We start from the raw sequence: 144,179 nt of genomic DNA on the forward strand, positions 1-144,179 counted from the left end.
AAGAAAATAAATATGTTAATTGTGTATGAAGAGTATGTTGGCACTCCATGTGATGTTTATAGATAATAAAGATTTTTACTATGAGTGAGGAAGGAGGGGAAAATGGGAGGTAAAGAAATGTTGTTGAAATGAATCGCTAAGAAAGTTTAACTTAAAAATAAAAATTAAAACAACAACATTCATGGAGATTAACTCTTTCGGGGAATGGGGAGTGGTGAATAATATGAAATTTTGTAAATTAAAAATAAAATAATTATGTTATTTTTGCATGAAGGGTATGTTGTCACTCCATGTGATGTTTATAAATAATAAAGATTTTTACCATGAGCGAGGAAGGAGGGGGGAGAATGGGAGGTAAAGAAATGTTGTTGAAATGAATCCCTAAAAAACCTTAATTTAAAAATAAAAATAAAAACAACAACATCCATGGAGATCAACCTACAACAACATCCATGGAGATACCTTTCGTCTGAGTGGTGTGAGAGGAAGGTAAGAGACCTTCCTTAGTTTGTCTCAAATCCCTAATTATTGTTAAAGTTGAGGATACTAGTTGTGAGCTCAATTACAAAGATTCTCTTGGATATGGTTGGGTGGTGAAGCTCACGCATTTGTTGGACTTGGAAAGCAAAGTTGTTGCAAGGAGTTGAACTAGTGAGATCCAGGGATAATTTTTGCTGTGTTATACTTTGCCTTAATTAATCCATTTTGAATAAAGATGTGTTAAATTCTATGTCCAATTAGAAATTGATTTTTAAAATTTTTCTTGAAGTTAAAAAGCTACCAGAGTAGACTCTTTTCTTGTTTTAAATTGAGGTTCTTTGTTTAAATTGTAATTAAATTTAACAAGTTATGGCCAAATTAAATGATCAATCTAAATTTATTAGATTGGTACATCTTTATTTATGAAAGAATTTATTATTTTGTCTCTTGCTTTAATTATTATCTGTTCTTGACATTTTACTATTTGTTACAAAATTAATATTTTGTTCATTTTAGTTGTTTCCAAATATAGTTATTTTTGAATTATTATTCTATTAATTAGTAAAATTATATTTATTATGTAGTTTCCCTTAAAAGCAAGGTTAATAATAGTTATTTTTTAATTATTATCTGTTCTTGACAATATTTTACTGTGTATTGCAAAATTGATATTTTGTACATTTTAGTTGTTTCCAAATATAGTTATTTTTGAATTATTATTCTATTAATTAGTTTAACTATATTTATTATGCAGTTTCCCTTAAAAGCAAGATTAATAATATTTTTATTTTTTAAATGGATGGGATTTGGACGTGTTAAATTTGTCATGGTTAAATAGTTTTTTTTGTTTTTGTTTTTTTTTAAATGATTAATAATGTTTTCATTTTTAATTGTTGTATTATGAACCTTCTCAATGCCATAGAATAAAGTTAAATAAAATTTATTGTTTTCCAACCGTGTAGAAACTAGGCAACAAGGTTGTGCAAGGTACCTATTTAGTAGGAGTCTCATCATTGTTTATAGATTTCGAATATGTATTTGAATTTTGACTCTGTTATGGGATAGACGATACCAGGCTAATTACCGGAGGCAACAAATACGGGAAATGGGCCTAGTTAAATTTATCAGGCCATTTGTAAAAATACAGGTAGTCATAAGCAGGTTGTTTTTAAGAGATGAAAAATTGGGAAGTATTTGTTTGAAATGGGCAAAATTGGGAAGTTTTCGTTTGAAATGGGCTTTTCTTAAAAGGTTAATACATGCGCTCAATTATTCTGAAAAGGTTGTATTGTTATTAAAGTATTTTCTTCCGACCCAAAATCTCATGCCTGAGACGTATGTTTTTGCAAATATGTGGATATTATTTGAATAGTTTGGTAGATAAAGTTTAGAAATAAAGAAGAAAGAAAGAAATTATTTTAACGTCCATTTTAAATTATTTTATGAATGTAAACAATCACTTCATATTATTTAAATTTAATGTGAAATTAGTATTGATTTGGAATAGTTTGGTAGATAAAGTTTATAAATATAAATAATATTTTTTATTTTTAAATTTAAATGGATTAAAAACTTTTAAATATTTTGAAAACTAAATTATATAAATTAATATGAATTATCAATAAGCTTTGGAAAAAAAATATGAATAATTATTTTAAATTATTTAAATGTAAATGTAATTTAATCATTGATTTCTTAAAGTCATCAACCAAAAGCATACATAAAGGCCAATATTCCTTGGAGAGCCAAAATTCTTATTGCTTAGTTAAGGACTAATTCTCATCAACTTCGTTGTGAAACAGGGTGCTGGAAAATGCCAAAAGAAGTGTGGGAGGAAAGAGTATGCATTTTTTGTTCTTCCGGAAAAGTGAAAACATAAAAACATTTCATTTTATAATGTGAGGCTTTCAAAGACAACATGGAAAATTATGCAGATACACTGACAACTAGCTCTTGGGATAATCTATTTAGCGAGGGGTTTGTCCAAAAGCTGAGAGCATTTATTTTGAAGCTTCACAGAAAGAGAGCCGAATACATCAAGCAGATGAAGAAACAATTTGTCCCATAAACTATCTTTAACCTCGTAAACTTTAAAATAATTTTTTTTTTTCTTATATATATATATTTTTAATTAAAAAAACTATAAACATAAAACTTATCAAAATCACTAATTGAAAATATCAAAGGAAATAATATTGATTAAATTATTCATTTGGGATCATGGTAACATTCCATAACAAAAGTCAATCTCCATAGGGAGCATACCGGTGACATTTGAAAGAAAATCGTGATAAAATATGTAGAATTCTTGATCGATGAAATCGTGGCTTGCCTCCCAGCGGCTTTATTAAATTATACGATGGCATATGCCTTTTCCTTTGTCTTCATGTTGAGAACAGAATGCGACATGATCCTCCACCAGTTCACCTCCAACCATCAGCTTAATCTAGATTGCAATTGCTTGCGAAAATTCCACCCATACAAAGCATTTGGAAGGGAAGATTGTCCCATTGACGTCCTTAGAGGATTGAGCTTATTGACCTAAACATTGCAACTGTATTTTGCTTATTCTGAGTGAGCATCCATGGAGATGGCGGTGGCTCTCAGCGACCGATGCCTTGCACAAAGTCTACCACAAAAGGTACGCATTTAAATTTTTTTAAAAATTTCTCTAGCATATGGGAAGAAGAATGTAGTGGGCTTATTTTAGAGGTTTGAAGCTCTTGGACTGAATTTATCAGTGTAATTATGTTTTCTGTAAAACTGCATCCAATTGTCTCAGAGTTTCTGTTTTCTTGTTCTTTGAATATGAATGATTATATCCAGTTCAGCTGGAAGGGAAAACCATACAGTTCTGAACGACTCTTACACATGAAGCTTGTAGTATTATTCTAATTATTTGCATATTTACCATTGAAAGAAGAAAATTCGGTGTATTGCTACGTGTTGTGGGGCCGTTGTCGTTAATTTGGCCAATAAATAAAGAGAGTACTTGTATTATTTTCCTTCAGAAGAGGATGTACTTGTTGAGTTAGGGTCATTTACTTACGGTTTTGTCAGCATAAGTTACTATGACAGGATAATGGCCACAGATAAAATAAAAAGAAATATTTTAAATTACCTTGGCAGCTTCTTTAAGAGAACTGAAACGTGGGCCATTTTTGTTAAACTTGACATTGATCTTAACAGACGGTATTAACAGCTCACTATGAAAAATGGAGATTTTCTAAAAAGAAGCCCATCTTCATTGATTAAGCTGCACGGACGTGAAGTGGCCCTTGTTTTTAAAATTCATTTGGTTTCAAATTCTATGATAATTATTTAGAAGTCTTATACTAGCGCAGATTCATTTAAATCCAGGTTTGATGAGGTTGCGAAGCTGGAGGTTACATATTTCAAGTTCCAATATTTGATACGTTTGCCGTTGTATGAACTAGAGATGTGTTTGCAAACTTGAGGTGCATATGAGACCTGGGTTTAGATGTGTTTGTGTAAGTATCCATATTCAATGCACCCAATGCTCCATGTAGATCCAATGGCCATGTCACAAAAAAGCACATACGTGAAGATTTGATGGATCGCCTCCACCCCCAACAAGACTGTAGAATGCATCTCAAGTCTCACTGCAGTGATAAATTTTTTGAAATGAATATTGTTTACAATGGTATTTCTTGGTTTTTTTCTTCCTTTTTAATCTATTTATTTTTGAACAGATCTTAGTTTTCATTAATGGCAGAAGAAAATATATCATTCGATTTTATTTTTCCAGCCAAAGCTATGGTTGTTTTCTTCGTTTCAGAAAAAAATGTTATTTTTGACAATTACGCTTCGAAAGGACGCTGGTAAGCGGGTGCAGGTACAAAATGCATGCTGTATATGCCCGAAACGTGCCCTGTGGATTTCATGATTTGGGTACGCATTTAGGGCCGAGACCTATGCGTTTTGGTGGCTGATTTGACTTTTGAGCCCACACAAAGAATGTGGGACCTGTAGGAAGACTGAAAAACCCTAAACTATGTGAGGAAAATAATTTTTCCTCTAATTCGTTTTTAAGCCTATTTAATTAATTTGGAAATTCCTTTGAAAAAAAAGTAAGAGAACTTTGTAGAAACCTAACAACCGCTTTCTTTTCCTATAATAAATCTCTTCCTTTCACTGATTCCACACACTTTCTTCACAATGAGGACTTCATAGAGAAGAAGGAAGCATTTGTGTTTTGGAGCATTGGGGGCAAGCTTTCGTGCATTTCTAGCAAGAGGATAGTTGTGGGTAGCAACAACAAGGTTTTGCATAATGTAATCATTTCTGTATCAGAAAATAGATAATGTGTTATTAAAAAAAAATCTCTTACCATGGTTCATGTTTCTATGGCATTCCCCTTTCTAAGACCTGCACCTGTTTCCAATTTTTATGAAACAAAGATTAGAAATATATTTGCTTTTTAAAAATTGACCACTGCTTATTAGAAGATTTAAAAGCTAGAAAGTTTATTGTGGCTAAGGTGGCTAGAATCTAGATTGATTATTTTGGTATGTTGTTGATTTTAGTCAGGAGGTAGGGAGGCACTATCTTTTGGAAGTAAACATGCAAAGTATTTCCTGGTGAGAAGCCGTCAATGGAGCAATTTGTATCCATTATTTTGTATTCGTGCTCAGCCTATTGCTATTCAGTTTGACTGCCAGTTTCCTCAGCAAAGGAGGTCGCATCCTATTTGTCGAAACCAAACATCTGCTTCAGCCTTGAAGAGTCTAACGCTAGATGGTTCTGTGCAGGAATCTACCAATGAGCAGACATTTGCAGGTAGAAAGAAATTATTGATGGAGAACTATTTTATTTAAAACTTTTAACTATTTGTCTGCTTATGGAAAGTAACCAATGTCTGTACCGCTTTTTGCTGGACTTAGAAATATGAATGTCTATTCTTTGGATGCTAAAAGTAATTTATTTCCACAAGAATCTGTTCAAGTATCTAGTCTTGGATATCTTCTCCATCTTTCATGAACACCTTGAAAACTGAGTATCTAGAAGACTGATACTTGTGAGTAGAAGAGCAAGTGTGAAATTTTATTTTTAAATTTGTTTAAATAAAGTTTATAACAGGAGCAAACAAGTGTTACAATTCCACGCACCCCGGGTCTGGTCTTTGCTTTAGCTAGAAAACATAAACACACTGAAAATGCTTAACTTCAAAACTTTTGCACAACGGAATATACGAGCAATCAGATCAATGTACAATACACAATAATTAATGCCCAAATTTGTTTTCTTATCAATCCATTAATAAGAGAATCCACAGGGCTCCTGTACCAAGGATAGTGACCCTTTACAATTCCTGTACAATACCAAATATCAGGTCAAAGACCAAATCACCTAGGGCTGAGGCTTTGTCCCCTAAGATCTCTATGCCCAAATAACAACACTGGCAGTCCTTTGACCACAGAAACACAAACAATAAAACGTTAAAAATTTAGCTGCTTACCTGGTAGCCTTTGCAGACCTTTGAACTGCTCCCTAGTGACTTGGCAGCCCTCCTGGCATGCCCTGCTCACACAACAGTCCTTGCTGTAGCTTCCTTTCCACCTTGGCAGCCCTTTTCTCTTTGCTGTAGCCCTCAACCTTCTGTTCTTGCCTTCAGCTGGCCTCTTGTAGCCCTGTTCAGGCCCTTGGCATACTCCCTTGGCCTACAGCCCTCCTGCTCAGAGCTCCATAGTCCTGCGGCCCCTCCTCTTCTGCTTCCGGGCTACTTCAACAGGTCCATGGCCTCCTTTTTAGCTGTGGTCTGGTCCTTCAGACCATAAACCTGCCAGCCAGCCATACCTAGGGCACGAATGCGCTTTCTCTGCCTGCAGTTTCTTCTTAAATCACCAGCAGGCCCTAAATGCAGCACTTCTTTGCTGCGGCTTACTTAACCAGACCTCCTTTAGGCTGCGGTCAACTCTATTGAACCTCAGCTCCTTGTCGGCCTCCTATCTCAGACTACTAGCCCTTCCTTAGGGCACGACTTCCTTCAGCTTGCGGCTAGGTCACTTCTAACCTCTTCCACTTCAAAAGAAGAATACTTCTTTTATCTCCTTGTCATCAAGCCTCTCCATTGGCTCTTTATTTATACTTGTTCTTAGGTCCCTTTGGAAGCCCCCTTGTCATTCAAGAAACCTCCAACATCAACCTTAACATTAAATTAGAATAATAAATGTTTTCCTTGGGCACAAAACCCCATCACTTTGGGTACAAAGCCCACAACTTGGGTGCAAATCCCACACACTCAAACTTTGTGGGTGTTTCTCTCTCACAAGCCTAGCACCAAGGACATGTGAGAGTACCTCTCGATGCTACTCAATTTCAACACTCCCTCTTAGTGAGGGAGGTACTTCCATTCCTTGGAAGTCTCTTTGTTTCCCACATTAGAACACAATCATCTTCCACAACTGCTCTCCAAAATTCATCATAAGCTTCATCTTTCGTCACAAAAGCAAAACCTGTTGTAAGAACAAAACCCTGTTTGGAAGTATCCTTGCTACTAGAAGCCTACCGCGTCTTCTTTTCTTGATAAGCCCTTAAGCCAGTCCATGGCTTGTTCTTGTCAGATAGGGAAGTCTACTTTCTTCTCTTTGATGATCCACTCTTCTGGGGTTGTTAACTCTCCCTCTGAATTGGCGAACTCCCTTTGGAAATTGACCCCCTCTATTTCTCTAAAACCTTCTTCTTTCCTTGGTCAATAGGTTTTCCTTTAGCCTATATAGTTTTGAAAATATGTAGTTGCGGTCGGTATTTTTGTCAACAAATTCAAAGGAAAATTTATTATTATGCTGTTCAAGTCGGCTCCACCTCATGAAGGGGTTCGACCCTTGGTCAAAACCCACTTGTTTGCACATGTATATATTGACAAGTGATCCTCCTCATTTGGCATCCATTACAACAGCATTTTAGACCTGTTCTAAGTGTCTTCCATTCACACGTGCGAAGGAGGAGAGAGAGAAGTTGACCAACGAAGTTTGACCAACATTGACCTTGATCTTGTGGAGTTGTTGTTGACCAAATCTTTGACTAGATAGAAGGCCAAATATTCTAGGAATATTTGACTAGACGTTGACCAAATTTCTCGATAGATTTTCTGAGTTGACCGAGCCTGATTTGACCAGCGTTGATTGCAACTCAACTGTATCAGTTTGACCAAAAATTTCAGAGGAGTTGCAAGGCCTAAATTTTGGCCCCTTTGACTGTAGTTGACTAGGATCAGAAGAAGGCTGAAATTGGGCCTGTTGACCAAGTTTGACTTTCTCTCTCCTTTGACTAGATTTGACTTCGAAAGTGGTATGGTTATTTTGACTATGTTTGACTAGGAATTCAAATGTATGAATTAATTGAATTGGACAATTTCTCCTAAGAAAAAGGTTGAGTTTTTCCAGGGTAAATTTTGCGTCTCTTTTGCATCTTTATTTTTTACTGTGATCTTTACTGCCTTATTGTATCTATGGTTGAATTTTTTTAAGTGTAATTGCTTAACGATCTGAATGTGCTAAGAAGATAAATTGTATCATTGGAAGTAATAATTTGGCAAAAAATTGTGCTTATCTAAGTTGCACCTAAATATCAACATATAGGCCATTCTCTCTAACTCCAAGAACCACCCCTGTGCTAGAGCTAGATTCTCTGGGCTTGAGCATCAATTTTCCATTCTTGAATAGAACATCAAATCCCTTTGCCTCAGTTGATGAGACTAAAAGCATGCTGCATTTGAGCTTTGGTACCCAAAGTACATCTTGGACTTGCAACAATCCACCCAGAAGTGATTTTATTAAAATAATTAATATTTTTAATGGGGTTCCTATGTCTAAATTTTGGAAAATTAAAATACTAATGGGTATTAATCTAATAAGGTGTGAAACTTCTAGAAAAAGACACGGATCAAGCCAAAACGATATGAGGCTTTGATTATGATTTAATCTAGGCCGTTGGTTGTCCAACAGGAAGGTATAAGAAGGGGCTTTAGGGTAATTTGGAAAACACACAGAGAGATCAAGGAAATTGATTTTATGAAGTGAGAAGTTCTCAAGAGCAAAAATCGATTGAGAAGATTTCTTGCAACAGAGGGGCAGTGAGAATTCGGAAGAAGGAATTTCCGGAGAGTACGAGGCAGAGGGAGAACAGAAAGACGTCCAGAGGAAGGTTGACGCTAGCCAACGCAGTGTTGACGCAGAGGCAACAGAGTCCTTGAGGGGAAGTCGAGTTTCCTTCTAAGGGAAGTTGAAATTCAGTTGTCAGAAGTGGGGTTGTGAGTCCGGGAGGCAGAAGGTCGATTTCTCAGCCAGCAGAGGATCCAGAGGAGAGGCAGCATAATACCCAGGAGGGGTGACGCAAAAACTGCCCAGAGTGACACAATTCTACGCAAAGGACATGCAAAGCCTCCTGAGCAGCAGGATCAGTCACTGATTCTCCAGTGATAGGGTGAGATCATTTTACCAGTCTTTTGTTTAGTATTCTTTCTGTATCGGATTGCTAGTTGAGCATCCTAGAATTGTACTTAGAATTTCTCCTGCATAATAATAAAACCTTCAGAGTTGCTGCACCGGTTTTCACACATTGGGTTTTTCTGGGGACTATTGTCCAAAAATCACTGTGCCCTATGTGTTTCTATTTCTTTTCTCAGTTTCTATGTTTCAGAATCATATTTAATTTCGTGTAGACTGCTTAAGTAATTTACTTCAATGTTTCAAGAAGAAATCTGAAATAAGCTTGTAATGTAATTTACAATCTAGGTGAAGTAGATTCAGTTGGTTGCAGTAGGATTCCTGAGGTTGTTAGATCTAGGAATTTTCACATAATCATGAAAGTGATCTTCACTGTCATCGAAACATACATTTTGGGTTATCTTCTTGTATTGCTACCTTTCAATCCCAAGATGATGTAGGCATCTTGACCACATAATCCTACAATGATTACCAAAGCCATCCACTCGATCCATGTATTCATTGAATTGAGTTCAAAGCCAACATTTGTAGATATACTTTCCTCAATTGCCATTGTGCATTTCTGCATTATCTTTCTAGGTAGCAAAACCATATACCAACCGGATAACCAATATCAAATCATCAGTAAATTACCTTATTATTATGCCCTTTTGTTAAGATATCTGATTTTTCTTACTTGATCAACATCCTTACAAAAATCCTTTTCCATGTTTTTCACTTTTTCAATCAAAGTGCTCATGGAAAAAATTAAACAACAAGCTGCAATGTCTTCTTTCTTGGAGTTGTCATTGTCAACTCTCTCTCTTTCTTTAGAAGACCATATTTGATGTTGATCAATATCATCAGATGAATTCTCCTTCTAGTCTCTCCACATGCTTTTGCAATATGTCCTACCAAGGAGCCAAGTCATATTTCAAGCGATCATCGATATTAGAGTTACTAGATCATAATAGCCTTTTAGTTAAGGCATCATGTCAAATTTTGTTACTAGCTCCCTCTAAAATCAACATTCCTTTGCATGTTCTGTCTCCATATTGCAACAAGATTCTGCTTCATCTTTCAAACATCAATGTGTTCCAGATTGAACTCATCAGTTGGAAGCTTCAACATTATGTTCACTAGGGTCCTTACAATTCCCTCTTTCTTTCATGCTCATCATTATCAAGGAGTCATCATCAAGCATGAGTCTTGCTTTGCTTTGTTCTTCCATCTTTCTCTTGCTTCCTTTATTATGTACCTGCAATTTTCACCGACAAGTACACCTAAGCACAATAAACAAAGACAAGAGCATGATGTCAATTTTGTCAATCTAGGGTTTCCATGGTTTCTCAGAAGTTGTTCTTCTAGGGTTCTAGTTACACACCCTATATTTCTTGATTTAACCCTTATTAGGGTTTTAGCGAAAACATCAGTCTTAGGGTTTCAAGTCCTAGGTTTTATCCAATTCCACCCTTGCTAGGGTTTTACCATATACCCTAGATAATCCTTTCAAAATTTTTAAAACTACAAACCCTAGATGTTATATCCCAAGAGCTAGGGTTTCTTTAGAGGGAACAACCTATTAGAGTTAGGGTTTTCACTCAGGGTATTTCAATCAACTAGGGTTTAGTAACCCTAAGTATAAATAGTCTTCAAGACTACACATATGTACAAACCCTAGCAACTTTATAGTTATCAAAACCTACCATAAAGGTATTGTAAAACCCTAACTGCAAGACCCTAACCATACTATATACATACCTCACATGCAAAAGGAAAACTACATACCTTTGTCTTCCATTATTACGAGGATTTGCTTTAAAAAAGCTTTCGAACTAGTATGCCTTCTTAAAAAACATATTCTGCCATTTAATTATATCTCCTCTTTGCGAGATCTCCGTTTAGCAGCTAGATTATGTGTTGACTTCAACCATTACTGCTTTTTGCAGAGATGATCTTCATCAAACTCAAAGTCTTGGTCTTCCTTTTGGTCAACTCCATAGCTAGAGTAAGTTCTTCATTTATAGTTCCTCATACTTGTGCTTATCACAAGATACAAATCCAAAACTAACTTCAAACTTTTCTTTCTTGGATCAGGGCATCATGTTACTAGGATATGATCCAAACAACTATTTATTGACCATTATCGCAATACATACAACCAAGGTAGCAATGATCTCTGCAATCATTCATAGTTCCACTCTTCTCATTGTTGCGTTCTTACTGCTATTATTTGTTATAATAATTTTTGTCATACGCTGTTTGCCTTAGAAGAGCGAGACCATTCAATGTAGGAGTTCATCCATAGATCGAAAGTCATACTACAGGTGCCAGATTCAAAGTGCGAGAGCCATGCGAGTCCATAACTCATAGTGTATATGGTACAATCGTAAGAGTTGAGCCTCTGTTACTGTCATGTGAGCACATTCTGGAACGAATCTATGTAAATCCATATGAGTTAACAAGCCACACAAGCCTCAGACCATACATCAAATTCACGTCTTACTGTAATGGGCCATGATATGATTAATTTCATTGCGCTATACGTAAGATCGAGCCATTGTAAACATAAAAGGAGCCACGAACCACTGATCCCGAGCCACACAATGTGATTCATTGTGTGATGGCACCATATATATATATATATATATGCAAGCCATATAAAAACGTGAATGACGCCACTGTTCATAACAACTGATGCTATCCCTCAGATCGATGTCACATTACCACTTGCAAAATATAGAATCTATATGAGATCTGCAATGTGATGCCTCATTGTACCATCAAAGGTGTGAATCACTGTATCGTATCCACAGAGATGTGTAAAACAAACCATAGTTGTCAGAGAGCGATGCAAGCTATCTTGAATCTTGATCACATTGTTTGAAATGCGACGTCGTCCCAAAGGAACACACAACATACATAGTGTGATCATAGTCATGTTTGCAAGTTCATCATTATATATATCCGAGCCAATATACGATGAGCGAGAGTCTTAGATACCATGTATGATCGAGCCTTAAGACTGTAATGCTTGCTTCATACAAATCATATAATTTAGATGCCACTGATCAAGATGAATTTCACTAGATATATTTATGCAAGATTAAGCTACCATGGAATCGAACTAAGCACGGAGAACCTCATTAACCACTGTAAAATGCGACTACAGGGATAAGATTGCGATCTACTTAGAGATATGTATTGCAATGAGCCTAAGACTTATTTATTGATCCACAAGAATTTTTGTGAGAGCTAGTGTAATGCCATAGTGAGGTCACGATACCACTGTTCCAACAATGCAAGTGAGCTACACTAATTATAATCTACAAATTGTAAACCTGTCATAGAAACGTTACAGGAGCATAGAGCGAATCCACAAAGATGTTGAGCCCAAAATTTTGTTCAACCTTCAAAAGTAGGAACCTTTTGAGGCAAGGGCTAAAGGAGTTCATCCAATAGAGTGATCTTCAAGCCTTTGTAATCAAACCTTAAGCTCTGAAAACATGTTGGAAATTCGAGAGGCCTATAATTCAATTAAGATTTTCCTTTCCATAGTAATTGCGTGTGAATTTAATTTACTTCTTCATTAATCTTTATTCTGATTCTTTCATCAAACAATTACCATAACATGAACATGAAGATCACATAAATAAAAAAACACAAGATATAGGCTCCAAGCCAAGGCAAAACCTAGAAAAATTCTCTTCTTATAGAATCAGATCAAATGAGATGTCCAAGACCCATAACCACATAAAACTTCAACCTCTAGATGATAAGTCAAGCCCTATCTCTTTCCAATAGATCCATCAACAAGAGATGTACCAAGGGAGATCTTCCACAAACCCTAGCTCAAGAAGAACTTCTTTCTTTCAAACTTCGGCCCTCCACTTCTTCTCTACTCTCTCTGCGATATGTTAGACCACAAATCATCAAGTGTGCATATCCAATTGAGCTTCATCTTCCCTCTATTTATATGTTAAGAGTGGTGCATTTATACTATAAACATGTACATTGGGGCAAGGCCGACTTGGCACTATTACACACCACCTGTGGGTTTTATGCATAGGAGAAATTTTTTCTCCTAGATGGTCCTCCGCTGGCAGCGAACGGCCCCTTGCAGTCACCAGATAGCTCGATGTGCCATTATCTCCTCCACCTGAGCCAACCATGTGATCCCTCACCCATATGTTATGATTGTGTGTTTGAAGGTGGGCCTTCTGACCTTGAAGGTAGGAATTTTCATTGGTATAGTTGAGTAATTTTCCTTATTTATCATGGACACTTTTTGGCATGGATTAGTGGGGGAATTTGGCAGAAAGAGTGGGCTAGTTCTATACTCTTGTCTCCACCGGTCGATTTGGTGGTTACCCTTGTGTCCTAGTCCTGTGGTGTTAATTTTTAGGATAGCATGTTCTTTGTAGAAGACAAAAGCTTCAATTCTCTCATTAGCTCAATTATTAAATCGTTAGCAATCATGTGAAACATTATCATGATCACTGTAACTGAGAAAAGAACATGTACAATAAATAATGAAGACAAGCCAAGACAAGAGGAAACAATAAATTGGCTCAAGCCAGGGAAAAACCCCAAGATGGGGAAGCCCTTGATAAAATCTTCTTATTATTAATATCGAATGTTCAACAAAGAGAGAAAGTACAATAACTTAAAGTCAAAATGACTTAACAATAATAAGTTCCAACCTTAGACGAGAAGATGGCTCATAAGGCTGTCATTCTAGCACTTTGTTATATGTAGATACCGTAGGGCTTCTTACAATACACAATTGTCTTGCTTAACTGATTCAAAACACCTCCTTTAAGTGCGGTTTATCTAGGCATACTAGGAGCTCCCCTTCGCTGGTTTCAAGGGCTGATCTAAGATAGATTAAGCCCTCAAAACCCTCTTGAAGATAGTGACATATTTGAGCAGTCTTTTGACCTCAGAACAAGCTCATTTAGGCCTTCATCTTAACTGAACCAAACCTTAGGAGCTGTGACCTTCCTGCACAAGATGAATGTCATACAAGACAACCCTAAACTGTCTTCCAAACAATCCTCTGATCCACGTCTACCTTCATGATGGATTTTGGTTAGTAAAGGATGGTGAGAATTGCCCAGAATTTCCTTTATGTCTCGTGGCTTACTTGACAGAAGCATCTCGACCTTGATGTAGAAGATAGAGATCCAAAAACAACTAGTCCTTTATCCTCCAACATCTTGGCTATTTCAGACAAAAATGAAGCCCTTTCAATGTGTGAAATGAGGGAGATGATACTCCAATATATACAATTCATTGTGGTCAAGAGACCTGACTATTGGGCTTATTGAGCTAACATATAGGTGAGGTCGACCTTGCTAATTTTACATAGGAGAAACATAAATTCAAAATCATACTTCTCCTTAGCCAAATTTGATGATCTTTATATCGATTTTGGTCCTCTCGAAAAGAGGAATTCAATGGAATGATTATCTCCATCAACTGAGCTAGCTAAAGTGGAATTTGGCCCTAGTTGCCATATTTAACATGTGGGATCTCCTTTACTGGCCTTAGCTTTAGGGTTGGCACTACATTGGAAATCATGATTTTGGTTGCGTGGTCTTGCTGCTCGACACCATATACGTTGCTCCCTTCCGCTCATTCTAACCCCATTCATCATTTCTTCCATCCGGGTCCACATAGGGTAAGCATCCCCCTCCCTTTGTCCACACCTTGGGTCAGGGTTAGAATGATGCCCCGAAGGTTTGTGCAGCTAAAAAGAAAAGAAAAAGCATAATTTAGCCACTCGCAACAGGAAATATACCACAAAATGCAAAATATGGCCGGGACATACAAATTTAGCATGTGGGCAAAAGCCAAACATGAGCTCTACCCCTTATTTATAGCCGTCACCTTGGTTCCAATGGGCCCTAGATGAGCCCCCTCCACATAAAGGAACCCATGATTGTCCCAACCCCTAGTGGGCAATGAAATGCCCCACCTTAAGAGGGAGTACCTACCACTATATCCTACGCATCATGCTCTCAATCCCTGGAGCCCCAAGCAGTTATGAAGAAAAATCAATTAAAGGCAAAAGGAATATGAAGAAGGGTGGAAAAACAAAGGTCGGGGTAATTCATGAACCACGATTTGCTCCCTCCTACACTCATATACCCAGGTGTGGGCTTCCCTTATTATAGCTACCTTTGTACCATGGCATGTGGCTTGGAGCACTCCCCTGACTCCCACTTCGTTCCATCACTGCATCATTTGCCACCTGCGACCTGATGGATGTACCATGCACATGTCATCCCTTTAAAGGTTGAAGCCACCTAATAGAGTCCTTGATTAACCCCCTTATTGAGCTTGGAGACACTTGTACATGCCGAAGCCTGCTATGGAAGGGCATTCAACCATGAAGTGCCCCATTGATTCCATGATTTGTAAGCTTCTTTACTTTGTTATTCTAATGATGTGTTGTATTGGAGGGCAAGGGGATGCACTGGATCTTATGCAGGATTGCAGGTGTGTCTCCTTTTGGGGTTTGGTCCCCCTATACGCAGTCCAAGTCCTCTAGAGGGCTATATTGGCACTTGTAGGGTGAGAATTTAGATCCATGGGCCTCCACCATAGCAGAAAGAGAGTACTTCATGGATACCCAACATCGTTTAGTGATTGCTCGTGTTCCACCGTTTGGATGAGGATGATGCACCTGGTTCACCATGCCTAGCCAGCTCCACACTTGCCTCATACACTTGGAAGATGTTCCAAGATCCAGATGAGGATGTGTCTCATTGCAGGAGACAAAAGGAAGGCTTATGTCATCATCCTAGCCCTTACAGAGGGTTTACAGGCATTAGCGATCCACTTGGAGACCCATGAGGATGTCATTGTGCCCCCACACCCACTTGGGAGCACCGCATGTGACTTGCTTGGAAAACAAGGGGCCAACCCCTTGTCCACTATGTTTGGAGCCTTTTCACTCATCTTGGCACATTTGGACTCCATCAGCCTCTTCAATGGCCCAACGACTCATCATATTCATTATTTTTCCCTCTTGAGACGCTATTCTTTGTATTATTGAGCTATCTTGGTGGGCTTGTCACCAAGTCATGTCATTATTGAGCATTATTTTATTATTTGGGGCTAAATATGACAAATTAGGCTATTCGAATCCCTTATTGGACTGTTAAAATAGATGAGAGGATGATTCATTTCTCTCATCATCACTTGGATTGGATTAGTATCTCTTAAGAGATTTTTTCGCACTTTTTGCTGGGTAAGTTTTTTGGAGCTTTCTTGATGCACTATGATGTTTGGATTTCCGCTATTGTCTTTGGAGCTTCTTTCTAATGCAAATATGATGAATGTATATACTCTCTCTCTCATGTAAGTCAAATTTTGATGCTATTCTTGTTATTTTATTGGTTTACTACATGTTATGGTTATTATTATTCTTGTATGGGTTAAAGTAAATGCAAAATTCTTATGGGAACATTGAATAAGTGATTTAATGCATGCGTTGTACTTGAAGAGAGTGGGTGAATGTTTTTAGAAGCACCTAATAGGTTTTAAGCCTCAAAGCTTCATCTCTTTGGTAAATTTGAAGTGTAAATCCCTATTGACCTAGTTGCTGCCCTTGGAGAGGCTAGCAAAGATCAATTAGGGCTCATTAGCTCACGAAAATTCATGATATATGTGTATTTTGACTCCATTAAGCCCAAGCAATAAGGCACTAATCCTCATATCCCTTTGGTGGTCAAATTTACCTCTCTTTTCTTCACTTTTCCAATTTCTAGGCCTAACCTTAGAGGGTCTCCTAGGGCATCAAGCGTGTTTGACACCTGATCTGCTAAGGGTCATGGTGAAGAAGTTGAATAGTCAAAGGGAGTCCAAGAGACCTTGGAAGATGAATCCAAGAGTCACTCCAATGTATTATAAATGTATATCATGTGAACAATATAATGCATTCAATGTTTATCCTTCATATTTTGTCTTCAATGTTTATCCAATTTGAACCACTGGTTTTGTGGTCTTTCTATTTGCATGTGAGTTCTATCTTCTTGTTTGTCAAACTGCCATTATTATGTGCATGTTTATTTCTTACTACACAGGATTTTGTTTCCTTATGGTTTCTCTATGCATTCATACATGTGTTGAATGGTTCATTCATCTCTGTGGTTGATTGAATTCCATGCGTTGTCTATAGTCTCGACATAGCAAAAACGGCTAGTCTCCTCATACTCAACATAAACCCTGGGGAAGCCAGCAATAAATGAATGGTCATGAACATTACTTCTTCTGTCGGTGACTCTGTCCTCTCAGCTCCCACACCTTGAGCCTAGGCGCTCAGCGCTACCATCCACACCTAATTAAAAGTTGTCAGACTGTCATACTCAGCGTCCCTACCATGTATAGTTTTTAAAATACATTTCTTGCCATATCTGCTCATTGTTTACCTTGTCAGAAGCGTTTCCTTTGCTCACCAAACATGCGTACAGAAAGTCCTCACTTTCACTCCTCTCTGCAAGTACTGAATAAGTGTACAAAAAATCCTCACTTTTTGAATGAATGGATGGCATAGTAGCCCGCCCATTCTCTCGTCATATTTCTTCGCAAGCCATGTATAGTTGAGAGCGTTGTAATTCTTGAGTAGAACCATCTCGCCATGAAAATTCACAATGTCTTTCCTTAATTTGATCATTTCTTCGTTGTACTCAGTTTCAGAGAAAACTGCCCTGTTCTGTCTACTGTTGCTCTTCAACCTTTTGGTCCTATCCTACAGCTCCTTCTGACGGATGATGTATTCTTCTTCTTGCTCCATAAAGAAGGCATTAAAGTTGTCGATCTCAACATTCAGCAAATCAACGAAATTAGACTCATCTGCAGTCATTTTGCACTTATTGCATTTGAAATCTAGAGCCCTGGACCCTTGTTCACAGACAACGATGGGTAGATAGTCATTTGATATGACAAGGATGTGTCCTTTCATATTCCAGATTACTCAAAGCCCATCCAGTTTCAGAGTGCTAGATTTCTTTATGACAATTCATCTTCAGTTGTTCTAGATTCTGCTCCTCTTCCACAACAACCACAACAGGTTATTAAATGCCAACATTGTGACCGAGTTGGCCATATGAAAGATCACTGTTTTGATCTTCATCCATGTGAGCATTGTCATAAAACTACTCATTCTTCAAACAAATGCTTAAAAAACAAACCTCCTGCATGAACAAATTCATCTTGGATGGACCGCTTCTTCGCAATGGGCTTCAACAACCAAGAAGGTATTTCAGTCATATGTCAAAATTTCTTCTAGAGTATTGAAAAGTCTTGCAATTGAGTTTTCTCCATCATCTCACTTTGTATCTGACAATGGGGAAGTGATGGTCATCTACAAGCTTCAAAGCCACATCAAGCGAGCCTGAGCCAAATACCAGATTCAAAGTTGTAGCCGGAGACAGAGATGCCCTTTAGCATGCCTTTGGTTGGTGGTCAACCTTAGACCATATATGCGGGGTTGAGATCTTCCTTTTCAGGTTGAGCTTCTCCCTCTTCAAAGAACTGGGGACACTTCCTCTAACATAAGACTTCAACTTCTTGTCAGTTCTGGAAGAGTTTCAGGAATCGCATTAGGCATTCGGGAGTTGGTGGTCATCCTTAAACTACCGCAGGTTGTAGGTGTTGATTTGGGGTAGCATCAGATGTGCTCTAGCCATGAAAATTGGCGGAGAGGCTAAAGCACATGAGATCTCCAAGACCCAGAAATGGTTTGGACAGATTGTACCCGGTTTGGGAGATATTAAAATAATTAATATTTTTAATGGAGTTCCTAAGTCTAAACTTAGGAAAAATAAAATATTAATGGGTATTAATATAAAACTGGGTTAGAAGGTTCCAAAAGTCATGGATCAAGCCAAATCTAATCTTAGCCGTTGATTAGAGATTTAATCTCGGCCGTTGAAGGACCAACGAGAAAAGTATAAGAAGAGGCTTGAGGGTCAGTTGGAGAATACACCAGAGTGATCAGTTATTCATTTTGCTAGAGCGGGGTTGCTAAGAAAAAGTGAATCAGTGATCAACAGTGAGGGGCAATGAGTACTGGACAGAGAGGCAGAGACAGTACTGAGAGAGCAGCGCAGAAGCAAGGGGAGCGAGAGCAGAAGCCAGTTCAAGCCATGCAGAGCCCAGCAGAGACAACGCAGAGGCTAGAGGGATTGCGTCATCCACGCAGAGGCTGCTGGAGTGACGCAGAGGGTCCCAGAGGCTGTGCAGTGCCTCAAAGGGCTGACGTAGAGGGTCCTAGGGCTGATGCAGGTCAGCAGGAGGTTGACGCAAAGGCCAAAAGGGCCAGCGCTGAGCTTCAGTTGTGTCGGAGAGGGTTTCGTGGGACAAGTTTTCTAAATACCTGTTTCCGAATATGGAGGTATTGCTGCCGTGTATTTTTCTTTATCAGGTGAGCCGGTTAGGCACCTAATTGTACCCAAGGAAATACTGCATAATAATAAACTCTCAGAATCGCTGCACTGGTTTTCCTGCATTCAGTTTTTCCGGGGACATTTTCCAAAAAATAACGGTGTCACTTGTGTGCTTGTTTTCTTTCAGTTGATGATCTGTAGATGTTGTGATTGTATTATGTTTATTTCAATATTTAAATGTTTTAAATAACTTGTTCAAGTAGAAGAAATAAACCAACAGAATACAGATTAATTTTCTAACGGATAGAGTTGGAAATTTCAACATGGTATACCGTATGAGAGCGTGGTTGCAGATCACAGGAGAGCTGAAGGCATCAGCTAAGCAGAGCATTTGCAGCAGAATCAGTTGTCCCGAGTGACAGTAGTTGATCCTTGCAGAAGTAACAGAGGAAGGGTTGACGCAGAGGGACTGCGTCATCAGTCCGGGCCAGAGAGAGGCCAGCGCAGAGGCTGAGGAGGGCAGAGAGAGGCTCACGCAGAGCCATGCAAAGACCAGGAGGGTTGACACAGTGGCTGAGGGAGCTATTTTTGTTGTAGCCTGGATTGCGTAGAGCCTAGAGGCTCAGTCCTTTAGTTGCTAGGGCGAAGGAAGTTGTGGGCAGTTTGTGGGAGCGAAGTTGGTGGGGTACTGTGGTCAGAACAGTACCTAATAGGGCAAGACCAAGGTAGAGGAAGTCACTGTCGAGGCAGATTTCTAGCCAAGGAATCCGAATCAAGGTTGCAGTTGCACATACGATTGGAGAGGGGCAACTTGACGGTTGGCAGAAGGATTTCCAGGAGGGAAATCGGGACTCAGAGCGAGTCTAGAAGAGAAATTCCAGACGGGAAGTAGAGAGACTTGGAGGAGTCAAACTGAGAACTTCTAGACGGGAAGTAAAGAGACTCGGAGGAGTCGAACCGAGAACTTCTAGACGGGAAGTAGAGAGACTCAGCAGGAGTAGAATCGAGAACTTCCAGGCGGGAAGTAGAGAGACTCGAAGGAGTTGACAGAGAAGAGCAGAGAGATGGCCGTGAATGGGCTAAGAGATCAGGATAGGCTGGACGGAGCATCCAACTTTGTGGTCTGGAAGGCCAGGATCTTGTCCATTCTAGACAAACATCGTATCAAGGTTTTCGCCTTGAGAGTAATGGCTATCCCAGTTGACTCGGTAACTAATGAAAGGTACGAGGAAGCAATGGCTAAGGCAAAGTGCATCATCCTTGATGGGGTCAAGGATCATGTGTTCCCACATATTGCCGAGAAGGAAACGACAAAGGAGATGTGGGACACTTTGAAGACATTGTACCAACATACTTCCGTGCAGAGGAAGATACTCCCGGAGAACCAGCTAAGGTCATACCAGATGCAGATAGATGTCTTCCTCGGTCGGTTGAAGGAGATCCGTGACCAACTGACTTCCATAAGGGCCACACCGGATCAGGAATTGATGGTGAGGACCGCACTTAACGTAGTCTCCGACAAGTGGGAGACATTTTTACAGAGCATACTGGGTAGGGCGAGTTTTCCAGATTGGGAAGAATTGTGGGCAGCTCTTCGTCAAGAAGAGATTAGATGGCTGGCTAAGATGGGGAGTAGCAGCAAAGGGGTCAGGATCAAGAAGGAGGAAGAGGATGTGGCTCTAGCATCTTTGGGAAAGCAGGAGAAGAGGAAGAAGAAGGACCTCTCTAAGGTCAAGTGCTTTCATTGTGGGGAACTGGGTCACTATGCGAACTAGTGTCCGAGGAAGAAGAGAGGCTTTTGACTCGAAGGCAGTGCCAGCGAAGGCAGAGAAAGAAGTCGAGGAGGATGACAATTGTGCCATGAGTGCTCACGTGCCACTTGAGAAGAAGTGGGGAGACATCGTGCTGTAGTTAGGACTACATGCGATGAGGGGTAGGATCCTTGAGGTACACAACCTCTTGGATTATACCTCGCTACGGGAGCCCCGAGGAGAGAGTAGTAGGATTGGCGGATGTGGGTAGAGATGGATGCAGATGGAGTGACAGAGAGTACTACAGTGCAGGAGTCCTAGGGCAGCCCGAGGCTAGCAGGCTGCAACAGTGCGAGAGGCACGGGAGTGTTGCACCAGTGCAGGATGGTACAGAGAGGTGTGCAACGGTGCGAGATGCAGGGAGTTGTTGCAACAATGCAGAGGTTAGTAGAGGGAGCACTTGTTAGCGGCAGAGAGAGCTTCAACATCGGGAGTGTTTCTTGCCTGACAGGGATGTCAGAGGTTGGGCAGATCAGTTACTTACTTCTCAGTAACTAAGTTGCAGTGCAGTAGCATGATGCAGCATGATGAGAGGGGATGCAGTTTTGGGAGGATGGACCAACAACAACACGGATGTAGAGGGAGCTGCAGTACAGATGCAGCAGTGGCAGTGGCAGGACCATGGGCAGTAGTACAGAATGCAGCAGTGCAGAGGATGTTGGGTGGGGAGGCCTAGCATCGGCACAGGGATTGATGCCGGATAATCAAGGTGATGCTCAGTATGGAGTATTACTAGAACACAATCCTCGCTAAGAGGGAGTGTTGATTTGGGGTAGCATCGGATGTGCTCTAGCCATGAAAATTGGTGGAGAGGCTAAAGCACATGAGATCCCCAAGACCAAGAAATGGTTTGGACAAAATGTACCGGTTTGGGACATATTAAAATAATTAATATTTTTAATGGAGTTCCTAAGTCTAAATTTAGGAAAAATGAAATATTAATGGGTATTAATATAAAACTGGGTTAGAAGGTTCCAAAAGTCACGGATCAAGCCAAATCTAATCTTAGTCGTTGATTAGAGATTTAATCTCGGCTGTTGAAGGACCAACGAGAAAAGTATAAGAAGAGGCTTGAGGGTCAGTTAGAGAATACACCAGAGTAATCAATCATTCATTTTGCTAGAGCGGGGTTACTAAGCAAAAGTGAATCAGTGATCAACATCGAGGGGCAGTGAGTACTGGATAGAGAGGCAGAGACAATACTGAGAGAGCAACGCATAAACAAGGAGAGCGATAGCAACAACCAGTTCAGGCTACGCAGAGCCTAGCAGAGACAGTGCAGAGGCCAGAGGGACTGTGTCATCCACGCAGAGGCTGCTGGAGTGATGCAGAGGGTCCCAGAGGCTGCGTAGTGCCTCAGAGGGCTGACGCAGGTCAACAGGAGGCTGATGCAGAGGCCAGAAGGGCCAGCGTTGAGCTTCAGTTGTGCCGGAGAGGGTTTCATGGGACAGGTTTTCTGAATACCTGTTTCCGAATATAGAGGTATTGCTGCCGTGTATTTTTCTCTGTCGGGTGAGCTGGTTAGGCACCCAGTTGTACTCAAGGAAATACTGCATAATAATAAACCCTCAGAATAGCTGCACCGGTTTTCCCGCATTGGGTTTTTCCGGGGACATTTGTCCAAAAATAACGGTGTCACTTGTGTGCTTGTTTTCTTTCAGTTGATGATCTGTAGATGTTGTGACTTTATTGTGTTTATTTCGGTATTTAAATGTTTTAAATAACTTGTTCAAGTAGAAGAAATAAACCAACAGAATACAAATTAATTTTCTAACGGATAGAGTTAGAAAATTCAACAGTAGGCCTCCCTTTCCCAGGTTGTAGGCCTCCCTTTTCCAAGTTGAATGTCTCCCTCTCCAAAGCATTAGGAACACTTCCTCTAGCGGAAGATTTCAACTTCTTGCTAAATTTGGAAGAGTTTCAGGAGCTGCACTAAGTGTTCCAGTGTTGGTGGTCATCTTTAAACCACCACCTTATACCAACATTTCAGAGAGCACATTCAGCCTAGTGCTACCATGCATTTTTGCACATTTTGTATTACATCTCTCTTCTTGGACTCACATACCCCTTTGGACTAAGAGGGGGAATGTTGGACACCTAATCCATTGAGGGTTATGGTGAGGAGTTGGAACAATCAAAGGTAGTACAAGAGACCTTGGAAGATGAATCCAAGAGTCACTCCAATGTATTTTAAATGTATATCATGTGAACAATATAATGCATTCAATGTTTATCCTTCATATTTTGTCTCCGCCATGGTTGTGTTTAACAAAGAAAAATATATTATAGCCATCCAAACACCTTGAAAATTGGTCCACAATTGCAACGGGGTCTTCTCAAAGGGTCCTCCAAATTTCCAACAATTCCGATTGTGGAATCCCGAGATATCTCAAGCCCTAGCTCGAGGATCATTTCTCTCCCTAGGTTGATTTGGGTTAGTGTCCTCATTTGGATCATTGCATTCAAATTTCAAAAGAAAATTAGTCCTTTGATCCTATTCTCTCCCCTAATTAGGTCAAGCCCCTCTTTGAGTGATCAACTCCATACCCTTGACCTAGTTTGGGTCCACTTGGCTTCTTTGTGGTCCCACAAATCTACAACTCAAATTCCACAAGGATTACTTGGAAGCCATTCCTTCATTGGGATCCTTGAGTCTAGGAACCTTCTTGTCAAAGCATATTCCTTAAACCTAAACTCAAGAATCCCCTTAGCCCTTCCTAGAGAGCCCATCACCTTGCTTCTCAAGCAAGTAAGCCATTTATTTGAGCCTCTCTTGTGAATAGGCTTTAGGAATCACCCCTCTATCCATTCACTGATCTACTCATCCTTGTGATTCCTCTTATACTGGGTCTCCTCCCATTGGTGAAAGTCCGTAAGGAGCAAGGAGCGTTAGCTGAGGTGACAGTGGGCTATCGCTCTGTTGTTGCCCCTTGACCTAGTAGTTGCTCTATAGGATCCCCTCCTAGGACCCCTGCTAGTTTGAGCGGTAACAAGCACCTAGAGGAGTTTTTGTGCCAAAATCACATTTAAAAATTTATTTTTCTTTTTCTTTTACAATAGGTCCAAAATAGGACTTTGGCTCTTTGACTCAAAACCTAGAAGCATGAAGAACATGCTTTTCTAGAAAAATAACAATAATATTTATTTTTCTTTTCTTTTGCTTTTTACATAAAATATATAATGGTACAAATTATGAAGACCGAAACTAAGATCCACTTTTTAAACCTAAATAATTATTAATAAATCTGATCTAATTAACTAACGAATTTTTTTAATTAATAATAAATAAATAATAGTTATAGTAATAACCTTGTTAACCTAATTCCCCTTTTCTCCTGTTCTATTTTACCATGTCTAACCTCCGGGATTCCTTTCTCCAATTTAAAACATTTAATCCTTAACTAAATATTGTTCTATTCCTCTTCAATCAATTTTTTTAATAATTTTACGTAATGGTCAATTCCGTTAGCCGTTACCAATCATTCTATTTAACCCGGTTCTGCACTCTTGCTCTCACAAACAGCTTATGTGTCTCTGATGATGGGTGGAGCATCCACTTGAAACATCGGTTGTTTCAATCATGATACATTGTTTCTCAAGAAGAAAAAACAGCTTGACAACATGAATTCTAACTGTGAAAATATCACACTCAAATTAAAATCTCCTCAATGTGGGTTTCCTCATGCCATAATACATTAAAGTTCCTTAAGTTCATAAATCAGCTCCCCAATCATCTTCAAATCAGCATTGATATTCATATCCCAGTAGGTTGGCCCAATGCACTTTATTAACTATGATACTTAATGGAGTCAGCCCTGCTCTAAACAATCATACTTAATGCTCGACATCAATTCCATGTTTCAGCTATTTTGATACACCGAGCAATTTCTTTGCATCATGAAAATGGTTGATGGGATTCCCTAAAATGGAACAACAAAACTGCCATATATTCTTCACAGGTGCACCCTCAGGCTGCTCTGCGTTCACCTTATTTGCTCAAAATTGATGTCATTAGGAAACCACCAGAGCCTCAGCTGAAGTAGTGGGTAACAGTACCCAGCAGCAGTGTTCGTACTCTAAAACTTGTGATGAATAAACGATCTAAATGTCTTGTGATTTACCTTGCAATTGATATACTTCACATTTATTGGTGCAATTGAACATTTGATGCATGATCTCTTAAGCAAGATTTACTTCCATGCAATTCATAGAGAAGCACTTGTTAATCTAAGTTAAGCACATTCAAGTTTGTTGGCATCTGTAATTTCATATTTGCATAAACTTTCCTTCCATTTTTGAGGAACTTATTGTTTCTACTACTTGACCTAGCATAATTTGGCTCATGGGAGAACCCTCCTTAGGTTAGGAAGCCATTTCCTTAGCTTTAAAGCGAGAGGTAAGGCCACCAAGGTGACAGTGGGTGGCTTGCCTAGTAGTTGCTCCTTGACTCTCCCACTAGGATTAGGACATTTATCTTTAGGTGAGAGTTTGAGTCACAACACCGACCTCAAGCTTCAATTGCAGGCAGTCTCTCTTGTGTGGTCTCCGAGTATATCTATCTACTTCAACTTATTTTTTATGTGCCTCCATACAATTTTTGGCATAGCAACCTTGTAGAATCAATACTTATCCAATGGGTCTTCTTATTAATAAAAGCATGTTAGTTTTCAGAAGTAGAAATTCTCAAGTTCATAGAATATAGATATATCTGTCCTAACTAGAATTAAGATTCGATTCTGATGTGCTTCTTTTACCTAGTTGCAGTTAGAATGGAATATGCTAATATTGAGAATTTTGTCCCATTGTGAAACTGAGATGTTTTCTAACCTCATTTTAGTGACTGTTTATTTCCGAGAACTTTTAGTCTTCTGCGGAATATGTTGATTTCTTTTATATTCATTTGACATCTGTTGTCTTTTTTCCAATGGCAGTTTGGCAAAATTTTGTAAGACATGTGTCAGGTGAATGGGATGGTTATGGTGCAGAATTCTCCCCAGAAGGGAATCCCATAGAACTTCCAGAGTCAGTGGTTCCTGAAGCTTTTCGAGAGTGGGAAGTTACAGTATACGACTGGCAAACACAATGTCCCACACTTGCAGAAGAAAAAACAATCTCTCTTTTGTACAAGTCAATAAAGCTACTTCCTACTGTTGGATGTGAAGCTGATGCTGCTACACAGCACAGTGTAGATGAAAGACAAATTGGAGGCATTGATAATGAAGTCTCATCTTTTGTATTTCACTCAAGTGGCTGTTATGTGGCTGTTTGGCCTGGCAGGAGTCTTATGAAAGAAACCCATCTGCCTCATGCAAAGGATTCCGGACAAAATAAAGAGCGATGCAATATACTGGAGATAGAACATTGCCTTGTTGAAGGACAAAATTCTGAGTCACGTGTGAGGATTATACACGAAATAGATCTTCAAGAAATCAATGAAAATAAAAAACCTGAGCCAAGGTTGCAAAAAATTGCAGTGTATAGTGAGCAGTGGTATGGACCATACAGAAATGGTGAACAGCTTGGTGGATGTTCCATAAGTGGTTCTGCATTTGGTTCAAGAAGCCCACTTAAAGCTTCACAGCTTGCAGGCATATGGAAAGCTCAAAACTTTGTTGCAGAGTTGGAAATTGAATCTGTAAGTTCCATAAATAATTAAGCTCAATGAAGATGGTTTAGTATATCTGGCATGCATTCCATCTTGTCAAATATGCTACTCCAGTTTGAAAAAAAAACTCAGGACTTTCTTAACTAAGACTGAACAGAAATCTGATATTATGATTCTAAATCCAGACATATATTTCGAATTTCATTTGTGTAAAATTAGATACGCACATTCCTTACCACTTTTCTAAAGTTTATTGTTTAATTATTTAAATGTACAAAACTGAAATTCTTCTTAGTTGTTACTAGCGAAACATCTAATTCACTAAACTCTTTGTGGTGTTAAAATACTCACTATGCTTTACAAACAAAATGTATATCATCGAGTACTGCCGTGCTGTTTAAATTGAGACTTAATGTTATGTATAAACGACAAGGTAAGTAAACATAATCATGAACACAATATGGAAGCAATCACACAACACGAACAACACCAAGAAACAGCCTGGGAAAACCCCAACTCCAGGGAAAAACCCAGCTGACAGAATTCCATTAGTCCTTGGCCAAAACCCTAGCCAAGCCGGCCAGGGAGCCCACACTTGCTCAACCCTTAGCCCGTTACAATGGTCGGGCAGCCCACACTTGCTCAAGCCCTTGGCACCTTACAATAGAGACTAATAAGCCTATCTATAGGTTTCTTTCCATCCAAATAGAACTAGCATACTACCATGGGCCACAAAACTATGTGTTCAAAACCACTAGCTGTAGACTATCATTCCCGAGTCAAGGTTAATCCTAAAGGCTAACACTTAACATATTGATGAGACCATGAACAATCTACAATGCCTTTTTCCAGATGATATACCAAATATTTGGCAACTAGAAGAGAAAAATCATAAATTATAGCCTTGGTTCAAACAAGAGAATATTATGACATGTGTCTTGCTTGTCCTTGGCTATGTTGTTTTTCGGATTATCTTCTATAATCCATTACATGGCCTTGTTACCTACCATTTTGTGGGTGATATCTCTAGGAGACTTTTTTTCTTTCTCCAAGATGGTTCTCAGCCGGCAGCGAGCAACCCCTTGCAGCGACTAACTAGCTCATTGTGCCATTTCTCCGCCACCTGAGCCAACCATGTGGCCCCTATCCCATCTGCCATGATTGTATGTTTGAAGGTGCACCCCCCAAACCTAAAGGTATGCCTTGTCATTTGGTAATTGAGTATTGTAGTTTGCTTATCATGAACACTTCTGGGCATGGATTAATGGGGGGATTCAGTGGAAAGAATGGGTGAAGTTTGTGCCCTTGTCCCCTAGAGCCCTTTTGAATATTAACCTTGCTTTCTAGTCCGGCGGGATCTCTTTTACTAACCATTTGGCTTTAGGGATGGTATTTTATGGAAACCCCATTTTGGTTGCATGGTCCTGCTCCCTTATCTGCTTATATTACCTCCTTTCCATGCATTATTACCCCATTCATCATTTCTCCCACCCAGACCCACATTCCTCCACTGGCTCCACATAGGGCTCGCTCGCCCCTTCCCCTTGCCCACACCTTGGGTCAGGCCCGAAACAATGCCTGGAGGTCAATGCAACTAAAAAGAAAGACAAAAGCATATTTGGCCACATTCAACAGGAAAATGTACCACAAAATGCAAAAGATGGTTTGGACGGACACATTTAGCACGTGGGCAAAAGCCAATACATGAGCTCTACCCCATCATCATGGCCATCACCTTGGTTCCTACAAGTTTTATGAGCTTCCATCATCATATAGGAACCCATGATTGTCCTAATCCCTGGTGGGCGATGAACCGCCTTACCTTTAAAAGGGGATATTCACTGCTATATCTTATGCATCATGCTCTTACCCCTTCAGCCCTGAGAAGTTAATCAAAGAGAATCATAAAAATGAAAAAGACATATAAAGAAGGGTGGAAAAATCAAGGTCGGGGCACCTCATGTACCACAATTTCTCTCTCCTATACATTATAAACCCAGGTGTGGGCTTCCCTCTTATTAGCTACCCTTGTACCCCAACATGTGACCCAGGGCTGCCCCTTCTCATCCCCTACTTCATTCACCTATTTGTCACATGACACTACCTTTTGAAGGATGTACCTTGAACATATTATCCCCTTTAGAAGTAGAAATCACCTAATAGGATACTTGGTTAACCCCATTTGGAGTTTAGGAGACATTGGCACATCCCGAAGCCCATTATGGAAGGGCAGGCCATTATGAAGTCCCCACCTGTGGTCCATGGTTGGTAAGCTCATTACTCGATTTCCTTAATGATTTGCTGTACTGGAAGGCTAGGAGACGCATTGGATCTTATGCAGGATTGCAAATGATCTCCATCTTGGGTTTGGTCTCCCTATACAATGTCTTAATCCTCCAGAGGGCTACATTTGCACATGTAGGGTGTGTGTTGAGAGCCATGGGCCTCCACAACAATAGACAACACTCCATGGATCCTCGAGGATGGTCAAAGATGCTTGAGATACTCCCATTGGATGAGGAAGATGCACCTGGTTCACCTTTGCCCAGCCAGCCCCACAGATGTACCATGCACTTGGCAGCTGACCCAGGACTTGTAGGATGATGTGGCATCCCCTACACCATCATCAGAGCCCTTGCAGACGATCTACATGCATCTTCGACTCATTTGGAGACCCATGAGGTTATTATTGTGCCCCCACACCCATTGGGAGCACCACAGGTTTATTGTTTGGAGAACAAGGGACCAACCCCTTTTCCATCACTTTTGAGGGTCGTAGACTCCTACTCTTCATTATGGCACCCATGCAGTGAAAGATGCAAGCTAATTTGCTGCTAACTTTCAGATAACTAAAATTTTATGCAGTGTTAATCTTGCTTTCAATTAGTTCAGTGAAAGAGGTAAGGGTTTAGAGGATGTGCATCAGTCAGCTCCTAGGGGCTTGAAGACACTTGAAGATGGGCTGCCCAAGTCACTGAACATTCTCCAATGCAAATGCCAAACTCAAAATTTTTTTGTTAAAATTTGTTAAAATTTTTAGGGAAATTTATGGAGAAAATTTTGGAAACATTAGTGAGAGAATTTTGGTGAAAGAGGGTAGACCGTCAGGCTGAAAGAGAGGCCGAGAAAGAGGCTGGAGATGGCTAGCTCAGGGCCTCAAGGCCCTAAAAAAAATTTGCCCACGATTTTTTTGAAATTTATCTTCAACCTGCAAACAAAATGGAGATGCCCTCTGGGGTTGATTTCTCTCTTGAATCCACAAAAATATCCTACAATTTTCAGATCTGTTCATGCACAAACAAAAGATAGACAAAAACCCAAAGCATGTATATACAAAAATATGAAATATTTAAAACCCCAATGAATTAAAAAAATTGATATTTACAAATCTACAATAATATTCTATAGATCTAGTAGATCTGCAAATCAAAGCCCTCTATTAGCTAGATTTAAACAAATTTTGCACAAATTTAGAAATAAATTTGAAATTTTAAAGAGGTACAAGTCTAAGAACAACCCTGCAAATAAAATATTTTATAAGATAACTTCATAAATTAAAAACAGTGGGCTCTTTAGATTATGTAAACTGAGAGTTAGTTGATCCAACTGAGGACTTCCCCAAATGCCCAAATCTTGAATGATAACTTTTGCACACTTGGATCTGATTGTTAGATTAATAGAGATTTAAAAATAATCATAAAATCATCAAGAAATAGAGATACTTGCTACTTTTATCAAATCAAAATGATATTCTAAAAACTTAGAAATCTGTACAAGATACCTGTACAAAAATCAATCCTCAAAGGCTATTAACTAGCAAATGCAAATAAAAACAACAAAGTATTAAGAACAATATTACCACATAAATCTGAAAGAGGGACACCACAATCTGAAACCCCAAAGTCTCTGCATTTTATTAACTAGAAAAAGTTACAAGAGCTTTCTTAGAGAAAGTACACGATTCAGAATCGGATCCAAATAATGGAGAGAGGCTTCTCATTTATAGAAAAATTATCCAACGACTAGTTGGCTTGATCCCTGTCAAAGCAATCTCAACCATTGATGAAGATCAAATGATCTTTTAATTATCACCGTTGAAATAAAGTTACTTTTTGAGGAAATTCTAATCACTTTTAATTTCCTTTTAATTAACTCAAAAATTATTATTTTGAGTTAATTACGACAAAAAGTTGACTTTGTCTTAACTACTATGGCCCAAGGTTTCAAAATATCTTGAAATTTTCAATATTCCATTGGCCGGGGACCTCCAAAAATTAAAAACTTTAAAACCCACGAATTTTAAATGTTAGAGAATTTAATTTTTCCTAAGATCTAAATTAATTAAATCTATGGCTTTAACATTTTCATCTATTTTAGCCAGAAATTTTAATTAATTGACTCATGAGGGGATTATTATTTTTTTCCAACCCTCTAATATTTAGCCATGGTGTCTAACTATGAGGGACCACGCACTAAATATTTTTTATATGAAATATTACATTTCTAACCCATTAAGGAGGAACACCCGTTCATTATAGGCCCTCAATAATTACCCATTTCTGCGACAAAAAATATGATTTAGTAGACTAAGTGACTTGTAATAAAATAATTTAACCAAATAGTTAGAATTATTCTCAAATCACTTTTACAGAGACTCGATAAATAACACTAGGACTCATTTAAAATCTTGATGACAAAATCCACCCTAGCTTTGGGGTGAGGCTGAAGGGAAAACTCTGCCGATCATCCGTGTTTAGAAACACACATGAATCAGTGAGACTAAAAACCTCCTAGGATAGAAATCATCATCAGAAAAATAAATTTACTTAGGTTGTTACATACATTTGTCTTACTAGGATCATTTACATTACAAAATGTAGAATGGGTTTACAAAACTCCAGTGTACATATAGCTGATAATGATGAATCTGTGGATCATCTGAGTGCTCAGACATGATGGAAATCCATGCGCGAAAAGATGTATAGCTATGGGGTAGTTGACATGGAGTGGTCAACATCTGGCTCTACTTGGGGACATGTTGCTTCATCGAAGGAATGTGAGAATCCAGAATTTGCACCCAAAGAAAACACAGAATGACATAAGTAGCGTCCATTCAAATATAATCCAAAAATCATCATATAACATTATATAAAATAGAAGCTCTGTAACAATTCTACAAACATGAAATAATCTAAGAACATAAATAATATGCTAAAATGACAAGGTGTAAGTTTAGAGATACAATACAAAGGATGCCCTTACGGCATTAGATGTGTTCAATATAGTGCATACTGAGCATCTGCGGACTTTCAAGCAGATCAATGGGTTGTTTCTTTGATGTGCCATGCTTAATCTTGTATATCGAAGGACTTTGACTTATCCCAATGTTGTGTTGTTCTCGGCCATCAGTTGTATCAAATCTCTTCCTTCTTCTCTTCTGCTTTGTATGTTTGCTTTCGTTAGGATGTGATGTTGATGATGACATGGTCGATGCATAACTTCCTTCTTGATCCGAAAAACGCTCATATGGAAAATTTGGAATGTTCAAGAATTCTGTAACCTGCGCTTCTTTATTTTCATGAACCTGATCTGTTATCATTGGTGGGTCAACCTCGCAAGCATCAAATTGATTCTTATCAACCATTTATCTAGGTCACCTTCAATTAGCCACTTTTCAATGGAATAAATGACCTTTTCATAATAAGATGGAGCTTGTTGCAGTAGACAGGGAAGCTTACGATCTGTTGACGTTTCTTTGTTTTTTTCATCCTCCGACCCATGCTGAAATTCTTGTATCTGTATCTTTTCCATTACTTGCAACTTATTCTGAAGAGTGATCTTTTCAATTGTTATGGCATCCCTCTGGTTTGAGTGTTCAACCTTCATAGCACTGACTTCCTTGGCATGGTTTTCCTCCATGGTCAATAACTTATTCTGAAGACATATCTGACCAGCTTCCACATCTTTTATTACTTTGTCATTATCAACTTTTATGGTCATCAAACAATTTTGCATAGAGCTCATTTCTCTGTCATGATTAGCTTTCATGGTTTCCATTTCCTTAGCATGTTTTACTTTCATGACAAGTAAACAATTTTGAATGGAAGTCCTTTCTTTGTCATGATCTGCTTCCATGGCTTGTATCCTATTTTGAAGATTAATCTGGTTAACTTCAATGTTCTGAATCATTTGTGTATAGTTGAGTTGTATGTCCTTAATTCTGCGAGGATGTTCATGATCTTCTATAGGCAAATGATATTCCTTATCAACAAGATTAATTTGATTGCTCGTCCCTGCCATTCTACTATCTATGATTTTTTTGACAACATGGCAAGTAGCCTCTTCATGAAGAGCATCATAGGCCCTACAATAAGGCGGAGCCTCATCCAGAAGATTGGCAGACTCAAGTGGATTTGGTGGTCTCTGCTCATTAGATGGGCCTTTCTTATGCGAGGTATTATTATTATTTCTAGGTTGGAAACTCTGTGCTTGAGATCTTTCCATTTGGACCAACCTAGCCTGAATCACACTCATTTCCTTAGCATTATTAGATATTAACTTTGTTTGATTAAGTTCCGTGCTTTCAAGTTTCTACATCAGTATTTGCATAGGGTCATCATCAGATTCACTGGATCCTTTCGATTTACTTAGATCCTCATCAAACCCTGAAATTTCAATCTTCCCAGATGCTTTCTTATCTTTTTCAATTTCCTCAGTTAAAACCTGGGCAGCCATATAATCATTAGTTTTAGCTCGCCTCAACTCATAAGAAGTATCAACATCAAAGGCATCAACATAAAAATCCAAAAGAGACCTGGCAGGAGGTCTATAATCTTGAGGTAATTCTTTAATAATACCATTAAACCTCTTATTAAATTCCTCTACGGTTTCATTTTCTTTCTTCTCTATGACGCTGATAGCTTTAACCAAATGTCTTTCTTCTCTTTTGTCTCCATACTTGTCCTTAAAGGCATTAATAATCGATTGCAATGAATTAAACGAATTATCAGGCTTTTCTAAAAACCAATCCAGAGCATCTTCCTCTAAGGAAAGAACAAAGAGGCTCATTTTCACATCTTCATGATTATAGTCAGCACCTCCAGCATATTTACCCAACCAAGAGCTAAAATCTTTTAGATGAGCCGTAGCACTAACCGCATTATTTCCTTGGAAAGAAGGCAACTTGTCAAGGCCATTGTTAGGAAGGTCATTTGGATAACCTTGAATGTTAGCAAAGTTACAAGGGGCGAACAAGTCCATGATGTCTTGCTCAAAGGGAAAAGGAGGGGCCAAATGGATGCTAGAGAGAGAGATCCTTGCTCAAGAAAATCAATAGATCCACAAGAAGCGAGCTTCTAGCAGAAATTCTTAAAAAAAATGAAATAAGTGGTGTCGCCACTTGAACATGAATCTAGCTCCAACATCCAAAAGAAAAAAATCAAAAGGTTAGTCAGGGAGAATGTTAAGTTTAGGTATGTTCTACGCTAGAGCAATTTATTTCAATTTTCACAACTTAGCTCAATATCTTTTCCAGATTAGCAATGACATCAGCGTTAAAGTAACTGCACATAGAACATAAATATAAATCGCAGAAGACACGCCAAGACAAGAGGACACAAGATGTGGCGCTAGCCAGGGACAAACCCCAATGTGGGGAACCCTTCGTCAATTCTTCTTATATGATCTTCAATAGTTCAGGAGAGAGAGAGAGATAGATAGTACATTTACAACAGAAGTCAACACTTTGACTTATCTAGATAAGAGAATAGATCATTTCTAAGAAGATATACATGAAATCAGTTGAAGACATGCTGCTTCAATTGATTCTCCAAGGTGACTCCTTCACTTATCATTGTGCTGCATCTCGTCATCATGCTGCACCTCACCGTGCTGCACCATGCTGCACCCATCATCACTATGCTGCATCTCATCATGCTTCATCAATCATCACTGTACCCATCACTGTACTGCATCATGTTGCCATTATGTGCTTGCTCGTTGTACCTTGCATGCTTGTTGTACTATTGCTTGCTTTGTGTACTCGCTGCACCAAGTACCATACTGTTGTCCCATTATTGTTGTGTCTCATCATATGGTTGTCCCAACGTCTTACAACCGTCTCTTTGATCATTGCAGTATTATACTAAGTTACCAGAATACGAATCCGGATACAGATCCGGATCCGGATTCGGATACGGATCCGCCAGTTTTTTGAAAAGCTAGGATCCGGAAACGGCAAGTACAAGCAAATATAAAATATTTTATAATTTTTAGAATTAAAATTTATATAAATATAAAATTAAAAACATAATTTTTTAATATGTAATTTTTATATACAATAAATAATTATTATATAATTCATTCCTAAGGTATCATTTATAAATATTAATTAAATTTATATAAAAATAAAAAAACATATGGAAATTTTTAAATATATAAATTCAATATAATACTTTAAAAATAATTATTAAGTTAATCATAATATAATTAATGTATCATTTATAAATATTTAAACATTAATTATTAGTTATAACTATTTATATTAAGCAAATTATTAAACTTATTTTAGAAAAACTATTTTTAAACTTGAAAATTTATTAAAATATAAACTTACTTTTTAAACTTTAAATAAAATATCTTCTAAATAAATAGAAGTAGGTTATAATCTTGACGTCACATGTATTAAAGTTTATAATATGTATTTGTATTAAATAATATAAAGTTTATAATATATCTTTGTATTAAAGTTTATAATATATATTTGTATTAAATAATATAAAGTTTATAATATGTATTTGTATTAAATAATATAAAGTTTATAATATATCTTTGTATTAAAGTTTATAATACAGTCAAATAAATTGTGGCCCGCTAACTCCCTCTTGGACTTCATATCCGCTCGTTCTTATCATTAGCGTCATTCACTTGAATTAAAGTTTATAATATATTGTATTAAAAATAATACATTTCAATGTAAATTATGACGTCCAACAACTCAGTTTATTTTCGCGGAGGGATTTTTAAACCATTTCTGAACATTCGAAATTCACTTGAGTTGATATTTCTGTTTAAAAATTTTGTGCTGAATTACAGTTTTCTACCCACCGAGAGAAAATTTTTCCGACATACAATATATTTACACACGGAGAGAAGACGGACGGATCTCTACGGATCCGGATCCGAATCCGTTTCTGATCCGGGGATCCGCGGATCCAGCCATCAGGGTTGACGGATCCGGTAACATAGGTATTATATCATTGTTGTCCCATCATCTTGTAGCTGTCCCTTTGATCATTGCAGCATTATATCATTGCCGTCCCATCATCTTGCAACTGTCCCTTGAATATTGCAACACTATATCATTCCTGTCCCATCATCTTGTAGCTGTCTCTGTGATCATTGCAGCATTATATCATTGTTGTCCCATCATCTTACAACTGTCCCTAAATATTGCAGCACTATATCATTGCTGTCCCAACATCTTACCACTGCCCCATGAATATTGCAGCACTATATCATTGCTGTCCCATCATCTTGCAGCTGTCCCTTTGATCATTGTAGCATTATATCATTACTGTCCCATCATCTTACAACTGCCCCTTGAATATTGTAGCAATATATCATTGATGTCCCAACATCTTACAGCTGCCCCTTGAATATTGCAGCACTATATCATTGTTGTCCCAAAAACAAGCTACTGCTCCAACAATTAACTCGGTCTCCATTGAGGAACTCAGGCCTCCTCCACGCTGTCTTAGAGCCTCCCTCTCTTGTTGCGGTTAGGGAAATCCATAGACTGCGTTAAGGTTCTAGGGCATCCATTTAGGGTAGAGACCCTTTTCTAGGCTGTGTTGAGGGCTTACATTGCTGCCCTTCTTGATTGCGTATACCTCTTCATAGTTTATGTTAGGGCTTCTCCATAGGGCAGCGTTAGGGCTTCTCCATAGGGCTGTGTATAGGATAGCGTAGGGCTTCTCTTTTAGACTAGCAATGAGATCTCTCCTTGCTACATTATGTAGGCTTCCTTTACTGTGTTAAAATCTCCTCCATGATAGCATTAGGATCTAGGGCATCCTCTAGGGCAGCATATCCTCTTTGGATCTCTCCTCCCGCCAAAACCCAAAGACAAGTGGAGAGGAAGAGATCACCAAGAGGATGTGTGTACAAATGACTTTCAAGGCACCTCTATTCATATTAAAACGTTGAGCACAAGTGGGGTTTATTTGGTTGCTGGCCGACTTTGACGAATTGTCCCATAACACAAATAAATTAATATCTCCATGAATACTTATTGGAATTGGATAATCTTTAGATCAATCCTACATCTGTCGATGAGAGGGATCCAAGAAAAATATTAGCTGCCATTAATAAGATGACCCACATGGAGTTTGACCCTAGTTGCCAATTTTAACACTCCCCCTCAACTAGGGAGAACTCCATCCACTGATCCATATGTTCGACTGTACTATCTTTGCTATCACTGCTCTTCTCTACTCTGCTCTGCTGAGCTCTGCATTGCTTTGCTCTACTGAACCATGAAGAAGAATAATTGATCGAGAATGTCTCATACCATTCTCTACTGACCCGAAGTCAGTTTCATCTGAAGAGGGTGTGTCATATCACTCTTACTGACTCGAAGTCAGTTTTATTGATCCCAGATCAATATCACAAGAGAGTGTCTCAAACCACTCATACTGATCCCAGATCAATGGAGGTCATCCTAGCATAGGGAGTACGGTAGATACAACGATGCGTCCATCGATAGTACTACTATGGTCCCTAACCCCATTTCCCTGCTCATTGATTAGATGAAAGGTACTTCCCATGAGTCCCAGACTGCATGGGTAGGAAGCCTCGACATGAGAACTAATCATCTTGTCCCAAAGGAGAATGAATCATCCTGTCCAACAGTTGCCACATGAGAACTATTCATCCTAGCCCACAGGAGAACTAATCATCCTGTCCCAAAGTCGTCACAGGGTATCACAGGGGAAGGTTGAACCTTTCACCCTGTACATAGTGCACCACTAGGGGAGGGTGAGTCGCCCTATGGTCGTATGTCGCTCCAGTAAGTACCCCAAGCCCCCCAGAGCTCCCAGAGCTCAATGCATGCAACATGCATGACCCTTATAAGAAGGTCTCTTAACGACTCCAAGTCGTTCAGGAAAGTCATAGATTTGACCTTTCCCCGGGGCTTTGACAAAATGTCTGCGACCTGTACATCAGTCTCAACGTGATGGAGCCTCCTTGCTCATCGACTTACCATATCCCATATAAGGTAGTATCTGATGTTTATCTGCTGGAGCAATCATCGAATACGAGATTCCTCAACAATCGAATCCCCCCTAGTTGTCACAGAGAATCACAGTGGTATTCATCATGTGTACAAATAGTTCACTGAAGAGCTTCCACAACCAGGCAGCTTCACACGAGATCATACTCGTAGCTATGTATTCGGTCTCGGTGGTGCTTATAGCAACCGACTTCCACTTCCTGCTCATCCATGATATCGAAGCAGAATCCAAAGAGAACCAGCACTGAGAAGTGCTCTAGTGATTCTCCACATTGTTTGCCCAGTCAGCATTCAGATAATCATGCAGCTTCATATTTCTGACAGTGTATCTCAATCCATGAGAGATTGTGCCCCGAAGATATCTAAGAAGATTCTTGGCACCAATCCAGTGAGGTTCAACCAAATATGAGCTGACCGTGCTAATTGCAAAACATATATTCGGACGAAAGTTTACCAAGAACATCAATGCAAATGAGTTTATGAAACTCAGAGGCATTTTCTAAATCTGGTCCAGCATCATCACCATATAACTTCTGAAAGTTAAGATCCTCGAGGTAGTCACGGGCTTGCAGTTTACCATTCCACATCCGGAATCCAACTAACTCTTACTTCTGCAAGTGAGAGGGTATGCACCTATCAGAAATAGATCGTTCTTAGAAGGTGCCGGTATGAGAGGTCTATCATCCACAACCTTCAAACAATGGTTTGGATTGGCTTCACTCTTAGTGAATCTCAGCTTCATCTGACAGCTATCAATCCTCTCATATCAAACCCGGGGTGATTTGCTTCAAGCCATAGAGGGCTTTCTTCCACCTTTATACATGAGATTCCCGATCATGAATCTCAAACTCCTCGGGTTGTTCCAAACCTGTGGACCTGCTACATGAGGGGAATGGTCCCCTTGTAGGATTTTCCTTTGGTACATCTTAGACATGTACCTTCATGCTCTTCTTGAATTTAGGCATCCCTGTCACCATCTAACTCACATCAGGTAGGGCCCCATAAGTAGACCTCCGGTGTTATAGATGAGATATGTCAATTGACATGGTCCCCAATGGACCATCCTGCAACTTGATACAAATTGCCAACCCTGAACCCATGAGTAAAAGCATATTCTATTTTCAAACACATACCTTTCCATCGATGAATGCCACCCTGAAACCTTTGACTTCCATTGCCGAAATGGACACCAGGTTCTTCTTGCGATCAGGTACATAAAAGAGATTTTGTAAATGAATCGAGTTACCCTCATTCAATTGAGGGGTAACATTTCCTACACCCTTTCCGGATAGGTGGCATCGACTCCAAGTATAATTCCACAGTTGTTTCCATCTCTACCAGATTCGAGAGAGCACCCTTCTATCCGATGAGGTGCCTTGAAGCACTACAATCAATAAGCCAGATTCCCAAAGAATCTGAAGGAGAGGGCCAATACAAGATAACGCTTCTTTATCTTATCAGAAACAACATTTGATTGTTCATACCTGGGGTTCCTTGCTTTCTCTGAAGAGTCGGCTGTTTCCTTGATGACCTGCATTGCTTGTCATTCCTCTGATCATTGAAGATGTCCCTGGAATGATTGTTATCATCATCAAGTGATGTGTCCCTACCTTGGACACTCCTTCGTGTAATGGCCAAACTTATTACAACCAAGGCATCTGCCTTTCCTTAGATCTGGACTTCCCTTTGAAGTGATCTTTAGGTAGGCCATCGGGAACTTCCGCTGCGCCGTCCTGATAATATTCTCTGCTTCGATTTCACCTTTGGGGAATTAGAAGAGGGATGAGGAATCTATTGATCCTTTTGTCCTTTCCCAACTGTCTTCGGTGATTGCTCTTTCACTCTTGCTTGGGCTTTGTCTTTACCTCACCTCTGATACCATGTTAAGTTTAGGTATGTTCTATTCTAGAGCAATTTATTTCAATTTTCACAGTTAGCTCAATATCTTTTCTAAATTAGCAATCACATCAGCGTTAAAGTAAACTGCAAATAGAACATAAATATAAATCGCAGAAAACAAGCCAAGACAAGAGGACACAAGATGTGGCGCTAGCCAGGGACAAACCGCAATGTGGGGAACCCTTCGTCAATTCTTCTTATATGATCTTCAATAGTTCAGTAGAGAGAGAGAGATAGATAGTACATTTACAATAGAAGTCAACATTTTGACTTATCTAGATAAGAGCATAGATCATTTCTAAGAAGATGATACATGAGATCAGTTGAAGACATGCTACTTCAACCGATTCCCGAAGGTGACTCCTTCACCTATCATTGTGATGCATCTCGTCATCATGCTGCACCTCACCGTGCTGCACCATGCTGCACCCATCATCACTATGCTGCATTTCATCATGCTTCATCAGTCATGACTGTACCCATCACTGTATTGCATCATGTGCCATTGTTGCACCATGTTGCCATTATGTGCTTGCTTGCCGTACCTTGCATGCTTGCTGTCCTTTGCATGCTTGTTGTACTATTGCTTGCTTCGTGTACTTGCTGCACCAAGTACTATACTGTTGTCCCATTATTGTTTTATCTCATCATATGGTTGTCCCAACATCTTACAACTGTCCCTTTGATCATTGCAGCATTATATCATTGTTGTCCCATCATTTTGCAACTGTCCCTTTGATCATTGCAACATTATATCATTGCTGTCCCATCATCTTGTAGTTGTCCCTTGAATATTGCAACACTATATCATTCCTGTCCCATCATCTTGCAACTGTTCCTTTGATCATTGCAGCATTACATCATTGTTGCCCCATCATCTTACAGTTGTCCTTTGAATATTACAACGCTATAGCATCGCTGTCCCAACATCTTACAACTGCCCCTTGAATATTGCAGCACTATATCATTGCTGTCCCATCATCTTGCAGCTGTCCCTTTGATCATTGCAGCATTATATCATTGCTGTCACATCATCTTACAACTGTCCCTTGAATATTGCAGCACTATATCATTGATGTTCCAACATCTTACAGCTGCCCCTTGAATATTGCAACACTATATCATTGTTGTCACAAAAACAAGCTACTGCTCCAGCAATTAACTCGGCCTCCATTGAGGAACTCAGTCCTCCTCCACTCTGTCTTAAAGCCTCCCTCTCTTGCTGCGGTTAGGGAAATCCATAGACTACGTTAAGGTTCTAGGGCATCCATTTAGGGTAGAGACCCTTTTCTAGGCTGCGTTGAGGGCTTACATTGCTGCCCTTCTTGACTGTGTATACCTCTTCATAGGTTATGTTAGGGCTTCCCCATATGGCAGTGTTAGGGCTTCTACATAGGGAAACATTAGGGCTTCTCCATAGGGCTGTGTATAGGGCAATGTAGTTCTTCTCTTTTAGACCAGTAATTAGAGCTCTCCTTGCTGCGTTATGTAGGATTCCTTTACTGCATTAAAATCTCCTCCATGATAGTGTTAGGATCTAGGGCATCTTCTAGGGAAGCGTATCCTCTTTAGATCTCTCCTCCCATCAAAACCCAAAGACAAGTGGAGAGGAAGAGATCACCAAGAGGATGTGGGCACTGTGTACAAATGACTTTCAAGGCACCTCTATTTATACTAAAACGTTGAGCATAAGTGGGGTTTATTTGGTTGTTGGCTGACCTTGACGAATTGTCCCATAACACAAATAAATTCATATCTCTATGAATACTTATCGGAATCGGATGATCTTTAGATCAATCCTACGCCTTTCGATGAGAGGGATCCAAGAAAAATATCAGCTGCCATTAATAAGATGACCTACATGTTGTTTGGCCCTAGTTTCCAATTTTAATAGAGAAGCAACTAGATATTAGGGAGGGCTTCTTGTCTGAGAAATAATGGATGAATAAGTGGAGTCACCACCCAAACAAGAAACCAACCGAAATGTCTAGGTGCTAAAGGTGCAGATAGAGAAAATGAAAGGATTAGTGAGAGAAAAAAAATAAGGTTATGAAAAGATGAAGAAATATAATGGCGCTAGAAAATGTGGTTTTGATGGGATAAGAAATGATGAAAGATTGGGAAGATAAAGATGATTAAGACGAATGTTGCAAAGCCAAGGTCCAATAAACTGGTCCCCGACAATGATGCCAAAAGATGTTGTCGCACACAATGTCTAGGCACCGCGACAACGGCTCAGATCAGGGGCTGTCACACTGATCCCTAATCACTCTGTTTGAGTTGTCACCCAATAGCAGACTAAGGGGGGTAGACCCTATGGAAATGGAAAAAATGAAAGACTAGTTGGGAACCAACCAACCTGGGAGACACAACTAAGCAACCAATACTTGTTTAGATTGCGCAAGATTTTAAAGATTCAAAAATGATTTGAAGAAAGTGATACTAGTGCCTTGTGGAGTCAACTATCTTGCGAAGAAAATAAGGTTCAAGTAAAGGATGGGAAATGACTATTGAAAAGACTCAACTGTCTCATATGTAAATGCAAAATTTAAAACTATGTGAAATGCAGTGACTTGGTTAATTTTAATTAAATGAATGCTTAAAATTATTTCTGAAATATGTCTTAAATGTTACTTAACTTAAGGCTAAAAAATGTGGTGATCTAAATGTGAAAGCAGGTACTTATACCAACACTGCAAAATGTAAAATCTGCACAAATAATTACTGAAATGCACAATGGACTGAAATGTAAAATGCTGGAATAAAACACCTTTAAATTCAAAAATTCATTTGTATGAAATACTCAATCAAGATCATTAGATGCATAAGTAAAACTAGATTAGTCCTACTTGCATAAGCATGTAAAAAAGTAAATAAATTTTAGAAATTAAATTAAATGTTTTAAATTCATATACATTAATGAAATATCAGTCTAATAATCTTCTCTTACATCAAATGTTAAAACTAACAATATATTCTAAAACAACAGTCTTGTAACCATGCAATATTTAGAAATTTCTATGTATAACAATAGAAAATTTTAAATGACAAACTGATAACTACAATTCAGAAATTTTTTGAGTTTAATTCTTTCTGATCTATTGATGTATTTGATCTAAAAAACTCAGAAATAAACCACTGAACAACAATAAAACAATTTTCAGAAATTTGTTTGCAAAAGTTACTAAAGCTAACTTCTATTTCTGCAATTATACAACAGTAAAAATGTAAATTAAATGTACTGCTAAATTCAGAAAATTTTTGAGTTTAATTCTCTCTGATCTATTGATGTATTTGATCTAAAAAACTCAAAAAATTACTGAAAAAACAGTGAAATAATATTCAGAAAATAGCATGCAAAAGTTTCTGAAAGTAATTATATTTCTGAAATGTAATGCAGTGAAAGATGCAAACTAATTTGCTGCTAAATTTTAGATAACTAAAATTTTATGTAGTGTTAATATTTCTTTCAATTAGATCAATGAAAGAGGTAAGGGTTTAGAGGATGTGCACCAGTCAGCCCCTAGGGGCTTGAAGACACTTGAAGATGGGCTGCCCAAGTCACTGAAAATTCTCCAATGCAAATGTCAAACTCAGAAATTTTTTGTTAAAATTTGTTAAATTTTTAGGGAAATTTATGGGGAAAATTTAGGAAACATTAGTGAGAGAATTTTGGTGAAAGAGGGGAGGCCGAGAAAGAGGCTGGAGATGGCCAGCGTAGGGCCTCAAGGCCCTAAATTTTTTTTGCCCACGATCTTCTTGAAATTTATGTTCAACCTGCAAACAAAATAGAGATGCCCTCTGGGGCTTAGATTTCTTTCCAGAATCCACAAAAATCCCCTGCAATTTTCAAATCTGTCCCTGCACAAACAAAAGATAGAAAAAACTCCAAAGCATGTATATACAAAAATATGAAATACCCAAAATCCCAATGAATTAAAAAATTTGATATTTACAAATCTACAATAATTTTTACAGATCTAATAGATCTGTAGATCAAAGCCCTCTATTAGCCAGATTTAAACAATTTTTGAACAAGTTTAGAAATAAATTTGAAATTTTAAAGAGGTACAAGTTTAAAACAACTTTGCCAATAAAATATTTTATAAGATAAGTTTATAAATTAAAAACTGTGGGCTTTTTAGATTATGTAAACTGAGAGTCAGTTGGTCTAGTGGAGGACTTCCCCAAACGCCCAAATCCTGTATGATAACTTCAGCACACTTAGATCTGATTGTTAGATTAATAGAGATTTAAAAATGATCATAAAATCACCAAGAAATAGAGATACCTGCTACTTCTATCTCTTTTGACTCTCTCAGAGAGAGATTTCCTCGGAATCTCTACTTCTCGGCAAGGACTGCGTAATCCCTTCAAGGGGATTCGAATTGCTGCCAAGTGGAACTTTTGGCCTCTTTGCTCAGTGCTGGATCTGCGCTTTCTGTTTCAAAATCAACTCTCTGATACCATGTGAAAATTCCTAATCCTCAAGGAACCACTACTGCAGCAAATCTGAATTCACTTCACCTACTTGATTTTAATATATGTTATCAAGTTGTTTTCTGAATAACACTGAAACAAATTACTTCTGCAGTCTACACTACTTTAAATTTGATTACATGAAATAGAATCCTGAGCAAAGAACATGATACATAGGACACAGTGATTTGTGGTCAAAATAGTGCCCGGAAAAACCTAATGTCCGAAAACCAGTGCAACAACTTTGAGGGTTTTTGTTATATACCTAGGGGGGATAATATGGGGTACCAAGGGAGGTACCCAAGGTAATAATGTAATAATGGGATGGGCCATAGTAATAAATAAGGTGGTTAACCCATATAATGTGAGGGACCACAAGTAGTTAGTAATAATGTAATGGGCCCATGGTATTAGTTTGATGGTATGAGGGAACCATGGTAATGACCCATGGTATTGTATGTATGAGGCCTATATAGAGGCTAGAGACTCCACGTCAAGGAAGAGAGTCAAGGGTTATTGTATGAACAGGCATATGGCTTGTGGAGTGTTCTCATTCCTTAAGGAGTGAATGTATGGTGTTGCCCTACCTTAAGGGTTTGATCAATAAAGAATCATTTTATATTATTTCTGGGTTTATTTGCATTATCTCATATTTTCATATCAGATCTATAATATTCCAGGTTAGATCTATAACAAGTGATATCAGAGCTATAACAAGTGGTAACGGAGCACTTTCTTGGGCAAAAGTGGAGATTTTTTTTTTTTTTTTAATTTTTTGCAGGATTTCGGGGGCAGCGAGTTTGCAGATCAGATCTATATGTTTTGGTGCAAGATCTGCAAAATCTAATTGCAGATCTGGATTTTTTGTGAAAAAATAGCCGCTTTCAAAAAAAAAAATCGGTTGAATCGGAGTCTAGATGAAGGAGATATTGTTGATCTAAAAATCAGTGGGGTTGCAGACAATTTTTTGGGGCAGCGAATTTGCGGCGCAGATCTGGACGTGTTGGCACAAGATCTGCAAAATCTAATTGCAGATTTGGATTCTTTGTGAAAAAATATCCAATTTAAAAAAAAAAAATCAGTCGAATCGGAGTCCGGATGCGGGAGATATCGCTGATTTAAAATCAGCTCTTTTTGCCAGAAATTTTGGTGACGGCGGGAGAGTTGCAGTGCAGATTTGAAATTTCATTGCCTGGATCAAAATTTCTATCACATGGGCAGATGCAGAATGGTCGTTCCATTTCCAAAAACAGGTCATAATAGGGATTCTGAGCAATATTGACTAAACTGTGACAATTTTAAATTTTCGCCAAGTAAGTGAATGTTTTTCAAAACTCTCTTCATGGCTTCTAGCGAGGTTCTATATTTTACAGGAAAAGATGATGATCCTACTATTGAAGAATTCATACAAAGATACAAGTCCACACATGGGACATATTGGAAGATTCCAATGGTGCTTAATATGAGAGATGAGGCTCAAAAATGGAATTTATCACTTGACTACAAGCAGTTGACCAAACTTCCAGATGCAAAATTTGAAAAAGTCTTTTTGGACAAATGGTCTCGGGCTAGAAAAAAGGAGAATGAGACACATAAGGGGTTAATTGCTACGGGTGTCTCCTTACTGCAGGTTCATGGATTGATTCAGAAGGAGAAAATCATTGTGTCTATAAATCCGAGTTGCAAGCAAAATCTCATAAATGTCAACTTGGCAAAAAAATTGCAAGTCCCAGCAAAACAAATTGAAAATACACAGGTTGATGATAAGGATGTTCAAATTTATAAGGATTTGAAGCTTTCTATGGATAAGTATGTGTTTCATGGTGATTTTTATGCTTCAGATATGGATAACATGGATGTTGTTTTGGGATACCCTTGGATGGAATCAGTGGGTACTATAAATATTAATGTGCAGAAGAAATTCCTGAAGCTCTGGTATAAAAAGAAGAAAATTACATTACAGGATATTTCCATTAATAAACAGGTAGAGTCCAAGGAGGCTGAAGCAGAAGATGTTCCAGAGTCTGACATATTAGATGATGAGCTAGTAATGATAGATAATCAAACACAAACAGAGGCTGAAGCAGAAAAGGTTACAGGTGCTGATACATCAGAGGAGGGCTCAGTGGTTGAAGTCATATTGGAAAAGAAGACACGACAATAGGCACCACAGCAGGGTGAATTAAAGAAAAAGACACCGTGGGTTAAAACTTCAACATATCATCACCCACATCACCCCGCAAGAAGACAACCAACAAGATGGCAACCAATTAGCCACATGAACAACAACCGCCGTAGGACAGATAAAGAGGAGCGAAGATCCACCTACTACACATCCACACAGAAGAGCTACCACAGTCAACTTCCATCTCAAGCGAGCGAGGCACCAGCGAGATCGAGGGTTCACCTTTCTCTTGGATGGCTAGATGCACGTGCATGGTACCAGTGGACTACTCTTTTGAGTAGATCTTATTATTTGTGTTATTCCCATGTTTCGGAGATGAAACATGCTTGGGGGGTGAAATGTTATATACCTAGGGGGGATAATATGGGGTACCAAGGGAGGTACCCAAGGTAATAATGTAATAATGGGATTGGCCATAGTAATAAATAAGGTGGTTAACCCATATCAGGTGAGTGACCACAAGTAGTTAGTAATAATGTAATGGGCCCATGGTATTAGTTTGATGGTATGAGGGAACCATGGTAATGACCCATGGTATTGTATGTATGAGGCCTATATAGAGGCTAGAGACTCCACGTCAAGGAAGAGAGTCAAGGGTTATTGTATGAACAGGCATATGGCTTGTGGAGTGTTCTCCTTCCTTAAAGAGTGAATGTATGGTGTTGCCCTACCTTAAGGGTTTGATCAATAAAGAATCATTTCATATTATTTCTGGGTTTATTTGCATTATCTCATATTTTCATATCAGATCTATAATATTCCGAGTTAGATCTATAACGAGTGGTATCAGAGCTATAACCGTTTTCTATTATTAAGTAGTAAATTCTGAATACAAATGCTGGATGCCCTCCCGACAATCCAGTGATAGAGAAAATACAATGGTGGAAAAACTGAGTGAGTTTTACCTCACTTCACTTGGTAGATTCCGGCTGATTCGGCAACAAAACTGGCTAACCCTGGCTACCTCTGTGCTGACCCTGCGTCAGCCTTACAGGGTCTGTGTAAGCTTTGTGCTGTCTCTTCTTCCTACTGCGTCAACCTTCCTGGCTGTTCCGGCAGGTCCCCGTCAACTTTCTGTGTGGGGGGCAACTTCTGCTTCTGCGCTGGTCCTTCTGGCTCTGTGTCAGGCCTGCAAGGGCCCAAAGTGGCCCAACGTCAGTCCTCTTAGCTGTTGCACTACCTCCAGTAGCTTCTCTCTGCCTCTCTGGCAGTATTCCCGAACTATCCCTGCTCCTCTGCTACAGAATGACCACCTAGCTCGAATTTCTCAGCGTCCTAGCCCCAAAAATCAAACTCCAGATCAATTTGTTCTCTATGTGTGTGTTTCTAAATGAACCCCAAGCCTCTTTATACTTTTCTCGTTGAGACTTGAACGACCGAGATTAAGTCTCTAATCAACGGCTAAGATTAAAAACTTGACTTGATCCGCTTTCTAGAACATTCTCACCTATATTTTGATTAATACCCATTAATACTTTAATTTTCCTAAGTTTAGACTTAGGAACTCCATTAAAAATATTAATTATTTTAATAAAATACAATCTGGGTGGAATTTCACCAAACAGTTTCTGGGTTTTTTAGAACTCATGTGCCTTAGCCTCTCCACCAATTTTCATGGCTAGAGCACATCCGATGCTACAAAAAATTAACATCCCCATGCCAAAAGGCGGATTTAACATCCATTTGATGGACTTCCCATTTGAAGGAAGCAAGGGAAATAATAAGGCAGAATGAGTTCATTTTGGCAACAGGGGGAGAAGGTTTCAGTATAGTCAATGCCTTCAACTTGTGAAAAACCCTTAGTAACAAGATGAGCTTTATGTTTATCAACTCTTCCATCTTGTCCAAACTTGGTTCTGTAAAATTGATTGCATCTAACAAGTTTTCATCCCTTTGGAAGAGGAACAAGGTCACATGTATCATTTGTCAATAATGAATGATATTCTTCATTCATAGTTGCGTCCTAATCTGAATGGCTTGAAGCTTGTACAAAGGTGTCAGGATCATAATTCGCTGAAACTTGAGCTAGTAAAGAAGAGGCTCTATCGAATTGAGAACGTGTACGACGCTGATCTATAGGATCACCTTCAAGAGCACCTGCTACATCCCGAGTAGCGCGGACCCATTTTGGAAGCTGAGGAGCTAAAGGAAGATCTCGAGAAGGTGGGGAGGATTGTCATCCTCGCTGTCATCATTTGAAGAAGGAATAGTTTCAGAAGTAGAAGAGATAGAGGGAGGTGGCACATCCGCCAAACTAGGCTCGTAGGCGGATACATTTTCATCAAAATTTACATCTCTTTTAATGATTATTTTTTTGGAGTTAGGTTGAGGAAGTCTATATCTTTTGAAATCTTTAGAATATCCAACAAAAAATACATTTTTCACTCTTAGGTTCTAAGGCTTTATGTTTCTCATCTAGAATATGGGCCCATGCTTCTTCTGGAGTGAGATTCTTTAAAACCTTAGTAGTAGTGTGATTTACTATGTAATTTGCACAATTAATTGCTCTTGCCCAAAAATTAAGACTAAGTCCTTTATACTGAAGCATACAATTAGCCATTTCTTTTAAGGTGCGATTCCGCTTTCAGCTACACCTTTTTGCTGTGGAGTATTTGGAACAATATGTTGCAATTGAATTCCATGCTCAGTGCAAAAGTTGATGAATTTATTGTTAACATATTCTCCGCCATTATTAGATCTTAGCTTAAGAATTTGATGTCCAGATTGTTTTTCAGCAAAGGCCTTAAAGGCCAAGAACATGTTAAAGACTTCACTCTTGAGTTTTAAGAAGTATACCTAATTGCATTTGGAGAAATCATTAATGAAAGTTAAGAAACACTTGTAATCGGATAATGAAGCAACTGAAAGTGGACCACATAAATCACTATGTAGAAGCTGTAAAGGGGCTGAGGTGTGCCAAGAGGCACGTTTTTCAGAACTATCCCGATGATGTTTTTCGAGTACTCATCCAGAACAAACACCTTCTCTACAAGATACCATAGGAAGACCTGTCACCATATTTTTTTTACATAGATTTTGGAGCGATAGTTTAAGTGACCAAATTGCTCATGCCAAAGTTTACTCACTTCATCATTATGAGCCACAAATATCGAGGGAAGAGTTGATGACCCAAAGTTGTCAAACTTAGATAACCTTGCAGAATCATCAACAATGCCAGTAGCTAAAATTTGTGTAGAATCTCTTAGGTCTTTAATTACAACATCATGTGGTGAAAATTTGACGATTTTATCTTCACCTGAATGAATTATCTGATATACAGATAGAAGGTTGCAGAATAAGGTAGGAACACATAATACATCATTAAATTGACCACTGTCTAGATGAATAGTTCCAGACCCTACAACACTAAGAGATCTATCATCACCAACATATATATTTTTGGTGTTACAATTATTTAAAGAAGAAAACATGGCTTTGTTTTTGGCCATGTTATAAGAAGCTCCATAATCAATGAAACACTCATGAGAATGAGAAGAAGAAGATACATTTAGCGCATAACCAAATCGAGATGCTTGACAAGCACATGCAGAAAGTGCTATTCTTAAAGATGAAGTTGAAGTAGAAGAGTGCTCCAAATGGATGTTATGCTTCTTCATCGCTGCTTCTAAGGCTTCCATCTTCTTAAAGCATTTGGATTCTAAGTGGCCATCACGATTACAAAAGTTGCAATGTCTATCAGTCTTCTACCCTTTGTTTTTATTTGCCGTATCATTTTGTTGAGTTGATTTTTCATTTTGAGAATGAAATTGCTAAGGACCCTTGTTTGGTTTAGGACCCTTTTTTTTAGGATGTTGCTTCTTAGGATTCTTTGAACTTGGTTGTTGCTGGGCTGCTAAGGCTTTCTTAGAAGAGTTTCCAGAATTAAAAAGACCAAGATGTAAGAGTTTTTCTTGTTCTCTTATTAAAGAATCACAAAAGGCATCAAAAGAGGGGGACTTGTAGTTTTTTTCTTGAGAAATAAAGGATTCTCTAGTGGAATGGAAGGTGGAAACAAACATAGAGTAGGAGGGTCCTAACTTAGTAAGAATGGAATAGATAAGGCTACCATCTTCCTTCTTAATCTTAATGCCTTCCAAGAGAAGTCCAAGGGTCTTGAACTTGGACAAAAAATCTTCAATGGAAGAAAAATTATTGGGGTCCAAAGTAAGCAACTCATTTTCGAGTTTATGGGCTCTAATTTCATTTTTAATTCTAAAAACAGTACTGAGCTTTTTCATTGCTTCATTGGGGGTATCAATTTCTACGATATGGAATCTAAGGTTTGGAGAAATAGACATCCCCATCAACCCACATGCTTGATCTTGCTAATTTTCCCATTTGGCTAGCTTGTCTTCATCTTTGGGTTTAGATTCTTTCCCTAAGCCTATTCTATAAAGACCTTACTTCTAAGTAAATCCACCATGTAGGATAGCCATTGGAAGTAGTTGGTGTTGTTAAGAATAATTAGGCATGAACTTTTCATTTTAAAAGAAACTGAAGCTGAAGATGTTGAAACTAAATGTTCCAATGAAAATATCTCGAAAAATTAGACTGATAAAAAAAATGGCTCTGAAAACCACTTTCGGATGAAGAAGTCATGCTTTTTTGAAGAAAAGTTGTTGAAGATACCAAGGAACCACGTGAATGTTTGGAGGTTGATGATAATGTTATATTTAAAAAAAACCCCCCCTTTCCAACCTTAATCTAATTAGCTCCCCTTCAAAAAATGATTACTTTATGTGACCCACTTTTATAAATAAGTGAGTCACTTTTACAATGGTACTTTATGAACTATCCACTAAATTGTAGCTTAAATAAAAGATAAAGTGACTCACCTTTTATAATGGGTGAAAGCACTTTTACATAAAGTAACTTTAAGTTACATGTGTTTTTTGAAAAAGTAATTCAACAAAAAGAAAGACTTGAATCCAAGACCTCCATTCTCATAAAGTAACTTTAGACCAAGTGAGCTAGTTAAAAGATTTAGTAATTGTTGGAAAGGAGGAAGGGTTTTTTTTTTGAAGCTTTGGGATGCGTGCTTGCTTAAAGAACTTTTTGCCTACAAAACAAAAAACAACCACACAAACCAAACAAACAAACAAAAGTATCCAAGCCTTATGGCTTAAAGTTAGATTTTGGGTTAGTCCCCTAGAAACTAAATATTTTCTTCAATGTTTCTGATTTTCCAAGATCACACTAAGACACGGCGGAAAAGAGCATACGCATGAGAAAAACCCTTTATTTCTGTTTCTGGTTTGCCCAAACCGCATAGAGTCGCGGGGCAAAGAGCATAGATTCGGTAATAATTTTTTTATAGATGACTATAAATCGAAATAAACAGAGAAATAAATAACTATAACTACAAATAAAGACTATATACCTCCAGATCTTAAAAATGACATAGCTAGGGCTACCAGAAACCTTTTCGTGTGAAACGAAAGGGGTTCCTCATTGGAACAGATGATCCTAACACAATAGAGCAGTCCTCTTGACTCGAAAGTGGTCAGAAACAATAGATATAGGAAATGACAGTCGGATGCAGTTGTGCTGGCATTGGATTTGGATCACCAACAGATGCGGCCCTCGAGTGGCTCTGATACTATGTAGGAATTTACAGGGTAAGTTCCTTAGATTGAACACCAAAGGACACCACTCACAAACAGATCACAGATCAGTACGCTAGTATTCTTGACGTGGTTAAAGCCCTGAAAGAGAAAAACAGTCCACGGCCTGAGCCAACGTGACTACTTAAGGAAATATTATTAATAAAAGAAAGAAAATTTACATAAGCTTCTCTCATAAACGGTTACTGGACAAAAGACCCTCTATGTTCTTTAAATAGAAATCATGGACCAATCGGGTGTTAAGCCACGAATCAAGTATCGGTAATACCAAGGAGAGAATCAACCGTTAGATCACTTCATGTCTAGAACATATCATGACCGTCATATTGTAAGTTACAAAGAGTACATACTAAAGAAACACACTTTACCTAACTATACACTAGACCAAGTTATACTTAATTATTTCCTATGTGTTGGAATATCCTAACATGCCAAACACGAACCTTCCCATCAATGAATGTCACATCGGAACCTTTATCTTCCATTGCATAAATAGAGAATAGATTCTTTTTCAGACTAGGTACATACAACACTTTTTGTTAATGAAGGGTTTGAACTTGATTTAAGTGAAGAGTAACAGTCCCAATTCCTTTCACGGGATAAGTGGCATTATCCCCAAGTATAATCTCCATGTTTGTCTTCTTTTCAGTCAAGTTTGAGAGAGCCTCTTTGTACCCAATGAAATGCCTTGAGGCACCACTATCAATCAACCAATGATCTAATATATCAGGAGGAGAGGTGATGGTGAGGGTAGAAATAAGATAAAACTCCTTTTTCTTTTCACCAACATTAACTTCTTCATACCTGGAGTTGCTCGACTTCTTGGGAGGACGACCATTTCCATTTCGAGTAGTGGGTGCATTCCTCTTTCCTTTGGTGTTGAACCTGTTGTTCCTTTGATTGCCATTGCCCTTGAAGTTGTTGTTATGGTTGTTATCATCTCTTGGAGTATCCTTCTTGTGAGGGCACTCTCTAGTAAAGTTTCCGAACATTTTGCAATTGAAGCATCTTCCTTTTCTTCCTTCTTTGAATCTCGGCTTGTACCCTTGACCTTGTCTTGTTCTTCCTCTTAGCATGAGCGGAGAAGGCCGCAAGATTGTTTCCATTTGAGGGCTTGTCTCTTTCCATCATCCTTATTTCTTCTTGAGTACATCTAGCCAATAATTCATCGAATCTCAGAATCCTGTCATTGTTGAGGATGGTAGTGTTAAACACATCCCATTCTCTTGTAAGGCCTCCAAGTGCAATAAGAGTGAGCTCTGTGTCACTAATGACTTCTCCAATAGATAGGAGAGCATTCTTGATCTCGGTAATCTTCATGAAGTAGGATTGAATGGATTCTCCTCTATCCATCTTAATGTCTTTCAACTTGTTCTTGGGAAAGAGGACTTGATTTGGAGTATTGACTTTGAACATCCCAACCAGCTTGTCGTACATCTCTTTAGATGTTTCCAAATCAGAAATATAGGTAACCAAAGGCTTGTGAGTAGAATCGACAATAATTTTCTTAGCTTTAACCTCACCTTTCTGTACTTTGTTTGTGTAGCTGTGGATGCATTTGAAGCAGGCTCCACTACTCTTCCTTTGACATAGTCCATGGCATCATTTTCTTCCAATGTCAAATCTAGAGACATCTTCCATGCATGATAGTCAGATTTGTCCTTAAGCTTGTCCTCAGATTTGAAGTAAGGTGTAGTTGTCATTGGAACTAGTTCCAAATTCTTGTCCAACAACTTCCCTTAGTGATTGCTTTTCTTCACTCTTGCTTGTGGTTTGTCTTCACCTGAGCTCTGATTCCATGTTAATTTTAAATGACAATGGTATGTTCTATGCTTTAGCACAATTTACTTCAATGTTCCCTATCATCCCAATGACAATTTCCAATCGTAGCAATCACATTGACTTAAACACATTGATAGTAAATGTAGATAGAACATAAAACATGTGCAGAAGACAAGCCAAGACAAGAGGACACAAGATTTGGCGAATGCCAGGGAAAAACCCCAATGTGGGGAAAACCCTTTGATCAAATCTTCTTATTATTATTCAATGTTCAGCAGAGAGAGAGTACATAAATCAAATATACGTGCCCAATACATAGTCAAAATAGCCCTGTCAAAATAAACTGTCAACAACAGTCAATTACAACTCTAACCAGAAAGTCAACGCTGGTCAAATCAGCCCCAAAATGTCCTCCATGCAGTTCCGTCAACAATAGGCCAATTTGGCCTTCAAAGATGTGAAGGACGGCTTAGAATTTTTCACTATTGTTGTTGGTGAACTGCATAACGCCGTAACCGATGACACCAGGGATGACACCACATATAATAACAAAGGTATACACGATCAGCGTTGAATCCCTACAAGATCTCACTATCCATCTCCATGTCACACTCTTTTTGTACAAAAACGCCATCAAATACCCTCTTGAAAAGAAAACCTTGCCTTGCTATCTCCCACCCTCGCTTCCAATTTTATTTGTTTGCTCTGAAATTTCGGCTTGTCCTTATTCTGAAATTTTCGGCCTCCTGCCACATGTGCGAAGAAGAGAGAGAGAGGCTGCCAAGCTGTACGAACCATTCAAGAGAGGAGAGAGAGAGAGATGAATGATGTGTTCACTGATGTCCAAATGTGGAGAGAGGTCATTCCTATTTATACAATTCGTTGAGGGTGAGGAGACACATCCATTGGGCTTCTTGAGCGTATATTTCACTGAGGCTGACCTTGACAGTTTGTGCATGAGAGAGAACCAATTCAAAATTCCACTTCTGCGTGTCAGAATGAGATGATCTTTATATCATAATTGGACCTCTCGAAAAGAGGAATCCAATGCAATAATCATCTCCATCATATGAGCTGTCCTAAGGTGGAATTTGGCCCTAGTTGCCAATTTTAACATATAAGCAGTGATTACCCCCTTAAAGTGGGGCAGTTCATTGCCCACTAGGGTTTGGGACATGCATGGGTTCCATAATGATGTAGGGGGCACTCATTGGGCCCTAAGAACCAAGGTGATGGCCGTAATGAAGGGGTAGAGCTCATGTTCGACTTTTGCCCACACGCTAATATAATGTCCTGACTGTCTTTTGCATTTTGTGATATTATTTTCTTTTGTTTGTGGCCATGATATGCTTTTAACCTCTTTTATTTTTTTAGCAGCATCAACCTCCAGGGCAAAATTTCTAGGCCCAACCCAAACATGTGAACAAGGGGAGGGGGTGTACCAAAGTCTTGTGGACCCAAAGAGGGAAGATGATGAAATATGGATTGTAATGTGTGGAGGGAGGTGAAAAATGTGAAATGGGAAAACGTGACTGCGCTACCAAAATTAAGGTTTCCCAAGTAATGCCCTTCCTAAAGATTATAAGCCAATAGGGGAGATCCCATGGGACTAGGATTGAGGATTAACCCCCCATTTAAGATGGGGGAACAAGACTACAGTCAAAACCCTTCCTTCTTCCAAGTCACCCAATAATCCATGCCCAAAAGTTCCCAAGGAAAAGTAAGCATAAACACTCGATTGCACAATGAAAGACATACCTTTAGGATTGGATGTCCCACCTTTAAACATATTCTCTCGATAGATGGGTGAGGAGACATATGACTGGCTCAGGGAGCAGAGATCAACTGGCACAATAAAGCAGGTACACTAGTGGTTGTTAGAGGCTGTTGGCTGCTAGCTGAAGACAAGTGTAGGAGAAAATTTCTCGCATGGGGTCACCCATTAGTGGTGGGTAACAATACCCAAGTGGTGGGTTTGGTACCCAAAATCGTGGGCACAAGACCAAGCTGAAAAATGATAGTTTATTCATTGGAAGCATGAAGGGAAACCTTGAAGCATAGGGCTTCGATGATGTGGCGAAAGATAAATGAAAGAAATTTTGTCTCATGATTTAATTGTGTTTAAGCATGTTTGGCTTAGGTCGGCTTGGACATATGTGATGCTCCTTGGTGGCTAATGAACTCTACCATGAACACTATAAAAGGAATACAAGATTGAGCTCATTCGAACCATCCAAGTGAGCATCTTCCCTCAGGCATATCTGCCAAAGAGAAGGTTGAATACTTCTGTGAGACGTAGATTCACAAGAGGGATGAAATTGGAGCATGAATGGTATAGTTCAAGTCTGAAATGAAGGTTGAGTTAGCTTAGGTTCATGGAGGCTTATTCTTGTGAATTTTGACCCTATTTGGAGGTTTGTTCTGGCATGTTTAGAGGCTACTTTTTGTGATTGATTCGTGCCCTAGTTAGGGATTCCTTCTATGGTTCACAACCCTTGTAAAGTTTGTTCAGAAGTCTAGAAAACTTCGCTCTAATTTCTCATGTGCTGTTGAGTCATAGTTGTGAGAGCTCCCAAGTAAGCCCTAAGTACAGTGATAAAAGAGAAATCTTGTCATTGTTGGAGCGCAGCCTTTGAAGACCTTGTGTGCAGTGATCTTTGGTGTGGAAAAGCATTGCTAAAAGGCAGTTTGTTGGTGACCCTAAGTTCAACCATCTTGGAGCAAAAAAAAGATTGATAGAGGCAGTTTGGTCAACTGAAGATACAAGCAATTCTGGAGTAGCAAAATTACTTGTGAGCAATGTTGCACGAAGCCCCCCCCCAGTTCCAAGCCCGGAAGCGCGTCCCATGCGGAAGCGTCTAGGAAGCTTCTGTGGAAGCGCGCTTCCGCCTGATTTTGCCGCTTCCTGGAATTTTTCGAAGCGTGGCTCGGAAGCTTGCTTCCAGACCTCCAAAGCACGCTTCATACGACGCTTTGGCCGTACGAAGCATGGCGCTTCGGAGGGCGAAGCGTACGCTTCCGGAAAAAGCGCCGCACGACCTAAAAAAGATCGATTTTTTTATTTTTATTTTTTTATGTTTTGGTGAGTTTGCTTCTTGGGGGTGGGTCTACCTTGGGTTAAGGTGAGGAATGAAGGCAAAAAAAATATAAATATAGCAGACTCTCCCTCATGGTAATGTTAAATTCATTAAAGTAAAAGTGACATTCTCCTTTATATTCATTTTCATCCTTTTACTTAAATTTTTAACATTACCATGAAATGACTCAGGATGTTTGAGAGTGGTTCTAGCCTCATTGGACTTCATATGGAGAAAATAGAATTTCATATCCTATTCAAAATTCAACAGACTTAACAATTTTCAGGAATTCAGGATCAATGGGATTGTGGCATTTCATTAGATTATATCAAGTATGAAGGTATGCGATTAGCATTTAATCAAGAGCACCAAGCCCTATATGTACCCTAGTGTTGGTGGTGTTAATTGTTGAACTCCTTTGTCATGCCCTTAGCAAAAAATTACCTTTCAATCAAGTCAAAATCATCGATCAAGCATGTTAAGCTTTTTCTACCATATTTTAAGTCTTGAAAGTAGGTAGTTTGATCAAAATTGGGCAATGTTGACTAATATCCCTAGACAATCGAGGTAGAGGCAAAGGCTAGACAAGAGGAGAAGAATCTAGATTCTAGATGGTTGATGCATCTAAATGGTTGATGCTCGAATAATTAATCATTAATGTACAATGGATGCTATATCTATCTTGATTTATGCAAAAATATGCATGTTTTCATGTCTTCTACAACTAATTTGGTATTTGGGATGTTTGTTTTGAGTATAAATGCAATATATATATATATATATATATATATATATATATAGCAGATGCTTCCGCAGACGCTTCGCTTCCTAGATTTTTGGAAAATGACGCTTCCGCATCCCCACTTCGTCCCCGCTTCGTGCAACATTGCTTGTGAGTAGAAGTAGAGGTGGCAATGACCCGCTAGGTTTTCAAGGTACGTGGACCGAAATGGCTGAGTTGAGCACTCCTTCAGTAAGTAACTCAAGTGTGTCTTGTTCAAGGGCAGATTGATGGTCATGAGTTGTTGACATCAAGCCCTAGTTGTTCTTGTATCAGGGCTAATTGTAAGGGCTATGATCCTTGGTATGAGAGCCCTATGTTTGGTGTGCTAAAGTTGTACTATAATAAATTTTGGCTTGAACAATTCTCTTGTGTACTAGATGAATTCACTGTTTTACATTTCCACTGTGCAAAGTGCTTGTGTTGTGGCATTTTAGTGTGTTTGTGATCGTGTTTTAGACATAGATCTGATTCTGAAGTGCCGAGGAAAAAACAATAGAATGTATAGCGAATATTTGAAAAATCATTTCTCCTCAATCGTGAGGAGTTAGAGGGAGTGCCATATACCGTTGGAAACGACTCAAAATAATCTTTCCATCCATATATGTTATGCTTCATTTGAGCTAGGTAAATGGAGTAAAAATGCATTAAAAAATAGTGTATCCAAATGGGGCATCAAAAATCCAAAACAATATATCGAAATGTGCTATTTAAATATGTAACTTTCTCTTTCATTTGGTCAGATTTTGACATCAATGACAACTTCTTTCAACAAGTGAGAGGTTTGGATTATTTGGTGGTCGATTACATAGCATAATTGTGGCTCGTGGCAAAAATAGTCCATTTAGTGAGTCAAATACGAAGCAAGGACTAAAAGAATAATTTCTAGCAATGACACAATTATAAAACATTAGTCTTCAAATTTTTCTTAAACCAAGTCACATATGATTCAACACTCCTTTAGTTCGCATTGCATGATACAAGAGATGGAAAGTTGAATTCAATTTGAGCAAGCTACTCTTATATGAGTATGGTTAAGAGGCTTATTCTAATTTATTATGGATTATTTGACATTTGACTATTTGACATCATTATTTTTCTTTTTAAATTTTGAAATTCAAATATATATATATATATATATATATATATATATATATAGATATATATATATGATGTTTTGCTCGATGTTTCCATTTTTAAGGGATCATGTTCCAGTCGTATCTATTTTAGAAACTTTTAGACATTTCCACATTTCGTGCGATTTAGTTGGAAACTCTAAAATACTTGTAGATATGAGGTGTTGATCCATTTTTATTAACACTAATTTGTGTTGATTTTGGTAGCATCGAATGTGCTCTAGCTCCAAAATTTTGTGGATGGGCTAGAACACATGAGATCTCCAGAACCTAGAAATCGTTTGGAGAAATTCCACCCGGATGAAGAGTTATTAAAATAATTAATAATTTTAATGAGTTCCTAAGTCTAAACCTAGGAAAATAAAAATATTAATGTGTATTAATAAAAATATGGGTGAGAAGGTTCTAAGTAATGAGGGTCAAGCTTATTTTAATCTTAGCCGTTGATTAGAGATTAGATCACGGTCGTTGATTCATCAGCAGGAAAAGTATAAGAGGAGGCTTGAGGGTCAGTTGGAGATACACTGAATTGATTAAAGAGTTCGATTTTTTTGGGGCGAGGTTTGCTGAGAATATCGAGCTTATGATCTGAGTTACAGTGAGGCAAGGGAACTTCAGTCTGAGGCTGAAGAATACATAGCAGCGAGGTGAGCAGCACCGGGAGAGACAATGTAGTCCCAGAGAAGGTGACGCAGAGGCCATAGGGGCTGATGTAGGTGACACAAAAGTCGTAGGGGCTGACGCAGGCCCTTAGAGGCAGCACTGGGGAGATTTTGTGGGGCAGAGCGAGAGTAACTCAGAAAATCAACTTTCTGAGCAAGGGAGGCTCACTGTGGGGGTAACGCAGCTCCTAGAGGAGGTGACGCAGTTCTAGCGCAGAGCTTGGAGCAACCATCGCTGCCCAGCACTGGGAACAACTGGGTCATCTGTGGGGTTTGATCATCCAGTTGCTGAATTTGCTGGAATATCTGTCTCCGGATAGAGGTACTTCTGCCAGGATTTTTCTCTGTTGGGTGAGCCATATCTGGCACCCTAGTTGTATTCAAGAATCTGCTTAATAATACAAACCCTCTATATGCTGCACCAGTTTTCCCGAATTGGGTTTTTCCGGGGACGATTGTCCAAAAATAACAGTGTCCCTTGTGTGATTGTCTCAGTGTATTTCAGTTCATGATCTGTATGTATGTGTAGGCTGCAATAGTGTTTTACATCGATATTTATGTAATTAAATAACTTGTTAATGCAAAGAACAAGTAGGAGATGTTAAACCAATAATTGTAGTAGGGGTTTCTGATGTGTAGATTCAGAAATTTTCACGATTTGCTGTCCAAGTATTTCCACCCACAAATCCTTTAATTTAGTGTGTTTCCGCACTTGTGGGTGGCCCCCAAAGAGCATTTTTCTTCTTGTTTTCTGCATTTTTTTCCTACTTTTGCAGGTCCAAAAAATGTAGTACAATGACAGAACTGTCAATTTTCAGCTTGTTACCCACCAAAAGTGGGTACCCCTAGGAGAGATTTTCTCCTAATCATCTTCTTCCAACTGACAACCAGCAATCGTTGCCAGCTTCTTTGTATCTGATGTGATGTGTCACTTTATCTCTGCCACCTACATTAGTCATTTGTTTCCTTGCCCATTTGTCAAGAGCACATGTTAAAAGGTGGGCAATCCCATCCAAAAGGTATGTTTTTCATTGTGAAATCGGGTGCTTATGCTTGTTTTTCATTTGGGCATTTTGGCATGGATTATTGGGTGACTTGGAAGAAGGAAGGGCATTGATTGTGCTTTTGTTCCCTCACCTTAAATGGGGGGTTAATCTTCAACCCTAGTCTAGTGGGATCTCCCCTATTGGCTTATAGCTTTAGGAAGAGCACTACTTGGGAAACCTTGATTTTGGTAGTGTGGTCTTGTTTTCCCATTCCATATTTATCACTTCCCTTCGCACATTCTGAGCTCTATTCACTATTTCCTTTCTCTAGGTCCACAGGGTGTTGGCACACCCCCTCCCGTTGTCCACATATCTGGATCGGGCCTGGAAACATTGCCTTGGAGGTTGATGCAGCTAAAAAAAAGTTAAAAGCATATCATGGGCACAAGCAAGAAACTAAAGAAAAAAATCATAAAATGCAAAAGATGGCCGAGACATTAAATATAACATGTGGGCAAAAGACAATCATGAGCTTTACCCCTTATCATTATGGCCATCACCCTGGTTCCTAGGGCTACTGATTGCCCCATCACATCACAAAAGGAACCCATGCACATTTCAACCCTTAGTGGGCGATGAACTGCCCCACCTTTAAGGGGGTGATAACTGCTATACATGATTCACAACATGCTCCCATTTCCTAGCGCTTCGAGCAATAATACAAAGAAAAAGCAAGAAAAATCAAAAGGAAAATAAAGAAGGGCGATAAAACGAAGGTTGGGGTAGCTCATGCAACCACGATTGCTCCCTCCTCACATTTATACACCTAATATGTGGACTTCCTCATAATTGCTACCCCTTTTGCCCATGGCATTTGGCCCTGAGACACCTTTATCCCCATTTTGTTCCATCATTATTCACATGCCACCTATTGATTGAAGGATGTACCAGGGACATGTCTTTCCCCTTAGGGGCTGGGAACACCTAATAGGGTTATCTATTAGCCACTTCTACCTAGGGAGGTAACACTATTACGTGATCAAAGCCCCAAATTTGGAAAAGAAGCCCCATATGAAGTCTCAATTTTCCCTTGATTAACAAGCTTGGTTCACTTAGATGCACTAATTATTATTGTACCTGATGGTGAAGATGTAGCACTAGACATTGTGTGTGATTGGTAGGTGGTTTCCATCATGGTTTGGGCAACTTAATTGGTGCCTAAGTCCATTAGAGGAGCACTATGACACCCTACAAGTGAAGCATTGAGAGCCATGGGACTCCTATCACTTGTAGAGCATCACTCCATTCCATGGGCACCTACAACACCCCAACAGTCTGTGCTTTGCCCCACATTATTCATGAGATGATGCACTTGGAGCAGCATGCCCCCAACTGACTTAGCAATATATACAGGTTTTGGTAGCGGATTTGAGGCCCAGATGAGGTTTGTCTCACCCCTTGAGACGTGGGAAGGCTAACATCATCTTATGAGTCCTCAATGTTGGAGCAAAACCAACCTATTTTTATCACCAGGAGACCCATGAGACCCATTTTGTGCCCCAAACACAAAATTGGGGTCCATAGGAGCCCTCTACACTCGACTTGGCACTAGAGGAGCCCAATGCATGCCCTAGAAGGGCCTACGCATGCATGACATCAACATTTCGACCTCTTTTGTGGGTTATTTCTTATGTTTTGTATTGGCAATGAGGTTGGCTTTAACCTCACCTAGTTTTGCCCATTATTTTACAACTTGAGGGGATTTTAGGCTAAAGTAGAGATCATTTGACATGTATAAATTGGAGAGAGCCTTTTATTCTCTCATCATCGTCACTTAGATCATTTGACCTCTTTGGAGAATTTCGTACTTGTTCCTTCTTGGTTATTAGAGATTCTTTCGATGCATTCCAATGTTTGGAAGCTATTTTGGATTGTATTTGGAGCTATTTATTTGGATAATGGATGGAGCTATTTATGTTGTCTTGTAAGTGCTTTTTGTTGATGAATTTTATCTTGAAATTGTCTAATGTATGGAATCGCTGCTTCTAGATTATGTTAACTTGTTCCCTAATTATTGAAAGTTAATTTTTGAGAGGCTATCTAGTTGAGAATTTCATATGTTATTCATTGTATAACATGTAATGGATGTTCTTAGTGGAGGAATCCTTTAAACTCTCCATCAAATTCCAATCTCCTTAGAAGTGGGTAAATGCTAGAAGTTGATACCTAGGGCATCAATTTTTAGCCTCCTCAGAAACGATTTAGCTTATCTTAAGCATCCTAGACTCCATATGCCCAAAGGACAAGGCACTAATCCAAGTCCTAGGTTACCATTCTCTCTTTCATCCATAAATCTTCTTCTTGAAATTTCGGTCCTCTTAAGGAAGGACATCTAACTAGGGATTAGAGCGAATTGTCTTGGGAGAGGTTTTGTAAGGACTTGAGAGCCTAAACATCAAGCTAAGGGTCTTGACTCTTGGCTACTTGACCTCCAAGTTTGATGGGCATCCACTTAAGTTTCCTCCATAAAATCTCTTGCCCTAAGAGGGAAACCCTAGCTATTCCTCCTCAACTTAGGGACTTCTTTGAAGGATGTATGAGCTTAGTACTTGTTGAAGTATATCACAAGAAGCCTTTTCTCCTTATTGCCTTGATCTCGTGAGTACCTATTACCAAGAAAAATCATGAAACCCTAGATCTTGCGCATCTTGTTCCTCTGTCTCTTCTAGAAGGTGTATTGCTTCTTGAAGCCTCATATCGTAAACTTGAGCCTTTCTTGAGAGATTCTAGCCTATCACCTTATAACTTAGGGACTTCTTTGAAGGATGTATGAGCTTAGTACTTGTTGAAGTATATCACAAGAAGCCTTTTCTACTTATTGCCTTGACCTCGAGAGTACCTATTACCAAGAAAAATCATGAAACCCTAGATCTTGCACATCTTGTTCCTCTATCTCTTCTAGAAGGCGTATTTCTTCTTGAAGCCTCATATCGTAAACTTGAGCCTTTCTTGAGAGATTCTAGCCTATCACCTTATATCCTCACCCTAGAAAACCTTTCATAGGTGATCATATCCTACTGGGTCTCCTCCCATCAGTGAAAGTTTGTAAAGAGCTGAGGGCCTTGGCTGTGATGACGGTGGGCCATCGCCCCATTGTTAGCACTTGATCTATTTATTTGTCTTGTAGGGTTTCCCTCTCCAAGGCCTGCTATATTTTGTGGTAACACAACCACTTACAAAGATGTAACTCAATGAAAATGATTCCCCAACTGATAAGAACATCTATCACTCGACTTTGTACTATTTTCAGAGTTATTTTTTGAGGTTATAATGATATTCTACTTGCTGGTCTGCATTATTTCTGTGTTTAATTTCACTTACAGATTAGTAAAATTAAAACAATAACTCCTATTTTCACCTAAGCATCATAGTTAGGCACCTGTCTAGTCATCTTGTGTGAAGTGTTTTGTGCATATAGTATGGAAGTCTCCCATAGTCATTTGTAAGAGATGGGATTAAAGAGTGGGAACTTGTACCATGGTAACAATGGACACTTGTCCTATGTGGTATGACCTAGCGCCTAGAGAGGACCTTGATAAAACTGCTAAACTGATCAGTAACAAGTCCATAGTCCTAGTGAAAATAAAAAACAAATAAAAACCTCTAAATCATTGTGACATTCTAGTGCGCAACAATGAATTTTCTGAGGAATAATGTTTGTATGATCCTTCCACTCACAAGGTGATCGGTAAAGTTGCTACCTTTGATGAAGTTCCTACTCACTGTCCATCAAGATCTTTCCCAGTGCTTCTTACTAATGATTCTTCTACATATGATTCCCAACATGTTTCAATGGATCATTCACATTATGATGTTGGCCCTTCTCTTGACCCTACATTTGCTTTTTGGTAAACATATAACGATGACAAAGACCTTATTTATGACTCATCCAACTCCAATCTTGTAAAAGTTTCTTATCATATACTGAATGCTCTTTCCACACTCCTTTTCTAGTAGCTAAGCTCAATGATGATGAATGCTTCTTGATCCATCCATTTGATCTAGCTCTTCCTTTGGTGAGGTCAAAGCCTATACCCAAGTGGGCCATATCCACACCTCTAAAAGTTGTTGATTTTCTTGCACCAATCGCTAAATTGCTGCGGCATCTTCAAAAGCCTCCTCCACTACAAATCCTTCTCATGAAGGATGATTTGACTCTTGAGTTGAAATTTCGTCCACCATTGACACTCCGTTACATGGTCAATGCTCTCAAAGATCTATATGTAATATATTCCGTACATGGCCTCTATTAAGCATTAAGGGGGATGTGTGGAATGTCTTTTCTCCATGCCCTCCTATTCAAATTAAGGCGGGATGTTGAAAATAGGGTGCAATTTATACTTTTGGCCATGGTTGGCCTTATATTTTATCATTATTAATTGATAAGTTTGGCAAAGGAAGCCCTTGCACACGTAGGCCCAAAACCCTATTAAGGAAAGCACCCTACCTTTGAGTTGAGAATTTATACGTTTACTCTTATTTGTATTTGTCATTCAAGTGATTTATTCATGATTAATAAAGTGATTTGTCTAGGGGCATCTATCAAGTGCTGCAGTCTCTGTTGTGCTTGGGTTTGTTTCTCTCTCTAGTGCACTTGTTCTTGGGTTGTTTTTTCTATCTAGGGTTGCACTCCTCTTGTATGATATCTCTTCAAGTGTTGCACTTCCCTAGTGCTGAGTATTTTCTTTTTATTGCATAATTAGGGTTTGTATTGGTTCCGGTCAATTCTCTCACTATCTCTTGTGAATTTCAACAAAGTTACCATTGTCCTTTGGGATTGCATAGTTACTGAGTTCCCTATTCTTTTTGTCCCTTCATTGAAAGGGTTCATGCGGACGGCTAGATGGTCTGACAGTCTGGAAGAAGTGTCATGATTGCCGTAAGATTGATATGATTATTTGGGGATACAGTGATGTTGTGCCCTTTCATTTGAGTGACATTGCAGATTAGATTTGGCTGCACAGTTTTCTGCCAGAGTGTTTTACATATTTGAGTACATAATGCTGTTGTTGGCCTTTGACTTTGGGAATCATTTTCTATGTTATGCCAAAATCATGTTCTTCTAGGTGGTTATTCACCAAATCATTAAGTGGCATAGCTTGTGAAGTGATTTTTCACTTTCATTTAATCTTGTATGACAATTATATTCCCGTAATATTTAATTTTCATGTTGGTTCCTAACAACTCTAGTTTGATTCTAGAGTCTAATATACTTCAATGTGTTGTAAACTAGTTTTCAATTCAAAACACATGTCATTTTATCACGCATTTCGGCCTCTTAGCAATTTTAAATTCCAAGTCAGTTACAGGTGTAAGCAGTGTACTTTAGTTGGGATTAATTAGAATATGGTAGCAGCAGTTTTACTTTAGCCTCATACAACGTTATTCCCATGTTTCAATAATTGGATATTCCTCTGTTTTCCATTGCCACTGCTGTTGTATTTAAATTGGATGATGTCTTTTTGTTGTTGTAAATCAATAATCCAGGAGCTTCTTTCACTCCTTTTGCATACAGTGGATGTACTCTCTTAGTCCCATTGACCTACTTTTGTGGTCATTTGTTGCACGTTAATAAAACTATATTATCATATCTTCTACTTATGCCCTTTTCTCTTTTGGTTTGATTCTCTTATACAGAATTAGGATGATGACAAATTTTAATATGCAAAATTCTTTTTTGGTTATATATTTGTATTTTCCATTCTATGTGATATAAAAGGTGTTTCCCCAAATTTTTCTGCTTTGATGCAATTAAGTTCTACGGAAATGCATCTTATTTTTCTATAATGACTTAATGCCAAAGTTTATTTATTTTCGATGGAATATATCTATCTATTTTTGAGCTGATGACAGTTTTGTTTCTCTATATCTATGAATTTTCAAGGAACTATTTAAGGGACTTGTGGAGAATGGATCTGAGAATATAACAAGAGATTCAAGAGAGCTGGTATTTCTTCCAAACAATTTGTGGTGCAATTTGAGACTTGTAGACAACAAGCATTTTATTAGTGAAGTGGGATGGCTTTTGGATTCCAACAGTGCAGTGACATCAAACTGTGAAGTTTCAATAGATGGCAAGCTAAAGGTGAGACAACATGCAATGAATGGACACTAGTTTCTTGTGTTTTGTATTCTGAATGATGGTAGGCCTGATTCTGAAGAATATTGTTCTTAAAAAACTACTGTTTTTATGCTCTTCGAGTTCAGCAGTTATTTTTTGAACATCTTTGTATTTTACCTTGAGAATGTGATTGGCTGCAATATGGAATTATTTAGTTCATTCATATAGCAAAAAATATCCAAGAATGCATGGAGCATAACAAGAATGCGGATTCTACAAGGCATCTGTAAAATCAGTTTAAAATATCCGCTACAATTGTTTTAGTGTTGACGTGCATATGTGTCAGTTATCTAAACTGTCTAAGTCTATGTTATAACATCATCTAGGCATAGTGGGTTGCTTCCCACCTCTTTTTCAACATGGCTGATGTTAATTTTAGGGATAGATTGTTCTTTGCTGAAGATAATTGCATTTTTCCATCGATTACATACCACATTCACACCATAACATCTTAACATCATTAGCAATTATGTAAAAACAACAATAACATCAACATTGCAGCGGAACATAAAGGAACAATAGAAGAAAAGCATGCACAAAGGGGACACCGGGATTTAGGTCAAAGACCAGGGCAAAACCCCACAAGGGGGAAAACCCATCCAAATTCTTCTTCTATTAGATATTCATCAATTGTTCAGCTGAGATACAAAGTACATCCATGATGAGATACATCAATTACATCAGGCCTCCTAGAGCTAATCCAAGTCAGTTCACAACTACGATTGTGAACAGTTCACAATCTCCTAGAGCTAATCCAAGTCAGTAACGAAATAAGATCAAGAAAGAGAGCTGCTTTCACATCACAGTTTGGAGTGGCATCATAAGTAACATCAGCATTGATCACTGTCATCCTCTGTCATAGAAGAAAGAGTGTTGTCCAGGATTACTGCCTGCATATTCTCTGTTACCTGAATCATAGAAGAATTCTGACCCATGTATCTAATACACAGTTGAATGTATCATAGCAAAACTTTGCCATATGTAATATAGAAGAGCATAGTCATATGAATCACAAGAGTAGGAACTCTGCCATCATTTCTCACACAAGAAAATCACTTGGAACAAGTCACAGTCATCATGGTTTGAGGCATCATGTATCATGGTTACCTATATACCTATTGAGGTAACAACCATCTAATATAATACCATCCAGAATATTGTCACTGTTTATTTCTGGTAGCATCAGATGTGCTCTAAGCCTCAAAATTTGTAGGGAGGCTAGGACACATATATTCCAGAATCCCCAAAAATCGTTTCGGGCAATGTTACTTGGGAGCGGGAGTGGGAGCGGGAGCGGAAGCGGGAGCGGGAGCGACCATTTTCAGAAGCTCCCGGTTTGGGAGCGAATCCGGGAGCGATTTTTTAAAAATATATATATTTTTTATATTTTTTAATTTTTGATACATATATGTCAACAAAAACATGTAGAATGATGAAATAGACATAAAAAACATAAAAAAACATAAATTGATCATTGAACCATATCACATCAATCATCTAGAAATTATAATCGTCATCAACCATGTCCACAAGTTAGTAAAATACATATTACAACTACAACATATTGAGTCTTATAAATCATGATTCATCAAATTCAATATTAAAGTTTCAACTTCAAGCTTTCAGAATTGAAAATTCAATAACATTTATCATCATTGATCACCAAAGTTGTACTTGTAAGCCAAGTTTAACCATTACAAGAAGTAATATCGAAGATATTTCTAAGTCCTAACTTCTAACTGTTAACATGATATGAAATGTTAAAAATTTATAAAATGAAACATGAATAATGAGATGAAATGAAACAACTTTAGTCTTTCACAAAGCATCATATTCATAATTCACAATCATTACCAATGAGTTATAATTGCCAAAGCCCAACTTCAAACTTCAAATTTTCATTGTCACAGTGATATAATGTTTACAAAAAATATCATAATGTCATAATGATATGAAAGAGTCAAGAGTCAAGAGTCAAGGACTCAAAACTCAACAGTTATGAAAACTAAAGTCTAATAGAAACTAAAAAAGACAAGTAAACTGTAAATCTACCCTTGCCACGAGAGTCTCCAGGAGTATAAGCAGGTCGTGGTGGTCTTCTAGGAGTCTCCCGCACAGACCGACGACCAGAACTAGAGCCTCCACGCGAGGGTGTCGATGGAGGTGGCGACAGCAATAGAACAAGACTCGGGCCCCGAGCACTGCTACTGGATGGTGGAGGTGGAGGTGGCATGGCTGCTGCAGCTGCTTCATTTTCATCCCTTACAAGCTCCTCTTCTAGTTCTTCAATATGTACAATGCCATCCTCCAAATTGTCGTCCTCAGGGTGATTGTCCCAAATTTTATATGTGGGATCTTCATTAGCCCGATCACAGTAATGGCTCAACAACCTCAAGTTGTAGTGCACATAAACCAAGCTTTCTGCTCGGTTTTCGTTGAGTCTGTTTCTTTTCACATTATGTATATAACTGTAGGTGCTCCAATACCTCTCTGCAGAAGAAGAATTTACAACCTGTGAAAGAACTTTTTTTGCCAATTTTGGCAAAAGTCCGTGGCCGCCATATGTTTCCCACCATGTGAGAGAATCAAATTTATCTTTGTCGTCCATTGCATGGAAGTTACCATACAAACCAGTGCCACTGAAGTATCTGCCTATTTCAAGGCGCACAACTGCACATTCCTCCCTGTCAGGCACCAACTTTTCTAATGCTTCCAGATATCCTTTAGTTACCTCTTGATCTAAATGGGGTTTGGTCCTAACCCCACCCCCTGCTGCAGGTTGGCCCAACCAAGATGTAGAGTAGTATTTTGGCGTAAGGATATATGCCAAGCAATGTAGTGGAAGGTTAAGCCTATTCCACCGTTCACACACACAATCATGAATCAGTTTGTACAAGTTGGGATCTTTATTATGAACAATGTCTTTTATTTCCCCCAACATGGTATCCATTTGCTCATACACCTCGCCAATCACTGGTTTGTCTGTATCTGCAAACCGAATCATGTGATAAATTGGCTTGGTGAAATCCAATACCTGCCTCACAGTTGTCCAAAACTGCCCATCAAGAGCGGCCTCCTCCACCGTTTCAAAACTTGCCATGTCAGCTACATTTGTAGCCCTTTCCTTTAACACCTGCCAATGTGGACTTGATACCATGCTAGCTAATGCCTCTCTTACCTTCAAAAGGCGCCTGAAGGTGAGGTAATAGCTACCAAATCTAGTCCTCGCAATCTTCAGCAACTCCAATCTCGAGTGACTGCGGAAAAGGCCATGGGTATTGCTATGATTTCTAATAAATTTTATCATTTGTTTTCCTTTCTTGTATAAATCACCAATCCATTGGTATTGTTCATTTTTGTTTTTGACAATATCATGCAACAAAAGGTTCAATGTGTGAACCAAACATCCAGACCAAAATATGTTCGGGTATTTATCCTCAATAATTGCTCCCGCTGCCTTACAATTAGGAGCATTATCAGTGATGACTTGGATGACATTGTATGGGCCAATACACTCAATTGTTTCAAGTAATGCTTCTGCAATGTTGATAGCGGTCTTGAACTTGTCTGAGTAATCATGTGCAGCTAGAAAGATGGGACCACTAACAGACACAACAAGAACACTTATCAATGGCTTGCCTTTTACATTTGTCCATCCATCAGATACAATGGACACCCCATTGTCAGTCCAAGAACTTGTCATTTTATTCAAAGAATGTGATATTTTTGCTTTTTCATGATCAAGGCCAACAGTTCTTGCCTTGTCATACCCAGGGCTCTTGTATCCTTTAGGGGCATCATTTATGGCAGAAACCATTTCGTGCCAATAAGGTGAGCGTAGAACATTGAATGGTATCCCACATGCATAGAGGAACCTATAAACTTTTGAATCCACATCATTCCTACACCCCTCATCAAGGAAATCTGATATGGTTCTACACCTTAAAGATGATGACCCTGTGCCTCCATGTCCATATCCACTGCCTTGGGAGGATGCTGAAGGAGTTCTTTGTGATTGTGAGCTTGGTTCAAAGAAACCCCTTGATCTTTTTGTTCTGTATTGGGCGTCCTCCTCTTCCTTTATGTATTTGGCTCTATCTGCTGTTGACACCGCTGCACAAGTTTTGATTCCTATTTGTTTCTCTCCATCCCATGGCCTTTTCCCGCAGAGGTGTCTTCTAGCACGGGTGTATGAGCCTATGTAATCAGTGTTGCAATGGGGGCAATGAAATTTAGTGGTTCCACCCCCTCTCCCTGTTTCAGCCCTGTGAACATATTTCCAAGATGGAGTTTGGTCTTGTTTAGTTTTTTGAGGGTCATGTTCAACCTCCTCCACCTCCTCCTCACTGGGGTTTTCACCCATTTGACTTCCTCCGGCTTCTTCATCCACCTCTTCAGTTTGAGGCCCCCTCCGTTTCCTACTCTCCACCACCATAATAACCATAAAAGGGACCAGGAAGAGGAAAATGCCAATAAATATCCCCAGGTCCATGGTGTTTGATGTTTGTAGGGTTTTGAGTCTTGAATCTGCAAATTAATTTAGTTTATTGGGATTAATTCATTTAATTTATTAGTTTAATTTAAATACATGATTTTTAAACAGTTAAACTCAAACAACTAAATTAAATCAACTAAATTAACTACCTAACCAGCTAAACTAACTAGATTACTAAGTTACTTACCTCTGCAGGCTTGCTCCTCGCTCCTTGGCAGTTGCTCCTCGCTCCTCAGCACTTGCTCTTCGCTCCAATGCTCTTGCTCCAGCTCCAACTTGCTCAATGAAGTGATAATGAAAGTTTTTTTGGCCCATTGGCCTTATAAAACAAAAAAAAATTTCAAAATTTTTTATTTTTTTCGGGTCCGGCGGATTTTTTTTCCGCTGAACCGCTCCCGGCCCGGCCCGATTCGCTCCCGGAGCGTTTTTTAATGCCCGGGAGCGATCAGGGAGAGATCGCTCCCCGATCGCTCCCGGGCATTAAAAACGCTCTGGGAGCGCGGGAGCGATCGCTCCCTGAGTCGCTCCCTAACAGACCAGGGAGCGTAAATTTTTTTACGGGAGCGCGCTTCGGGAGCGGGTTCGAAGGGGGGGGGGGGGGGGCGCTCCCCCGCAACACTGCTTTTATGGTTATTATGGAGCTGGAGAGTAGGAAACGGAGGGGCCAAACTGAAGAGGGGGATGAAGAAGCTGGAGAAAGTCAAATTGGTGAAAACCCCGGTGAGGAGGAGCTGGAGGAGGGTGAACATGACCCTCAAAAAAATAAACAAGACCAAACCCATTGTGGAAATATGTTAACAAGGCTGAAACAGGGAGAGGGGGTGGAACCACTAAATTTCATTGCCCCCATTGCAACACTGATTACACAGGTTCATACACCTGTGCTAGAAGACACCTCTGCGGGAAAAGGCCATGGGATGGAGACAAACAAATAGGAATCAAAACTTGTACAGCGGTGTCAGCAGCGGATAGAGCCAAATACATAAGGGAACAGGAGGAAGCCCAATACAGATAAAAAAAATCAAGGGGTTTCTTTGAACCAAGCTCACAATCACAAAGAAAGCCTTCAGCATCCTCCCAAGGCAGTGGATATGGAGGCACAGGGTCATCATCTTTAAGGCGTAGAACCATATCAGATTTCCTTGATGAGGGGTGTAGGAATGATGTGGATTCAAAGGTTTACAGGTTTCTCTATGCATGTGGGATACCATTCAATGTTCTTCTCTCACCTTATTGGCACGAAATGGTTTCTGCCATAAATGATGCCCCTAAAGGATACAAGAGCCCTGGGTATGACAAGGCAAGAACCGTTGGCCTTGATCATGAAAAAACAAAAATATCACATTCTTTGAATAGAATGACAAGTTCTTGGACTGACCATGGGGTGTCCATTGTATCTGATGGATGGACAAATGTAAAAGACAAGCCATTGATAAGTGTTCTTGCTGTGTCTGTTAGTGGTCCCATCTTTCTAGCTGCACATGATTACTCAGACAAGTTCAAGACCGCCATCAACATTGCAGAAGCATTACTTGAAACAATTGAGCGTATTGGCCCATACAATGTCATCCAAGTCATCACTGATAATGCTCCTAATTGTAAGGCAACGGGAGCAATTATTGAGGATAAATACCCCAACATATTTTGGTCTGGATGTTTGGTTCACACATTGAACCTTCTGTTGCATGATATTGTCAAGAACAAAAATGAACAATACCAATGGATTGGTGATTTGTACAAGAAAGGCAAACAAATGATAAAATTTATTACAAATCATAGCAATACCCATGGCCTTTTCCGCAGTCACTCGAGATTGGAGTTGTTGAAGATTGCGAAGACCAAATTTGGTAGCTATTACCTCACCTTCAGGCGCCTTTTGAAGGTAAGAGAGGCATTAGCTAGCATGGTATCAAGTCCACATTGGCAGGTATTAAAGGAAAGGGCTACAAATGTAGCTGACATGGCAGGTTTTGAAATGGTGGAGGAGGCCGCTCTTGATGGGCAGTTTTGGACAAGTGTGAGGCAAGTATTGGATTTCACCAAGCCAATTTATCACATGATTCGGTTTGCAGATACAGACAAACCAGTGATTGGCGAGGTGTATGAGCAAATGGATACCATGTTGGGGGAAATAAAAGACATTGTTCATAATAGAGATCCCAACTCGTCCAAACTGATTCATGATTGTGTGTGTGAACGGTGGAATAGGCTTAATCTTCCACTACATTGCTTGGCGTATATCCTTACGCCAAAATACTACTCTACATCTTGGTTGGGCCAACCTGCAGCAGGGGGTGGGGTTAGGACCAAACCCCATTTAGATCCAGAGGTAACTAAAGGATATTTGGAAGCATTAGAAAAGTTGGTACCTGACAGGGAGGAATGTGCCGCTGTGCGCTTTGAAATAGGTAGATACTTCAGTGGCACTGGTTTGTATGGTAACTTCCATGCAATGGATGACAGAGATAGATTTGATACTCTCACATGGTGGGAAACATATGGCGGGCATGGACTTTTGCCAAAATTGGCAAAAAAAGTTCTTTCACAGGTTGTAAATACTTCTTCTGCAGAGAGGTGTTGGAGCACCTACAGCTACATACATAATGTGAAAAGAAACAGACTCAATGAAAACCGAGCAAAAAGCTTGGTTTATGTGCACTACAACTTGAGGTTGTTGAGTCATTACTGTGATCGGGCTTATGAGGATCCCACATATAAAATTTGGGACAATCACCCAGAGGATGACAATTTGGAGGATGGCATTGTACATATTGAAGAACTGGAAGAGGAACTTGTAAGGGATGAAGATGAAGCAGCTGCAGCAACCATGCCACCTCCATCTCCACCTCCACCATCCAGTAGCAGTGCTCGAGGTCTGAGTCTTGTTCCTTTGCTGTCGCCACCTCCATCTACACCCTCACGTGGAGGTTCTAATTTTGGTCGTCGGTCTGTGCGGGAGACTCCTAGAAGACCACCACAACCTACTTATACTCCTGGAGACTCTCGTGGCAAGGGCCACATGTAGATTCTGATTTATAGTTTACTTGTCTTTTTTAGTTTCTATTAGACTTTAGTTTTCATAACTATTGAGTTTTGAGTCCTTGACTCTTTCATATCATAATGATATTTTTTGTAAACAATATATCATTGTGACAATGAAAATTTGAAGTTTGAAGTTGGGCCTTGGCAATTATAACTCATTGGTAATGATGTGAATTATGAATATGATGCTTCGTGAAAGACTAAAGTTGTTTCATTTCATTTCATTATTCATGTTTCATTTTATAAATTTATAACATTTCATATCATGTTAACAGTTAGAAGTTAAGATTTAGAAATATCTTAGATATTACTTCTTGTAATGGTTAAACTTAGCTTACAAGTACAACTTTGGTGATCAATGATGATAAATGTTATTGAATTTTCAATTTTGAAAGCTTGAAGTTGAAACTTTAAGATTGAATTTGATGAATCATGATTCATGAGACTCAATATGTTGCAGTTGTAATATGTATTTTACTAACTTGTGGACATGGTTGATGACGATTATAATTTCTAGATGATTGATGTGATATGGTTCAATGATCAATCTATGTTTTTTTATGTTTTTTATGTCTATTTCATCATTCTACATGTTTTTGTTGACATATATGTATCAAAAATATAATATATATATATATATATTTTTAAAAAATCGCTCCCGGATTTGCTCCCAAACCGGGAGCTTCTGAAAATGGTCGCTCCTGCTCCCGTTTTCGCTCCCGCTCTCCGCTCCCGCTCCCGCTCCCAAGCAACATTGCATAAAAGGGACCAGGAAGAGGAAAATGCCCAGAAATATAGCCAGGTCCATGGTGTTTGATGTTTGTAGGGTTTTGATTCAAGAATCTACAAATTAATTTAATTTATTGGGATTAATTAATTTAATTTATTAATTCAATTCATAATTTTTAAACTCAATAAACTAAATTAAATTAACTAAATTACTACCTAACTAAATTAAACTAACTAGACTCACTAAATTACTAAGTTACTTACCTCTGCAGGCTTGCTCCTCGCTCCTTGCTCCTCACTCCTCAACACTTGCTCCTTGCTCCTTTGCTCTTGCTCTTTGCCAAGCTCTTGCTCAATGGTTTGATAATGAAATTTTTTTATGACCTCTGGGCTTTTAAAACAATTTTTTTTTTTTTAAATTCAATTTTTTTTATGTCCGCGGAATTTTTTTCCGCCTAACCGCTCCCGTCGCCGCGCGAATCGCTCCCGGAGCGATTTTTTAATGCTTGGGAGCGATCGGGAGCGATTGCTCCCGGGCTTAAAAAATCGCTCCGGGAGCGACGAAGCGACCGCTCCCTTATGCGCTCCCGAAAATGGCAGGGAGCGCAAATTTTTTTAAGGGAGCGCGCTCCCGAAAATCGCTCCCATCCGGGAGCGATTTCGGAAGCACGCTCCCGAGGCGCTCCGGAGCCGCTCCCGCCCGGAGCGCGATTCGGGAGCGGGTTCGAAGTGGGGGGGTCCGGGAGCGATTTTCGGGAGCACGTTCCCGAGGCGCTCCGGAGCCGCTTCCGCCCGGAGCGCGATTCGGGAGCGGGTTCGAAGGGGGGGGGGGCGCTCCCCCGCAACTATGGTTTCTATGTTTCAGAATCATATTTAATTTGGTGTAGGCTGCTTCAGTAATTTACTTTAATGTTTCGAGAAGAAATCTGAAATAAGTTTGTAATGTAATTTACGATCTAGGTGAAGTAGATTCAGTTAGTTGCAGTAGGATTCCTAAGATTGTTAGATGTAGGAATTTTCGCATAGCAGACTCTCAAATGAAATCTGGAGTTTCTTCACCATGAGGATTCTCCAGTAAATGTTGTTGTAATGGGTAAAGGGGTGTGTTTTTTTGTTCTGGTTTTATCTTTCGTTGCTGCATTTGAGTTATGCCATTGTTAAAAAGGTATACTCAGAATAAGCATGTTAGGAAAATCTTTTTATTAATCAGTCTGGAGTGTAGATATATCGAGTAATTTTGACTTGCCCACCGAAATCTGGATAATTATAACCTATTACATTGCATTTGTATAATTTCAAATTTATTATCTTCTTATTGGTGCTTTACCTGTGAATTATGATTACTCCATGTTTATGAAACCGGATTCGCTCAAACTAGGTGACGTGTCCGAATCCCATGAATCAGACACGATTCGTTGGAGATTCGAATCCCAAAATGGGACATGATGTGTCCTAGCAAGACACGATCGAATCTCGGTCGTGTCCCGTTAGGACACAACGTGTCCCGATTTTGGGATTCGAATCCCAAAAAAGTGAAACCCATGGGCATAAAAAAGCATTGTTCTTTCACTCATTTACCATTTCTCTCATTCAGTTTTGCAAACATTGAGCTGTGGGCAAGGAGCTAAGGGTTTGGAGCAAGGAGCTAAGGGTGTGGAGCGTTCGACAAAGAGATTCAAGCACCAGGTAAGTGCATTTCATCTCTATTTTTTTGCATTTCTATTACAATAGTTTGTATATGAATTTTTTTTACAAATTTGTGCATGTTTTGTTTATTTTTTTTTTACAGTATTCATGGCTCAATCAAGGGCAATAGTTAGGGGGCAAAGGAAGGGGAAGAATGTTTCCATTGGAGATGCCCCTCCTCCCCCAATATCATCAGAGTCTGTTGCAAGTAATGTTGAGGGAAGACTTCCTCCTAAAGACAACATTGAGAAATATCCCTTGTGGAAATATGTCACAAGAGAGGATGGGACAAGCACCAAGGGGAAGGGAGGAGACAATGTGCAATGGAGATGCAACTTTTGCCACATTTATGTCAAAAATACATATTACCATGTGAAAGGCCATTTGTTGGCTCTACCAGGTTGTGGAATTGGAGCTTGTAAAGTTGTTCCTTTACAAAAGAGGAAAGAAATGAAAAAAGAGCTCACTGTTGGTATGGCAAATGTGGCTGCAAAATCAAGAAAAACCAAGAATGAAGACCCCCTTCCATTTTTGAGGAAAGGCACCACCAAATTTCCATTTGAGTGTTCTATTGGGGGACAAGCAGCAAAAAGAAGAGCAATTTCACTTGGTCCAGTGGACAAGATTTTTCAAAAAGAGATACTAGAAGAGCTTGATCTCACCATTGCCTTATTTTTCTATCAAAACTTCATATCATTTAATGTTGCACGCTCACCTCTATTTATTGAGATGTGTCGAGCTCTAACTCACGGGTCTCCATCATGATATGTGCCTCCTGGTTCAGAGAAGCTTAGAATCACATTGTTGACGAAGGCAAAAAAGGACGTGCAAAAAATGCTTGAGCCTATTAAAGCATCATGGCCAACGTCTGGGGTTAGCATTGTTTCTGATGGATGGACAATCCAGCATGACACCCAATCATCAACTTCATGGTGTCTTCCTTGAATGGTCCAGTTTGCTTGAAAGCAGTGGATACACTTGGAGAATACAAGGATGCACAATTTATGGGTGAGTTATTTATTAAAGTTATTGAAGATGTAGGTGTTGATTCTTGTGTGCAAATAATTACAGATAATGCACCTGTTTGCAAGGCTGCTGGCATGATTGTGGAAGCTAAATATCCACAAGTGTTTTGGACACCTTACATTGTCCATTCATTGAACTTAGCATTGAAATCCATTGCTTCTGATGTGCTTTGGAGTGGTAACATTATTGAGGATGCATGACATATTCGTAACTTTGTGCAAAATCATACAAATGCCCTTACTGTCTACAAGGAGTACAACAATCTATCATTGTTGAAGATGCTGATACACGGTTTGCCTCTTCATTCATCATGTTGAAGAGGTTGAGGGAGGTCAAGATTGCTCTTGGGGCCATGGTTATTTTTGAGTTTTGGTCTTTTTGGAGAAAGACAGATCAAGTAGCCTCTAAAAGAGTGAAGGACATAGTGCTAGATGATGCTTGGTGGGAGAGGGTAGATCTAATTATTCAGATCATGGAGCCTATCATTTCTTTGCTTCGATTTGCAGATACAGACAAACCCATCATAGGAGAGGTTTATGAGAGATGGGATTCCATGATTGAGTCTATGAGGAGCATTATTCTATAGAGTGAGTGCCCCGAGTATGAGACATCACCAGAAGCCTTCTGTGGTACTATACAGGATATTCTTGTCAGCAGATGGGACAAGAATTGCACACCTTTACATTGTTTGGCTCATTCATTGAACCCAAAATACTACAGCCATGAGTGGCTGAATGGTGGACCTTCCTGCAGATTCCCTCCTCACATGGATGGTGAAATTTCACAGGGGAGGAAAGATGCATTCTGATGCAAGAGCATCTAGCACCCTTAGACAAAGGGAGGAATCCAAAAGCGAAAAAGGAGGAAGACGTGGACCAGGGGAGCAAAACAAGGAAAAACTTTGTTTTAAAACAGATTTAAAAATGGAAAAAGATGGATAAAAGTCTCTCGAAGACTTGTTATCAATGTAATCTGCCATGTGTTAGATATATGCATGCATTATAGAGCTTTAGGGCTTTTGTTGGAGCAAATCAAGGAGGGGATGTGATTGGATCCTTCATAGTGATCCGATCCAACAATATTTTCCATATAAATATATGTATCATGAACCTGCGTGTTTAGGAGAGGAAAAACAGAGTGATAGACTTGATTTGAAAACCTTAGTGTTAAAGATGTAGTCAATAGGAGCACTGCTGCTAAGGCTGAAATGCCTTAGGATTGTAATCATGCTGCATTAGTATAATATATGTGTGTTCATGTGAACTGTGCGCCTGTCTGTGTTTTATATATATGTATGCGTAAATGGTTTCTTTTCCAACTCTGTTTCATATGTGTGTACGAGGGTTTAAATCCCAATTTTGATGTGTTGATCAACCATCGATCACGGAAAGGATCGATGGCGGCCCAGAGATGCAAATGGAAGTTATGCATGAATGGCAGAGATGGTGGCGGAGCTGTGTTTTAACACAGAATTCCTTTAAATGGCGGATAAATCAAGTTAAAGGGAAAACTTGCCAGAATGCCCTGGAACCATTGGATCTGAAGGATCAATGGTCTAGATCCTTTGTCGCATTGGCGGAACTCTTTATGAGTTATCGGAACCCACAGTTGGATCGGTGCGATTGCGATAGCCGATTAAATCGCAACCGTCGGATCGAGGGTCCAGATCGATGGCTTAAGTGCGATCGGCGATCGCATATTGGAGTGGCAGAGGACTTGGACAGTGGCGCAGTGGAAGGCCGATATGCCGATGGTGATATCGCCGATAAACTAATCGGCGATCGGAGCTCTGCCTTATCGGCGATCGGGCAATCGGGAATCGGTGCAGCGAAGAGCGATAAGGGCGGACCCACCGATATTTATAGAGGCGGGTCTATAATGTTTGAAGTCCGGTGGATGTTCCGAAGTGGGGTTTTCCCGTGTAATGCTGTTTTGTTGTGTGGCCGAGTTTTTAAGGTTTAAGGGCATATGTGTAAGCTCTCGATAGATGTTAATAAAGCCCGATAGTAGAATGGTTGGAAGAGTCTAATGTAAGTCCATGGTTAAAGGCTTAAAGCTTTGAGAGAACACTTCCGATAGGCTTAGTGGGCCATAACCCACAGGCTTCAAGATTAATTTGTTTAGGGAAAGGGATTTTGGTTAACCCCCAAAATTCTCATTCCCATCACATTCAAGGGGGTTTTCCAGGATAGAGCATCCCTTGATGAGGTGGAGGATGCCTTTGCAGAGTTTTCCACTGGCACTGGTCAATTTGCAAGATATGATGTGATTAGAGATAGGGGGCTAAGAAGACCTATTCTTGGTGGGCAAATCATGGGGAAACAAGCTCTCCTCTTCAGCAGTTAGCCATGAGGCTCCTTTCTCAGGTGACTTCATCCTCTTGTTGCGAGAGGAATTGGAGCACATATGGGAATTTGTATAGTGTGAAGAAGAGCAGGCTTGAGCAGTCCAGGGCAGAGACAATGGTGTATGTGCACACCAACCTTTGTCTTATTTACAGGGAGAGGGAAGAGTGGTTGAGGGGAAAGACAAAGATGTGGGATGTCTTTCCTGATGATATGGGTCTGGACAATAGTGTTGAGTTGGCATTGGCCAACATGGATCTCAATGATCCAGTGCTAGAGCCTGTTAGATTTGATGACGGTGATATTTTAGAGGGGTCATCCTCCACACCAGCAGATGCAGAGGTGACTATGGATACAGGGGAGGAGGAGGATGCAGAGGAGAGTAGTGGTGACCATGATGATGAGGACATTGATGCTGATTCTGATGATGACTATGAGGATTGATGACTCATGAGTCATGGGCTACCTATTGCCTTGAGGCTTGTATACCTGTAGTTGTTTTATATTTTCTATTTCTATTTGCCATTGGCATTGCACTACCTATGTAACACATTTTGATTTGATGACTTAATGAGAAAACTACAGTTGTCAGTGTCTTTATCTTACTATCTTGTAAGTTGTCTTTCATTTATGAATCATGATTTATGTGACATGTATTTGAATTTTGTATGTACTATGCATGCTATAATGTTACTAACTTACTTTGTAAACAATAAAACTAACATTTAGATGATCTGTTTGAAATCAATGAATTTGTATCATTAATGAGAGTTTGTGTAAGAAATATGTAATTTTTAATATATATATATATATATATCTATATTTAATAAAATAATATATAACGAATCCTACGTGTCCTGTTCTGGGGGTTCAACATGTCCGAATCCGACACTCGAATCGCCGTATCCTACGAATCCCGAATCCCCGTGTCAGGTGACTTAGCTCTATGTATGAAGACACAAAGTCTTCCTTTGACTGTTTGGCATTTACTGATCTTTTAACAAGACAGTCTAATCCCATTCTTTCTCATATGTAAGATGAATCCAATGAATCACTCATAAAGTCCTTTACTTAAACTTTAAGATAAAGTACTTCTCAAAGCAACAAAAAGGACTATAAAAAATTGACCCTCTGATATTCTCTCTTTTTTTCCTTGTCCAATCTTTTCAAAGTAGATGAGTTACATGGATTAGTCCATTTCTTTCTCTTCAACATCAAGGATTACTTATTTAAAATTATCTGTCTCTTTGAATACATGAATGGGCTCCTCATTGTCTTATTGTAACCAGCTCAATTGCGTAAGACCCTAAATGTTCATTGTTTAAAGTTTAAACTGGATAGTTTCTATGAGATTTTGAGGGGAAAAGATTGATTTTGACAAGATTTTTTTCATATATGTTGATAGGATCATATGGGTTGAAACAAAAATGAATCTAGAGGTTCTTTCAAAGCTCACCATTCTCACTTGTATGGTCATAGTCCACAAGTAATTGGTGCTTTTAGCAGTTCAAAAATGCAATGTATAATTACAATGAGCCATCTTAAGGAATGAAATAGTAAAATACTGTTTAACCAAGTATCGAATTTCGCTCCTGAACTATAAAATTTATTCAACATAGTTTTGGGAATTTCTCTTTTGGAGTATCAAACTAGCAGAACTGTTTATTTTCTGGGCAAATTGTGCTCAATATTGATGTTTAGAAATATGAACAGTTATGGATTTCTGGGAACAACATCGCTCTTATGGAAATCGGTAAAATAGGGTCATTTTTTATGATGCAATAGTTTGTGTGTGTTTTTCTGTGTGTGTGTATTGCGATCCTTTAATATAAAGAGGAAAGATCTGATTTACAAACTGACACTATACCGTGGAGAATAGGAATGTACAAACTTGATTTTACACTTAATTCTTTGCATTGTTGTTGTAAGCATTTTATTATTGACATTATTTACTGTAATTTTATTTAGAACTTGAAATAATGGGCTGCAATCTCGTCTTAATGGTTTTCTGTATGTCTTTTTTTGGGTTGTGGGTGAGGGAGATAGGTTAATAATAGTAAATCTGGCATTCCTTTCCAAGAGATTTAAGTCCGGCAATAACTAATTTACAGTTATCTTTTGATTTTATCATCAAAAGCAATATAAACAATTTTCCTAAGAAAACATAATTATGTCAAAATTTTCTCTACATTTGGTTATGGAATATTTATGAGGATATTTAATCTAAATTTTGTTTGTGTACAGAAATCTACTGTCCGGTTTGAACAGCAATGCAGCGGGTGATCGTAAGAGTGGAAGTAAGGGAGAGTATTCTATTAGTTATTATATCCTCTCCTAAGTACTTTTCCCTTGTAAACTGAAGCCTATGTGAACAGATTTTTTTACACGAAAAAAGCAAGCGTGGCAGTCTGAGGCCACTACATCCTTCTGGAATGGTGTCTGGGTAGCTGAAAATGACCAAGGTCATCCCATTTTAGTTTTTAGATGTAGATTTAGCTTTTCAATGATATCTGCAATGACTATAGTATGTACCGATATCTTGCCTCGCTGGAATAGAGACAAATAGATATGTCATGCTAAACAGGTTCAGTATGAGATGTGGCAAATGTACTCATAGCAAAACAATTTTTCTTCTAGAATGGGAAGTATCAGAAACCAAGACATTGGTATATAAACAGTATGACTGGGAGTCCATTCCCAGATATTTTTATGTTCAAATAAATATCATCAATAGCAATTACACACTTAAAAGAGTCGATTCATTTTAATTATTACAGCTACTCGCCTTTTTCTAGAATTAAATGGATTGAAAGATAATGGTATAAAGGATCAATTACGTTGGACTTTTGGAGATTTATTATCTTGCCATACAATTTGCAGCTTAACTACACAATTTATACAAGACACAATATACTGATATGAATCAAGATGGCCATGAGTAAAACTATTTAAATAAGATTCCATATTGTTGAAATTTTGTAAATAGATTCTGAGAAGACTTAAACGTTGGAAAGTACGAAGGGAGAAACTCACAAGCCTGTCTTTCAAGGCCTTGCTGGAACAACGTACCCAAACCATGAAGAGAAGAAGACCTTTCAAAAGCTTACCGGACTACTCCAGAGTAGAACCAGGACCACCCTTTCTGGTTATTTGTTGTGTTTTCAACAGTTTTAACGTATAAATATCTAGTGCCCTTTCTACACAATAAGCTCAATGGGATATTTTTCAATTAGAAAGGGGATTTTATATTGCAATGGGTTGTAGCCCAAAACTAAGTATGATTCCCTGACATTATCGAAATTACAAGAGATTGAATGATCCCTTAAGTTCATAGATTGATATGCATTTACAATTTCCTAATAGATGCTAATATTTTTGGTTGATGTGTTTACATTATTTTCTCAAAGACTAAATGCAGAGGAATTATTTATTCAAAACAGAATATTGGATCTTCTGCCAGCTTGCGTTGCCTTGAAATTCACTTTCGCTTGATAGTGCGTAGGGTTCTTCCGCTGGGGTTGGGCCATGTGATCCTAGCAGCTCTTCAGCATCCATTTCCTTTGAAAGTGGAACTCTATCTACCACTGCTAATTTTGTTGTCTAATGAAATCCGTGGCCTTTAATGCAGTGACAAGCTGTTGAACTCACCAACCATCGCTTGCTCGAAATAAGGTGGACACTATTCCTGTTGCGGCTTAATCATATTTCGAGGGTTTCATTTTGGCCGATGAGCATTGTGTGGCATAACATTCGTCATGGTTGTGCCATGGGCTTTTAAGGGTGTCACAACATTTATCGGCATCCTTTGATTTGTCATTCTTCTTATTTGCATGCAGCTTTCACTTATTGTCATGAGGTTGAGTATCTTTGTTTTGTGCTTTGCTTTGATAGTTAAGGCTCCCTTTCTCATCATTGTCCGTAGCGAAATCCCAGAAGCAAACTCTCTTCCCCCCTTGCATTGAATTTTTTCCCTCAATCTTCATAGCATAACAATGGGCCGCTCACAATGAAGAGATGACTAGAAACTCCATTTTGTTTGGATGTATTTGTGCAAGTCCATGTGGTATTTGAGTCCATTCCCCACTCGAATACCTTGATACCTAATTTTTTTTTCTATATGGCACTGTTGTGGCCACAACCACCACCCTATTAAAACATGCTTTGGTAGCAAATTTGAATGGCCCCCCTAGAAGTTCGATATTTTATTTCTCATAATGATAACTCTTCAAATGCTCTGTTTTTATCCCAGGGATTTTAACCCTCTGCTGAGTCAAATCTACAATTCTTAATGGTCAAGGCCCTCTTAATAAATCTCTGCCGCATGATTCATTCGTAACCCAGTCTAGCCCTTCATTCATAGCTTTCATCGGTACCTTTTCAATCCTCATAAACCTTCACCAATCCCCCCACTCTTTACTATGGTTGTTTTGAGATCCAACCCACAAAACCCTCTATTGCATCTTTATTTCTATCTTAACGCTTTTGCAATAGAAATACTCTGTAAGCATCCTTATCTTACCTTTTCCGCACTTCTTCAATCTTTACACATTTCCCTATGCCCACCTTTATCGCTATCGCAATATCGCAATTTCCGCAGTCACACTACGCATTCCCCTCTTGCATCTGATATGCGATGACCTTCTGGACTCCAAATATAATTAATCGCATCCATATCCTATCGGGTCCGCCATTGCATCACTTATCTCAATCGCTTGCCCGCCCCATCGCATATCGCGATTGCACTTCAAGGAAACCCAAGGTCCACTCACTCGCCATTGAAACATTATGATGCGATATGGCGAACCCGTCGACATTATCAACCATAGCACATATATTTTGGGTCTAGCGTATCGCAAATCGCAATCAGAGGAGCCCAAAGCTTAAGCATAAGCCGTGATGCGATATGGCGGACCCGACGATAATCATACGTCCGGGTGTATGGTATTTAAAGTCCGACCTTATGGTCGGATGCGGGTTTTCCCGTGTCTTCCCATGGTTTCGATAAAACGTTGTGGTCCGGGTTTTCAGAAGAAAATCCCATATGGTAGACCCGCTGGAACTATCAACTGCAGCACATATATTTCAGGTCTGGCCTTTCGCATATCGCAATCGGCGGAGCCCAAGGCTTAAACATAAGGTGCGATGCAATTAGCGGACTAGACGATGATTATAGACCCGGGTGCATAATGTTTGAAGTCCGGCCTTATGGTCGACCATGGGTTTTCCCGTGTATTCCTATGTATTTCGATAAAATGGTGTGGTCTGGGTTTTCAAAGGAAAATCCTGTAAAGTGAATGGTCTGCTTTTGAAGCATTGTTAAGGCAATCCTTGAGTAAAAATGAATATTATGGGCAACGAAAATACGTGTCGTAGCAGGTTCAGTGGTTTGATAATTATAGTTGCTTTGCGTTGCAAGATTAAACAAAAACTGTGGCTGAATGCAAGGTTTGTTTGTGATCATGTTTGTCATATTTCTCATAATCATAGCTAATATGAATTATTTTCTGCAGGCGAGTTCGAGTGGACCTGGTTGCGGATAAAGGTGATTTATATCAAGATGACACCTCTGCACCACCGATGTCGATATTGCAAAGACATATTCTACAGAAAGGGATATGAACCACCATAGTGCATAATGGAGGCACGCTCCATGTCAAGAGGAAGCACAACGCTGATACATCAAGATGTTATTACCTCCAAACACACCTTCAATCATGCCAGATGTGGGATGATGAGCGCAATGTCTTCAGTTTCCTTCAGGAAATGATAGGGAATAACGTTCGCTCAATACAGGTGCAAAAGGATGACACACAGTTATTCTCTTTTAATCAACATCTATTCATTTCCCCAAGAAATGAAGCACTGCAGTAGATATGCCCTCTACGTGTTAGCCGTTTCACCGATCGACTCTACGTCTGTATATTTTAATGTGTATATTGAAGAGATCAGGAAGGGGAAAAGTCGGGGGGGAAGACAGAGGGTCAGTCTTTTTTGCATAAGTATTACCTCCAGAGATGGGTGAAGGACTTCTGGAGAGGGGCATAACAGCGTTTGATTTATTGTGCTAATAAAAAAGACTGCTGGGGTCAAGAAGGAGCTTTTTCAGATTCATTTTCCTCTTCTTTCATGTGTTTGGAATCAAGGTGTTGTTGCTGGCATAAATATAAATGTGTTTTGTTTTGTGCATATTGATAACGATACAGCTTATGACTAGCCTTGGTTATTTGAATGTAATTCTTTATCATAGTTAATTCATGAGCAGTGCTTGATTTGAAACTTTGTTAAACATCAGATGCAAGTGTTATTTGTATAGAAATGAATGTGTAATCCTGTATGAGTAATTGGATTGCAATTAAGATTTAATACAACCTTGTTCATAAATGAACCAGTGATTGATTCATTGGGACTTGGAATCTATATATGATGTCTAACCTCTTTTTGTTATGCTCCTGTAGGATAGATTAGAATAGTTAAGACTAGCATAAGTAGTAAGAAGTAGTGTAGATAGGATTTGATACATATAGGTTAGCTGTTTATTTTGTTGATTTAATCAAAGTCTTCCTCCAGGAAGAAATCTCTCAACACCTATAACAGTTTACGGGATCCTTTAAAACCCGTTGGAGCTAGCCACCCCAAACGAAAGCAGATCTAATTGGGGTCTGCGATCAGGTTAGTTCCCCTTGTTGGTATAGCGAAAATTCGCCATGTCAACAAATTGGTGCTAGAAGGAGGGCCTGAACCGCCGTCCACAGCGTTACAGGATTTCATTTATAAATGCCGCGCATGGATTCAAAAAGATTAATGCATGGATCGTAAAGGTCGAAAAGATCCTTCCTCCCATTTGGAAAAGCCCCATTTCGACGAAACAAAGATCCCTCTAAGTCCTGTGTTTGGGTCACCCAAGGAAGAGAGACTGTGGGAGTACTCTGTCTCTCAGGAACAACCAGTGAAAGTACTTACTCGTGCTTTTGCTCGTTCCCTATCACAACTCCCCATCTTTCAGTCTTTACCTCCGACAGCGAAAAGAAAGGCCAGGATCTATCACATAAAAGAAGAGACATCTGCAACCACTTCTCTTGAAGATATTATGCTAGAGTCTTTGCAAAGTATCGACACTCCTTGGGAAGAAATTCCTGAGGATCCCCCTTCTAAAGGTAATCCTTGGCCTGATTTGGAGAACCCTAACGAAGAACACCCGGGGGAAACCTTCAACTAGGACCTCCATATCCATAATATGGCTAACGTTCCACCTCCAGGTGGGAATCCACCTCTACCACCTCCTTCGGGTGGGAATCAACCCCCACCTCCTCCGGGAGCACTCCCTCCCTGGCTTGCACAGGATGCCGTAGCGGTACCTGGGCAGAAACATGCCTTACCCAAGAATGCAGAAAGAGTATTGCCTAAATTCGACCCTGAGTGGGGAGACACTGCTGATAACCATATTCACTCTTTCTTCCTAGCCATGCGCATGTTGGGGGTAGCTGATGAGGATGTGGTATGTCGCTTGTTCCCTTTTACTCTGATTGGTATGACTTCCACATGGTACTTTAGCTTGAGAATAGGATTGATCACCTCATGGGGTGCCTTTCAACAAGCCTTCTTAGACAAGTTTGGCGATGACAAAACACCTGCGGCCTTAGTTTTAGAACTATCCCATTTAAAAATGGAAGCCAAAGAAAAGGTCAAGGATTTTAACATTCGGTTCAACACTTTGTTCAACAGAATCTCGACTAACGCTAGACCTACTGATGAGGTGCTCATGGAATTCTACATCACTGCTCTCCTTGTCCCTACTGCGATGTGGGTCAAGAGAAGTAACGCACAAACCTTACAAGGTGCTATTGATGAAGCAATAAAAGTCGAGAATGAAATGATCAGTCTCACAACATGTCATCATACGACCGAAGGAAAGAAAGCCTCTTAGTCATCCAAGAAGAATAATGGGAGTGATAACAAAGTGGTTGAGGGCAAAGAAAGGGACACCACAGATGTGGAAGGTTTGCATCGGATCATTAAGAAATTGACAAACACAGTCATCGATATGAAAAGGAATTCTGGAGAGAGTGCTAATGGGAATGGAGGAGATTATAACAACAGAAAATCTTTCAAACCTTTCTATCGTAAGAAGACAAAAGGTGGTCATGGTCAACTTGCATTGCCTGCTCCACCCAATGAAGGGAATTTAAACATGGAAGAGCTGGCTCTTATCAGATCGCTCCTTAACAACGAAGAACCGATAGTGGAGCTGGAGCTAGAACAAGAAAATGAGGAAGAATACCAAGTAGAAAAGCCCTTGGACGAGGAATATCAAATCAATGTACTGTGGGATTTCTATACAAATGAGAATGATGATGACGAAGGAGATAGTACGGCAGAAATGCACACTAATGAAATCCACACAAGAAGTAAAGGGCCACTTGTGGGTGTGATGAAACCTGTAGACCATACAAAGAAAGATGTTCACCCTTTGAAGGCATCCGCTCCCAAAGTTCTTGTTGAAAAGGGTTGACCTAGTGGTGAGTCCAAGAATACTCCAGTTGCAAACTATCCAAAGAAAGAGAATGCATCTCCAACTGCAACGAAGGCAACTCAAAATGGTAAACTCCCACCTAAGAATGGCAAAACCGTTATGTTTACTTTGCCCTACCCTGTTTATAACATTGATTACAATATTGTGGATGATCTTAAGAAATCTCGAGCTAATATCACATACTTCGATTTGTTAAAGTTAACGCAACAAAGAGATTTGCTGTTGAAAGCTATGAATGAACAGAATTGCAAATATCCCACCATTCCGAGCAGCCAAACCAAGAAGTCGGTGTCCAAACCTCTCAGTACCTCTAGTATAGCCCAAATGCCATCAGCCATGGAAGCCACTCTGTCAAAGATGAATCAAACCCCCTAAGATGTCAGTGCAATTATGATAAGAAGGAAATTAAAATCCATGACTCCACCTTTCCTTATCACATTTGAAATCTTCAACATGAACGTATACAATTTCTTGGTAGATTCCGGAGCCTCGTCCACTGTTATGCCTTATGCTGTTGCTAAAAGACTTCATGTAATACTCGAGAAAACTTGAACTTGAATTATGCAACTGGACAGAACAAATGTGAAAGTAATTGGAGAATTGAAAGATGCGCTGATTCGGATGGCTGCCAAACCACAATGCACATAAGTCATTGACATAGTGGTAGTCGACATACCTGAGGCTTATGGAATGTTTCTTAATAGGGACTGGTCAGCAAAACTGAATGGATATTTCTCAACTGATTGGTCCCATCTCTTGCTGCCTCAGAAGGGAAAAGGTGATACGCTGAGAGTTGATCGAGAAAGATACATGAAGTATGTGGTGATGGAACTAAACGACCCCAATGAACCTATAATGTTTACCAACTCTATCCTTGGGAATTATAGTTTCGATGTTTGTGCCACGGAAACCTGTTTTGGAGAATTCCATGTAGAGACAATTGAAGAAACTGCAATAAACACACAGTTGGAAGCTCTCCCCTACAATCCAACTGATGAATTATCCTGTATTATAGTAGATGATAGGACTAATTTCGTAGAAAGCAGTTCAATTGATGTAACATTAGATTCTATATTTTGGACACTCTATTTTGATGGCTCTAACTGCCTTGAAGGTGCAGGTGCTGGGAGCATTCTCATTGACCTGCAAGGGAACCAACATCTGATGGCCAGCCGGTTGGAGTTCGCGTGCACCAACAACACGGCAGAATACGAAGGCTTGCTGCAGGGCCTGAAAAAAGCCATTGATATGAAGGTAAAAAATCTTAAAGTTTTTGGTGACTCACAGATAATTGTGGACCAGGTAAGGAAAATGATACATTGCAATTCGCCATTCCTGGTAAGATACCAACATGAGGTATGGAGCTTAATTGACAGTTTTGATTCTTTTAATATCACATACATACCTCGAGGGCAAAACCAAGATGCCGCTCTGACGCTGAATTGGCTGCAAAACTTTCCCCTGATTTTAGATTAAAGAAGAATATTATGTTGAATTGATTTTCAGACCATCCGTGCCTGATAACATCTCAAATTGGCAGGTGTTTGAAGATGACGAGCAAATCCTTGAGTTCTTGCACTGCGAGAAGACATTCAAGAATGCAGTCATTGATGAAAAAGAGCATGACAGGCTTATGAATGAGAGGGAAGATGAGGAAAAGGATCAGACCAATATAATTCCCAAGTCAGTTTTCAAGATGGATCACTTGTGTGACTTGCATGATAAATTCAAGAAGTCGACTAATTGCAAAACGCATAGCTCATCCATGAAGTATGAGTCAGTCAACCTTGGGACCAAAGAAGACCCAAAAACTGTTAATTTGGGCTTGGGGTGCTCTCCATAAGAAAAGGCTGCATTTGTCAAGCTGTTTAAAGAGTACAAGGATGTCTTTGCATGGACATATGGCGACTTAAAAACTTTTGATACCAGCATTATGCAACATGTAATTCCTTTGGAAAAGGAGGCTAAGCCCTACCAACAAAAGCTTCGTAAGATGCATCGAAGCCTAGAACCGTTGGTGAAGAAAGAATTAAACAAAATGCTAGATGCTAAAATCATTTTTCTGCTTAGACACACTTGCTGGGTAGCCAATCTCGTACCAGTAAGAAAGAAAAATGGAGATATCAGGCTATGTATCGATTTCAGTAACCTGAACAAAGCATCCCAGAAAGATAACTATCCTGTCCCTTCTATGGAACACATTCTTCAGTGCATTTCTCGGTCTGAAATATTGTTCCTATTAGATGGGTTTTCAGGATATAATCAAGTGTTGGTATCTAATGGGGATCAACATAAGACAACTTTGAACACTAAATGGGGCACTTACGCATATCATAAAATGCCTTTTGGACTTATTAATGCAGATGCCACATTCTAGAGAGCTATGGACATAGCTTTTCGAGGATTGATTAACAAATCAATAGTAGTGTACATGGATGAAATTACTGTGTATTCGTATCACAAAAGGGATCATATCTATCACCTGAAATAGATTTTCGAAAGATGCTGAAGGTATGGAATATCGTTGAATCCCAAGAAGAGTGTTTTCGCAGTTACAGAAGGGAAACTACTAGGTCACATCCTCTCTAAAGAAGGGATTGTTATTGATCCCGAAAGAATAGAGACCATCATGAGAATACAACCCCCTGCAAATAAAAAGGCAATGCAATCTTTCTTCGGGAAGATTAATTTCGTTAGGAAATTTGTCTCAGGTTTCGCAGAAATAGTGCACCCCATGCAGCTAATGATGAAGAAAGACGTTGTGTATAGGTGGAGCGATGAAGCCAAGAAATCGTTTCAGCGAATTAAAGAGGCCATCACAGAAGCCCCTGCATTGGTCAGTCCCGATTTCGACAAGGAATTCCTCTTGTACACTTTCGCTTCTGATGTTTCATATGCCGCAATCCTCACCCAAAAAAATGACGATGGCAATGAAGTCCCTATTTCTTATATGAGCTCTAATCTCTAGGGAGCAGAACTGAACTACCCAGACGTGGAGAAACAAGGCTTTGTGGTTTTTAAAGCCATAAAACATTTCTGCCCTTATTTATTAAAGGCTAGGACTAAAGTGATCGTTCCCCATCCTGTTGTAAGAGCCCTCTTCATGCAAAAAGAAATGGGTGAACGAAGAGGGAATTGGATAATCACCCTTCAAGAATACGACCTAGAGATTAAGCCAACGAAGATAGTTCAAGGGCAGGGATTGTGTGAGCTCGCGGCAGAAGCCTTAGCGAATAAAGAAGGGGCGTCCGAAGAACCATAAGCGCAAAGCCTACAGAATGCACAAGTGGAATTCAGGGAGGAACCCCTATGGATTAATGAGGCGCTGATGTGTGAGTGCGAAACGTCGGAAGCCCCTTTGGACCCTGAGTCATGGTATTACGACATACACTTTTATTTGACATGGGGATCATGTCCTGAGCACATGGATGCATCATGAAGGAGAGTGCTTAGATTGAAATCTAATCAGTATCACTTGGCCAATGACACATTATTTAGAAAAAATTATGATGGAGTTTGGCTGAGTTGTTTGGAAAGGGATGATGGTGATCATGTCTTGAAATAAATGCACGACAGCCCAACAGGTGGTCACTATGGAGGCGAGACCACTGCTCACAAAATATTAAGAGCTGAATATTATTGGCCCACAGTGTTCAGAGACTTGCATACCTATGCTCGGAAATGCAAGGTATGTCAAACTGCCGCAGGACGAGAAAGAAAGCCAGCCGTCCCCCTCAGGCCTGTTATGATTCATCGTCCGTTCCAGAAATGGGGCCTAGATGTCATAGGTGAGATCACTCGCTTCGGGAGGTCAACAAAGACGAGGTAATATCTTTTATTGAGAAATTTATTATCAACAGGTATGGCATCCCTGATGCTCTCATATTTGATAATGCTTCTTATTTTTCATCACTAAAATTGACTGAATTTGTTATCAATAAATCAATTCTCATAAAGTATGCATCAAACTATTACCCCCAGTGAAATGGAGTTGCAGAGTCCTCAAATAAAAACCTCATCCGCATAATCCGTAAATTTGTTGCCGACAACCAGAGGAATTGGTACAACGCTCTAACAAACGCCCTTTGGGCCGATAGGGTCACCCCAAAAGTGGCCTTAGGAAACTCCCCATACTTCCTCATCTATGAATAGGAAGCCATCTTGCCTCCCAACGTTACCCTTCCCTCTTTATAGCTCTCCCAAGCTTTGAGAGGAACCCCTTCAGCCTTACTTCAAAACAAGATCAACCAATTGGTGATGTTGGAGGAATTGAGAGATAAAGCCATAAATAAATTTAGAAATCATCAAATGATTGTGAAGAGATGGTTTGACCGCCATCTGGCAGGAGATAAAGATTACCAAGTAGGAGAGCTAGTCCTGAAATGGGACAAGTTGAGTGAGCCAAAAGGTAAGCTCATGAAATTCCAACACTTGTGGCTGGGCCCGTTCCAAGTTGAGGAAAAAATTGGTCAGGGAACTTACAGATTGAAAACTTTACAAGGAGAAACTGAAAAACTCCCTGTTAATGGACAACATCTTAAGAGATAATCCCAGTAACCACCACATGGTGGTTACCTCTTGGGTAGGTTAGGATTCATTTTATTTTTTCTGTTAGCTTAGTTATATTTTCGTCCTGTCCGTTCTTGTTTTTCCGCAAAGTTTATTTTCCTTCTGTTTTGAATTTCAGTCCTTTTCAGTCAATTGATTCCGGTCCTTCAGTCTCGTCTTCACCTTTATAACCCTCTTCCGATTGCCCTCATTCACTATCTTCAGCTTTTTGCTTCCCTCATTAACCTGCTGATGAGTCTGCCAATCCTAAATTCATCGTTACCTTGCAAATCAAGCAAACTTTAAATGAGCCTATGAGAACTGGAAAATCAACGGTGGAATTCAAATCGAAGCCACTCATTAGCATCTGTTGGGAACTAGGTAGGATCTGTTGATAACCTGGATACCTGGAGCATGTAGGGGCATCTTTATAAAATGAAAAAATGTGTAACCACAGCTAGACTGGCATGGCGGAACGCTGCATTTTTAAAATCCCACTCAGACCTAGCCTATACTTGCCTGTAAGGTTTGCAGTTATTCTCCATTGGTCCTGTCCACCACACTAAGTTTTCCAATACCTATCATCTACAAGTAAACCTCCTTTCATGGGCTAAGCTCATTGTCATATACCCTGTGGCAAATCCAATTGTGCTCTAGTCCTTGTGCCTGAAACTGGAAGGACTTATTTAAAAGAAAATGAAATGTCGAGTCCTTGTGCTAATCTGGAAGGACAGGTTGTTTGGGAAGCTGGTTGGAGTAGGGATTGTTGCTGGGCTCAAAGTACCAGTTGACACAGCAAGCCCAACCTCGCTTAAGCGGTTTAAAAATATGTCATGATCCATGACTGTGCCCCATTCAATCATACGAAAGTATAGCACTGAAATCCTTACATAAATCGCAGATAAACATATCTACATCAAGTTTGATGAGCGATAAAGAGCTGAGGTACAATCCTAAATAGGTATTGACAGACCAGTGATGGCCAGGAAAGGATTTTGAAAGTAGAAAACAGGGAAAGGAAGGTCAATAAGTCCCATAATACTACCATTGGAGAATGCCTGTCAAAACCCTATCATTAAGTAGAAGCTATTTGTCTTTATTCCGCTTGAAGAAGTTAATGTTGAAGTGGAACCCATGCCTGTCCATCTATACAGTTTGCATTTCAAGTTTATCTTAACACCCTGATGTTCTATTGATTCAAGGTTTATTTGGAAACAGAGATAACTGGTTCCCCCAGTGGTTCGCCATTTGTTGTGGCCACAACCACCACCCTATTAAAACATGATCTGATAGCAAATTTGAATGGGCCCCCTAGAAGTTCGATCTCTTATTTCTCATAATGATAACTCTCCGAATGCTTTGCTTTTATCCTAGGGACTTTAACTCTCTACCGAGCCAAATCTTCAATTCTTAATGGTTAAGACCCTCTTAATAAATCTTTGCCACATGATTCATTGGTAACCCAGTCTAGCCCTTCATTCATACCTTTCATCGGGACTTTTTCAATCCTCATAAACCTTCACCAATCCCCCCACTCTCTACTATGGTTGTTTTGAGATCCAACCCGCAAAACCCTCTATCGCATCTTTATTTCTATCTTAACGCTTTTGCAATAAAAATACTCTGCAAGCATCCTTAGCTTACCTTTTCCGTGCTTTTTTAGTCTTTACACATTTCCCTATGCCCGCCTTTATCGCTATCACAATATCACAATTTTCGTGGTCACACTACGCATTCCCCTCTTGCATCCGATATGCGATGACCTTCTAGACTCCAAATATAATTAATCACATCCATATCCTATCGGGTCCACCATTACATTGCTTATCGCAATCGCTTGCCCGCCCCATCGCATATCGGGATCGCACTTCAAGGAAACCCAAGGTCTATTCACTCGCCATTGAAACATTGTGACGCGATATGGAAGACCTGCCGACATTATCAATCATTGCGCATATATATCTCAGGTTCGGCCTATCGCAAATCGCAATCGGCGGAGCCCAAAGCTTAAGCATAAGGCGCGATGCGATATGGCAGACTCGACGATAATTATATGTCCAGGTGTATGGTATTTGAAGTCCGACCTTATGATTGGATGCAGGTTTTCCCGTGTATTCCCATGGTTTCAATAAAACGTTGTGGTCCGGGTTTTCAAAGGAAAATCCCATATGGCGAACCCGCCAGAACTATCAACTGCAGCGCATCTATATTTCAGGTCCGGCTTATCGCATATCGCAATCGGCAGAGCCCAAGGCTTAAACATAAGGCGTGATGCGATTAGCGGACCCGACAATGATTATAGACCCAGGTGCATAATGTTTGAAGTCTGGCCTTATGGTCGGCCGCAGGTTTTCCCGTGTATTCCCATGTATTTCGATAAAATGGTGTGGTTCGGGTTTTCAAAGGAAAATCCTGTAAAGTGAATGGTCTGCTTTTGAAGCATTGTTAAGGCAATCCTTGAGTAAAAATGAATATTATGGGAAATGAGAATACGTGTCGCAGTAGGTTCGGTGGTTTGATAATTATAGTTGCTCTGCGTTGCAAGATTAAATAGAAACTGTGGCTGAATGCAAGGTTTGTTTGTGATCATGTTTGTCATATTTCTCATAATCATAGCTAATATGAATTATTTTCTGCAGGCGAGTTCGAGTGGACCCGGTTGCGGATAAAGGCAATTTATATCAAGATGACACCTCTGCACCACCGATGTCGATATTGCAAAGACATATTCTGCAGAAAGGGATATGAACCACCATAGTGCATAATGGAGGCACGCTCCATGTCAAAAGGAAGAACAACGCTGATACATCAAGATGTTATACCTTCAATCATGCCAGATGTGGGATGATGAGCGTAGTGTCTTCAGTGTCCTTCAGGAAATGATAGGGAATAACGTCCGCTCAATACAGGTACAAAGGGATGACACACAATCATTCTCTTTTAATCAACATCTATTCATTTCCCCAGGAAATGAAGCATTGCAGCAGATATGCCCTCTACGTGTCAGCCGTTTCACCAATCGACTCTATGTCTGTATATTTTTATGTGTATATGGAAAAGAGTAGGAAGGGGAAAAGTTGGGGGGGGGGGGGGGAAGACAGAGGGTCAGTCTTTTCTGCATAAGTATTACCTCCAGAGATGGGTGAAGGACTTTTGGAGAGGGGCAGAACAACTTTTGATTTATTGTGCTAATAAAGAAGACTGTTGGGGTCAAGAAGGAGCTTTTTCAGATTCATTTTTCCTCTTCTTTCATGTGTTTGGAATCAGGGTGTTGTTGCTGGCATAAATATAAATGTGTTTTGTTTTGTGCATATTGATAATGATACAACTTATGACTAGCCTTAGTTATTTGAATGTAATTCTTTATCATAGTTAATTCATGAGTAGTCCCTGATTTGAAACTTTGTTAAACATCAGTTGCAAGTGTTATTTGTATAGAAAGGAATGTGTATTCCTGTATGAGTAATTGGATTGCAATTAAGATTTAATACAACCTTTTTCATAAATGAACCAGTAATTGATTCATTGGGACTTGGAATCTATATATGATGTTTAACCTCTTTTTGTTATGCTCATGCAAGATAGATTAGAATAGTTAGGACTAGCATAAGTAGTAAGAAGTAGTGTAAATAGGATTTGATACATATAGGTTAGCTGTTTCTTTTGTTGGTTTAATCAAAGTCTTCCTCCAGGAAGCAATCTCTCAACACCCATAACAATTTGCAGGATCCTTTAAAACCCGTTGGAGCCAGCCACTCCAAACGAAAGCAGATTTAATTGGGGTCTACGATCGGGTTAGTTCCCCTTGTTGGTATAGCGAAAATTCACCATGTCAACAGGTACAGAAGGTATTTGTGTACACTTACACATAGTATTCATTACTTTTGATACAAGGCTGTCCATCTTCTGCATTGGTAGTCATAGGCATCGACAATCATAGTTTTCAACGTGGTAATACTCTTCCTTAAGGGTATCAACAAAATCCCCTAAACTAGAATCTCTTTGATACACTCCAAATCATTTCCAAAATTTTGTGCACAATGAGAACCCCATCAATGTTACATGGGCAAGGGACTTTACTAGTGTGAAGGTGATCTTATAATTGTTGAAATTAATAAATAGTAAAATTACTCATTGATTGATATAACTATTTCTCCAAATCTTTTGCATCTTACTTTTCCTGTAGAAAGAGGAATATCAAAGATAACACAAATCTTGAGGGGCATAAGTTCTTTGAAAGTTCCACCTGTTGAAGGTGCCTGTATAGTTGTTGGGAGTCACTAAAAAATATGGGATAAATAATCTGTCACCTTATTCCTCTATTACTTGAGGGATACCTTATAAAGTTCTTGTTGGACATTGTTTTCTAGTCCATTGTTTGTAGGGTTCTTTTATGTAGCCATCCAAGGTTGTTTCAATTAACAAAAAAGTTAGTGTTAAGGGTCTAGAGTCTCAAGCCATATCTTTTTGTCTCCTAAGCTCATAGGAGAGATGCAACAAAAAAAAAACTATTGATATTGTTGAGGAAAGAAAGATATGGGCAATGAACAAAAAGATTACAAGAATTAAGCAGATATTGTTTCTCTATCAAGGTGCACAGTTAATTTGCACCTTTGGTTGTCCAATTTGATTAGGCTAGACACTTGGTTTAACGTTAACATTTGTAGTACTTAACACATCTAAGTTGGACCGTGCTGCAAAAGGTGAGCTGATTGATGAGTTTGAATGACCCTTTGAATTAAATTGTGGGCAAACGACTGATGTGGATGGCCAAAAAACATGGTCAATCTTTTTAGGTCATGGTTCAATGATGTCATGATGGCTTAGTTCTTGTTTCTCTATCAAGTTGCACACTCAATTTGCACCTTTGATTGTCCAATTTTATTAGGCCGAACACTTGGTTTAACGTCAATGTTTGTAGTACTCAACAAATCTAAGTTGGACCACGCTGCAAAAGGCAAGCAAGTTGATTAATGAGTTTGAAAGACCCTTTGAATTAAATTGTCGGCAAACGAATAATGTAGATGGCCCAAAAACATGGTCAATCTTTCTAGCTCACAGTTCAATGATGTCATTATGAATGTGCTAAAATAAGGTTTAGGGTTTTCTATTGTGTCTAGTTCCATTCCCATAAATGATATTGTTGATAGCGTTGAAGATGAGATTAAATCCTCCTTGGATATTGTTTTAATGGTCATAAATATATAAACATTACGAAATAATAGTAACAATAATAATTGATAATTAATAATAAATGAAAGAACACATTTTAAGACATGACCTATTAGTCATTGTGACTAGTCAATGATATAAATACATTGTCAAATGATATTGTATCATCATCTTATCTTATATTTTATTCAATAGAGTATTTTATTATAGATTCTTTTACGTTATCTCATATATTTTGGATATTTAGTTTATGAAACAAGTTGTTCATGTCATTTCATTTGGTATCTGATTTTTGATTTTGGCTTTTGGGCGCGGGGGGGGGGGGGGGGGGGGAGGTTGTTTATAACTGCAAACATACCTTTGGCCATTTTAAATATGACTCTATTAAAGAAAAAAACACAAGGAAGGAAAAAGAATGGGGAAATATGTTCAAGAAAGTATTTCACTGCCAAATATAAATTTGAAGACACATAACAACACAAAATTATAAATGTAGCAAGAAAATTATTAGGAAAATATTGTTTGTATTACAAAGAATACTAAGGTAGAAGAGAAAAAGGTATTAGAAGAGGACTATACCATTGAATTGTACGAAGGTTGGATAGTATGAACAACTTCGCAAACACTGCACATGATGATAGATATAATTACGATGACTTACATTACCCTTGAGGGAAGATGCCAATATTAATTCCAAACCTATTTGGTCGACTTGTTGATATCATTGTGAATCATCCCAATAATTGTGTAGATCTATCAATTAAGGATTTAATTACGATGGTACCCAATATGACCCTAACCTTGACCCTGTTTGCCCTCATCCTCCAATTAACAAAGTGCTACAACCAAAGTGGATAGAGTCACCATTCATGTGCATTGTTTAGTAATAAAATAAGTCATCGTCGAATGAGATTAATTTTTCATGCAACTTGTCCATCAATTATTTTAGAATGGGGACTCATTTTTTAACCAAAATTGTGTCAAGCTGGTCAAGCTTAAGTAGAAGATGTTGTGGAAAGGAATCAATCTTTTTCTTTTATTCTTCTTAGTCAAGGCCAACCTTAATGTTGGATGGAAGAATGATGTTATCATATTATTGTTGGTCGAGCTTAGACGCCCCTTGGAATAATTTAATTCTCACATAGGTGCCATGTAGGTGAATTCCATCCTCAAACCCTCCCCATAATATTTGAACATTAAACCTTGTAAAAACGAAATCTCATATAAAACAACTAATATACACTTCATATATGACACCAGAACAAATCCATCAAAAGTAAAGGATTTTCCCAAAACAAGTTTTGAAATTGCCACATCATTTTTACAAAGCCATTCATGCCTCCGTAAATGGTTAGTAAACAATTTTGACATTGAAATGTATTTAGTAACTACCAATTTCAACATCAAATATTATGAACATATCTTATTATACCTATAAAGTATAATTATTATATTCTGAAAAGAAACCATTTATAAAGTAAAAAGGGAAAAGTTACAAATTATAAAAAGGGTTCTATGAGGAATATATAAAGGTATTTAAAATTTATAATTTTGAAAAAGAAAGTAAATGGGAATTTAAAATGTTTTTTTTGGTAAAATTTTATTATCTGAAAAATAAGAGATTGCATAGTAGATTCCAAAATTCATGTCGGTCTCTCATAGGGGGGCCAGACCAGATCCAAAAGTATACTAATCTTAAAATAGAGAAAGCCATCTAAAACTTGAAAAATACAAAATTGATTAGATCATATCTAATATGTGGGCCTGGCTTGCCTTGTACAAAAGAAACTACAATTATGCAATAACACACCATAAACATAATGCAATTAGTTGAAGGGTTTGAATCTAATCTTATAACCCAGATGGGTATTGTTGTCTTTGTTGCAGTTTGTCTTGCCGCAGAGGGGATGCCAAGATGCCTCTCAATCCTTTCCATCCCTTTATGGAGATTCCTTATGTGCTTGTGCAGGTGCTCAAGGGATTGGAGGATGTCCAATCAAGATTCATGACGATTCAGGATAGTCAAATCATAAATTTCATCTGCTAATGAATATCAATGGTCTGAATATACTGGTTATACCTCCGTCTCGTCTGGCCAGTGTCCGAGATCCATTTTTTCCCATGCAGTTAATGCTTTTGTGTCTGATAGGGAGCCTTGATGAGAGGAAGCTTCCCCTTCCATACTGGTGAGTTCATAAAAGGAGTAAAGCTCCCAGAAGCAGATGTGAAGCCTTCAACCTGATGATGCATGCAAGTTCTTCCGCGGTAGAATAACTATTGATAGGAAGTGGCCCCTTTTTGGACTTGAGCCTGCGGACGCAACATGAGGATGTAGACAACCGAAGATCAAAAGACAATCATTTATTTCCACTTACCGAGTATAGACTTGGGAGCCTAGGATATATAAAGCTTAGAATTTATAACACTTGGAACTTCAGAATGGATAGTACATGAGCTAGCAGAGAAATGAGCCAATATAGCAAAACAAAGATGAGAGGATCTCAACCAAACCTCCAAACATCAACATACCTTATACCCCCATTTGACCCGTAGATGAGTGTGAAAATTCCACAAACCAAAATCCTATTGCAACAACTGGAAATTATTCTCCTAATTGTTAATTTTATTTAACAATTTATTTGTTGTTTTCTACGACAAATAGTGAATAAATCACACTTCAAATTACACAAATAAAATTGTAGAAGAATAAATGCTGGAAGAAATTCTAGCACGCACATAAAAATAACACAATTATTTTTGGACAAAAGTCCCAGGAAAAACCCAACTTGGGAAAACCGGTGCACCAGCTGAGGATTTTATTATTATGCACCAGTGAAATAATATGAGTACAACTGGATGTTGAAACTAAAATCCTACAGAGAAATACATACAAAAATATGGAGAGGAATTTCCCTCACCCCACAGGTAATCTCCTAGCACAAATTGCCTTTAGAATTTTGGCCCTTTGAGCCTTTGCGTTGCTCTGCGTAGCTGATTGGATGTCTAGCCTCGGATTGGGCTCTGATGAAGTCGTTCTACCTTCTGTTGACCAAAAAGATGCTTCTCCAACTCTTTGGGACTCCTTTCCGGCCTCTGGAACTGAAAACATCAATCTCTCCCAGCAATCGACTTTGCCTCTAGAGGCTACTGCATTGCCCCAACGTCAGCCTCTCTATGGCTCTTTTGCCTCTCTGCAAATGCACTCACCGAAACTGGAATCCTTCTTCCGGGTTCAATGTCTCTACCCCTCTCTCACTACTTCGATCTCACTAGCTCTCTCTCCAGCAACTGGCTACTGCTACTCAGGAAATTGATTTGCGCATGAAATCAAACATCTCAAGTGTCTTCTCCATCACCACATCAAACTCCTCTTATAATCCTTTGTTGGAGCACCAATGCCTAAGATTAAAACTTAATCTATGGCTAGGATAATCTTGGAGTCGATCTGTGTGAGTTTCTAGATCATTCATGCCTTGACTTAATTAATTATGATTAATTAACCATATTCCCTAATTTTAGACTTAGGAAATATTTAAAAACTGGTTAATAATCTAATTAAGTTACTTCTAGGCGTAATTTCCATAAACAATTTATGGGTTTTGGAGATCTCATGTATTCTAGCCTCTGTACAAAATTTCAAGGCTAGAACACATTGTATGCTACAAAAACTAACACTCCCTCTTAGTGAGGAATGTGTTCTAGTGTTACTATACCCCCCTGTAGCAACACCCTGTCTCTACATCATCTTCTGTCATGCTGCTGATCTCTGACCACACTGCCCACCAACCACTGCGCAAATATGATATTTTCTTCATTTGTGTTGCTGCTGACCCTGTTGAACTGTTGTCAACACTACATCTTCCCTGTAACTCCCTCTCATCTATTGTTGTTGCAACTGAAAAGCAACCAAAATACTCAATCAACTATGATCAATATAATGCATTTGTCACCCGAGTCTCTGGCTATTGCTAGTATCTGCACCGTGAATAATTTATGTTGTTTCTGACTCTACATTGTGAAAACTGCACTGTTGCCAACTTTGCACTGTGCTCCCCAACATCTAATTGCTACTAGTCTCTGCAACTGTCACTGATCCATCCTGCTACTAAAAACTTTGGGCCCCCGTAGAAAGGTATTGATCCATGAGGTAGACTCCTCAAGGATCCTGCTCATCTGTAGTGCTCTAGGGCTACAACACCAAGTCACCCCACTTCACTCTTGGGGGAATATTAGTAAACATGGTGAAGTCTTCCTCCATCTTGGAGGATAGATTATTGATCTCTACTGAAGTTGCTTGCTAGTCCTGCTTCTCCTCCTTGTCCTTCTTCCTGAGAGGACACTGGGTATTGTAGTGACCGAGCTCACCACATCTGAATCACTTGACCTTTGACAAGTCCTTCTTCCTCTGCTCCCCCTGTCCCTGATTGGGGCCCTTAGATGTGAGGGCCACATTCTCCTTCTCCTTGACCTGCTATTGTTGTCACGAATGGAGCTCTTTATAAGAGCTCGCCCCAATTCCTCCTGCTGCAAGTCAACCCACATCCTGTCCCAATCTGGTAGCTTGTCTCTCACCAATATACTTTGGACAAAAAATTTCCACTCCTTAGAGACATTGTTTAGTGCCAATCTCACAAACTTTGTGGGTTGAGGCGCTTCCCCAACAACTAACAACTGGTCTTGGACCTCCTGAATCCTGGGGAGGAAAGGGTCTATGCCTTCCCCCTTCTGCATCCTTATGCATCTTAGCTTCTCCTCCAAGTACATCTTCCACTACTTGGAAGTGCCCTAATATAGCGTGATGAAAGCATCCCACATCCATTTGGAAGTATCCTTGCCAGCTATATGTGAGACTATATGGTCCAAAACTCTATCCAGGATCAACTCCTTCACCTGTGCCATCTCCATTCTGTACTCCTTCAGTTGGTACACATCTTGGGGAACTGCCACAACGCTGTCTATATAGAGCTTCTGGCCATATTCATCCAATAGGGAGGACATCCCAACCTTCCATATGACATAATTGGAGGAGCCATCCAACATATCCTGATCTCTTAGCCCAGTTGTGGCCATCTCAATAAAATGTCTAAAATCTCCTCTTTCCTTCTGCTCAGTTGTTGGTATGCTATTCGCACTCCCTTCTGGAGTGAGAAGATCTGCTCACAACAAATGTTGATTTGCAAGGAAAAATCAAACTTCTTGAGACTAGAAGTTCCCTGAGGAAACTTTTCCCTTAGTGTTTGCTCTTCTTCCTTCCACCCGTTGTTGGCTCTACTCTATCAAACTGTTGCAAAACCACTGCATTGAGCTAGAGATTTGCTCCACAAAAATACTGAGCTACTCCCTTTGCCTCTAGAATCACTTGATCTCGAGAGATCAAATTTTTCTGTCCCTCTCTCAGAAAAATCGAATCTTCTCAAGTAACTCGGCCTCTTGGCAAAGTGACTGCGCTGCCCCTGGGAATTTTGATCTACTTCCCACACTAATCAAAAAAATTCCTTCTCTCTTCACCTCTCAGCTCTTTGGCTGATAAACTGCTCTCTGATACCATGTGAAAATTCCACACACCAGAAAACTATTAAAACAACTAGAAATTATTCTCCTAATTGTTAATTTTATTTGACAATTTATTTTTTGTTTGTTACGAAAAATAGGGAATAAATCACACTGCAACTACACAAATTAAACTGTAGAAGAATACACGTTAAGAAGAAATGCTAGCAAGCACGTAAAATTAACACAATTATTTTTGGACAAAAGTCCCCGGAAAAACCAAACTTGGGAAAACTAGTGCAACAGTTGAGGGTTTTGTTATTATGCAGCAGTGAAATAATCTAAGTACAACTAGATGTCGAAATTGGAAATCCTACAGAGAAATATTGGCAAAAATATGGAGAGGAAGTTTAATCACCCCATAGGCAATCTCCTGACACAACTTGCCTTCAGAATTTTGACCCTCTGAGCCTCTATGTCAGCCTTTGCATAGCTCACTGGACATCTAACCTCATACTAAACTCTGATAAAGTTGTTCTGCCTTCTCCTAACCAGAAATATGCTTCTCCAACTCTCTGGGACTCCTTCCTGGCCTCTGGAACAGAAAATGTCAATCTCTCCCAACAAATTGACTTTGCCTCTAGAGGTTATTGCGCTGCCCCAATTTCAACCTCTCTATGGTTCTTCTGCCTCTCGCCAAATGCACTCACCAGAATTAGAATCCTTCCTTCGGCTTCACTGTCATTGCCCCTCTCTCAATGCTTCGATCTCACTAGCTCTCTCTCTGGTAACTGGTTGCTCCTACTCAGGAAATCGATCTGTTTATGAAATCGAACCTCTCAAGTGTCTTCTCCATCACCACATCGGCTTTCTCTTATAATCCTCTGTTAGAGCACCAACTACCAAGATTAAAACTTAATCGATGGCTAGGATCATATTGGAGTCGATCTGCGTGAGTTTCTAGATCATTCACGCCTTGACTTAATTAATTATGATTAATTAAACATATTCCCTAAGTTTAGAATTAGGAAATATTTAAAAACTGGTTAATAATCTAATTAACTTACTTCTAAATGGAATTTCCATAAACGATTTCTAGGTTTTGGAGATCTCATGTATTCTAGCCTCTCCACAAAATTTCAAGGCTAGAACACATCTGATGCTATAAAAACTAACAATGAGAATACACACATAAACATAAAGAATTCATAGATATTCCAGAATAGGGGAAAGATGAAGCCAGCCCTGCAAACTGAGAGGGAAAAATAATTCAAAAACAGAGTCGACCTCCTTCATGCACAAAAACTCCTTCCAACATCAAGGCCCAACTGACTAGTGTCCAAACCGAATAGTTGCTCGAATGTCAGGAAACAACCACCAACCAAAGGAGCTAAGATAGCCCAGGGAACCCCATAAATTATAATGCCTAGAACTCCAAAATAGATAACACAATAACCAACTAAAATAGGAGCCAATACAATAATACACATAAGAAAAGACAACAACCACTCCTCTAGCCACCTATTGGCCTCCCATTGTCACTATGACTGTGCAAGAGGAAGTTCTAGTGTAACTAGAGGAATCGTAGAGGCGCCACCATGTATGAGAGATAAGGCCAACCTCGTAGACAAAGAAAAAAAGAAGAAACCAAAAACGGGGAAAATATCCTTCACCCATCGAGACTCATCCCACCACCAAGGCTCTAATTGACCATCTTCCCCATAGATAATCCTCTTAGGTGACAGGGAAAATTCCCTAAATAAAAGAGAGCCCAAGAGCATAGTTTGGGGGCATTGAACACAAATTGGGGGAGAGCTAAAATTCCCCAATCTCCTTCTAGCCACCCAAAACTTAGTCGTAGGGTGACACAACACCCACCTAGGAGACCTTCTAGCAGTAATAACCCAAACAGGGAGAAAGAGCACTCCCAAAGCCACTAACAAAAAGGAAACAACATAACAACTGATATAATTCATAGCCAAAAATAAACTACTGAGAGCACTTGACAGAATTGAGGAGAGGAACCACTTCAAGTGTCGAGAGAAGATTAGAAACAACCATTGTAATTGCCCTAGCACAAGCTCTCAACCAAAATCACTAAAATGCAACCAATTTAGACTAAAATTACTAAAACAGGAGTGTCGAACACAATTTCCTCTATCTGTCAGACTCCACCTCGCTTGGAGACTTGTGATTGCATTCTCCCTAGTGTTGAGCCTCAATCAATTAAGAAGAATTCACATGCTTTCCATATGTTTCAACTTCTCGAGTAGACCACTCATTCCATGCCTTTTTCCTTTCATCTGAGATTGGATGATTTCCTTAATGTCCAAACATGTTAACATTAATATTGGTTGGGGTAGTGTTGTCACAACTCCTAGTGCATTCTCCAAGTGGGTGCTAGAAAATTGGAAAGGAAAAAACAATTTCTCTAGTTGATAATTACTTGTGATATTTTTGAATTCTTATTATCTTTCTTATGTTCCTTTTTATCTTAGTTCATCAAGTAATTACCAAAACCAAAACAAAAAAGTCAAGGACACCATATATAAGCACTCATCAGTGATAAAACCCCTATGTAGGGGAAAACCTAGTCAAGAACTCTTCCTTAAGTAATTCAAAATGAGATGGACCAAGACCCTAGACCACCAGACCTTCCTCCTCCACCAAGTCATCCTTCCAAGATGATTTAATAGTCTCTTCTTATCCAACAACTTCAGCAACAATCCAAAAATTCAGCTTCCTAGCTACAAAATTTTGACCCCCAGCAGCAGAATTTTGGCCTCACAGCTACTGCAGAATTCTGGCCCCTACAACAACTACACAACTTTCACACATGTAGGAAAATGCGATAATTTCAACTTTTTATGCTTGATAAAGACCTTTTTCTCCTTCGTTATCCTTCTTTTTCTTCTTCCTCAAAATTCACACTTTTTATTGCCCCAGAAGTTGCATGTCGAACTTGTTGTGAGTGAGTGAAAAATGAGGTCGAGTTGCTGCATTTATATATTGATTCTTCTACCCAGTTTAGGCCGACTTGGTGGAGGAGGCCTAATTGACCTATTTTACAATAAAATAAATTTCTTCTTTGACAAATAAATCCCAAGAAGGGTTCTTTACATTATGACATGGACAAGGACACGACATAAACCCTAGAAGTCTGCAATGGAGGCTTTGACCTATAAATAATTGACCCAAGCATGAAACTTATGCTTTAATAAGTCAATTTCTTTAATAATAACATTTCTTTTTCTTTCTTTTGATAAATAAATTACATCATGAGTCAACTTACAATTATGAGGACTGACACTAGTTACATTCTTCAACATTCCCTCTTAACTAGGGAGGTATTCATAATTACAAATATATAGAGGTACATGGAAGATATCCAAAATGAACTACAAAGAGTTCTAGCAAACTCAGTGTTGCTAACTAGATACCTGACAAGGGTAATCTATCCGGGTGGGACTAAGATGGACTCAAACTTTCAGCTAGTCTAGGTACCATCAGACTTACTTGCTAACCATCAACCTAGGGATTTAGGTGCGTATCCAAGGTCAGAGCTCGATGACCAATGCCACCTTCCCTCTTCGGGATCTAGACATCAACACATAGGCCGGTCAGATGTCCTCCCAAGAATCCACCATTAGATGCTTCAACTCTCCCTATCAAACTAGATATATCCATTTGCCCAAGCATGCTTCCAGAGTGTTGAACCTTTTTTATGGAAAGATTTACCTGTACAAACACAATCCCTAATCAACAATAAAATTTCAAATATACATACAAGTAAACACAAACCTTCAGGGTCCCCATTCATTCAGATGTTGCTTTTATCATCAAGTTATACTATGCAATTTGTCGGAATCTTTCTTCTCCTTTCAATTCTTCAACTTCACCAAATATACTGCAGATCTATTCATTCTCTGATTTCTTCTACAAGGTATCCATCATAATATGTCACCCCTCTCAATTGGGGAGATTTACTCTTTTCTTCTAACCCTTCTCCCTCTTAACTTGGGGATATCAATAATTTCTTCTTTTATAACATCAGAGAAGCTTCAACCTTTCATGAATTTATCAAGGTCATCTTGATCATCATCATTCTTATAGCTTCCTTTCATCATGCTCATACATATCTTCAATCACGAACATCTTCAATATCTTGAAGATCATATACTTGCAAAATTTTAATAGCAAGTACAACAAAGTACAAATATACAAAAGCATGAATATAACTAAATCATATTACTATAATGGAAGCATTCAAACATTCAAACTTTAGACACCAAATACCTAAGTACAGTTAGGTTTATAATTGATAAGAGACACACTAAACTTCAATTTCTATCATCAATACACAAGGCTTTAGATATCGACAACTTAAGTACTATACATCTAGGGATTCTATATTACTCTCAAAATTGTATGAAAGACTCTATTAGGGTTTGTTGCAAACCCTAGATTTTATTATCAAATCAAATTCATAATTGAAAACAATATCATTATTGGGCCTAGAATATTAACCTCTACTAGGGCTTTATTACAAATCCTATATTTCATAAAATATCAATAGTTAGCTTAGCATATTATATATAGGATTTCATGCACTAGCATCTTATATCAATATCCATATCTACTAGGTAAACCAAAGACACAAACATTAATACATACAAGTTAGATATACAACAATTTTGATCAGACTATAGTTTTGATTAGACAAATGAATATGTACCAAGTGTTTCATTCCTAGCATTTGTTGAAGCCTCGAAAATCATGTGTACAACAAGGGGGATACCCACCTGGTCCGGACCTTGGTTAGCAGCGCCTTTTCTGTTTGGGATGGTGGGTCCGACTGGGGATATGGGACCAATTTTCCAATTTATGTGTATGTGTGTGTTGATAATTAATATTTCCTTTCTAATAATTCCTAAGTAAAATGATTTTATTCTAAATCTAATCTAACAACATGAAATTGTATTTTAATAAACAAAAATATCTAATTCTAAAACTAACCCAAGATTTAATCTTCAATTATGCGATCTAAAATAGTTTCTAACAGCAATTGGTAATAAAGACCATTCAATTGCTATGAGAAAAGAATTCAATAAAGATGAATCGTTTCGTATAAAAAGTTAGCTGAAACAGTTGTGAAAAGCATATCACATGATAAGTTATTCATATATTAAGCATAAATAGAATAGCCATCACCGTACAAAAGTGCCAAATGATAACTCAAACATTCAAACATTCATATATAAATAACTGAACATAAATATCACTTAAACACATAGGCAGAAATCATTAAGAGATAAAAGTACCATTGATAACAAGTTCTACTCATGAGCTTTAACAATAATGATCTATCTCTTCTTAGTTCAACATCTACTAAGAGTACAAAAGTGCAATTTCAGTAGCAGATATTAAACACAGATATCAATAAATCTTGTTCCATTCATTCATCAAAACCTCCTCCGAGGGTGCAGAAGTGCATGTTCTGAGGAAACGTTTTTGACAAATTTCAAGACCCTTCTCTAAATGCATGAGAAGGGTTGAAATACTACTAGCTAAATCCTAAAAATAGTCTATTACAAAAATATAGGAGGCGATTTAAATGACCGTCCTCATCTAAGGCAAAAATAAAACTAAAACTGAATCTGAAAATTACTATCTATGTATATGTTCTCTGTGGTCGCAAGCATTCAGCATCGGCTTGAGGAGAGTTGGTTGGCCGACCTCCGACTTTAGTTGTCCTGCAAAAACAGAATCGGCAAGCGCTGGCGCTATCTTCTCGGCAGAGTTAGTGAGGCATTTGAGAGTCATGCATTGACTGTGTGGTTTAACCAAGTACTGCTAGTAAGAATCCCAATTCAACTTAGTTAACTTATTTATGGATTCTGCTCTTTCTTCAGCCTTTTGCCTCCAGGTGGTCTGTAGATGCTGTGCATTTAGGAGAAATTTGCATACCATTTAAATATATCCCTGATAAATACCATTGTTTTTAAAACTCAAGTTTTGCTTTTAGCCTTTAGCACTTTTTCCTGCAATTTTTCGGACTTCCTGGCGACTGAGCATTCAGAGGCTTTCCTTCTCAAGGGGTTTTTCCCCTCTAATCACGCATTCAAAAGTGCCTCCGTTTCTTGATCCGGGCTGCGTTGGTGCCAGTTTTCACCTCTTGCATGTTTTGTTAGATGACTTCAGAAATCAGAGTTTCTCCTTCTTTTCCCATTATACTCTGAATATTGCTATGTATACCTTTCTGCTTTTCGCTCCTACAATTTACGAAATCAGGAAAGCGTAATGATATGAGTAAGGTGATGGGAAAGCCTTAAATGTTGAAATCATATAAAATATATCACCATACGTGAACTGACTTCTTGATCAGATTGAAACCTTATGTCATTAATGATCATCAACTAACCTATTAAATTAACATTAATGCGCATGACTTGACCTCGGATTACGAAAACTTTTTTTTTTTGGAACGATGTTCCCTGCAGATCTACGATAAAGCGATTTTGCAATTTGCTTTGCAATATCATATCGCAGATCGCAATATTGCTAATCCATTATGTTTTGTAAATCATTCATTACCATGTGTTTTTGCGAAATGCGATTTGCGAGACGTATTATCGCATATCGTCGGCTTTGAAGTATTTCACCTTAAGTGATATTTGAAGCATATGAAAACTGCGATGCGATGAGTTCCTTTGGTGTATGATCTCGCATCGCGATTTTGCATTTGTAGGAGTTTGCTTATATGATGTCGTTATTTCCTTTTTGCGATGCGATGCTCTTATTGAGAGAAAGATTTTGTTCGAACTCATCATAAACTTAAGTCTTTTTGGATTTTTGCGTATATTCTCCTAAGTTTATGATAGTAAGATTTATTCAAAAAAGGAATATAAGCTCTAATTTATTGTTGTTTTCTAGATGAAGGGTCCCCACTTATTTATTATTGATGTCAAAACTTAAATAAGAAGAGGGGTTGTTGTTGGCCACAACAATTGGCGATTCACTTGGAAGAACCAGTTATCTTTGATTTTCTTTTGAATTTTCTAAACTTCCAAAATAGAAGAGATTTTTGGAAAATCAAACTTTATTATAGAAAGATAAAGTATATCATGCTTTTAGCTGTTAATGCTAGTTTTTTTTTTCTATGTTAACTTTGATTATTTACTTCATAAAGCTAGTCATTGTATTTACATCAGCCACTACTTAGTTTGTAAAGATAAAAACAAAGTCTCCTTTGTAAATTAGTTTTAAATATGCTCGTTTTTCGTAGGTAGAGCCTTTGCTTCCAACAGGCGTTCATAGCCTCGACAGGGTTACCTGTTACCCAGCAATGATCCTGTATCCTACTTGGAGAAATATACAATTTTCAAAGAGAAATCCATTTCCACGCTTATTTCTTTTATTTTCTTTTAATTCTTAAAGAACAATGCCTTGGTTTGGTAGCCAAATTATGACAGTGCCACTCACTTGATTTATAACTTTTTTGAACACGTTGACTCGTGATGAGACCCCTTGTCTTTTGATTGCAACAATCTTGAGTCATTTCCCTATTTTGGTATGCAGTTTTGGAAAAGTCAGCAAGCTATAATATCTATTATCATGATAAGTCGACTTGTGATGAGACCTCTTATTCTTTAAGTTTAAAGTGTATCATTGGATTATTCCTTGAAGCTCACAATTCTCTAGGTGGGGAGGAAGTCATTGGTTCCTTAAGAATAGCTCCAGACGACAATTATAAAGTTTTTGGAAAGAGCTTTTCTACAGTGAATTCTTGTTTTTGTTATTGATGATTTTTCGTTGACCGATATAAAACAAATTCCCACTAAAGGTTGCTTTTTTATCAAAATTCACAAAGTTGAAACTAGTATCATTCCAAGCTTATAGCCTTTGACTGTAGCTTTCAATAGTAATGACCAATTTTCCAAATCAATTCTATTTATACAAGCGAAAAACAAAATCTAAAAGAAATACTAGTCTTTTTCATGAATTCCAAACGTAACCATTTACAACTGGTTTTATTATTAAAATAAAGAAAAACTAATCTACAAAAATAGGAATATAATCTTCTATGGAAAGTATTTTTTAAGGGTCTGCCCATTAACAGGTAAAGATTCTCTTTTCCCTGTTAAATCCTGCAACATAAAAGTGGATGGGCCTATGATTTCCGCAATTTGGAATGGGCCAAGCCACATTCGTTGGAACTTCGTATGTTTGCCTTTTTCTTCGTGAGCCTTATCCCATTTTAAAACTAAATCTCCAATTTGAAAGCCCTTTTTGGATACCATGTTTGAATCAAAGGAAGTTTCTACTAATGCTTGATGATGAACATGAGTTATTTTAGCCTTTTCTCATTGTTCTTCTAGCTTAAGAATTTGCAGTTGTATTAGCTGTAAGGATGAAGTTGGTGTTTCGTCAATAAACTGAACTAAGGCTAAAAAGGGAATTGATAGATGAGTTGGGAGAACCACTTCTTTCTCATAAACCAAATTAAAGGGAGAAGTGCCAATGGAGGCTTTCTGTGTTATTTGATTTGCGCATAAAGCATACGTCAAAGCTTTGTGCCAATTCTTATGATTTTGGTCAATGGTTTGCTTAATGATCCTGATTAAAATTTTATTTGTTGATTCAGCTAACCCATTCCCCTATGGGTAATAATTAGCAGAGTATTTGAGTTTAAAACCTCTTTTGAGTGCAAATTCAGTCATAGCATTGCCAGAAAAATATGATGCATTATCAAACATTAAAGAAGAGGGTAAACCAAACCTCGTGATTATGAACTGATCTATGAAATTGATGATGTGTTTAGCATTAGCTGTTTTGAGAGGAATGGCTTCTACCCATTTAGTAAAATAATCTGTAGCTGTAAGGATATATCTATGCTGTTTGGAAGAGTGAGGAACAATCTCACCTATTATATACAATCCCCATTGATCAAAGGGTTGATCGATATTGACTAGTTGCAAAGGCAATGATGGTTTCTTTTGTCTTCCAGCAGCAGTTTGACAAACTTGACATTTCCTTACATAGCTATGCGCATCTTTAAATAGTGTAGGCCAATAGTACCCTGCGCGCAAGATCTTATGTGCTGTAGCATCTCCAACATAATGTCCACCTGCCGGTCCATCATGGAGTTCCTGCAACACTTTTTTGGCTTCAGATTTCTCAAGACATCGAAGGAGAACAAAATCATAATTCATCCTCAAAGGTACATCGTTTACAAGTTGATATTGCTTAGCCTTCAATCTTAGAGCTCTCTTCTTTGTATAATCCAGGTTTGAAGGAGCATATCCATTATTTAGATAAAATATGATATCAACATATAATAATTCAATACTGTTTAGGCTTACCTCATACATTTGTACTTCTAAAGATGGTATTTTGGAAATAAGCGATGCTACGGCTAGCATTTTGCAAAAGCCTCGACCTTTTACAATATTTGCTGGTTTAATTTCAACATCGTATTATTGTAAGGCAGTAACCGAATTTGTTCTTTTCTCACCCACGTCTTTCTATATTAAGAGATTTCTTACCACTGGAAACGATACTATGATCTTTGTATGGGTTTTAAGCAAAAAGGGTCTAAAGTGCTTGATCGCTTTGAAAACAACATATGCTTGTTTCTCTACGTCAGAATAATTTAATTTGGTCCCTTGTAGATTTGAACTGAAAAAGGCAATTGGGGCTTCCGCCTTATCTTGATTTGCTTGAGTGAATATCGCAACATATGATCTATCAGAGGCAAATGTATACAAAATGAAAGGATCGGAAAAAATTGGAGTTGCTAAAGATGGGGCGTTTACAATTGCTTGCTTAATCTGATTGAATGCTTCATATTCCTCTTGGCCCTATTTGAAGATTGAATTCTTTTTAACCATTACTTGTAAGGGAGATACAATCCTTGAGAAGTCTGGAACAAACCTATTAACAAAGTTAATTTGGCCAAGGAAGGATTGCATGACTTTCTTGTTGTGAGGTAAGGGTATTTCAGAAATCTCCTTAATTCTATCGGGATCAATATGGATTCCAGATTTTGACACTATAAATCCAAGAAGTTTTCCTTCACTTAATCAAAAAAGGACTTTTTTGGATTAAGTGAAACCCCTTACCTTTGGCAACGTTGGAAGATTTGCTTTAAGTCTTTGAGATGATTACCACATTTCTTAGAGTATACAGTTATATCATCCAAGTAGATTACTATTGATTTGTTTACTAATCCCTTAAATGTGATGTCCATGGCCCTTTGAAATGTGGTGCTAGCATTGATTAGACCAAAAGGCATCTTTTGATATGCGTAAGTACCCCATTTGGTTATGAAAGTAGTTTTTAATTGATCGTCGGGATGGATCAAAACTTGGTTGTAGTCGAAGAAACCATCCAAAAAGGACATTAATTCTGATCCTGCGAATGCTTGCAAAATTTGCTCCATGGGAGGCAGGGGGAAGTTATCCTTTTGGCAGGGTTTGTTCAAATTTCGAAAGTCAATACAAATTCTAATGTCTCCGTTTTTCTTTTTGACGGGAACTAAGATAGAAACCCATCTAGAATGTCAAACGGGAAAAATAATTTTGGCTTTCAATAATTCGTTGAGCTCAGAATTAATCTGGTTTTCCAGATTGGGATGGATCTTACTCAGCTTTTGCTGGATGGGTTTTTCATCGGTTATCATTTGGATAGTATGTTGGATGATAGAAGTGTCGTAAGTCTTTAGATCATCGTTGTTCTAGGCAAAGACACTTTTGTATTGTTTCAAGAGATGCACATAAGCTAATCTTTCTTCTTTAGTTAGGCCAAGACCTAGGTTGATATTCTGCGGCTTGGTATCAGTTCCTAGATTTACTAATTCATAGTTCAGAGTTGAAATTTGAAGTTTTGAGTTGGTAGATCTCTTGGATCAGTCTTTCAAATCATATAGGTCTTCCAACTTGACTAGTGACTTTGGTATAGCATTATTAGTGCTTTCTTATCACAACTGTTCGTCATGTTGGTCCTCGTCAATTATTTGATTAGTGTAAGATCCTTCTGATGTGAGGAAGCTTACAATATCAGGATCGTTGTTGAAAATTCTCCAGTTTGTAACATTGTCAGGAATTGAGGGTCTAAAGATTAATTCGATTGAAAATCTATCTGGGCTATAGTCTTATGAGGGAATGAGCTTGGAAGCTACGTTTGCCAAGAGGTCAGCACTAGTGTTTTGGATTTTGGGAATTGATGAAATATTGAATGCTATAAAATGTTCAGTCAGATCTTGCACTAAAGATTGATAATGCTTTAAATGACCTGATAGGCAATGTATAGTATTTTGTACCTATCTAATTACAATTTCAGAATCTCCGAAGACTTGTAGATACTTGATATCTAATCCGATTGCCTTGTATAATCCTTGGACTAAAGCCTTGTACTTTGCAGTGTTATTGGTGCAATCAAACTCGAGTCTACAAGTTAGCATAGTTTTGTTTCCCTCTAGACTAATTAATACGCATCCTGCTCCTGCTCCATCGTTAGACTTTGAACCGTCAAAAAATAACTTCCAAAATAAAGATTTATTTACAGGACTATCTATAAAATTAACACATTTAGAACTATATGTTTGGGAAAAGTTTTATACTTGAGACAAAACAAAATGTTCTAAGTAAGGTGAAGTACGAGCATTAAAATTTCCTAAGAAAGAATCAACAGAATAGTTGCCAATTATATTGTTGCTGTATGCTACAAGTTCATTCTCTCCTTCCAATTCTGTTACTATGTATTTTTGATGTCTTTCTTGCTCAACCTTTATCTAATTCGGTTTACCATTGTAAGGGAGCCACATATGTGACCAATCGGTAGCAAAGTATCCATGAAGCTTTTCAAACCAATCCCTACTAAGAATTAAGCCATAAAATTCTGGAATGTTTGCAACTAGAATATCAATAACTTGACATACCTTTGGATTCGATGACAGCCTTATGGTAACTTGATTTAGTTCACCGATCACTTCCACCTGCGACTGGTCCAGCTGAACTATACGTATTGCAGACTTTTGCGGTTAAACGTTCAACTTTGCACATATTGATTTAGGCAAGATATTAGATGAAGCTCCTGAATCTACTAAACAATTATGCAAGTTTTTGTTGAAAACTTCATAAGTAAGAAGAAATGGGGGAGTATGAGATATGGACCTTCCTCCAATTAAAGCGATATCATTTGGATCAACTTTATTAGTCACATTAGTTGGAGGTCTTCCCATTTCATGGGAAGCTTGTGAGATTACAGCTGCGGGCAGAGGCGCAACAGGTATTGCGTGTAATTCTTTCAAAAGGAGCTTTTGTTGATGTTTTAATTTGCTCAATTCATGAAAGGTAATATTAGCCCTAGTCTTTTTCATATCTTATACGATATTATACTCCATTTCATCTGAAACTATCAAGGTTTTGGATGGAGTTGGTGAATCGGATTGGATTGGGCTTGTTTGAGTCGCTTTGGGTGACGTTTTCTTACCTGCGACTTTATCTTTAGATATTGAGCTTGCGCTCTTCTGTTTAGGAGTTGGTTGTGGAGGATCGAGTTGATTTCTGCTTTTGGTACTAACCGATGATGCCTCTTGATCCTCTTCGTTAGGGAGAATGAAGTCCCACATTCCCTGCACTTCTACAACTTCTTCTTCATTAGTGGGCTTTTCATTGGAAACTTCCTCTTCTTCTCCTTATGTTTCTGCATTTGTAATAGCATTGGGAGGTTTTGAATCAGTTGAAGGATTTATTCTATAAGGCCTGTAAGGATTTTTAGAAGAAGTCTCTGCTACTTGTTTCTTTATATCAACCATCTCGTTAAACATGGTTTTCAAAACTTTGTGCAATCCTTCTGAATCAAATGGGTCTTTTGGTTGTTTTTTCTTGGGATCTTCTTTGAACGTGACCTTCTTTGATTTACGTTCATCAACAACGTTTTTCTTTTCTAGGGCTATGATATGTTTTTCTACTGCTATTGCTTCTTTCATATTATCAGCCAAAGTTGTTTTGGTAGCGCTATCGACAAAGATCGCTATGTTTGATGGTAGAGCTGATATGTACCATTCACTTCGAACTTCTTCGCTAGGCTTGGAAGTGGTTGGAATTTTATTAAAAAGTTTATTGAAACGTGAGTTAAAATATTTGATAGGTTCTCTCGTTTCGGTCTTAAGATTCGATAGGTCATTGATCAATGTCGCAGTAGACCTATCATCACTGAACTTAGTCAAGAATTGTTCTTGGAAAATATCCCAACTAGTGATAGATCCAGATGGTAATGAAAAGTACCAGGATCCGGTTGCTCCTTGAAAAGTGTAAGGAAAGAGTCAGACAACAACATCTTCATTAGTGACTCCATTGAGATTTATAGATAACATGAAGTTGTTGATGTGTTCTTCTGCTCGCATGCCTACTTTAGGATTAAACTTAGGCAACCATTTTCAGGATGGGCCGGTAATTGACTCAAGGGCGAATGCATTAAGACTGCCCCTGGGTTATTCCATGGATTTTGGGCCATCGTTGAACTACTAATGGAAGAAAGCGCAAAATATGTTCCTTGCGGTTGGGAAGATGAGGATATTACAGTTCCAGGAGATTGTGAAGGAGATGTTGAAGTTCTAGTAGTGTGTTGGACAATAATTTGAAGTGGAGGAGTGGATGGTTGAATTCGTAGTGGAGAGGTTGAGATGGATGATGATGATGAAAGAGTCTCGCTATCAGAACCTTTAGGTGATTTCCTTGCTCTTTTCCTTTTAGGTAGAGGTAATTCAGTTGGTTTGATACCAAACTTTTCACTCTGCAATTTGTTAAGAGGATGAGAAGGGTTATATTGTGAAATCACACTACCTTGAGATATTTCAGATTTCTGGGGTGATATAGAAAATCGTTGAAGTTTATGGATCAAAGATTCAACTTCAGGAGGTTCAATAGTCGATTTCTCTAAAATGTTCGGGTTTGTGGCAGTGGCTGTTATTTTATTGACTTTTCGCTCAAAATTGATAGATTCTAAGTGTGATGGAGAAGTCGGGGGATATGTTGAGGGCGATTTACTATCAGAATGGTATTTAGATTTAGATTTACTAGCCATTCATAGTTCGGGCCCTCCTTCTAGCGCCAAATATGTTGAAGCCTCGAAAATCGGGTCTACAGCAAGGGGGATACCCACCCTGTCTAGACCTTGGTTAGCAGCTCCTTTTCTGTTTGGGATGGTGGGTCCAACTGGGGATATGGGACCAGTTTCCGAATTTATGTGTGTGTGTGTTGAGAATTGATATTTCTTTTCTAATAATTCCTAAGTAAAATGCTTTTATTCTAAATCTAATCCAACAACATGCAATTGTATTCTAATAAACAGAAATATCTAATTCTAAAACTAACCTGGGATTTAATCTTTAATTATGCAATCTAAAATAGTTTCTAACAGAAATTGGTAATAAATATCATTCAATTGCTATGAGAAAAGAATCCAATAAAGATGAACTGTTTCATATAAAAAGTTAGCCGAAACAGTTGTGAAAAGTATATCGCATGATAATTCATTCATATATTAAGCATAAATAGAATAGCCATCACCGTACAAAAGTGAAAAATGATAACTCAAACATTCAAACATTTATATATAAATATCTGAACATAAATATCACTTAAACACATAGACAGAAATCGTTAAGAGATAAAAGTACCATTGATAACAAGTTCTACTCATGAGCTTCAACAATAATGATCTATCTCTTCTTAGTTCAACATATACTAAGAGTACAAAAGTGCAATTTCAATGGCAGATATTAAACACAGATATCAATAAACCTTGTTCCATTCATTCATCAAAACCTCCTCCGAGGGTGTAGAAGTGCATTTTCTGAGGAAACTTTTTTGACAAATTTCAGGACCCTTCTCTAAATGCATGAGAAGGGTTGAAATACTACTAGCTAAATCCTAAAAATAGTTTATTACAAAAATATAGGAGGCAGTTTAAATGACCGTCCTCATCTAAGGCAAAAATAAAACTAAAACTGAATCTGAAAATTACTATCTATGTATATGTTCTCTGTGGTCGCAAGCATTCAACATCAGCTTGAGGAGAGTTGGTTGGCCGACCTCCGACTTTAGTTGTCCTGCAAAAACAGAATCGGCAAGCGCTGGCGCTATCTTCTCGGCAGAGTTAGTGAGGAATTTGAGAGTCATGCATTGACTGTGTGGTTTAACCAAGTATTGCCAGTAAGAATCCCAATTCAACTTGGTTAACCTATTGATGGATTCTTCTCTTTCTTCAGCCTTTTGCCTCCAGCTGGTCTGTAGATTCTGTGCATTTGGGAGAAATTTACATACCCTTTAAATATATCCTTGATAAATACCATTATTTTTAAAACTCGAGTTTTGATTTTAGCCTTTAGCACTTTTTCCTGCAATTTTTCGGACTTTCTAGAGACTGAGCGTTCATAGGCTTTCCTTCTCAAGGGGTTTTGCCCCGCTAATCACGCTTGAAAACTGCCTCCGTTTCTTGATCTAGGCTTCCCTGGTGCCAATTTTTGCCTCTTGCGCGTTTTGTTAGATGACTTCGGAAATCAGAGTTTCTCCTTCTTTTCCCATTATACTCTGAACATTGCTATGTATACCTTTCTGCTTTTCACTCCTGCAATTTACGAAATCAGTGTAATGATATGAATAAGGTGACAGGAAAGCTTTAAATGTTGAAATCATATAAAATATATCACCCTACGTGAATTGACTTCTTGATCAGATCGAAACCTTATGTCATTAATGATCATCAAATAACCTATTAAATTAACATTGATGCGCATGACTTGACCTCGGATTACAAAAACTTTTTTTTGGAATGATGTGCCCTGTAGATCTGCGATAAAGCGATTTTGCGATTTGCTTCGCAATATCGCAGATCACAATATAGCTAATCCGTTATGTTTTGTCAATCATTCATTATCATGTGTTTCTGCGAAATGCGATTTGCGAGACGTATTATCGTATATCGCCGGCTTTGAAGTATTTCACCTTAAGTGATATTTGAAGCATATGAAAACTACGATGCGATGAGTTCCTTTGGTGTGCGATCTCGCATCGCGATTTCACATTTGTAGGAGTTTGCTTATATGATGTCGTTATTTCCTTTTTGCGATGTGATGCTCTTATTGAGAGAAAGATTTTGTTCGAACTCATCATAAACTTAAGTCTTTTTGGATTTTTGTGTATATTTTCCTAAGTTTATGATGGTAAAATTTATTCAAAAAAGGAATATAAGCTCTAATTTATTATTATTTTCTAGATGAAGGGTCCCCACTTATTTAGTATTGATGTCAAAACTTAAATAAGAAGGGGGGTTGTTGCTGGCCACAACAAGATCTTACTGTGACTATTTAAAGGTTTAGTTTATAAACCCCAATTTACCAAACCCTAAATATTTATGGTTTCAATTTAGACATTAATAGAAAACCCTAAAGGATTAGGGTTTTTATCATAACAATACTAAAACCCTAAACATAGAATGAATAGGTTTTCTAGATTTCATCAACAACCCTAAGTAGACTTAGAGTTTCATAATCAATATTGACACACCTTTAGGTTATGGTTTTATAATGAACCTTTTAGGGTTCCACAAGAATGATCAAATGATAATATAATGAGGGTAGATTCAATCTAATGATTAATCTGTTAGACCCCTATACTACTAGTGTAACCCCTTATTGTTATTAGTACAACCCACTTATTATATTGATGTACCCATGTAGTGCCCATATTGTTACTAATGTGCCCCATAGAAGCCCACTATTGTTATTATTGTGCCCTTACATTATTATTGTTATGTCGGCTCTGATTATGTTATGACCCCTTAGACTCCTATATATAGGAAGGAGGTCTTTTCATTTGTATCATCCAAGAATTGTTCATTTATGTAATGTAAAGGAGGTTTCCCCCTTGAAGAGGCTAAATTCTAAGGCGTGGATTTATCTTTTCTATCTTTTCTTGAGTTGGTTTCATAGCATTTGGTATCAGAGCTTTGGATTCTAGGGTTTCGCTGCTTCAAACAGGTCATCGTGGAATTTTCGCTATAACTTTTTTTTTGTGACGTTTCAGAAGTCGCAAAAAAAACCCATTTGAGAAGAAATCGCGCTGAACCTTGGGTCCGAATTTCAGATCTTTTTGCACGATATTTACGGAGATATGATCTGAGGAAGTCGGTCTTTTTTCAGACTCCTGAATTACATTCCAAACAGGTGACCTGGGGAAAATCGTCATAACTTTCTTTCTGAGCATCGGATTGAAATTTCGCAAGAAGGTAAAGAAATAGGATGGACTTTAGTTTTCTTTTATATATTTTTCAGAGTCAAATCTTGAAACAATGACACGTGGAACTTCATACAAGTTCGCTCTACTGAACTAGTCTACAATCAGGTCACTGCGGGAGATTGTGCATAACTCTTTCTTGGAGAATCCAATTTGGATCAGACTAGTGGCATTGGAAAGAGGACACAGAAGGCTACTACAGGTTGCAATTTCAGAACTTAAAGATCGAAAAGTAAAGAGTTACAGTCGTTTCAAGGTCGAGCTCCTAAAATCAAGAAAAAGCAAGATGAGGAAGTTTGATGGCAAGGATCCGGTAAATTGGATACTTCAGATGGAACAATATTTTGATCTACATGGTGTACAACTGTTACAAAAGGTATGTATTGCATCTTCATATTTAGAACCAGATCAATTTTTATGGTATAAAGGGCTTTGTTCTCGTAAACAACTTGTTACGTGGTCAATTCTCACGGAGGAAATGATAGCACATTATGAGGATACAAAGAGAAACACCTTCTTTAGAGCAACACCACAACAATTGGAAAGAGTAAAAGGGCTTTGTGACATATTTGAAAGTAAAACTATGGAAACAAGGAAGTCTACCCCTCACAACTTTAAAGATGGACATGTTGTTTCTCCTAGCCTTCCACAACCTACAAGGGTTACACCACAACAATTGGAAGAAAAAAGAGAAAAAGGGCTTTGTTACAATTGTGATAGCAAATGCACTAAAGGTCATAAGTGTGCTGAGAAGAAATTATTTTACATAGAGTATGAAGAGGAGGAAGAAAAGGATCAAGAAACATTAAAAGAAGAGGATATATGCCAGGACCCGACCCCAGAGAAAGAAGAAATGAATCAGAACATATCTTGTAAACTATTGGCAAGAATGACCACTCCTCAAACTCTCAAGATAGAAGGACATATCAAGAAGAAAAAGGTGCAAGAAGTGAAAGATCACATCAAGAAAGAAGAAATGAATCCAGCCATATCTTGTAATTCACTGGTCGGAATTACCACTCCTCAAACTATCAAGATAGAAGGACATATCAAGAAGAAAAATGTTCAAGAAGTGAAAGATCACATTGAGCGTCAAGAAATGAATCCGACCATATCTTGTAAAGGATTGGAAGAAATTACCACTCCTCAAACTCTAATGATAGAAGGACATATCAAGAAGAAAAAGGTTCAAGCAGTGAAAGATCACATCGAGCATCGACAACAAGTTCTCCAACTTTTAAAGGATAACACCACTTCGGTGCAAAATCAAATGAAACAACAGGTAGATCAACATCATAGTGAAAAATGTTTTGATGTAGATGATTGGGTATTTTTACTGCTACATCTAAAGCAAGCTATTTATGAGAAGGAAATGTTGGCAATACTACATGCACTTAAAAAATGGCGACCTTACCGAATGGGAAGACTCTTCAAGGATGAGGATGTGGAAGCATTGTTTTGTGCTATTTCTATTATCCAACCAGATTGGATAAACGAAGCAAGGGATGAATGGAAGAAGGACAAAGAAGTATGGCCACTTATTCAAAAGTTGCAAAAGATCCCAATTCAAACAATATTGCCAGATATTGAAAAGGAAGGAAAAATCATATTGGAACCTGGAGCAGTCACAGAAACAAGAACCCGACAGCTACGAAATCAATCAATTTCAGAGAATCTCATCAAGTGGAAGAACTTAGCCACTGAAGATTCCACATGGGAGGACAAGAATTTTATACAGAAGCATCAAGAATTACTCAAGCGTTGAGGACAACTCTTTTTGAAGGAGAGGGGCAGGTTAGGCCCCTATACTACTAGTGTAACCCCTTATTGTTATTAGTACAATCCACTTATTATATTGATGTACCCATGTGTTGAGGGCCCCGAAATCGGGTCGACAACAAGGGGGATACCCACCCGGTCCGGAGCCTGGTTGGCGGCTCCTTGCCCGTTTGGAGTAGCGGGTCCGACTGGGGATAACGGGACCAGCTTCCCGATGCAAGGGGTGTGTGTGTGTGTAAGTTTTGATTTATGTTGTTTCTAGAGAGCTTTCGAGAACTAATTTTAATCTAACTCATCATCTGGCTATAAGCTGCTAAAATCAGAATAAAAATAACGTATACAACCTACGCTAACCCAGGATATATCTTTTCCATCATGCGATCTAAAAAGATTTCATATAATAACTGGTAATGAAGATTATTCAGCTACTATAAGAATATAAACCATTTAAGATAAACCATTCTGCTTAAGAAGTTAAACAGGACAGTTGTGGAATTCATATCACATGATAAATCATTCATATGTAAAACATAAACAGATGATTCCACCGTACAAAAGTGCCAAATGGTAACCATAAATCTATATACTAACATACAAATAACATCAGCTGCATATCACTTTAAGCAAATTAATAGAAATTCGTCAAGAGATAAAAGTACCATTTATGACTAATTTCTATTCACAAACTTCAAGCAATAATGATCTACTTCTACTTACTTCGAACGCCTACTAAGAGTACAAAAATGCAACATCAGTAGCAGACATTAAAATGCAAATATAAATAAATCCGATCCTTCCATTCATCAAACCCTCCTCTGAGGTGCAGAAGTGCATGTTCTGAGGACAAGTTTTTGACAAATTTCTAGACCCTTCTCCAATGCAATGAGAAGGGTTGAAATACTACTACCTAATCTTAATAATAGTATGTTTACAAAATTGAGGATACGGTTCTCAAATGACCGCCCTTTTTCTAATTTAGTTAAAAGCAAAAAATCAACATTCTAAATGAAATTACTTCTTAATTTGGTCTCTGAAGTTGCAGCTGTCAAGCATAGGTTTGAGAAGAGCAGGCTGGCTGATTTCTGTGCTTAGCTGGGCTGTAAAAACAACATCCATAAGAGCTAGCGCTACTTTCTCGGCTGCGTTCATGATGCATCTTACTGTCATGCATTGGCTGTGAGGCTTGACTAAGTAAGTCCAGTAACTTTCCCAGTTTAGTCTAGCCAATGCCTGGATTGTCGTTCCGTTTGCCTGTGCTTTCTGCTTCCATTCTGCCTCCAGTTGCAACGTGCTTGGTAGGTACCCCGGGGTGGTTTCTGAAATCAAATTAGCTCTATGTAAATTTTCATTTACACAGTCGATAAGGATGCTCGCTTGTGTCGCCGCTGTCTCTGCTGCTTGCTCCGCCTGTGTGATTTGTTCGTCCCATTTGTTAAAGAGCAGCTCCTTATGATTTTCATTAATCTTGGGTGCTCCTGCTCTTTTCCCCTCCTCGTCATTTTGCCAAGTTAGATATTCTGTTACTCTTTTGTTGGCCTGGTCATAGTCGTTTCGCAATTCCACCACCTGGCTGGTGATCTTGTCGCTTATTTGACAAAAATGCCTCCATTGTGATATTCTACGTACCATATCTTCCTGTTGCTGTGACAGTTGGTCGTTCAAGCTGATGGATTCTGAAATGAACTCTGACAGCTTAGGTTCATCTTTATGTATTTCTTGCACCATCTGCAGCTGCTTTTCTTTTTCTTCAAGACTTGTTTGATAGCTCACCTGCATCTGGCGAAAGTCTTCTTGTAGCTTCTCGAGCTGTCTAGAGGCTTCAGTGTTCGCATTGGCTTGCTGCAACTGTTGTTGTAGCAGTTGTATTTTATTTTCATGTTCTTTTAGAAGTTGCTGAACTTCAGAGGCCTTGTCGATAGTTGCAGAAGCATATGCTCCTGCAATCTGAGACAATTTCGTGAGATTCTCGGTTGGATTACTGTTCGGGTCTTTCCATAAGACATCTAGATGTTCAACATCTTGAGATAATGTATTCTCAAGTTTCCTCTTCTTTCTTTGTCTTCTTACAACTGCTTTGTGCTGGGGGCTGTAGAATACGTCCAGTGGAGGAATTTCTTCTACGCTGAGTAGAAGTTCTGAGGATGGAGCGATAGGGAGATGCTCCGTTTCTACGACACTACTGACTATGGTTGAGACGACCTCTTGCACCACCTGTGTATTGCTCACAGGTGTCTTTGGGGTTTGACCTTCAAGATTAATTAATTCATTGAAGGTGTCCCATTCTTTATCCAACTCTACTGTGACAAGAGGTGTTTCAACGACAGGAGGGGGAACCTCTCTTGGTGGCGAGGCGATAACTTGCTGCTGAGCCATCGCACTTGATTGAGCTGTGTCTTTGATTGTTTCTTCGTTCAGCTCTTTGTTATGCACAGACTCTTCAGGATGTTTAGATATTTCTTTTGCGGCGCTGGACTTAGATCTGGAAGCGCTGGAGTTTCCGCTAAGGCTGATGCTCGGAGTCAGTTCTCTAGTAGCTACTCGCAGTCTTTCCAGTGGAATACTAGCCAGCCTTCTTTCTCTGAACAATGTGAATTTCCGAAGGTCGTCTGGAGACAATCTTGACTGAGCTTCTTGCAAAACTTCCTTGAGCGAGTCCTTGTTCAGGAAGAGATCATCAAACAGATCTTTCTTCCCAAAGAATACCCTTGTCTTGAGATTGGTTGTAAATTCCTGGGCCACTTTATGTGGGTCGAATGGTCTCGATGAGAACTTAAATAGTTGGAGACACGTCACATTTTCCACTTCATCAAAAGCGTGTCCCACATCGAACAAAGAGAAGACCCCACAAGTGACGGGAAATGGAGGCCAAATGGCCTTCTTTTTGTCTTTTAGTTCCTTTGTTAAGCCGCCTTCAGAACAAATTTGATAAGCAATTTCTCGGGCCAACAATTTATCAGGAACATACAAAGGTAGGACATGTGGAGGTACAGTGCTTCCAAAAACTCGAATATAGGTAAACCATTCTTCCCCAAACCATCTCGCAATGGGGAGGATGTCAATTTGGGCCTCGGGAGAGCACCTTGGGGGGTCCTTATCATATATCATTCTATGTATGGGCAATATGAGCCCATGGCAAATCTGGTAAAAATGAGGGGCGAACTGGGAATCCCATAAAACTTTATGATAGACGTGAATGGGCAATGGGTCTTGGGTAGTCCATTGCCAGTCCATAGTAGGGAATTTCGATACAAGACAGACAGAGTCCATTATATAGGCAGACAGATAAAACGGAGGATAGACCCTTTGGGAGAAGGATCTTTTAGAACGGTAGTGGAGAACCGTCGTGTATAGGGTGTCAGAAAGGATTTTGGCCCAATCCACTATCTCAGAACTAGTCGCGGCATCAATTAACGGTAACCATTCAGATGAGAACTTATTGATATCGGGCTTACCAAAAAGCCTACAGAGCATGGCTACAGCAAAACAATATGGAGAGGTGAGGGAACCAGTGCTATACATACCGTTCTTATCTTTTTTCAACGGCTCATCTCTTCTTGACCATTCCTTAGTAGTGTCTGATAGGTCCGGATTCTCCACTGTAAACTTCCTAACAAACTCTGCATTATAGGTCGCTTGTGGTTCAGGAAGATGATACATGAGCTTCAGGTCTGAGGCAGCAAACGATCCCACGAGCCCATGCCCCTGAACTTTGAACTGTCTATGATGCAATTCCGCATCATCTAAAATCCACTTGATCATGTCTGTATACGGTAGGATCTTCGGCCTTGCCGCTATTCTGTGGAGGAAAGAGCACGCTAGGTCTTCCAGAGACGCCTCTGAAGGACGTGATGCACCTGCGACGGCAGCAGTTACCTTAATTATTCTAGGGTTCTCTTCTTCTAACAGCCTATACATGCCTTCCCATGTTGAGATGCCTGCATCTTTATTGCATGCAGTATCTGTGTACAGGGGCGCCATCTCCTTGGTCTTCTCTCTTGTTTCTGAGCTTTGAGCTTTGTTCTTCTTCCCCATCTTGCTTAGCGTTTCTGTTTGATTTTGCCTTCGCACTTTGCTCCTGCAGGTTATGAGTGAAATGGAAAGATTGATCAGAAAGGTGATGGGAGAGTTTTAAATGCAAGAGATAAATCAGATACGCCACCTTACGTGAAGCAAATCCGCATTAAGGCACGCGTCTTTATTCCACTTAATAACTGACAACCAAATTATTACTATCATTAAAAGCGCATAACTCCAAGTCAGGTTATAGTAAGTGGCTTTTCTTTGGGTGGCGTGCCCGAGGGATTCGTATTAAGGTGCTTTTATGATCTGCCATCGTACCCTTGCATGTCGCGCAATCGCAAACAGTAGTGATCGCAATATCGCAGATCGCAATAACTCAATGCTTGTTAATCTTCGCCTGCCTCATTTCTGCGATATGCGATCGCGCGATCGCAATATCGCAAATCGGCAGGTTTGTAAGCTTTTCTTTATGGGTACTAGCATGTTGCGATGCGATGTTGTTATTAATACTGAGGCGGTACGCATATTGGTCTTTAGAAGGGAAATGAAGGTGTTTCTCATTCTTTTGTGATGCAACCTTAAAGATTTGCTTCCATGAACACTGGTTTAGGCTTAAGTCACTCAAGAAACCTTTTCTAAGTGCATGTTTGTACTTTAGAATGAAATCTTTGCTTTTCCAAAAATTAACTAAGGGTCCCCATTCATTCTAGCATCGTGGCTGATACTAGATTGAACAAAAAGGGGGGGGGGGGGGGTTGTTGCTGGCCACAACAATTGGCGATTCACTTGGGAGAACCAGTTATCTCTGTTCTTTTTCTATTGACGTCTTCAGACTCCTAAAAAAAAATTTTCTCGGGAATTTTGAACCTTATTATAAAAAGATAAAAACAAATGATACTTCAAAGCGTCAATGATGTTTTGTTTCAGCCCCATTTTATTTCAATTATTTGCATTCCCAGATTGTTTTCGAATTCAGGTCAGTTATTACTTGGTCTTGTAAAAAACATAAAAATAAAGTGTTCTCTATGTATCAACCCTTTTTAAGAATGCTCCTTTGTCGCAGGTAGAGCCACTGCTGCCAGCAGGTGTCCATAGCCTCGACAGGGTTACCTATTATCCAGGAATGATCCTTTATCCTGCTTAAGGTTATTTACAACTCTTTCAGAAAAAATCCCTTTCTTGATGCCTTTTCTTTTTTTATTCTCTAAAGAACAATGTCTTGGTTTGGTGGCCAAATTATGACACAGTCATTCACTTGATTTACACTTTTGCTGAACAAGCTGGCTCGTGATGAGACCCCTTGTCTTTTGATTGCAACAATCTTGAGTCATTGCCCTGTTTTGGTAGACAGTTTCGGCAACGTCAGCAAGTTATAATATCTGTGATCATGATAAGTCGGCTCGTGATGAGACCTCTTATTCTTTGAGATATAGCATCTTTTTAGGTCATTCTTCTGAATGTCGTGTTTTCCTTCAGCAGGGAGGAAATCAAATTCTCTTTCCTTAAGAAAGTTCTGGGCGACAATGATGGGGCTGCTTTTGGTAGTGGCTGTTTTCACAGAGAATCTTTATTTTAATATTGATACCTTTCATTGTGCTGACCTAAAATGAATTCTTTACTGAGATAGTTTTTTTTTTTTTTTTTAAATAATTTGGAGTCGAAACTATCATCATTTCTGGGTTAAAGTTCTATTGATAATAAAGATCAAATTCTCAAAAGACTTGCTGTTCATAGGAGCCGAAGTTCAAAATCTTAAACAGAGACGAGGCGTCTTTAGTAAATGTCAAATACTGTTTAGTCAGAACAAACTTTATTTGAGAGAGGCAAACATTCTCTAGGGTCATGTAGAGAATATAACTAACTTTGCCTATCAATTATTTTGAAAGCAAAACTAATAACCTAGCTAAATTACTCCTACTCCTATTCTAATTATATACAGGAAATAACTTAAGTAAAATGATATTTCCAATGGAACCAACGATTCATTATTATCCCTAGCCGCATGAATTTTCCAAGCATTGGTAAAAAGAATCGAATTTCTCTTGGATTGAATTTGTTGGCTAGGGAATAAGAACTTACAGACTCAATTGGAATTCTGTCTGATTTTATTTTCTCATGAGAGGTTTCTTCTAACTGAGTACCTATTGGATCATAAAAATCGGGATGGATTTCTTTTGTGATTTGGTGATCTTTCAATAGGAGGGATAACAAGTCAAATTGTGAAATGGGTTTTTCGGTTTCGATGGTTTGTAACCCATTGCTTGTTGACGTTGAGTTTTTAGCGATTTGGTTTGAAATGAAAGTTCTTATATGTAAATCGCTGAAACCTAATCTATCAAAAATTTGAAAATTTAAAAAGAGATTGGATTTTGTACAAAATGAACTTGAGTGAGAAAGAAATGATTGGGTATCTATACAAATTGTGGTCTCGCACAACTGGGAGTTATTTGTGATTTTTTGCTTTTCACAAGAACTGGCCAAGTTTTGTGAATCAGGAACTGAGTTATGATCGCGAACAGGGATGAAACTTTCCTCTTGATATGAATCATAGATTGGAGTATCGTCTTGGATAGTAAAATTATTCAAATGAGCTTTTGCTTTGAGGTGAGGGTCAGCTGGTATAATTCCTGATCTAAGACGTTTTTTATCGTCTGACCTTAGTTGAGTTACTTGTGATAACTCATCATCATCACGATCGGCAAAGCAACTATCACAAAAGACCTTACAGTGTCCCCTAGGTTCCTCTTTTTCATTATATATTTTCAGACGAGGGAGGTGAGGCAGCTCTCGTTTAATATGGGTCAAAGGCTGTGTTAAAGTGGTCTCTTTATTTTGAAAACCCAATGATGGTTCGTTTGAATAACCCTCTGTGTCCGTTGAAATATGCTTAATATTATGAGGGGAAAAATCGTCATCACTAAAAACATTGGGGTAAAGAGAAAAATGTAAATCTGGAACAACGCATTTAACAGAATTAACTAAATCTCGTTCATCAGATTCACTATAAGCATCGGGTTTTAGATCATACCTTTTTGTGCCGATACTTTTCGGAAGAGAAGCAGTAGGGGGATCTAACCTTGGCATTAGCATTTGTTGATTTGAAATGATATTGTCTGACTCGATGTCGAAGTCATCTTGTGGTGCTAAGGTATTTTCCCTTTCGGTATTTTCGCCTTTGTTTTCTGGTGTCAGAGCATGCAATACTCCTAGGCTGAATTATGTTTGGTCAGGTACAGGAGGTAGGAAATACTCATCATAATCTGAAGATTCTTCATCTGTGAGCTCGTTTTCGAGGTCATATTGCAGACACTCAAGATGAAATCGCATATTGAAATCCCTTACGGGTTCGTCTTCTTTCCGCAAATAGTCGATTTTATCATATACCTGGTCGTATTCATAGCAATCAAATTCCAAGATGAAAATCCTAATGAATTGGTCCCAGCTGTGAACTGATGCAACTGGGAGGCTTCTACACCATTTTCTAGCTTCCGCTGTGAGTGTAAGAGTAAAAATCCTGCACACAACGCCTTCGTCAATTTTTTGAATATTGGAACTCAAAACTCTTTGAATGAATTGCAGGGCATGATGAAATGCAGAAGAATTATTCTTACCATTGAATTTTACCTGAGACAATAGCCTTACCACATTTGGTGGAGTGTTGGAAGAGGCAGGAACATGGATGCAACTCCAAATAGGAATTTTGTGAGTAGCCATCCTGTTTCGAGATTTATAATTAAAAACATTCCAATCAGACAATGTGCTCAGGCCCTCCTTCTAGCGCCAAATATGTTGAGGGCCCCGAAATCGGGTCGACAAAAAGGGGGATACCCACCCGGTTTGGAGCCTGGTTGGTGGCTCCTTGCCCGTTTGGAGTAGCGGGTCCGACTGGGGATAACGGGACCAGCTTCCCGATGCAAGGGGTGTGTGTGTGTGTAAGTTTTGATTTATGCTGTTTCTAGAGAGCTTTCGAGAACTAATTTTAATCTAACTCATCATCTGGCTATAAGCTGCTAAAATCAGAATAAAAATAACGTATACAACCTACGCTAACCCGGGATATATCTTTTCCATCATGCGATCTAAAAATATTTCATATAATAACTGGTAATGAAGATTATTCAGCTACTATAAGAATATAAACCATTTAAGATAAACCATTCTGCTTAAGAAGTTAAACAGGACAGTTGTGGACTTCATATCACATGATAAATCATTCATATGTCAAACATAAACAGATGATTCCACCGCACAAAAGTGCCAAATGGTAACCATAAATCTATATACTAACATACAAATAACATCAGCTGCATATCACTTTAAGCAAATTAATAGAAATTCGTCAAGAGATAAAAGTACCATTTATGACTAATTTCTATTCACAAACTTCAAGCAATAATGATCTACTTCTACTTACTTCGAACGCCTACTAAGAGTACAGAAATGCAACATCAGTAGCAGACATTAAAATGCAAATATAAATAAATCCGATCCTTCCATTCATCAAACCCTCCTCTGAGGTGCAGAAGTGCATGTTCTGAGGACAAGTTTTTGACAAATTTCTGGACCCTTCTCCAATGCAATGAGAAGGGTTGAAATACTACTACCTAATCTTAATAATAGTATGTTTACAAAATTGAGGATACGGTTCTCAAATGACCGCCCTTTTTCTAATTTAGTTAAAAGCAAAAAATCAACATTCTAAATGAAATTACTTCTTAATTTGGTCTCTGAAGTTGCAGCTGTCAAGCATAGGTTTGAGAAGAGCAGGCTGGCTGATTTCTGTGCTTAGCTGGGCTGCGAAAACAGCATCCATAAGAGCTGGCGCTACTTTCTCGGCTGCGTTCATGATGCATCTTACTGTCATGCATTGGCTGTGAGGCTTAACTAAGTAAGTCCAGTAACTTTCCCAGTTTAGTCTAGCCAATGCCTGGATTGTCGTTCCGTTTGCCTGTGCTTTCTGCTTCCATTCTGCCTCCAGTTGCAACGTGCTTGGTAGGTACCCCGGGGTGGTTTCTAAAATCAAATTAGCTCTATGTAAATTTTCATTTACACAGTCGATAAGGATGCTCGCTTGTGTCGCCGCTGTCTCTGCTGCTTGCTCCGCCTGTGTGATTTGTTCGTCCCATTTGTTAAAGAGCAGCTCCTTATGATTTTCATTAATCTTGGGTGCTCCTGCTCTTTTCCCCTCCTCATCATTTTGCCAAGTTAGATATTCTGTTACTCTTTTGTTGGCCTGGTCATAGTCGTTCCGCAATTCCACCACCTGGCTGGTGATCTTGTCGCTTATTTCACAAAAATGCCTCCATTGTGATATTCTACGTACCATATCTTCCTGTTGCTGTGACAGTTGGTCGTTCAAGCCGATGGACTCTGAAATGAACTCTGACAGCTTAGGTTCATCTTTATGTATTTCTTGCACCGTCTGCAGCTGCTTTTCTTTTTCTTCAAGACTTGTTTGATAGCTCACCTGCATCTGGCGAAAGTCTTCTTGTAGCTTCTCGAGCTGTCTGGAGGCTTCAGTGTTCGCATTGGCTTGCTGCAACTGTTGTTGTAGCAGTTGTATTTGATTTTCATGTTATTTTAGAAGTTGATGAACTTCAGAGGCCTTGTCGATAGTTGCAGAAGCATATGCTCCTGCAATCTGAGACACTTTCGTGAGATTCTCGGTTGGATTACTGTTCGGGTCTTTCCATAAGACATCTAGATGTTCAGCATCTTGAGATAATGTATTCTCAAGTTTCCTCTTCTTTCTTTGTCTTCTTACAACTGCTTTGTGCTGGGGGCTGTAGAATACGTCCAGTGGAGGAATTTCTTCTACGCTGAGTAGAAGTTCTGAGGATGGAGCGATAGGGAGATGCTCCGTTTCTATGGCACTACTGACTATGGTTGAGACGACCTCTTGCACCACCTGTGTATTGCTCACAGGTGTCTTTGGGGTTTGACCTTCAAGATTAATTAATTCATTGAAGGTGTCCCATTCTTTATCCAACTCTACTGTGACAAGAGGTGTTTCAACGACAGGAGGGGGAACCTCTCTTGGTGGCGAGGCGATAACTTGCTGCTGAGCCATCGCACTTGATTGAGCTGTGTCTTTGATTGTTTCTTCGTTCAGCTCTTTGTTATGCACAGACTCTTCAGGATGTTTAGATATTTCTTTTGCGGCGCTGGACTTAGATCTGGAAGCGCTGGAGTTTCCGCTAAGGCTGATGCTCGGAGTCGGTTCTCTAGTAGCTACTCGCAGTCTTTCCAGTGGAATACTAGCCAGCCTTCTTTCTCTGAACAATGTGAATTTCCGAAGGTCGTCTGGAGACAATCTTGACTGAGCTTCTTGCAAAACTTCCTTGAGCGAGTCCTTGTTCAGGAAGAGATCATCAAACAGATCTTTCTTCCCAAAGAATACCCTTGCCTTGAGATTGGTTGTAAATTCCTGGGCCACTTTATGTGGGTCGAATGGTCTCGATGAGAACTTAAATAGTTGGAGACACTTCACATTTTCCACTTCATCAAAAGCGTGTCCCACATCGAACAAAGAGAAGACCGCACAAGTGATGGGAAATGGAGGCCAAATGGCCTTCTTTTTGTCTTTTAGTTCCTTTGTTAAGCCGCCTTCAGAACAAATTTGATAAGAAATTTCTCGGGCCAACAATTTATCAGGAACATACAAAGGTAGGACATGTGGAGGTACAGTGCTTCCAAAAACTCGAATATAGGTAAACCATTCTTCCCCAAACCATCTCGCAATGGGGAGGATGTCAATTTGGGCCTCGGGAGAGCACCTTGGGGGATTCTTATCATATATCATTCTATGTATGGGCAATATGAGCCCATGGCAAATCTGGTAAAAATGAGGGGCGAACTGGGAATCCCATAAAACTTTATGATAGACGTGAATGGGCAATGGGTCTTGGGTAGTCCATTGCCAGCCCATAGTAGGGAATTTCGATACAAGACAGACAGAGTCCATTATATAGGCAGACAGATAAAACGGAGGATAGACCCTTTGGGAGAAGGATCTTTTAGAACGGTAGTGGAGAACCGCCGTGTATAGAGTGTCAGAAAGGATTTTGGCCCAATCCACTATCTCAGAACTAGTCGCGGCATCAATTAACGGTAACCATTCAGATGAGAACTTATTGATATCGGGCTTACCAAAAAGCCTACAGAGCATGGCTGCAGCAAAACAATATGGAGAGGTGAGGGAACCAGTGCTATACATACCGTTCTTATCTTTTTTCAACGGCTCATCTCTTCTTGACCATTCCTTAGTAGTGTCTGATAGGTCCGGATTCTCCACTGTAAACTTCCTAACAAACTCTGCATTATAGGTCGCTTGTGGTTCAGGAAGATGATACATGAGCTTCAGGTCTAAGGCAGCAAACGATCCCACGAGCCCATGCCCCTGAACTTTGAACTGTCTATGATGCAATTCCGCATCATCTAAAATCCACTTGATCATGTCTGTATACGGTAGGATCTTCGGCCTTGCCACTATTCTGTGGAGGAAAGAGCACGCTAGGTTTTCCAGAGGCGCCTGTGAAGGACGTGATGCACCTGCGACGACAACAGTTACCTTAATTATTCTAGGGTTCTCTTCTTCTAACAGCCTATACATGCCTTCCCATGTTGAGATGCCTGCATCTTTATTGCATGCAGTATCTGTGTACAGGGGCGCCATCTCCTTGGTCTTCTCTCTTGTTTCTGAGCTTTGAGCTTTGTTCTTCTTCCCCATCTCGCTTAGTGTTTCTGTTTGGTTTTGTCTTCGCACTTTGCTCTTGCAGGTTATGAGTGAAATGGAAAGATTGATCAGAAAGGTGATGGGAGAGTTTTAAATGCAAGAGATAAATCAGATACGCCACCTTACGTGAAGCAAATCTGCATTAAGGCACGCGTCTTTATTCCACTTAATAACTGACAACCAAATTATTACTATCATTAAAAGCGCATAACTCCAAGTCAGGTTATAGTAAGTGGCTTTTCTTTGGGTGGCGCACCCGAGGGATTCGTATTAAGGTGCTTTTATGATCTGCCATCGTACCCTTGCATGTCGCGCAATCGCAAACAGTAGTGATCGCAATATCGCAGATCGCCATATCGCAGATCGCAATAACTCAATGCTTGTTAATCTTCGCCTGCCTCATTTCTGCGATATGCGATCGCGCGATCGCAATATTGCAAATCGGCAGGTTTGTAAGCTTTTCTTTATGGGTACTAGCATGTTGCGATGCGATGTTGTTATTAATACTGAGGCGGTACGCATATTGGTCTTTAGAAGGGAAATGAAGGTGTTTCTCATTCTTTTGTGATGCAACCTTAAAGATTTGCTTCCATGAACACTGGTTTAGGCTTAAGTCACTCAAGAAACCTTTTCTAAGTGCATGTTTGTACTTTAGAATGAAATCTTTGCTTTTCCAAAAATTAACTAAGGGTCCCCATTCATTCTAGCATCGTGGCTGATACTAGATTGAACAAAAAGGGGGGGGGTTGTTGCTGGCCACAACACCATGTAGTGCCCATATTGTTACTAATGTGCCCCATAGAAGCCCACTATTGTTATTATTGTGCCCTTACATTATTATTGTTATGTCGGCTCTGATTATGTTATGACCCCTTAGACTCCTATATATAGAAAGGAGGTCTTTTCATTTGTATCATCCAAGAATTGTTCATTTATGTAATGTAAAGGAGGTTGCCCCCTCGAAGAGGCTGAATTCTAAGGCGTGGATTTATCTTTTCTATCTTTTCTTGAGTTGATTTCATAACATAATCACCCATACAAGAATATTTGTGATTCAAAACAAACTTTAGACATAACGATGTTAGTAATGTAAAGCAAATTTTCAAAGAAGAATGATCACAACTTTTATATGAAGAGAACTTTATAGAATATTTTATAGTCTAAGGCATACCTTTGAGTTGTTCCTTAACAAACCTTGTAGGACATCAAATCTTGACGAGCTTCAATAGAAATTTTTTCATGCTTCAAGTCTATCCTTTGAAGTCTCCTCCATAACCCTTGAGAAATTAACAAACTTTCCTAGCCAATGAAAATATAAAGAAAAAGGTCATTAGCATACAATACAAACAAGTCTTGATGTGAGGAGGAAACCAAACATTAAAAGATTAAACAAATAATAGGATACTTATCTTTGGTAAAATGGTGAAGGATCCCTCTTAATCCAGTCTCGAGGGATACCTATAGCTTATAAAAAATAATTAAAAAATGTTCTAACAAGACATGTTATATCTATAAACTCCAGAAATAAAAGACTAAGAGGGCTATGTGTGAGAGAGAGGACTTAGTATTATAAATCCTTGACTTGTGATTCTTTGGTCTTGTTCTTCTTAAGTGGATCTTCATCAACAACATTCACATGTTCTCTTTCTCTCTTCTTATTTCTTGGATTCTCTGTACAATGGATTTTGTAGTGGCCCATCTTGTGGTAGTTGTAGCATTCAATCTTGGATAGGTCCATTTTCTTCTTTGGTCCTTTGAACTTCTTGAAGATTCACTCCTTCTTGTGATCAGAAAAATAGGCATTCGAGGTGTTTTCTTCTTCATCCTCCCTCTTAGTGTTTACTAACAATATTCTAGCTTTTGCTTGACTACATGCATTCCACATTTGTTTAAATGCTGGAGTATCCTTCCAACTGTTAAGTCTTGATGCAAAGGCACTCCAAGATTTTGGTAGTCCTAAAAGGGAAATAATTACGAGATCTTTTTTGGGGACAACTTCATCTATTGCTTGGGGTTCATATTTGATTCTAGATATCCTTATAAAATATGATGAGTCGGTATCATAATTTGTCATCTTAATAGTTCTTAGTTCAGTCTTGAGGCTTGCTATTTGACCAATGTTATTGATTTTAAAAAACTTGGAGAGAGCCTCATACATTTCTTGGGCATAATTTATGTTGGATATGTATGGAATTAAGTTATCCTTAACTCCATCCACTATAAAGTTCATGGCCAAGATTTCAATTTCTCTAAATGTTTCTTTTTTTGCTTCACTTGATTCATCTGTAGGCTTCTTGAGTTTTCCTTGAACGAGATCCAAAACTTTGTTCTTTTACAAATGAGGTCTATCCTCTTTTTTCAAGCCATGTGGTTGGAGGCCCCTTCTAATTTATTTTATCCCTTCATTGAGTTTGACATATTTCCTGTAGATAGTAGGCTTTTCACTATATATGATCCCTTGAAATTTCCTCGATCTCTTATTCCTCAATAGATCTTTAATCTGCATTTTTCTTCCTTCTTCACCTCAACTCTCATACCATGTTAGAAAATCGGAAAGGAAAGAAAAATTCTCTAGATGATAATTACTTGTGATATTTTTGAATTCTTATTATCTTTCTTATGTTCCCTTTTATCTTATTACATCAAGTAATTACCAAAACCAAAAAACAAAAATCAGGGACACCATATATAGGCACTCATTAGAGCTAAAACCCCTATATAGGGGAAAACCTAGTCAATAACTCTTCCTTTAGTAATTCAAAATGAGATGGACCAAGACCATAGACCAAAAAAACTTCTTCCTCCACCAAGTAATAATTCCAAGATGATTTAGTAGTCTCTTGTTATCCAACAACGTCAATAAAAATCCAAAAATTAGACTTCCCAACTACAAAATTTCAACCCCCAGTGGTAAAATTTCAGCCTCCTAGCTACACAAAATTTTGGCCCTCCAGCGACTGCATAACTTTCACACGTGTGGAAAAAAGAGAGATAATTTCAACTTTTTATGCTTTAGAAAAACTTTCTCCTTCGCTATCCTTCTTGTTCTTCTTCCTGGAAATTCACACTTTTTTCTTGCCCCAGAAGTTGTAGATCGAACTTGTTGTGAATGAGTGACAAATGAGGTCAAGTTGTTGCCTTTATATAGTGATTTTCTACCTAGTTTAGGACGACTTGCCCAGTTTGACACCGAATTGGTGGAGGAGTCCTAATTGACCTATTTTACAATAAAATAAATTTCTTCTTTGACAAATAAATCCCAAGAAGGGTTATTTACATTATGACATGGAAAATGACACTTGACATTAACCCTAGAAGCCTGTAATGGAGGCTTTGACCTTAAATAATTGACCTAAGCATGAAACCCATGATTTAATAAGTCAATTTCTTTAATAATAAAATTTCCTTTTCTTTCTTTTGATAAGTAAATTACATCATGACGCAAATACAATTATGAATACAAACACTAGTTACTTTCTTCAACGGTGGGGCAATGGAAACCCACCCTCGCCCCCTCTCCCTCCCTTTATTCACACATGTCACCCCATCTGAGGATCGAGACACTCCATATTGGGTATCCATATCCTTTTCATTCATTTGTTTACAATCTTCTTTGTGAGAGGATTCGGGCAGAAGGTTCCCATGGGGGCTTCACTAGAGGAGCAATACCATACCACGTGCATTCATATTGGGGGATATATATAGAGGGAAAAATGACATAATATATTGAACATATAATAGGGGTAAAGGGTTTTTATATTGGAACGTATAAGAAATGGAGCTCAAAGTTAATGAAAAAATATAAAGGGGCATAAAAAATGTCAATGAAAAAATGGATACCTATAATATATAGTGAAAGTAGGGGTTTTTAAATTGGGAAGGTGAATTGGGTTCGTATTGGTAGGGGTTAAATGATGTGATTTTTAGAGGTATTTTCCAATATTTAGTCAAATTAAGAGTATTATTTAGTATGCCATGAACGCACGTGTTATGTCAGAGGTTCATTGAGTGAATCCCCCGTGAAGGTTCCATGGGGAAGAGATTATGATATGGGAGTCCTTAAAACCATTATTTTATAAAAGATCCACCACTTTGTTGCTTGTGAGTTGAACATGTGAAGGGATGGTTACCCCATGAGGGAGGAGGCTTAGTAGAGGGGGTCCTCCAATCTCCAACTTTTCAATACCTTTTGAATAAGGGTACCATTCTAAATTTTACTGATCATGTTGATGATGATTTGAGAGCCCCCCTCCACAATGAATTTAGAGTATTTTAGTGAACGAGCTATTTTTCAATCCTATGACAAGCCATGTAGGCTCTGCAATTTTTTTTATTATTATTTAAACCCATGGAACTTTAATAGAGGTGAAGGGCAGAGCCTTGATGATCTTGGATGATACCGCCAAAACTAGATATACTTGGGTTACCTTTCGATTCTCCATCAAAGTTGAGTTTGAGGAAATCAAGGAATGGGAGGGGGGAAGACCTGAAGGGTAGGGGAGGAAGGAGGAGGAGGGGGAAGAGAAGAGGGAGCAAGGTGTCAAAACTAGAGGATAAAAGCTTCAAAGCCTTGAGTGTTCCAGTCAGCAGGGGACCCGGATGAGGCAAGGATCTACTCCTTGATTTTAGTTGGGATACCATTCCAAAGAGCAACTTCGGGCATGGAGGAATTTTTAAAGATTTTGTGATTCCTTTCTTTCTATATAGCCCAAAGAAGAAACCCAAGGGTGAGAATCCAAATTTGATTGAGGATAGGAATGGAAAAGATTCCTTTACACCAACCAGCAATATTCAGAAAACTAAGGGGATCATAATCAGAGCAAGAAAGAATTCAATCAAGGTGGTCCCAGAGCCCGAGATCATAAGAGTAGTTGTTAAAGAGGTGTTCCATGTCCTCCGAGTGTTGTAAACATAAGGGGAAATGAGATGGTCCTTCATAGTTTATTTTAAGAAGATTGTCTCAGATTAATATTTTGTTTTGAAATAATAGCCAGAGGAAGAAGGTTGTTTTTGTCCATGAGTACTACTTCCATGTATTTATTCAAAATTATTCTACTAGTAATGAGTGATAGTCAACTACTAATTGATATGCTTCTTAGACAAAGAATGTACCCTTTGATGAATATCTTGATCTGACCTTATTTAGCTGATTGGAGGTAGAGATCTTTCTAAGATAAAGGGAACTCCAAAAATGTTGCCATTGATTTTCCTCTGGCCTAGATGCCAAAGTTTGGTGTTTTCCATTGGCTCAGTGGGAGATATTTTTGAAGATTTTCTACTCTTGTGTTTTCTATTACTAATAATGAAATTTATATTACGGTTAATTTTGTAAATCAATTATTAATTCTAAAGTCCAATATAATGGAAAAGAAAGGTATTTTCCATGATGAATATGAAATTAAGGACGCATAAGTAACCATAAATGTCTACAACAATGTGACATATGTATGTAAAGAAGACATACTACCAAACATGAAAGAAAAAGGTACTGAAAATATAATACAGAAATACCATGGTATAAGAATGCCTTATCATCCTCCAATCACAAGAGTTGTCATCGGAAAAGAAAAACATCAATATAGTTAAATAATCAAAGATCTTATTGTATTGAAGTGAAGCTCAAGTGTGAAATCTAATCATGTTACATATCATAAAAATCGTTGCCACATAGTTTGCAAAAAATTGAATTAGGGTGGTAAAAGTCTTTCACGTTTTGAAAACTTCACACAGAAGACCATATTGTCTATTGTTTCAACCATGACCAATTCAAAAATGAAGAATCATGACAAGGCATTACAAGCTAGAATCAACACGTAAGGTTTTATGCTTTCAAGACATAACATTTTAGAAGGTGTAAGGAATGTAATAAACATAAATATGTAAACATGAAGAAATACCAATAATAATTAATAATAAATGAAATGAATCATTTATCTAAAAGTCATGACCTAATGAAGGGACATAACAAGTTAACGTTGTGACCAATCAATGACATAAGTATGTTGTCAAATGGCGTAGCATCATCATCATTTCTCATATTTGTTCAATATATTTTTTTTTTTGTGTTATCTCGTTTATTTTGGATAATTAATTTATGAATGAAGTTGTTCATGTCATATTAAGTAAACTAAACTATTTCATTTCAATGGTTAAATAAAATATTATGCAAGATATACTTACCTTCTGAATTTTTTATAAAGAAAGAATATTTCAAAGTACCAAAAAAATCTCTATTGAAATAAAACCATGGTCATTTGTAAGCTAGATAAGGGTGGAATGACAATGATTTTAGATAAGACAAGTTACTACAACAAGATGCTAGAATAATTTTCTTCAAGTGATAGCTAAAAAAATCTATTTGTTAAACCCTCAAACAAGGTCACAAATAAGGTCCAAAAAACCATTAGAGAAGTCCACTTTGATGCCCACATAAGAAATGTTTTAACTATGAGTTGCTGCATTGTCCCTATAATTTATGGATTACCAAAAATCCATAATGACTGTGTCTCTATGAGGCCAATTGTGAACATAATGGAGTTTCCAAACCTATGAATTAGTTAATTTCTAGCTAGAGTTTTAAAGCCTCTCACATGGGCAAGCAAACTCCTTTATTAAAGATTTTGATGCCTTTATGCAAATGATAAATAAAACTACTCCTAAACCTCAAGATATTATTATTAATTTCAATTGTTCTAGTTGTTTACAAAGGTCCCTATTAATAGAGAAATGGAGGTTGTAGAGAAGGTTATTGACCATCAGACAACTAGGTTATAAAAATGTGCTTTAGATCTACCTTTTGTAGTTTCTTGGGCAAGTCTTATGATCAAACAAGTGGAGTAGCCATGGGGTATCCACCCTTCCTTATAGTGAGAAATTTATTTATGAAATCCTTTGAAACCAAACCCATTGATTCTTATCTCCTTAAACCCAAGGTGTGAAAAAGATAAGTTAACAATATGAATATTATCTAGCCCCATGGTAGTGATGAATTGGATAAATTAGTTCAAAATTTGAACAACTAGTCTAAGCAAATTCAATTGACCATGGAGATCATGGAGACTAGGAGTATATTGTTTCTTAATGTAAGGGTAACAAAGAAGTAAAATGGAACCTGATCCCGTCAAGTTAAAAAAAAACAACCCACAATAAACAAAATTTCCACACAAAGTCCCATAATTATCCAAATTAGGAGTTAGATGTCATAAGTACTCTTGCCACAAGGACTTTCAAAATCTATGATCATGATCACCTTGAGCAAGAGAAAGAACACTTCATTGAAGTGTTAAAAAAGAATGTGTATAAAAAGCACAATTTAGGATGACCATTCAAAAGTCCTATCTGAGAACTTGAAACAAAGATGGAGAATGAACCTTGAAATTGGTCCTTTTGTTCATCCAATGAGTTACCAATAAGATAGCTACAGATCTTAGAAAGAATATAAATATTACTAGTTTCAATCCTTGCAGCATCATTAGGGGAAATGATGAAATCCATTTAGGACCTTATTGGTCTTCTTCGATACAAGGGTGTCTATGACATCCATTGTTTTGTGAGAAATCATGGAAAACAATCATTCTTTCCAATTAAGGATTAGAGAACATGAGGTTGACATAAGGTTCAATTATTTCCACACCTTTTCTTTGGTTGAGCACTCCCACAATACCAAGCACTAATTATGCCTTGAGCATACAAAGGTCATTGCCCAGGAGGATAATTATAATCATAAGTTTATAGATACCATTGAGATTTTTAAGCATCATTTAAATGTAAATAGAGGTTCTGATTTGGAGGCGAGAAGTAATTGGATCTTATCACTGCATCAAAATATCACTGAGCATCAATAATAATATTAATAATGATAGTCACAATCACTAGTTTCATCATTTTATCGCCTAGAAATATTCCTTCTATCCTTGCCATTTTTCCTTATTCCTCCTTTTAGGATGGGTATAGGTTTATTTTGACAGAAAGACCTTAATTTTATCCTTTATTTTTCTTTGTTTCTAATAGTCTTCAAACAAACAGAAAACAAGAAAAATGCATGATGTAAAATTTTGAACACTTAAACCATAATCTCTTGTATTGTGTTAACACACAACAACTATTCACTATATATGTGAGTGCATTTTGTCCATCAATATGTTGTCGCTCCCTATATGAAACATTTGGAGCCTTCTATAACCATGTGAGTTGTTTTTCCTAGTAATAAAAGACATTCCATGCGTGTTCTCTAAGTTTATAAGTCCCTTTGTGAAGAAAACCCAAGTGTCGTCTTTTGGTAAGGGAAGTGTCGCACTTTGTGAAAGAGAGTTATAGCACATCTTTAAGAGGAAACTTTGGTAATAATGGGTCCTATCTATCATAGAGACATGTACTAGGCTCATTCCCAAAGTTTTGTGCACTATTTTTTTTTCGTCGTCACTTGTGTCGCAAAGTGTATCCTAAGTGTTGCACTTGGAGGTAAGTGTCATTTTGTTGTTGTTTCAATGGGTACATGTTGATTTTGGGTGTTAAGTGTTTCATTGTTGTGTGGTTGATCATTTATGAGTGTGTGATCATGTTCAAGTCATGTTCTGGTTTCATCTTTGCCTTACTGATCCCACACTTAGTCAATTTTTGAAGTGCTCTTTACCCGAACAACCACTCCTCAAATTTCATTTCCGAACTACGCATTGCTTAATGTAAGAACCAAATCAACCACCCTTGCCTCTTGGAACTGTGCACTGTGTAGCCATTGCCTCCAAGGACTGTGCATTGTGCAGCCACGATGCCTAGTTTCTACCTCATGTCCCTCAAAACTACACAAATCTCTCTCCTAGCCAGTCCTCCATTATAAAGTCTTAGTCAACAGTTTTTCCTCACTTCCTCCTTGATATACAAAACCACACAATCATGTGGCTCACTTCCTCCCTAAACAATACATTGCACAATCACAGTGAGCAGGAAAGTCATACTGTGTCACTATCTTCCTAAACTGTGTAGTAATATATCCTAGAACATCAACCATTGCACACTAGAACTGCACACTGCACAATCCTTGAGCCTCCTCCTCAGTCCTGCACTCAATCCTAGATCCAATTATTGAATTGCATGAAGTTAGGCTAGGAGTTTCTTGGATTGATGTCGTCTTTTCATGAGTGAATTTTATCTGTAGGTATTTTATCTTGACATGACATGATGATGCTCAAGGAGGATGCCAATGACATCATGCAATAAGACACTTGTGAAGCCGGAGAGACAAAATAACATCAAGAAAGAAGATGAAGGGACACTAGATTACGACATGAGATCGAAGATCAAGATCAGAAGGAGGACTTTGTATCATTCAAGCTCTTAGAGGATGAAGATGAGACACATGTGAAACTAATTATGAAGATACACAGATAGAAACAAGAAGAGAAGTTTGGCATAAAAATTCTATAATGAAGTCCATGCCATTAGTGCCAAGCCATGGCTT

General features: G+C 38.7%; 1 protein-coding gene across 3 annotated transcripts; it reads left to right on the forward strand.

Moving 5' to 3' along the window:
• Positions 1-2,857: 2,857 nt before the first annotated feature.
• LOC149234612 (glycerol kinase) lies at positions 2,858-82,916 on the forward strand. 3 transcript variants are annotated; one of them, XM_089371883.1, is made up of 5 exons: positions 2,858-3,121; positions 5,028-5,280; positions 26,067-26,770; positions 66,589-66,789; positions 82,393-82,916. In XM_089371883.1, the coding sequence occupies exons 1-5, from the start codon at positions 3,065-3,067 to the stop codon at positions 82,429-82,431; spliced, it is 1,254 nt and encodes a 417-aa protein (XP_089228009.1). In that variant the 5' UTR covers positions 2,858-3,064; the 3' UTR covers positions 82,432-82,916. The 3 variants fall into 3 exon arrangements, with proteins under 3 accessions (XP_089228009.1, XP_089228010.1, XP_089228011.1); XM_089371884.1 differs by lacking the exon at positions 2,858-3,121 and adding an exon at positions 3,819-3,971; XM_089371885.1 differs by lacking the exon at positions 2,858-3,121 and adding an exon at positions 4,124-4,144.
• The last annotated feature ends 61,263 nt before the right edge of the window (positions 82,917-144,179 follow it).

Source organism: Pinus tabuliformis, chromosome 8 (genome assembly GCF_031772625.1).
Source record: "Pinus tabuliformis cultivar Carrire ecotype Pingquan chromosome 8, CPIR1, whole genome shotgun sequence".
NCBI lineage: Eukaryota > Viridiplantae > Streptophyta > Pinopsida > Pinales > Pinaceae > Pinus > Pinus tabuliformis.

Excerpts from the sequence above, each read along its gene's own strand:
- LOC149234612 (XM_089371883.1), top strand. The coding sequence starts at position 3,065 with ATGGAGATGGCGGTGGCTCTCAGCGACCGATGCCTTGCACAAAGTCTA. Across the intron at positions 3,122-5,027 it reads CACAAAGTCTACCACAAAAG|TCAGGAGGTAGGGAGGCACT; the intron begins GTACGCATTTAA and ends TGTTGATTTTAG. Across the intron at positions 5,281-26,066 it reads CAATGAGCAGACATTTGCAG|TTTGGCAAAATTTTGTAAGA; the intron begins GTAGAAAGAAAT and ends TTCCAATGGCAG.